We start from the raw sequence: 144179 nt of genomic DNA on the forward strand, positions 1-144179 counted from the left end.
CCCTCCCACTCCAGAATTATATGTTGAAGTCCTAACCCCTAGTACCTCAGAATGTGACTATTTATTTATTTATTTTTTGAATTTTTTAAAAAATTGAAGTATAGTTGATTTACAATGTTGCGTTAATTTCTGCTGTACAGCAAAGTGATTCAGTTATACATATATATACAGTTTTTATATCCTTTTCCATTATGGTTTATCGTAGGATAGCTATACAGTAGGGCCTTGTTGTTTATCCATTCTATATAAAATAGCTTACATCTGTTAACCCCAGCTTCCCACTCCATCCCTCCCCCAACCCCCTCCCCCTTGACAACCACAAGTCTGTTCTATATGAGAAAGTGACCTTACTTAGAAATAGAGTTTTGCAGAGTAACGGTTAAGATGAGGTCCTACTGGAGCATGGTGGATCCCTAATACATTATACTCTTTCTTTTGGCGATCTTGACTTACGTATTCCATCCTGCACAATTTATACTCACCTCCTCCCCCAAATAATTTAAGGCAGTTGATGACTCTTTCCTTCTCTCCAGTCTGGAATGTCATAGCCATATTGGTGGCTGGATCAATGATACAAGGTTCATTAAACAATTCACATGGACCAATGTGACTCTCGTTGCTATAATGCCCCATGATAATATGAGATGTCTTGATATTGGATCTAACTCAACTTCATTAAATAATATATTAAAATTAAAATAAAATGGGAGACTTCAGAGAGAGAAAGCAAGAATGCATTAAGCCTCCATGTTTTCCAGTTCATGAAGCAGCACCTGGACTCCTATTCTAAGACCTGCCTTTATTAGCTAGAAGCTGCAGGGACCAAAACCACAGCTGAGCAACCATGCTACTTGGAGAAAATCAATACATAAAGTTAAGATATAAAAGAATTAGATTCTGAAGATATTAAGCCACTCCCCAACTATATGTTTGACGTCTTTGTACATTACACTATTATGCTGTGGTCCTGTAAGGTCCCAGAAGAATTTAAGTGATAAAGGATTAATTTAATGATACCCGGCACAATGGGAAAGCATGGGGGAACACTGGCCACATTTGCACTAGATTTCAAAGAAAACCAGAAAAGCTGTTGTGTCTCTCTTGCGTCCATAGATGAGCTTCTCACAGTCAATTATCTGCACAGCATCTGGAGTTTATAGAACCCAAACATGATTATGTTACCTCCTAGCTTGCTTTAAATACTTATAGTTAGCAATAATTAAAATAGCACAGGGCTTCCCTGGTGGCGCAGTGGTTGAGAATCTGCCTGCCAATGCAGGGGACACGGGTTCGAGCCCTGGTCTCGGAAGATCCCACATGCCACAGAGCAGCTGGGCCCGTGAGCCACAACTACTGAGCCTGCGCGTCTGGAGCCTGTGCTCCGCAACAAGAGAGGCCGCGAGAGTGAGAGGCCCGCGCACCGCAATGAAGAGTGGCCCCCGCTTGCCACAACTAGAGGAAGCCCTTGCACAGAAACGAAGACCCAACACAGCCAGAAATAAATAAAAATAAATAAAATTAAAAAATAAAATAAAATAAAATAAAATAGCACATTTTAATTTGTCCCTTAAATCATGAGTTTTATCATCTTCTGCACTTGAGGATGAGGCTTGGGGTTTACTGCTCTGGGGATGAGAGGGAAGTTACCTGACTTCTTTAATCTTGAAACCAGGCTTGGGCTAGAGATGATCATCTAAATTCTTTTAGCATATCAAGAACCAGGCCTACTCACTGGAGAGCATAGAGCCTGCCGTAGTGTAGAGAAGCTAGCCAGGCCTCGGATGATAGCCAGGCCATGAGGCTTGCTGCCCTGGGTGGATAAGGATATGATGTAGAGCAGTGGGTCTCAACCCTCTCAGATCCAGTGTCCCATTTCCATAACTAATGTTGTGTAATTCCTCCTTCATTATCCTGAAATGAAAGTCATAGGTAATATAAATTATATCCACATAGAATTCCAAAAAAATCAATATAATAACCTATACCTAATATAAAGGGGAAACAAAGGGGAAGTAATTTATTATAAAATAATAAATCTTTCAATGTGTAAATGCCTGGGCATGTCTAGACTAGAAGATATCACGTAGGGGTCAGATGCTTGAGTCTCGTTATAATGAAAAAGTTTGAATTTGAGAGAAGTAAGAAATTCCTCTGTACAAGAAATACAGGAAAATGAAAGAGCAGAAGTACAAGTGGAAATGAAAGTATAAACTAGAATTAGGATATGTATTATGGATCAGGCTTATTTGTATATGATAAGAGAAAGAGGGAAATAACCATGACCAAAGTGTAGTTAACAGCCAAGACAAATTACAGACAGTTGAAATGGAGAAAATGAGGAAGTACTGTATGATATTTGTACACGTGAGTTTGGTCTTATTTGTTAGTACAATGTAGAATAATTCCCTTTATTATGACATCAGATAGACAGTGATGAAATATCACTCACACACACACACACACACACACACACACACACACAGACACAAAACATGTCTCCTGTCTTAAAATCCCAGTGCACTCAATCTTTGGTATTTAAAATGACCTTGGATACTACATCCTTAGACAGGCGAAGAGGAAGAAGGCAGACTGGAAATAATACTGTATTAGAAGAGACTACCAAGAGGCTTGTTTGACAGGCTTCTGGGAACATGAGTAAGATTGAAAAACAACAGACCATTATGAATTACATAATTTTAATATGTAATTTTCACAGCATAGATAACACTGTTACACAACATTAAAATATGTAAGTTAGAAATAACATGGAATATTTACAAACAACCCTTATTGTTAACATGCATTGAGATGCCTGTGTTTCTAAATCTATTAAAAGGAGTCTCAAATTCCTTTGAATACTTATTTGCATGTCACAGCAACAAGCGCAGACTGATACAGAAAGGCATGTTACACCAGCAATTCAAATGCCATGAGGGCACTGCCATTGATCATGTGCTCTGAAATAATGAACAGATCTTGCTAAGCTTCTGAATATAACATGGTATAATCGATCCTCAATTTACATGGTAGTTGCATTCCTTGAATTCACCATATATTAAAACCATGCAAAAATATTTCATGATTGTATGTGACCTGGAGTTAAATTCTAGGCTCAGATAATTATAAACAATTTTTCACCTTTATGAAAGTCTAATAGGATATTCAAAAGTCAGGCATGGTATTTCTCCAGAGAAGATACACAAATGGCCAATAAACCCATGAAAATATGCTCAACATCATTAGCTATCAGGGAAATGCAAATCAAAACCACAATGAGATACCACTGCACACCAACTAAGATGTTTATAATAATAATAATAATAATAAAAGACAGTAGCAAGTGTTAACAAGGATGTGGAGAAATTGGAACATTCATTCACTGCTGGGATTGAAAAGTGGTGCAACTACTTTGAAAAATAGTCTGCATTTCCTCAAAAAGTTAAACATAAAGTTACCATGTGACCCAGCAGTTACACTTCTAAGCATATACCCAAGAGAAATGAAAACATATGTCAACACAAAAACTTATATTTAAATGTCTAGCAGCACTATTTATTATTGCCAAAAGAGGAAACAACCCAAATGTCCATCAACTGATGAATGGATAAATAAAATGTGGTACATGTATACAATGGAATATTATTTGGCAATCAGAAGAAATGAAGTACTGATACATGCTACAACATGGATGAACCTTGAAAACATAATGCTAGGTGAAAGAAGCCAGACACAAAAGACCACGTACTATATGATTCCGTTTATATGAAGTGTCCAGAATAGGCAAACCCACACAGACAGAAAGTAGACTAGTGGTTGCCAGAGACTGGGGAGAGGGGGAGTAGGGCAGCGGTCCCCAATCTTTTTGGCATCAGGGACCAGTTTCATGGAAGACAATTTTTCCACGGACGGGGGGTTGGGCGGGGGAGGGGGTACGATAGTTCAGGCGGTAATGCGAGCGATGAGGAGCGATGGGGAGAGGCAGATGAAGCTTCGCTTGCTCGCCTGCCGCTCACCTCTTGCCATGTGGCCTGGTTCCTAACAGGCCTTGGACCGGTGCTGGTCTGCAGCCGGGGGGTTGGAGACCCCTGGAGTAGAGAATAGCTGCTAGTGGGTATGGAACTTCTTTTTGGGATGATGAAAAGGTTCTGAAATTAGATGGTGGTGATGGTTGCACAACTCTGTAAATATACTAAAACCTACTGAATTGTTCATTCTAACAGGATGAATTTATTCTATCAGTTACGTAATGTTAACTATATCTCAATTTAAAAATATATGTATATGTATATATACACACATTGTATATAGACACACACGTAACATGATGACACCACGTTTTGTGTGCATGTTTGAGTGTAGTGATTAAATCTCTAATCTTGTTACACACTGGGATGCTTTTACTTGCTTTTAAGACTAAAGGACCACCACTCATGGCCTACAGGGGTCTTTCCAGCCTCATCTCACACCATGCCTCCTGTGCAAAGGCGTACTGGCCCTCATTCTTCCATGAGACCTTTGCACCTGCCAGACCCTGTGACTGGAACGTTCCTTCAGCCTCACTTCGTCTGGGTAATTCTTTGTCATCATGTCCTTTAGCAAGGCTTCCCTGACCTCCCTGACAAGGTCAGACCCCTCTGTTAGACCCTTTCGTAGCACCATACCTCTTATCATGCCACTTCTCATTTATGCATATTATATTTGCATTTTAATGGGTGGCTTTTGATTAGTATCTGTGTTTTCAGTTAGACTGTAAACTTCTTGAGGGGTAGTACGATCATGTCTGGTCTTGCTTACACCTATATACCTTGGAAGAGTATCTGACATACAGTGCCTGATTTAATTATAGAGATGAGAAAATATTTATTGAATGAGTTAATGAGTGAGTCACTTTCTCTTTTTTTTTTAACCACTGTTATGTTAGTTCTGAGTTTACTTCTACTTCTGCCCATTTGTTCATTCATTTAAAAATGTTCATTGGGTGCCTAGTGTGTGTCAGACTGTATAATGTTGCCTGTGACTCGTGAAATGATGACTGGTTTAATCAACCACGATTACAAAGGCAGGAGTCGTTTTACCTGCAAACAATTCTGAATAAGCCTGCCAGAATATAGGAATTCATCTCCTCATCATGTGGCTTTGTATATGGCAGGAACTTAAGGCTTCGTAGATTCTGCCTTCAGAGTTTTCATATGTTATTCTTGGTAATGTCAGTCAACTAAATCACATGACTTAATCTTGTAAAAGTTTTTTCCAGCTCCTAACCTCAATCCTACTACCAAACTTCCAGCTCAACTGTAAATTTAATTTTGCAGCAAATCAAACTACTGGGGTATGTAAGAACCAGACTACTAACCACAAATGTTTCTAATGCTGATCTAGACCATAGTATCTATCTGAAAATTGCAAAACGCCAGCTAATTAACTTTCATAAATAATTTTTGATTATTCAAGTAATTATATTCTCTTAATGAGTCACATTTCATGCAAATTAATTTGTCTATATAAGTTAATCATAGCAAAGAACATTCTTACATATTATGTATATTTGCACTAACTCCATAAATATAAGCAGTAATGTATTTTGGTAGAATATGGTTTCTCAGATTATGTAAATTGAGTCCTTCTAAGCTGATAATCATGATATTTCTGCTGAATGTTTAATAGAAGAAAATGTTTTTTCTGTTTTAATTATTTTGACATTTTTAATCAGAAAGTAAATTAATGAAGGCACATGCATGGAAACAGTAGACTTCATGTGATCTGTAGGGAGACAGCAATTGTACTAGACTGTAAACTCCTTGAGGGCAGAGGTCATGTTTTTTTGTTCATGATTATATCTCCCATCCCAATCCCTAGCACTGTTATTGGCATATAATAAGTGCTCAATAAATAGCTGTTATATGAATGAATCAAAATACTCTAATTCCATCCTTGATATTTATAGAGGATAAACCAATGATGCCTGACCCCAGTGTTGGCATTAACAGGTCAAGTTGTTGGTTTGTGTCTCAATTTATGAAAAAACCAGTGAGTAAAATTGTATATTCTAACTTTGAATTAGGAAGGGTAGGAAAAGTCTGATTTCTTATTGTATGGCTCATGTGAGGAAAGTTTATTCCAATTTATTGTATTTTGAACTACGAGTTCCGAGGCACGAAGGTTTGGTTCAATCACCAGTCATTTGTGCACAATGTCTGGGTTGGAAATAACTTCAGAGTCATCTTTTTAAACCCAGTCTTCCGTCTTAAGTTTGAATCTCCTTTACAATATTTCTGCCAAGGGCCCAGTCAAAGTTTGCACATTTCCAAGTGATAGAGAACTTATCACCTCCTGAGGCAATCCATTCCATTTAAGGACAGTTTGGTTAGAAAATTCTTTATTCTATCATATTGAGATTGGCCTTCCTGCACTTCTTGCACCCAGCAAGGATGGGCATATAGAACACATATTTTTCCTCTTCTATCTGACACCTCATATGTTTTTGAAGTCTTCAGTGGCTAGGCGAAATTTCCCCAGTTTGTACGAACACTCCAGGTAGGACATGATTTCCTATCTCTTCCCTTTTCTGGTCATTCTCCCAGTGAATGTGCCTCTGTTTGTTTGTATCTCTTTTAAAGTGTAGTGTCCAGACAGAGCCCAGTATTTTAAGTGTGATTTATGTGCAGCAACTATGCTCCTGCCAAATACTGGATTTCTAGATAGCCAGGAGTGTCCGCACATGTTTTCTCCTGGTAGTGTAGTGACAATTCCTATCAATCTGCAGCAACCTTTCTGTCTCCCTCGTGAAAGTATCAGAGCTAGAGCATTTTAGACTGGGCAAAGTGATTTTTTTCATAGGTCACATAAAAAACAACAGGAGAGAATAGCTCCATGCTCAGTGAACCTATGAAGGCTAGTATAAAGCTATTTAATACTGCTTGTTAAGTGAGATAATGAATGTAAAGTGCCTAGGCTGGTGTCTGGTCCAGAGTAGTGATGATTCAACTAATGTTCATTAACTTTTCCTTTCCCCTCGCCATCTCTTTATATTTTTTCTCAGAATTTTTTCCCCTCTCTTTTAACACAAGGATGATGTAGGGATGAACACGTAGACTATAAAATATCTTCTGTAGACTCTTTCTGTAATTCCCAGAAGACATGAGTTCTTTGTTTTCTTTAACTAAAATCCTAAGGGAGAGTTAGATGAGATACGTCTCAGACGTTTTCCATATAAAATATAGCACTTAAGTTGAACAATCTTTAGGCATTCATTTTATTAATCTAGTTGACTTGTGCGTTATTTTGCATCTTCATTCATCTGGCTGGGTTGTGTGTTTAAAATGAGCTTCCTAGCTATTTGCTTTTTTTTAAAAATTATGGATACAAAGTCAAATAAAATTAGTGTATTTGAACACCAAATAAAATAAAATAAAATAAAATGAGCTTCCTAAGATTAGAAAGACAAAGATTAAAAAATGAGGAGTTTCAATTAGATCTTCTTTCACTTTATTGTATTACAGTTTCCAGTTTCACAAGAGATTAAGAAAAGAGAACTAACATGGATAGGGGAATTCTTGAATATCCTATAGCACTTGTTTCTTTAAAAATAAGGTTCTGAGAAATGTAAAGCAACTTTGTTCCCATAAATGAAACTGCCATTCCTAACAGTTGGCACACCATCTCTTTTAGCAATTAGATGATTAGAAGAAACACACTGAACTTTGACTCACATTTTTACAAAGACTTTTATTTTAGAAGAGAGAGTGACACTACTTTAGGTACTCCCCCACAAAGTACTAAGAAGAAAGCGTCATTCTATGGCATTGAAAACAGTGATATTAACTCCAGCATCTAGGTATTACTGGATGACTTAGTACTGCCCAGCAACACAGGTCTTACCAAGGATCTCGACACTGTGGATCCTGAGGGGCTTTCTCCTAACTTGAAACGTCTCTTCTTGAGTGGAGAGAGTAATTCCTTGATGCTCTTTTTCAAAATTCTCACCAATCTAACTTTTTTCCTTACTCCACATATGATCATTACAACACTGAAATTGCTTTAACTGTTTGCTGACTGACAATAACTGATGACTTGAAGTAGAAGAAACACCCAAGCAAGCTTCCTGACTTTTTATAAGACACCTTCTACCTGCAGAGGCTCTAATTCTAGAGATTTCTCAGCTGTAAAATATGCAACTTTCATTTGAGAAAATTAGACCATTTGAAAGGGAAAAATTGATGCCAATTTAAGATAAAAATGTGATCATTTTGTAGAAATTATTTTAGAAATTACTTAAAATCTCAGATCAATATAATAAGTGCAGACACCATTTATTTACTTAAAAATGTTCCATTAATACAGTATTTTGTTGTAGGTTATAGTCTGGTACAAAGTAGTCTATGTATTCAACTGGAATTAAGACCTAAGGCACATGTGTTGACTCAGTTCTCATAAGTCAAAAATGTACATTTCTTCTGATACTTTGTTGTTAGAGATGAGGCATCATCTCACTTTTCCAGAGAAGATTTTGGAATTGGTATTTTAGATCAAGATACTAATGAAGTTAGAGTTACATAAAAGAGCTAACTTCATTCTGTTCCACAGTCCTGAACTGCAGCCTTATTTTCAGTCATGCAAATAAACCTTCTTGGCCATAAGGAGGAACAGTTAGGAGAATGAATGAAAAACTCAGACTGTCTTTGATGGTACAATATCAAATACAAAGCCCTTCATGACTGTTGTTCAAACTGAATCAGAAAGCATTTACAGCTTCCGATTTAGGATGAATTATTCTCTTAATATATAGTAATAGGTAATCTATTAGTTAGCTGTCCTAGAGAAATAGGTCTTAGTAACATTTTAATATTTACTTGGAAAAAAACAACATATTATTCATGATCTATTAATATGGCTTTCTAACTCGAGTTGAAAACATGCTGCAAACACCCCCTCCCCCCCTGCCCCCGTGCTTCTGTTGTGAATAGACCTTATAAGTCCATGGTTTCAGTCATCTCTCATGTGCCTGTCTTATGTGATTATCATGAAACAATACAGGTTTTTATTGCGCCACCATTACTAGATTGGGAGCTCCTCAATAATTAGACTATAAACTCCAAGTAGGTAAGAACTTCCCAAATTATTCATGAATGTATTCCTAGAACCCAGTGCATAGGCACTAAGGAAATTTTTGTTTACTAAAGGGAAGAGACCTGGTCTTACTCGTCAATGTATTCTCAGCTTGACCTGATGTTTGGAATATCATAGATACTCAGCAAATGTTGGTTGAATGGATTTACTGATAATAAATTAACACCCAGGGTAATAACAAATATTTTTCTAACTTTTTATCATATAAGAGTAAACCAAAAAACAGTTTCCAGTTACATAATTGACCATAGTTTCTAATTATATTACAGTCAATTCATTTAACTTTTACTCTGTTTAATTTTGCTTTGATAGTTTCTAAAACCTAAGTAAGATTACTGAGATCACTAGTTAAAAGGAGTCTCTATAATAAAACCATTGTTATCTACACACAAATTACTTATTCATAACAACAGGAAAAACAGTAACTATACAGTGGAGAAGCTGAATAACGTCTTAAACCTGTGATCAAGATTATTATCAAACATACATGCACCCCCGTGTTCATTGTAGCATAGCATTATTTACAATACCCAAGACATGCAAACAACCTAAGTCTCCATTGATGTGCATATATATACACACAGTGGAATATTATCCAGCCATGAAAAGAAAGAAATCTTGCCATTTGTGACAATATGATGGACCTAGAGGGCATTATGCTAAGTGAAATAAGTCAGACAAAGACAAATACCATATGGTCTAACTTATATATGGAATCTTAAACAAAAACAAAAACAAAACAAAACTGAGCTCATAGATACAGAGAACAGATTGGTGGTTGCTGCAGGCGGGGGGTTAAGGGGGGTGGGAAGGAGTGAGTGAAATGTGTGAAGTGGGTCAAAAGTACAAAAGTACAAACTTCCAGTTATAAAATAATAGGTCCTGGGGTTGTAATGTATAGCATGGTGACTATAGTTAATAATACTGTGTTGTATATTTGAAAGTTGATAAGAGAGTAGATCTTAGAAGTTCTCATCATCAGAAAAAAAGTTTCATAATTCTGTGGTGATGGATATTAATGACTTATTGTGGGGATCATTTTGCAATATATACAAATATATTTGAATCGTTGTGCTGTACACCTGAAACTAATATAACGTTATATGTCAATTATATCTCAACTTAAGAAAAAGGATTACTGGGAGTTCTCTGGTAGCCTAATGGTTAGGGCAAGCTGCGTGGCTAGGTGCAAAAAAAAAAAAAAAAGCTTATCAACCAGGCATTCTGTGCCATGAGAAAGACACCACATCAAGTATTACATACCATTCAAAAAATGTAAAATTTCAATCTAATCATGAAGAAACATCAGACAAGTCCAAATTGACTCATTCTATAAAACAACTGGCCCGTATTGAACAAAATGTCATTGTCATGAAAGACGAAGAAAGGCTGAGGAACTACTGCAGGTTAAAGGAAAGCAAAGAGACACGACAACTAAATGCAATATGTGATCCTGGATAGGGTCTTAGATTGGAGAAAAAAAATCCATAAAAGTCATTATCAGGATAACTGACAAAATTATAACATAGACCGTAGTCTAAATAAAAGTATTGCATCAGTGTTAAACTTGCTGAATATGATAACTGTATTGTGCTTATGTAAGATAATAAAATCCTTGCTTTCAGAAAATACACACTGAGGTAATTACGGATAAAGGGGCAGGATGTACATTTGAATCTACTCTCAGATGATTCAAAAAATCAGGTATGTATATGGATTGAGAGAGAGAGTAAGTGAGCAAATATGACGAAATGTTAAAAATTCGTGAATCTGGGTAGAGTATGGGAATTATTTGTGTTCTTTCAATTTGCTTTTAAATTTGAAACCATTTCAAAATTAAAAGTTAAAAAAGTCAAAGATGATATCTAAAAAAAGCAGAAATTGCTTAAAATAAAATCCCATTTAGTTGCAAGTTAAAAAAAAAAGTTAAAAAAACCAACCAAACCAAAATAACCACCCCTCATAAAAACAAAAACACAATCCTGATGAATGGTTTAACCTGATGAATGGTTTTACCTGATGAATGGTTAGTAGTTTCAAGTGTCCAGCTACGGCATATAGTCTACAGCATTACTAATTCTATACAATAGTGGTTCCTTTAATTGTCCTCGTATGGTCGTTCTCTACATTGAAAATGAGTGTCCTATTAGGCCAGGGGCCTAATTAAACTAAACCAGTAAAATTGATTTTCCCCACTAAACTTTTTCTTATGATGTTTATTGCAAAGAATGAGCGTTGTCAATATTTCTTCTTTAGCCCAATTGAAGTGAAAATTCGTTCACTCAAGCCCATCTAGTAACTTTTTTTTTTTTTAATTAATTTATTTATTTATTTATGGCTGTGTTGGGTCTTCGTTTCTGTGTGAGGGCCTTCTCTAGTTGTGGCAAGCGGGGGCCACTCTTCATCGTGGTGCACGGGCCTCTCACTGTCGCGGCCTCTCCTGTTGCGGAGCACAGGCTTCAGACGCGCAGGCTCAGTAGTTGTGGCTCACGGGCCCAGCTGCTCCGCGGCATGTGGGATCCTCCCAGACCAGGGCTCGAACCCGTGTCCCCCGCATCGGCAGGCAGACTCCCAACCACTGCGCCACCAGGGAAGCCCCATCTAGTAACTTTTAATTGTTGCCTATCACGTGCCGTGTAGTGGGCTAGGTGATGGCAAAACAAAGAGGGATAAGTTATGATGTGTTTCTTGACGAATTCAGACTAGTGGGAGAGTCAGCCATTTAATCAGAATGATTTATTACAGGAGCAGGAAAATGGAGCAGTTATTTGTCTGTGGGAGCTAGTTTTTCAGAAGTGACATCTGAAGGATGAATAGGAGCTTTACAGGTGGAGGGGAAGGATATTTATTTCCAGGTGTAAGGAATAGCATGTGCAAAGGCTCAAAGCCTTGAAAACTTCAATACTCATTTCTAATTTATGCCAGATGTAGTTCAGAGGCATTAAAACCTACGTCAGCTGCTTTAAAAAATATTTTTATTGTGAAATATTATACACGTTCATAAAAGTGCATAAAACATAACTATCAGCTTGCTGAATTATTACAAGGCAAATATACATGTAACAATCATGAGGTCAAAACCTATAAAATGGCCAGTAGCCCCCAAATTGGCACCCCTTCCCTCCCAGTACACTTCCCAACCTTCTACCCAAACCACTGTTCTATTATTTAACAGTTGCTTTCGCTAATGGATACAGCCACATAACCTACAACTCTATCATCTCTCTCTAAAATTCCCTCGTGTCCCACACTCCCTCCCCATCCAGTTAAACTACTGTTTGCTTTGTTGATTTCTGCAAAGGGTGAGAAATCCAGCAAGTTTGTTTGGAGCATAAAGTTGTGAAGTTGTGGGAGGGACAAGCGTAATAGTCAGTATTTATTATTGTTATACCTGAAATGTGTTCCAGGTCCTGGTGGGCACTTTATTCAGTCACTGATTTCCCACAACACTGAAAGTAGCAGACAGCCGAGGAAACTGAGGTTCAAGACAGGTTCTCACTTGTTTAGAGACACAAAACTCATGAATGGTGGAGATGGGACTAAGACCTAGATTTTTCTGGCTCCAAAACAAATGCTTTTTTTTTTTTTTCTTCCAACACAGCTTGTGGGATCTTAGTTCCCCAACCAGGGATCGAACCCTGGCCCCCTGCAGTGGAAGCGCAGAGCCCTAACCACTGGACCACCAGGGATTCCCCATGTGCTCTTTCTACTAATGGTTTTTGTTGAGATTTGACTTCTTCATATGGAACATGAGCAGTCAACAGAAATTTTAAATTGGGAAGTAATATTATTATATTTGTTTGGACTATAATTCTGTTGATAGTGTGGAATAATGGAGAGAGGGAGATATGGTGGTAGGGAGACCATGGAGGTAGTTATTGAAATGGTTCAGAGATGAGGTTTTGGACTAGAAGATTGATGGTGCCCATGGAGAGAGGACACTATTTCCTAGACTTTTCTGAGGTATAACCAATGGTGCTAGGTTAGACGCTGGGGATAAGTGAGATGAGAAACCTTGTACACAGGTAACTTGCATTACTTTGCATCTCTGCATGTGCTCCTCTCTATGACTCCAAGGCCTCTACCTTGATAGCCTGAATAGATAGCAACACTTGATTAAAATTTGGAAGAGGAAGAACAGGTTTCGTGAGAAGGTAGGTTCAGTTTGGACCCTGCTAATTTTGAGATGCCTGGGGAAATTCAGATTATCTGCCTCCTGGGTAGTTAGAAATAGAGCTTAGAGGCTTCAGGGACAGGTCTGAGCTGAAGATAAAATTTTAGGAATAATCAGAATGTATAATCCGAATGCATGTAACTTGAGGTACAGGACCTGGACTCAGACCTATGTTTAAATCTTAGGTCAAACACAAATGATCTGTGTCCTAATTTGTAAAATGGGATAATATCTAACCCAGGAACTTAGTAATGATTCAGTGAAAAACCAGAAAGCACCTAGTCTGAGTTCAATAAGTGACACAATTATCTTTAGCTATTATTATTAGATTATAATACAGACTTACTTATGAACATACTCTAACAAAAATCATTTTTTAAAATGGAATTCACTTAAATGCTATCTGGAATGCATTTGAATGGAAGACCTGTAAGGCATGGTTCGGTGCTGTGTCACATGCCAGCATGGTGCATGCACTGTGTCACCTGGCCAGGAAGACCTAAGTGTACTTTTAGCACCAGGAATGGAAACTTTAAGTCCATGTTCGGGGGGTGGGGCGGGGGGGTGGTGGTTCCTAGTAGGTGACTTACCTCCAGGGCAGCAGACCAGGTACAGTCTTAACCAGGACAGTAGACCAGGACAGTCTACTGTCCTTAAAATAAACATCTTGGGGAAAGCATTATCATCTTTTTTCATGTTATGTTGCTTGCTTAGATGTTAAGTTCTAGAATTGATAATAGATCAACAGTTTAATATTTGTCCTTCTAAATCAATTTTTCCATGACCCTTTCTAAACTTTCAGCCTCTATTTTGGTCCATAATTTGATTTGTAAATAATTATGAATTTAATTATTTGTGTTGTAAAATGCCACATCATAATCAAAGCTGGAAAAATCTGGACCAGAATATGTATGTCCTATAGGAACTATAACTGCCTCTACTTGCTGTTAGGTTTTTATACTGTGTTTTAGAGAGATTTGTTTAGAACCGATGGGAAAATCTTAAAGAAAGCAACAAAATGATGAGAAAAGTGAAGGAATCACTAAAGTTTATTTATACAAGGCCAGCAAATTGACCCACTTAGTCAGTTTAAAGAATTGGTCTGACTAGTGTTTCCTTGTTATGCTCTTCTTAAAGGAATCATCAAGCATTAAGAAAAAAAAGAAAAAAGAAAAGCAATCCAGCAGCTTTAATTAGTTAGTATCATTCTTGAAATAATTATATATTGTGATAGACTACATGCAAAGATCATCACAATAATTGCTTCCATTCCTATATGCATATCCCTTTGAAATGTGACTTGGCTACTCCTCCCATCAAGAAGGGAAATTTAAAATATAGCACAAATGAACCTATCTACAAAACAGAGACTCACAGACATAGAGATCAGACTTGTAGTTGCCAAGGGGGAGGGAGGGAGGGAGAGGGGTGGACTGGGAATTTGGGGTTGGTAGATGCAAACTATTATATTTAGAATGGATAAACAACAAGGTCCTACTGTATAGCACAGGGAACTATACCCAATCTCCTGGAATAAGCCATAATGGAAAAGAATATTAAAAAAAGAATGTATATATGTATAAAGCTGAGTCACTTTGCTATACAGCAGAGATTGGCACAATATTGTAAATCAACTATACTTTAATAAAAAAATTTAAAAAGAAGGGAAATTTATCTCCCCAGTTTCTGAATATGTGCTGGCCTTTTGACTTTCTTTGACCAATAGAATGTGGTGGAAGTAATGTCAAGTTTCTGCTTCAAGAGGTGTTGCACTTCCCACTCTGTATTTGCTTCGTGTGCTGCCACAATGTGAAGATGCCCAGGATAATATTCAGGATGAAAGGCTACAAGGGGAGAGAGAGGTCCAGCCAATAGTCAACACTAACTGCCAGCCATGAGTGCACCCAGTCAAGCTGCCAGATGACTGTAGCAGCTACATGCATGATCCCAGACAAGGCCAGAGAGCACATAAAATGGCTTTAAGGCACTGATTCTAGGGTGGATTGCTATGCAGTAATAATATATATGTGTGTATATGTAATATATACACATACACACACTCACATATATATTCTCTAGCCTTGAAGATGAGATAATATTTTTAAACTGTAAGAGGGTCTTAACATCATTAGGATGCACTTGCAGACTTTAAGGATCAAAAATTTCCTTAAAGCTGTAATGATGTGTCACCTAGGTTGCTGCAGTGAACAACGAAAAGGAAGACAAATAATTTTTCTGTGATGGTTTGTGCATAGTGTTTTTAGAGGTAGGGTGAAAATTCTAGACGATGTTCAAAGTCTCTTTAAACTCTAGGGCCCTGTGAAATTCAGTTGTGATTTCAGCAACTCCATTCCCGCTTCATGAACTTGTACATGGCATTTTAATACTTTTCACAAATGACAGGATCTACTGGCTCCTCTTTCATATACAATGTGATCCAAAACAGCTGTGGTACAGTGTAGGCAACACAGTATAGACCGCATAACATAGTGGCTAAGGTCAAGAGTTCCAGAGCCATACCATTTGGGTTCAAATGCTGGTTCAGTTGCCTATCAGCTGTAACCTTGATGAGTTACTTAACCATTCTTTGCCTCCCCCTGAAGAATGGAATGATAACAAAATCTCATTGGATTGTTGTTAGGATTAAATGAGTTAATGCTTGAGCTTAAAACATATTACTCAAAACATGTCATATACTAGTATTGTTATTTTATAAAGGGAATGATCTAGGTCCTAGACTCAGTTCTGTTAACTTGTGTGACCTTCAGCAAATCAGTTAACCTATCTGGGTTTCAGTTTTCTGTCTATAAAGTAAGGTTTACTACATAACTTCCATGGTTTCTTTTCCTCTTTAAAATTCTATGATTCAGGGTTCAATATTTGTTCTACCCACATGCACATTACAATCTTGTCTATAATTCTAATTTTTCAAAGATTGTTTAAAACTTATTCTATTAGCAAGCAATTTTGAGGACCCTCTAGTAATGACCACTTTGAAGTACAATATAAATAATACTGCATTTACTCAGGAAACTAAACATTTTTTATTCACATCTGGTCAGCAAACATTTACAACTCTCACATATCCGAAGCAATGCCTTTTCAGGTTTATGAAAACTTAAAATTGTATATTCATTTTTTTAAACCCATGATAAATTTGCTTATTAAAGTAGGAAAAGATCCTCCAAAAGTGAAGACAGTATTTCACCTCAAATTTTACCAAAGATCTCCAGTGTTAAATAAAATCCACTGTTACGGGTCACGTTTAAAATTTTTTTCTATTTTTTTGCTTAAGCATATTGCACACAATATTATAAAGATGTGATTTTTTTTATTGGCTTCATAACAAACACCATCATGTGGACGTAGTTTATTTTACACTGGTTTATAAATTGTGGCATTTCATTTTAGTTTGATGTTTTGTGTTGCTTGTTGACAATGGGACAGATAAAAAGATCAAACATACTAAGGTGACCAGTTAGTATGTAGAATGTACAGTACGTGGAATTCCTTTTAAAAAGTTTTTCATTTTTCTATGCTTTTCCTGTCACCCCTATAATCAAGCTGCTACAATCCCTCAGGACCCATGCAAATGCTCCATTCAATATTTTTACAGTAACAAATTTATCAATTACTGGATCTTCTACAAACTTAACTTTGAATTCTGAAAATAGATTTCAGTCACTCATTTGTTCTTCGAAAAGCCCATCAACGAAACTTTCTTTTTCAGGGATCCGAAAACTGGCAAGCTAACTACGAAGTGGATCTTGGGGGGGGGGGGGGAGATGGAGATTAACAAAGCAAAGGGGGTTTTTCTGTCTTAAAATTTTCATATTTGCTTCTGGAACAAGAATTCTTTCCTAGGAGTCGGGGAGAAGGCGGGGGAGGTGTCTCTCCTGCCCCTGAGCAGCGGCACACGGGTTTGCTGAATTTGACGGACCACTGCGATCTTGGGGGATTTTCCAAGCTGGAAGAGAGCGCCGATGAGAAAAAGTGCGTACAGCCCACGTGACCCAACTTCACTTTCAGGTGCCAGAAGCGGAGCGCAGCTGCAATCAATACCGATCTTCCACCAACTAGATTGTTTTCCTCCCAAGGACCTGATAAAACCCCGAAGTTCTGAGAGACACACTTCGGAAATTGTTGGGTTTAAAAAAAAAAAAAAGTTCCACTTGTACCATTTATAAATGCGCTGACAACTTTTTCGGATTCACAACGATTTACGGCTTATGCATTTGCCAAACCTCTTCCTACAGTTCCCTCCCTTGCTTTTCCAAGCCTCCCGTTTCGGTTCCACCGAAAGAAGAAAAGCGATAGCAACAGTTTGGTTGCCCAGCAGCCCGTCTCCCGGGCGCAATCACCGCACCAGGGGCCTCACACCTCTAGGCCCGCGAAGCCCAGGACTTCGGCTCCCCGTCCGCCGGGGACATGCGGGAGTACGGCCGCTTCGAGACCCGGGCCGCGGTCCCGCGCCACCCGCCCCGGCTCCCTCCCCGCTCCCGGCCGCAGAGCGTCGCCTCCCCACCGTCGGGGGCGCCGGGCTGGGCGCATGCGCGCGGCGCTCCCGGGCGTGCCGGCCACACTCCCCCCACCCACTCCGAGAGCTTGTCACTTCCTGCCCTCGCCCCATCTCCGTCCGGGGTCAGTCAGTCGCTCCCTGTCGCAGCCGGCGAGTCTCTGCTTCCCCCTTCCTACCCGCTCCGCGGCGGCAGCTCAGACTCTTCGTGGAGGGGGAGACAGAGAAAGAGAGAGACTGACTTAATAAAGTTTCCTGAAACAACAACTATTACCAAAAAGAGCCCAAGGCGGGGGGAAACCCCCATCCTTCCCCGCCCCTCTCCAAAAGCCTGAGGGACCGTCGCAGGTGGAGCGGCGCTGGGGGGAGCCGGGCTCCGGCGGCAGCCGTTGCCCTGGCAAGGGGCGCCTCGGGTCCTGCCCGCTCCGGTTCCGGCTCCTTCGGTGGCGGCGACAGCGGCTGCGGGGCGGTTCCTGCTGTCAACTGCCTGCGCCCGCGCGCCGTCCGCCCGCCCGCACGCCCAGCTCCACAGCGCGGAGGGACGCCGTGAGCCGCCGCCGCAGCCGTCGCCTCGGGCCGCGGAGGGACGTGGTGAGCTGCGGCGCTTCCGCGTCAGCGCCGGCGGGGAATCTTTGGGAGCGCGTCGGGCCCGAACCCCGGTCCCTTCGCGCGGTCAGCCGAGGCTGCGCCAGGTGGGGCCCGAAGCCGCCTCCCACGCCAGGCTGTCCCCGCGGCCGCCCGGCCTGCCTTCCTTCCTTCCGCCCGCCCGTCGGCCCGCCCTAGGAGTTCAGTAAGTTGGGCGCACTTGGTTGGGGGGACGGGGGCTCAGCCGGGGAGACCCTGGCGCACGTGCGTCGCGGGAGGGCGCGACGTGGGCCGGTCGCCGGCGGGAGCTACACCTCGGCCACCCGGCCGCCGCGCCCCCCGCCCCGCGGGCCCCGGCGCCGGCCGTGCCCGCTGCGCTCCGCGCCTCCGTCTCCGCGCGCGCCCGCCCGGGAAGGCGAGGCCGCCGCCACCGCCACCGCCCGCGCAGCCGGCCAGGCCCTCGCTCTGCGCGCCCGGGGCTGCGTTTCCGGGTAGGGCGATGAACCTGTGCGGGAGTTCGGGCTGAAGAAGCCTTCGTGTGTTTTTCTTTCTTAGTTCGAGAGGAAGGTGCAGGGCTGTGGAGGGAAAGCGGAGGGCAAGCGGAGGGCGGGTGAGGGGCACGTTTCTGGAAAATGCAGCCAGAACCCCCCCAGGAAGTTCAGGCTGAGTGACGGGTTTGTGCTTCTTTCAACAGCCAAGCCGCAATGAAGAGCTTCTTACAGTGAAAGGAAAGTAGGTCGCGCCCACTGAAAATGCCTTTAAGGGACAAATACTGTCAGACTGACCACCATCATCACGGATGCTGTGAACCAGGTATACGTCTTTCTTCAGTTACTTTGCCCTCCACCAGAGCCACTCTGCCTTCTGTTTTCTTCTAGTTCTCCTTACCTCCTGCCCAAGAAGACATTCCTAACTAAGCAGGCTATAATTTCCCCCAGCATAAAACCAGTTATGAAGCTAAAAACTTGTACAAACAAGAGGTCTCCCCTGCTTGATCCCTTAAAAAAAGTACTGCAAGTGTCACCTTAAATCTTTTCCACAAGATCAATTACTCAATCCCCTTTCCTTCTCTTTCACGGCAGCCTGCAGTTAGTAGTATACCCTCATGCTCTGTGAATGTTTAACACTGAAGAGAAAGGAAAAAATGGGTAGTAGAATACTGGCATTTATCTTCGAGGAAGCTGTTTCATGTAAACTTTTAAAAACTAAAAGTTTCTCATGCTTTGATAGTGCTTAAAGACAGAATAATGCTTAAACCTAAAAATGAGTTTAGTTTGGGCTAAGAAAAGTTTGCTGAAGTCAACTTGTTGGAAGAATCAGGTTTTGTTAAGGGGAACCTCTTAAAGAAATTTCTGGGACAGAACACATTGTTGCAAAATCTGAATATTTAGGTAGAATACATAAATATTTTTAGGATAGTTTGTTCAGTGGAACTCTTCTGAGTTGAATTTATGAAATGAAGAAGTTGCTTTTTGGAGTCTCATGAAGAGTATTACAACACTTTAATAAATGTGATACATAAATTCTTAATAGTTTCTCTGCTTATTAGAAGTATGATGTGCTTTGTCACAGACATTTAGAGGTACAGCTTAAAAAGGGAATCCTTGAATACACACTGTCACTAAACCAACTAAGGGGTCTTCTGTTACAGTTCAAAGGCAGTTATGTATCATTATTTTTGACCTAAAAGTTATTAGGACTTTTTAATACTTTTGCTTGTTTTTTTGTTGGAGTATTTTAACTGCACTAATGTACTTGGTTTTGTCACAGTAGAGTTCATGTGAAGTAGAGTACTTTTTTTGTATAATGGGAAAAAATGGCAGTGGTAAAAGGGGAAAAACTATTTTTGGAACACTTTGGTACACATGAGAATAAAATTTGTACTATGACCCTATCCCCACTGATTTGCTGAAAATAATACATCTGCTAGTAAAACAGGCAATCCCAGGGTGGAATCCAGTGTTTATTCTACTGTTCCCTGATCTGCCTACCTTTCACCATCCTTTCTGCTGCATATTTTATGTATTTGAAGTGATGATATATCACTTAACGTTTTGCCAAATGTTGAATGGATTTTGCTAGTTTTGAAGTAGAAAGCTGTGAATGACTTCTTATACTTGTGTTCCACTGTCTTTTTATTCCATTTTTTTTCCTGAGAAGTCATTTGAGTTGCATTAGTTAATTAAATCATTATATTAAAACTTCTTATTTAGGAAGAAATTTATTTGGTCACCATTTCTTTATTTCTTTGACAAATCTTTATTGAGCACCAGTTAGGTGCTAGGCACTATTCAAGGCAATGGGGATATAAGTGGTGAACAAAACAGATAAGCTCACTCCCTCATGGAACGTTTGAGTGGGAAGAGATAGACATAAGTAAACAAGTATGATAATTTGTGACCATACCTTATTTAGTGTATTCTGGTAATTAAAGTTTTCTAGATACTTTAATGTCTTTTTAAAGAGGTTTTCCAGAGTTGAACTTTTAAATATGTGTTGGAACTTTTCTGCTGCTTTTTCTCCCTCATTAACACAAATTCAGATAAGTTGCATTAATTGAAAAATTTCAACTTTATTTTGCTAGGAACTCTTCCCATGCAATTCATTTTTCAGACTGTCAGGTCAAAAGTGGTTGGTGTTTCTTCGCTTCCTTAGTTAGAAGTAAACACTTTCTGAAGATTTAGTTCAGTGGAAAGCCGAAAGTTTAACTTACGGGGTAGTTAATTGTCATTATTTCAGAGGAAGGTATGGGCCAAGTGGGAGGATGTTTCCATTATTGAGAGGAATATGTTATGGTAGTTTTAAAAGAGGATGGATGCCCTCAGATGGAGGAAAGACGATGACATGATGTTTGAGAAGTTCTTTTAATGGGCTGTCCCAAGAGGTCTGGCCTCCTTTGGATTATGGACGATAGGTGAGTTCTGAATGAGAGCAGTGTGTTCCTGAGCAGGTCTTGATAGGATGGATCAGTTTGTAGTGAGGGGTGGTGTTATAAGTCTATCAGTGTATGTAAAATATATTCTTAGTCATGTTTTAAGAAAGTTTTTTGTTAGAGAAATTTTCAAATGTTCAGAAGTAGAGAGAATGGTATAAGGAACCTGATATAGCCATCGCACAACTCCATCAGTTTCAATATGTGGACAAGCTCTTTTGATCTGTATTCTCCCCTCCCCACAATTCCCTTCTCCATCCTCCACCTGCTCCCCTACTCTCTACTGTTTGAAAGCAAATCTCAGACATCATAGGTAGAAGGATATTTTAAGGGGCTTGTTTTAAGGTAGGAGAGACTCTAAAAAAAGTAGGTGTTTTATTCTGGGAAGTGTGTTCTTGGAAGGATGTAAAGAAAGGTGTTAACTTCTGAGCGTTTGTGTTTTTTGGCTGGAGAGAGATGCTCTTTTTTTCCTGAATGGTCATGTAACCTGATCTTGGGAGGGATGTTAGGATATGTAAGAGGAAATTTTATAAAATACTAACATATAAAGTTTTTTTAGGATTGAGACTGTTTTCATGAAGAAAGAAAAGTTTCTTACAGGGGGACCTACACAGATGTGTATACCAAATGAATGTGTCCACTGATAACTGAACTAACCCTGGGGTTATTTTGAATGGTGTCTCAGGATGTGTATGTATTCTGGTGGTACCAGTGATGGTTATGGGTAACAAAATTTTGCTCTAGCTTTAAAATCAGATGTTGTTATGTGGAAGTGGAAGTTAGTGTATTAGAGGAAGTTTTCTGGAGCACGTACCTAAATGAGGAAAGGGGGCTCTAAGGAGAAGTTTCCATTTTTTTCCCCCATATTTCTCCCTTATTCATTACTCTTTTCTTCATTCTTCCTTTCTAGAATTCTTGTCACTTAGAGAGCTAGGCCTTCGAGCTTTTTAGTTCTTTAAAATTGTATAACTTCTGCCCTGTCTTCTGTAATTGTTATTTTTTGTAATCAGTTATTGGTTCTTACAGTGTACAAATACTGGAAAGAACATCTAACCTAAATAAATGATATCATCAATCTATTTACAAACTTCTACTGTTGTTTCTCTAAGGGGTTGCATTCTACTTCTCTTAGATTTTGGAAAAGACTTTTCAGTTTTTGGTGTCAGGAAAGCAGTTGATTTGTAGATGATGATGATGCTAGAACATTTATTGAGCCTTTACTATGTTCCAGGCTCTGATTTAACCAGGTACCTGCATTAGCTAATTTAATCCTCACACAACCCTATGATTTGGGTACTTTTATTATCTGCATTTTAGAGATGAGAACAGAGAAATCAGAGAGTGTAATTTGCCCTAGTGGAAACTAGTTATTGGTAGAAAAAGAATTTCAGCGCAGTCTGTCCAGGTCTGGAGTCTTCTGTTCTTAACCACTGCTGTTAGTGCCAATGTCAGATATTCCCAAAATGAGTTGTATTTGTGTGTATGTTCTTAAAAATATCTCAAAGTTTCTCGTAAAATTGGGAAAATTTTGCTTAATGGAATGATTTGGTCCTGAGACATAGTTCCTCCCATTTGTGTACACTGAACTTAAGAGTTGAAGCCAGAAAGAGAATCTAAGGCTGTGTCTCTACACATAGCCTAGCAGGCTTTATCAGACAGCTAAATGCTGTCCAAGCCTGGGCCCTGAAGCAGTAGCAGCACACATTACTGAAGTAACCCTCCTTATCTTCTCACACCGAGCAGATGATGGTAAAATATCATCTGGGTTAAGACGGTAAAACATTATAACATATTGAAAAAAAAAGAGGTAATTAAAATGGCCGGTTTTTCTCCACCACAACTATCTCTTTATTTGATATCTGATGGGAAACTTCAGTTTTCCTTTTCAGTTACCTTATTTCTTATTACCATAATTTTATTTATATTATATATTTATACTGCTACTCTGGGAATTTTGGAAAACAGGGATGATATAGACCTCTGTATATGAAAATTTTTACTTTTACAATGGGATTATTATTTTTACTTATTATAAAAATGCATACTTTCTAAAGTGCACACTTCCAAAAGTCCAGGCTAGTGAAATGTGAGGCAGAAAGTGAAAATCACCCCTATAAACCCACCCTGACAGAAAGAACCATTGTTAAATTTTGTTGGTATCCCATCAGACTTTCTGTGTTTATATTAGCATTTATACATAGACGCTCATATACGTTAAGTTTATTTCTTTCTGTGGCTACTGAAATATATGTTAATATAATTGAGGTCATATTCTATAACCTGTTTTTGTTGCTTAACAATGTAGTATTGACATCCTTTGTTGTCAGTACATGTAGACCTAGCTCATGCTGTGCAAGAGCCGTGAGAGATTCTGTTGTATGGATATTTCATAGTTTATTTAGTCTGGTTCCTTTTGAGAGACTTCTAAGTTGTTTGAAATTTTTCTCAATTATTTACAGTACTGCAGAGTGCTGCAGTGAACTTTCTTGTACATCTATCGTTGTGCACTTGACCAGTTCTTTCCTTAGGCAGTGGTTTTTGAGTTTTGCTCTCTTAATTGCCCAGAGAGCTGTACTAGATTGTCTGGAGAGTTTTGGAATGGTTTATGAGGTGTGGCTAGGTTATCATTGCCCTAGAATTTTGGTTAAATTTAGTGGTTCCTCTTCAAGGGGAATAAAAAGGCAAACATGACTAATATGTACTAACTAACACCAAAATAGTAAGATCTTTGCATTTGAACTTAATGCATAGTCTCAGTAGCCTTAATTTCGCCTTGAATTGAGAAAAATTTTAGTTACATTTTTCCCATTATTTCATTTTGCCTTACAAAGATAATGGTGGAATATATACAAAAAAGTGTGATTGTCATTAACGTGATTATAGCAAACCATTGTTTTACTTCAATAGTAAATGATTTAAATAAATAACCCTTTTTTTGTGGGGATTGGGTTGGGTGTTTGTCTTCCATGTAGTTTATATCCTGGAACCTGGAGATGCTCCTTTGTTACAGCAACCACTACAGACATCCAAATCTGGTATTCAGCAAATAATTGAGTGCTTTCGATCAGGTATGAATGTTTTAGGATGTATTTTCAATCTTCACATAGTAGCTAAAAACTACCTAGAAATCCTTAGAAATAATTTTTTAAAAATAAAATGTATACATTGGTTTTCTTTACAGAATACTTTTGTCATTTTTAAAAAGTGGATGAGTAAATATTGACTTGATTAGAGATTCCTTTTCAGTACTATATATTATATACTAATTTAAAAAGTAGTATGGCTTAAAGAAATATGTGGTATATTTGCTGGCAAAGATTCATTGTTATTTTTTGGCATGTTCTTTATAAACTCTCAAAGGATGGTAGTAGACTATACAGGGTCTTTATGAGCTTTGACAGAGTAGATTATTTACTCAGAATGTCTGAGATGTCCCTTGTTCTAGATTAATTACTTTATCATCTCTGTTTATGTGACTCACCATCTCCTACCTAACCCTGGAGTTTCAATATCTTTAGTAGAGCACAGATAGAAAAAAGATTATTCCAGCCCTGATATTTAGATATATTTGTTCAGCTTTTCTTTCCATTAGATTACTATAATAATGGATATATAATAAGTATATTTGTGCAGTTACAATCCAGTGCTCTAAAGTAGGTGTTGCTCAATAAGTATAAATGGTTGAGAACTGTTAGAACTCCAGTGTTTTGTAAAGTCTTAGGTTGCTGTGATTCTTATGATCCACTTGTCCACCTCTTGTGGATTTGGCTTCTCTGACATTGCAGGCTATCAAATCAAATATGAACAAGCAAACATACATGACTGATGGACACCTAAGTGGTGGGCATTTAAAGGGTTAGAGTATCTTTTCTTATTATTTTAAAGCTTATTATATTGTAATGAAAAATTTCTGAGATTCAAAGAAAAAGATAATTTATATGAAACCATTTGTTTTGTATTGAGAAATTTTTTGAGGTGCTTGTTTTAAAATCATTTTAAAGGGAAGTAGTATCTATTTGATTTACTTTAGGATTCTAAGAAATAGATTGTTCTTTAATCTAAAATAAAGTTAATTTCTGAGTCTAAGATTCATTTCTTACACTTTTCATCTGTAGTCCTTATGGCATTGCTTTTATGTATATTTAAATCAGTAAGTATTTCGTGTATACCATATGCCTATGCTCAATGTTGGATGGTGGTGTAACGTATTTTACTGTGTTTTTTGTTGTTGTTTTTTACTTTTGATAATTGCCCTTGGTTAACAGAAATAAATAATACGTCAAATTCTCCTGTGGTAAATACAATTAAAATTTTTCTAATTAGAGGCAGTATTTAAATACGTTTCTGGCATAACAGAAGAATGGTTAGTTTTTATTTGTAGTTAGAGTTTCTGTTAGCTACTTTTAGTATAGAGATAATTCTTTTTGTTCTTTCTCATATCATGGAAATGAAGGTAATGGCTTCACACTTAGTCATATTCCTTGCTATAGGTTTCTTTTTTAAAAATTCATAATTTGGGATTAACGAAGTTATTTTATACTGCTTCAGTTTATTATAGTGTTATTTGATTAAGAAGTTAGAATTGTTTCATTTATTTGTGCTTTGTCTTGTAAAAAATACCTTTTCAACAAGCTCCTGTACCCAAAATCTATGTTTTTTTTTTTTAACTTTGGAAGGTGAATATTTAAAAAGGAAATTATGTGTTTTTTCATTGCACTGTGGTTGTATCTGTTTTCTGTGTTTACTGTTTCTTTACAAATTTGAAGAAAAGGGACTGTGAAACGGGTAATATGTTCTTTCTTAAATGTCCCTGGTAAATTTGCCTTCTGAGTTTTTTTTTTTCCCCAAGCAAATTTTGAAAATACTATAATTTAAATTCTCTAAGTACCCAATCATTTAAATTAGAGATGATTTAGAAATATGCTGAATGGTACAAAGAAACTAATTTTGGATTAAAAAAGGAATTCTTTTACTTCATTAGTGTATCTCATAGCTAAGTAATTCTGATTTCCTCAGGATAGTAATCTCTTACGTTTCTGGATAATCTCAAGTCTCCTAAGGTAGCTCTTCTTTAGCACTGAGGTATTTAAGCCTTGGCTGACTGAAACCTTGAGAGGATGAGCTGGAAGTTTGGGCCTCATGACTTAGGGTCTAAGATCCCTTCTCATCCTGAAACTCGTGTAAGTTTCTCCCGGTCTCAGTCTACTCCCAAGCAGCCCCTCAATGACTCATCTCTTTCTAGGCTCTTTCCATTACAGCTGGGTCACACACATTGCATTTAAAGAACTATCTTGGTGGTGTTTTGTATCTGACAGGTACTTGAAGATAGAACTTTGAAGTCTATGCTTTTGCTCTTGTTAACCTTCAGAGGCTAAACCAGGTTGGGCAGTAGTAGTGTGTTAGGATATCTGCCTTTGTCTTCAAGCTCAAGATAGTTGTCTTCAGCTCCGGTATCAGCTTTGCGTAAGGGATTCATGGTCTCCTGCCTAAACTGTGCTCTCTTTGGCCTGGTATTAATTCCTACCCAAGCTGGAAGTTCATGAAAGGCTGAGGAAGGAGTTGACTCATTTTTTAGGTCTATCAACCCCATGTGTGCTGTACTGACTGCTTGGCCAGTTTTGACTCATTTTCTTTGCTTCACACTTCAGCTTTTGCTTTGGACTGTTTTCCTGGCTTTAAATTACAAATACTTCTTAACCTCCAATCTCTCTTTATTTCTATCTGCTTAACTTATAATCTGAGTAGACTTTTCTTTTTGGAATAAGTGGTTTAAAAAAATAATAAAGAGGTATAAAAGGGTATACAGAAATACAAAAATAAATGTCTTTGTTCAGACAGCACAGCTACATGGTTTGTGTCTTCTTCTAGAGACCTTCTACACACATATGAGCATATATCCCTCACTTTCTTCCTAATACAAGGAGTAGCTGACTATGCATAGTTACGTATCTTTGGTTTTTTAACAGTACTTTCCACTGTTGATTGACATCTGTCCATAGATAGATACCTCATTTTTTTTAGAACGCTGCCAGTTTTGCCCCTACCTGCACATTTTCTACTCTGAAATCCCTGATGGTTGGTTGACTTGAGACATGCTGTTTGTTTTGAATCCTGGCTTCAGGTACTACCTTGACTGTGCCCTGCCCTATGCTCGAGCCTTTCCTTAGTTGTGTCAGTCCTTCCAGGATCATGTCTGTGACTTTTTGTCTTCAAATTTCCCTCGTATCTATTAACTTTTTTAAAGAAATAGTTGATTTACAATGTTGTGTTAGTTTCCAGTGTACAGCAAAGTGATTCAGTTTTATATATATATGTATATATTCATTCTTTTTCATATTCTTTTCCATTTTAATTTATTACTAGATACTGAATATAGTTCCCTGTGCTATACAATAGGATCTTGTTGTTTATCTGTCCTCTGTGTATTAGTTTGTATTTGCTAGTCCCAAACTCCCAATCCAACCCTCCCTCTATTAACTTTTATTTTAGCTTCCTTCTTTTCCCAATCTCTCTCCCCAAACGGAAACAAAATTTTAAATAACAAAAGAGGTGTACTTCCCCGCGATGAAGAGTGGCCCCCGCTTGCCACAACTAGAGAAAGCCCTCGCACAGAAACGAAGACCCAACACAGCCATACATACATACATACATACATAAAAAGAATGTAAGCAGACAAGAATATCATTAAAAAAAAAAAAAAAAAAAGAGGTGTACTTCCATGAGGTATTTATAAATAATTGATTAATTGAGCTTAATATTCTTTCTTAGTCTCTTAGTCTTCTGGTAGAGGCAAAGGAGCTGTGGAATGCCCTCAGGTTAGAAGCAGAAAAATGGGAAATTGTCCAGTATTCATAACTGGTCTTTAATATGAAGTTGACATCTTTTTTTGAATTCTTGAAATATATATGATCTCTTTTTACAATATTATACTGTTGATTCTTGAACATTCACCATGGGTATGAACTGCGCAGGTCTATTTTTTGCGGATTTTTTCAATAGTAAATATTACAGTATCAGACGATCCTTGGTTGATTGAATCCAAGGATGCAGAATTGAGGATATGGAGGAAGGGAGTATAAGGAGGACTGTAGGTTATATGCAGATTTTTGACTGTGCAGAGTGTTGGCATCCCTAACCCCTGTGTTTGTTCAAGGGTCAACTGTATTGTAGAAAAAAGATTCTTCCTATAGAATACATTACTACTATTTGCAAGTAGCAGCATCTTTTTTGAATCTTAGGGAGGAATAAATTGCAGTGAAAAATGAGAATTGGCTTTGTGTGATGTTTGCTATTGTCATTAACTAAATTTAAGTTTGGTCATTTAGTTTCTTAGAAGAGTTTTTGTTTGTTTTTTATCGCTTAAAGCAACATTTCTTGGAGTTAGTGTAAGCTATGACTGGATGGCAATGCCTCTGTCCTGGAAATGTGATTTATCAGAGATACATAAGAGAGTGCCATATTATGTGATGGATTTTTTGGGGTTTTTTTTTTTTTTGGTTGATACATAGCAACTGTAGGAAGTTTTAAATCAGACTGCATATTTTGGGGATGAATAAGAAAAATGTAGATTTGTTTTATTTGTTGTTCTTACATTCATCTTCAAAGCATCTCATCTGGGGCTGTGTTCCTAGGAGAGCAACCATTTATATTAGGGAATTTCTCAAGGGCGCAGATCATATCCTTCACTTTTCATGTCTTCAGTGAATAACATTGTACCTGGTATTTAATAGGTGTTCAGTAAATGTGTGTAAGACTAAACGAAAGATTCACCAATTGGGCACTAAAATAATTTTATTCTACTTATAAATTTATTGTAGTATGTGGCAGTGTTCCATAATTAATCTAGTATTTTTTTTTTTTTTTACCAACCTTTGTAGGTGGTGGTTTTAAGATAACAATTTCAATTTTCCTAAGTTTTCTTATGTTAAGGATGATCAGTACGAAATTCCCTTCGTACTGGTCTTGGAACTCAGGAGGTATGACACGAGTTACAGATTTGCTTGCAGTGTTGGGATGATATTGTGGTTAAACAGTCGTCCTAAAGAAACTGAGCTCATGTGTGAGTCAACAATAAAGCATGCAGTATACTATTTAAAAATCATTATTGCCGCAACTTAAAAGGGTCATTGATCAACATATCAGTATATTAAGGGAGAAAAGGAAAGTTTATCTTTGTCTAGCACTGAAGAGTTAGAATTAATATTATGTCATGTCAACTGACTGCCACCCAACCTAATGTAAAATTGACTATCGATTCCTTTTGAAAATAATTTTTAAACATTTTTATCAGTATATACAATGTGTTTGGCATTAATTGATAGCACAGGAGAAACCCTTGATGAGGTTTAACTAAATTTTATTGAGCACCCATTATGCGTGATAATCTGAAATATTCATTAATTAGTTAATTTCTAGGCATCAAAAGCCTTCCCTTTGGAGGGCTGGTTTTTTGAAAGATACTGATTGATGATCTGTGTAAGCAGTATGTAAGCAGTACGTAGTGACGTCTAAGATAATTTAAAAACCTAAGGCAAGAAAGAGAGTTAAATATAGGAAAAGGAATAATTAGGGGTAAGGCAGTGTGGCTGTCTCTATCAGGGTTAGGAGTTGTGGAAGAACTTATGTGGCTGTCTAGATGAACTTTTGTTGCTGTCTTGTCTCGGTGTTTCAGGTTGTAGAAAGTTTAACTGTTGACAGAGGCGCAGTTGGTTGGCTGTGTCTAACTGTCAGTGAACAAAGCAGTCAGAAAAAGGTAGCTGATTAGAATAAAGCAGTTATGTCCCCATGGGAAACCAACAAAACCTTAAATGGTAACCGGAACTAACTTAGGGAATAACTTTTGCCTGTATTTATGGAATGAGGGCACATCTTATTTTTCTCATTTGGAAAATATGTAAGCAGATTGGAAAATCATTCAGGTCCCTTTTTTGACTTTCTGGTCAACTTTACATAGATTTAAAAGAAATCTTACTTATAGGGAAGGTTTTCTGAAACATAGAGAAGGCTCTTCAGTATGTCATTTAACAAATGCCCATCAGGCCTGGTCCTGAAAGCTGGGAGTACAGTGGTGAGCATCAAAGATATCTTCTCTGTCCTCTTAGAGCCTCCAGTTCAATGGGGATACAGAAAAGTAACTAATTACAAGATAGCGGGGTAATGTAGTATAGATGTATAGGGTGCTCTGGGGAATATAGGGGAAGAATTCTTAACAAAAAACAGGAGGAGTCCGAGAAGGCTTCCTGGAGGAAATGGCATCTAACCTGGAATCTGAAGGATTGCTAGAAGTGACAGACCAGGGAAATGAGAGAATGTTATAGGCAGAGAGAAAAAAACGTAGGTGAAGACCTGAAAAGTAAGTGAGAGAGAGAATTTGGTGAATCCAAGGACCTGAAAGAATTTTGGTATGCCTGGATCAACACAACTGTGTTTGTATGTGTGTGTGTGCATAGGTGACGTGAGGGTGGGGGAGCATTTGTGATTGAAAAGTCAGGCAGGTTCTCTTACATCGACCGCCTAAGGGTCGCGCTGTAAGAAGCAACAACCTCTCCTCCTCCTCTCTGCCATCTGCTTGGCAGCCGCAAAACAGCAGCTATGCGTGAGTGCATCTCCATCCACGTTGGCCAGGCTGGTGTCCAGATCAGCAGTCCCTGCTGGGAGCTCTGCTACCTGTAACACTGCTACCTGGCCTAATGGCCAGATGCCAAGTGACAAGACTGTTGGGGGAGGAGATGACTCCTTTAACACCTTCTTCAGTGAGACAGGCGCTGGCAAGCATGTGCCCAGGGCAGTGTTTGTAGACCTGGAACCCACGGTCATTGATGAAGTTTGCATTGGCACCTACCGCCAGCTCTTCCACCCTGAGCAGCTCATCACAGGCAAGGAAGATGCTGCCAATAACTATGCCTGAGGTCACTACACCATTGGCAAGGAGATCATTGACCTCGTCTTGGACCCAATTCGGAAACTGGCTGACCAGTGCACAAGTCTTCAGGGCTTCTTGGTTTTCCACAGCTTTGGTGGGGGAACTGGTTCTGGGTTCACCTCCCTGCTGATGGAACATCTGTCTGTCAATTATGGCAAGAAGTCCAAGCTGGAGTTCTCCATTTACCCAGCCCCTCAGGTTTCCACAGCTGTAGTTGAGCCCTACAATTCCATCCTCACCACCCACACCACCCTGGAGCACTCTGATTATGCCTTTATGGTGGACAGTGAGGCCATCTATCATCTGTCGTAGAAACCTTGATGTTGAGCGCCCAACATATACTAACCTGAATAGGTTGATAGGTCCAATTGTGTGGAGCTCTGAATGTTGATCTGACAGAATTCCAGACCAACCTGGTACCCTATCCCCATATCCACTTCCCTCTGGCCACATATGCCCCTGTCATCTCTGCTGAGAAAGCCTACCATGAACAACTTTCTGTAGCACACATCACCAATGCTTGCCTTCAGCCAGCCAACCAGATGGTGAAATGCGACCCTCGCCATGGTAAATACATGGCTTGCTGCCTGTTGTACCATGGTGGGACATGGTTCCCAAAGATGTCAGTGCTGCCATTGCCACCATCAAGACCAAGCGTACCATCCAGTTTGTGGACTGGTGCCCCACTGGCTTCAAAGTTGGCATTAATTACCAGCCTTCCACTATGGTACCTGGTGGAGACCTGGCCAGAGTACAGTGAGCTGTGTGCATGCTGAGGAACACCACAGCCAACACTGAGGCCTGAGCTCACGTGGACCACAAGTTTGACCTGGTGTATGGCAAGTGTGCCTTTGTTCACTGGTACGTGGGTGAGGGCATGGAGGAAGGAGAGTTTTCTGAGGCCCGTGAGGACATGACTGCCCTTGGGAAGGATTATGAGGAGGTTGGGGTGTCTGTTGAAGGAGAGGGAGAGGAAAAAGGAGAGGAATACTAAAGTTAAAATGTCACAAAGGTGCTGCTTTTACAGGGAAGCTTACTCTGTTTTAAACATTGAAAAGTTGTGGTCTGACCAGTTGATTTGTTCAAACATTTAGAGAAGAGCTAACACCTATGCTTCTCAAACTCTTCCAAAATACAGCAGAGGGAGGAACACTCCCAAATGCATTCTATGAGGCCACCATCACCCTGATATCAAAACCAGACAAAGATGTGACAAAGAAAGAAAACTACAGACCAATATCACTGATGAACATAGATGCAAAAATCCTCAACAAAATACTAGTATATAGAATCCAGTAGCACATTAAAAGTATCATACACCATGATCAAGTGGGATTTATCCCAGGAATGCAAGGATTCTTCAATACAGGCAAATCAATCAATATGATACACCATATTAACAAATTGAAGGAGGAAAACCATATGATCATCTCAGTAGATGCAGAAAAAGCTTTCAACAAAATTCAACACCCATTTATGATAAAAACTCTCCAGAAAGTAGGCATAGAGGGAACTTACCTCAACATAATAAAGGCCATATATGACAAACCTGTAGCCAACATCGTTCTCAACGGTGAAAAAAAACCATTTCCACTAAGATCAGGAACAAGACAAGGTTGCCCACTCTCACCACTATTATTCAACACAGTTTTGGAAGTTATAGCCACAGCAGTCAGAGAAGAAAAAGAAAAACAATCCAAATCAGAAAAGAAGAAGTTAAACTATCACTGTTGCAGATGACATGATACTATACATAGAGAATCCCAAAGATGCTACCAGAAAACTACTAGAGCTAATCAGTGAATTTGGTAAAGTAGCTATAAAATTTGGTAAAGTAGGATATAAAATTAATGCCCAGAAATCTCTTGCATTCCTATACACTAATGATGAAAAATCTGAAAGAGAAATTAAGGAAACACTCCCATTTACCATTGCAACAAAAAGAATAAAATACCTAGGAATAAACCTCCCTAAGGAGACAAAAGACCTGTATGCAGAAAACTATAAGACACTGATGGAAGAAGTTAAAGATGATACAAACAGATGGAGGAGATATACCATGTTCTTGGATTGGAAAAATCAACATTGTGAAAATGACTATACTACCCAAAGCAATCTACAGATTCAGTGCAATCCCTATCAAACTACCAATGGCATTTTTCACAGAACTAGAACAAAAATTTCACAATTTGTATAGAAACACAAAAGACCCTGAATAACCAAAGCAATCTTGAGAAAGAAAAACGGAGCTGGAGGAATTAGGCTCCCTGACTTCAGACTATACTACAAAGCTACAGTAATCAAGACAGTATGGTACTGGCGTAAAAACAGAAATATAGATCAATGGAACAGGTTAGAAAGCCCAGAGGTAAACCCACGCACATATGGTTACCTTATCTTTGATAAAGGAGGCAAGAATATACAATGGAGAAAAGACTGCCTCTTCAATAAGTGGTGCTGGGAAGACTGGACAGCTACATTTAAAAGAATGAAATTAGAACACTCCCTAACACCATACACAAAACTAAACTCAAAATGGATTAAAGACCTAAATGTAAGCCAGACACTGTAAAACTCTTAGAGGAAAACATAGGCAAAACACTCTATGACATAAATCACAGCAAGATCCTTTCTGTCCCACCTGCTAGAGAAATGGAAATAAAAACAAAAATAAACGAATGGGACCTAATGAAACTTAAAAGCTTTTGCACAGCAAAGGAAACCATAAACAAGGCGAAAAGACAACCCTCAGAATGGGAGAAAATATTTGCAAATGAAGCAACTGACAAAGGATTAATCTCCAAAATATACAGGCAGCTCATGCAGCTCAATATCAAAAAAACAAACAATGCAATCCAAAAATGGGCAGAAGATCTAAATAGACATTTCTCCAAAGAAAATATACAGATTGCCAACAAACACATGAAAGGATGCTCAACATCACTAATCTTTAGAGAAATGCAAATCAAAACTACAATGAGATATCACCTCACACCAGTCAGAATGGCCATCATCAAGAAATCTACAAACAATAAATGCTGGAGAGGGTGTGGAGAAAAGGGAACCCTCTCACACTGTTGGTGGGAATGTAAATTGATACAGCCACTATGGAGAACAGTATGGAGGTTCTTAAGAGACTAAAAATAGAACTACCATATGACCCAGCAATCCCACTACTGAGCATATACCCTGAGAAAACCATAATTCAAAAAGAGTCATGTACCACAATGTTCATTGCAGCTCTATTTACAATATCCAGGACATGGAAGCAACCTAAGTGTCCATCGACAGATGAATGGATAAAGAAGATGTGGCACGTATATACAATGGAATATTACTCAGCTATAAGAAGAAATGAAATGGAGTTATTTGTAATGAGATGGATGGACCTAGAGACTGTCACACAGAGTGAAGTAAGTCAGAAATAGGAAAACAAATACTGTATGCTAACACATATATATGGAATCTAAAAAAAAAAAATGGTTCTGAAGAACCTAGGGACAGGATAGGAATAAAAACGCAGACGTAGAGAATGGACTTGAGGACATGGGGAGGGGGGAAGGGTAAGCTGAGACAAAGTGAGAGAGTGGCATGAACATATATACACTACCAAATGTAAAATAGATAGCTAGTGGGAAGCAGCCACATAGCACAGGGAGATCAGCTCGGTGCTTTGTAACCACCTAGAGGGGTGGGATAGGGAGGGTAGGAGGGAGATGCAAGAGGGAGGAGATATGGGGATATATGTTTATGTATAGCTGATTTACTTTGTTATACAGCAGAAACTAACACACCATTGTAAAGCAGTTATACCCCAATAAAGATGTTAAAAAAAAAAAAGATTGATGAGTCAAGTTTAGCCCCAGTCTTTTTTTTTGGGGGGGGGAGTGGGATGCTTACTGGGAATAAATATATACTCTCTACTGAATATAACTGTGTAACTGGGACTGAAGAAAAAATTGATACTGTTTTTGTTTTTTATGGTTGATTGAGAGAACCTGATTTAGAGATGCAGTCTTAGATTTTACAAATAACTTTTTTTAGGTATAACTTCATGTTGTATGTTCTAGTTAGATCTTCAGTAGAATTCTTAAGCTAATCCTAGTTCAGATTATTTCTGTGTCCCTCTTCGATCCTTTTTAACTACTTTTAGAGGCAGAATTGAATTTGTAGTATGGGTCTAGCTGGTCTTTTAATTTATAATTAAAGTGCAAAATTCTCCCATGTTTTCTTCCGTCTGGTAACACACCCACCTACACTTACCGAGAACTATATGTAGATCAATTAGAGAGGTTTATCTAAAGTGTTTTTTTATCATCAGCCTACCTCTCATAGTTTGTCAGTGACTTATGAGGTTAACTATGAACTAAATATGTTAGCACTTTATTGCCAGTATATTTTGTAATGTGAAATAAACTAGAGAAGTGTGTGTGTGTGTGTGTGTGTGTATGTGAACTTACTTTTATACAAAGTATAATACCCAAGCTATCCTCTGAATCTTTTAAAATGTGTGTTTTCTGATTTTGCAGTAGTATGGTCTAGTGGACCAAATTAAACCTTGAGTTGGATTGGGAAATAGTGGAAGTTATTTTATTTTATATATATATATATATATATATATATACATATATATATATATATATATTTTTTTTTTTCGCAGTAGAAACCTGGATTTATAATTTAATTCTTGTAGAATTTAGGTTCATATTTTCTTTCATAATTCTCCAAGATAGGTTTGGTTTGTTTGTTTTAAAAGATGAATAAACCAAGGTGCAAAGATTATATAGCCCTTTAAGGTCACACAACTAGGTGATAATCAAAATTGGAATCTCTAAAGACTTAGTAAAGTTCTGATAATGTGGTAATCTTTTTGCAGTAGAAATTTGAGGGCTGGCTTGTCTTCAAAATGATAAAATGCAACATGATGATTGATACAGTAATTAAATATAAACAGATTGCAAAAGATTGAATCAGAAATGCTTAACTTTTATGGATCCTACAGTATTAATTATGCTACTGAGATGGTGTTTATTCTCTAGTAGTCTCAGAGCTTAACAGTCATGTGCTTGTTGAATGATGGAACACTGTGCACCTAGGTAGTCTTAGGTATTTTTCAGGATGCTGTTCTTTCCCCTCTTTAATTTAAGTCAATATTATCATTTTTTTGAGGAAACCAAAGGCTCATTAATTAGTGAACACTGCAGATCACTTTTGTCAATTTACCTGTGTCAAACACCTGTAGGAAGTAGTGACAGAAGAGCTTCTATTTGTGTTTTATTTTAAAGATTTAAAGAGTGCTTGTTGCTGTTTATTTTTTCTCTGCCTTTTGATCTTCCATCATAATAATGCTTAGATTCCGTAGATCAGTGGCAATTCTTCAACGAATATTTATTGAGCATTATTAGAGCTGAGCACTTTGTAGCTGTAAATAAGGCAGGCTTGGTCTTGGCTGCCTTGGAATTTATAATCTAGTGGAAAAGATGGGCTTTAAAGTAGTAATTATATCAATATTTAATTTATTGCAATTAGGGTGTGTTTTTGAGGGAGAAAGGCTTTGAATAAATTTCTAGTGGTATTAAGAGACCTAAGCAAAATTCAAAACCATGGACAAGGATTCTTTACTCTCACACTAAATGGCCATAATCCCATGTTGCCCCAGAACCCGAAGTAATTTAAGCTGAATTTAAAAAGAAAGTCACAGACAACCCTGTGACAGTTTTGACCTTCTTTAAGGAATCGGGGAAAGTGTATTGCTCATGTTTACTTCCTAATGTGAAAGAGAGCTGGAAGAACCAGCCAAAAACTTGGGTTGGGGTGGCATTTAATTCTTCTGTCACACTCCAGGTCTATTGAATCAGAATCTCCAGGAGTGGGTCATGTACATCTTTATTCCCAGGTCATAGTGATCAACCAGATGTTGGAACCACTGTTAAGATAGCCCAGGAATTGATTGGCTGCTGAATTAGAAAAAGACCATCAATTTCAGCTGTCCTAATATCCAAATGATAGTAGAATTTTGCTTAGAACTTAGTTTATAAATTAGTTCTGAGTATAGTGTGGTAGACATTGGCAATGCCCGTATTTTGTTTTTAAAGAGTAAAACTGCACCTTTGGATTGTCAGCAGTGGTTGCCCAGTTTAAAACTGCATGTTGAAGTTACCTTTTGTGTTAAGTTTTCTTTTCTTTTTTCCCTCAGGAACTAAACAACTTAAGCATATTTTATTAAAAGATGTGGACACTATTTTTGAATGTAAATTATGCCGCAGTCTCTTCAGAGGATTACCAAATTTAATTACCCATAAAAAATTCTACTGCCCACCAAGTCTCCAGATGGATGACAGTAAGTTTTATTCATATATGCATTTTGCTATGTATTCGTATACTGCAACTACACATTTATGTTAAAATGGTATCGATATCTAGTTACAGATAATTTAGTGATAGAGAATAAGATAAAATACTTGACTCAATGTTATATTCAGTTTCTTTAAATAGATACTTCATATCAGTGTTTTTCATTTGGATTTTGCTAAAGATATATGAGGTTAGATTTTTGAGTATATTTATTTGTATTAAAGTGTTGGATATTGTTTTTGAATGTTTATATGGGCTATACAGTTTATATCCAGGATTTTTGTAAGTTAAAATATTAATGCTTGATGAGGGTGTTGGTATTTTTCCTCCTTACTTCTTAACAACTTGTTACCAGATATGACTCATCATTTACTTAGATTCTCCTTAAGTAAATGAGAAGGTTGGAAATAGAGCAAAGAATGAGTAAATGAGTTGATTTTTTTGGTAATTGTAGAGAGCATTAAAAAATATTTGTTAATCTTTCTAGTGTTTTCTGGCTCTTGATTTGAAGATCAGTTTTATTCTCAGTGAAGTTTATTAGATAAGTCATTTTATCAGAAATTAGATTGTGTTATGGGCTAACCTGAGATCTGAAATAGCTTTATGTGATAAAGGCAGGTTAGTAGCCTAACAAAGTCTTTGTGGAACTAAATGTTTGTTGAATTAAGCGTATTGTCTCTGTATGATTAAGTTGCAGTATATATAATGGTATTATTTTCTTGCTTTAAAGAATAATGTAAATTCCTTAAAATATTTTAATAAGTAATAGGTTACTTTCATTATTTCTTGTTCAGGGATTTAACTCTTGTGAACTTACAAAATATAGAATTTATTTTGTTAGTTTGATATTACAGTTACATTATGGATTTTGTGCATTTTTCCGCTTAACCTTTTTGGGATGGAAATGGAATGCAGAACTCCAAATATCAAAAGTACTGCTTTAATTATTAGCATGAAGCTGATTTAAAGTATATTATAGGACATAGATGAAACAAAAATTTCGTATTTGTCTGGAAACTTTCCCTACCACTGTTAGATCTTACTATACTTCTTTTTATCCTTGAAATATAAATGAAAAGGTAGGCTATAGAGATTAGTTTCAAATCTAACCTTTTAATTAAAGAACTAGTAGGAATTTAATTTTCTGGTAGTTATTCTTTGTTATTTTTTGGTGTGAACTAAAGTTTAGTTGAATTTTAGAGGGAAATAGATAAATGGATTTGCTGTATTATTGTGCACTCTTCTGCAATACTTATTCTAGAAGTACTTCTGTGAAAGTATAATTCTTCTTATAGATACCACTTTATCCATTTGAAAAAGAAAGATTCGTAGACTAGAAGAGCTATGATGAATCATTTCTTTTTTTTTTTTTTTTTTTTAAATAATTCACTCTGGGGTATAAGTGACGTCAACAAGGTTTAATGTGACGTCTCCCCCTAGAATGTTTGCATTTTTAGTTACTCTGTTTTTTTTTAATTTAATTTTATTTATTTATTTATTTATTTATTTATTTTTGGCTGTGCTGGGTCTTCGTTTCTGTGCGTGGGCTTTCTCCAGTTGTGGCAAGTGGGGGCCACTCTTCATCGCGGTGCGCGGGCCTCTCACTGTCGCGGCCTCTCTTGTTGTGGAGCACAGGCTCCAGACGCGCAGGCTCAATAGTTGTGGCTCACGGGCCCAGTTGCTCCACGGCATATGGGATCTTCCCAGACCAGGGCTCGAACCCGTGTCCCCTGCATTGGCAGGCAGATTCTCAACCACTGCGCCACCAGGGAAGCCCGTCATTTCTTGATTTATAATTAGATACCAGATTTGATGCTATATTTGTAGCTGGATTTTAGTATTGTATGTAGAAACATAACCAGTGTTAGACCATTCTGTTGCAGTAGGAATATTAGGTTGCCTACAGACGGTGTAATTATTGCACAGATAAATAAAACTGGCTCTGTTTTTGGAGTTAATCTGTAGTTTTTAATCATTTGTTTTAATAGGTTGCCATGTTAAGAAGACATGTAATAGGACTGAATTTAGCAAACACTTCTATACATCCTGTCATTCATGTTTATATATTTTCCTAGAAATCTTTTTCATTTTCCATAAGATGTTCAAATGTCCCTATACAATTAGACGAGATTATTTATTATGGATTAAGTTAATAGGAATGCTGTTATGTTTTCTAAAAAAAAAATTATTTTTATATGTAGTAACATTCTTCATGGTGTTTTATCCATCTTGGGTTTTGAGAACTTTGATTTGCCTTTGCTAGCCTAAAAATATGAAATATTATTTTTATTGTTTAGGATACCCATGTGCTTAAATATTTTATATTAAGTGCCCTTATTAGAAGTAGCTCTTCAGATTCCATCTATTCCTTAACATTTGTGTACCATGATGAGATTGTAAATTAAAGCAAATTTTAATTTAATTAATACTTGTTTTTATACTCATAAGATACTGAAAAGTAGATAATGCTCTTGTAAAAATAAATGCAAACCAGTAATATAATAAATTTTAAGATAGAAGTTCATAATACATTTAAAAATATTAGAGGGCTAGAGCAGGCTAATTATTTCAGATTAAAATGTTGTTTTTTCCTTAACAGACCTTCCTGATGTAAATGATAAACAAAGCCAAGCCATAAATGATCTCCTAGAAGCCATATATCCAAGTGTGGACAAGCGAGAATACATTATTAAGCTAGAACCCATAGAAACTAATCAGAATGCAGTGTTTCAATATATTTCAAGGACTGATAATCCTACTGAAGTCACAGAGTCAAGCAGTACTCCTGAACAGCCTGAAGTTCAAATACAGGAAACTAGCACTGAACAGTCTAAAACAGTTCCAGTTACAGACACAGAGGTGGAAACTGTAGAGCCCCCTCCTGTTGAAATTGTTGCAGATGAAGTTGCACCTACATCTGATGAACAACTGCAGGAATCACAGGCTGACTTGGAAACTTCTGACAATTCTGATTTTGGTCACCAGTTGATATGTTGTCTTTGTAGAAAAGAATTCAATTCCAGACGAGGTGTTCGTCGTCACATTCGAAAAGTACACAAGAAAAAAATGGAAGAACTAAAAAAGTACATTGAAACACGAAAGAATCCAAACCAATCCTCTAAAGGACGCAGTAAGAATGTTCTAGTTCCATTAAGTAGGAGTTGTCCAGTATGTTGTAAATCATTTGCTACAAAAGCGAATGTAAGGAGGCATTTTGATGAAGTTCATAGAGGACTAAGGAGGGATTCAATTACTCCTGATATAGCAACAAAGCCTGGGCAACCTTTGTTCCTGGATTCTGTTTCTCCTAAAAAATCTTTTAAGGCTCGAAAACAAAAGTCGTCTTCAAAGGCTGAATACAATTTAACTGCATGCAAATGCCTCCTTTGCAAGAGGAAATATAGTTCACAAATAATGCTTAAAAGACATATGCAAATTGTCCACAAGATAACTCTTTCTGGAACAAACTCTAAAAGAGAGAAAGGCCCCAGTAATACTGCCAACAGTTCAGAAATAAAAGTTAAAGTTGAACCAGCAGATTCTGTAGAATCTTCACCCCCTTCCATTATCCATTCTCCACAGAATGAATTAAAGGGAACAAATCATTCAAATGAAAAAAAGAACGCACCGGCAGCACAGAAAAATAAAGTTAAACAAGACTCTGAAAGCCCTAAATCAACTAGTCCGTCTGCTGCAGGTGGCCAGCAAAAAACCAGGAAACCAAAACTTTCAGCTGGCTTTGACTTTAAGCAACTTTACTGTAAACTTTGTAAACGTCAGTTTACTTCCAAACAGAACTTGACTAAACACATTGAATTGCACACAGATGGGAATAACATTTATGTTAAATTCTACAAGTGTCCTCTTTGCACTTATGAAACTCGTCGGAAGCGCGATGTGATACGACATATAACTGTGGTTCATAAAAAGTCATCCCGTTATCTTGGGAAAATAACAGCCAGTTTAGAGATCAGAGCTATAAAAAAGCCCATTGATTTTGTTCTAAATAAAGTGGCAAAAAGAGGCCCTTCAAGAGACGAAGCAAAACATAGTGATTCAAAACATGATGGCACTTCTAACTCTCCTAGTAAAAAGTATGAAGTAGCTGATGTTGGTATTGAAGTAAAAGTCACGAAAAACTTTTCTCTTCACAGATGCAATAAATGTGGAAAGGCATTTGCCAAAAAGACTTATCTTGAACATCATAAGAAAACTCATAAGGCAAATGCTTCCAATTCACCTGAAGGAAACAAAACCAAAGGCCGAAGTACAAGATCTAAGGCTCTTGTCTGGTGAGGAACAGTTACAGAGTTTTGCTTTTTTCCCCCCATCGAACTAAAAAAATCATTTGACCATAATTTATAGCTGGTTCCATTTTAACACATTTGCTTCCATGTATCTTACGGCAGTGGGAACTGCAAGAGTAATGTGCATATCGCATTTACCTCTTCAGTGACCTTTATTCCAGTGGCTTGGGAACAAAAGTTAACTTCAGAACTTATCTTCCACAGGACAATGCAATATAGTTATAGGTAGATGGCACAGGGTCAGTGATTTCCTCTCAATGTTGTAAAAGATATACATTTATATTGGCTTGTGTTTACAATAGAAGTCTTCTGTTTAACTAACTTTGCACAGGTTTAATTTGATTCAGTGACTTAGTCTACTAATTAATACATTGTAGGAAGTTAAGTATATTAGAATGAATTTGTGAAGGCGATCATTATAGGAAAAAAGTCTTTTGAGGCACTGTAATTATTGTTAAATTAATCTGTGATGGCTAAATAAAGTGCTGCACTCAGAAAAAACAATCCCCAAATTGAATTTAGAACAATTAGCATTTATTATTTACATTTAACATAGTGCTTCCAGGCAAAGGGGGAAACTTGATAAACAAAAGTTTGGGTTTATTTTTCCTTCTCCTTGGGAGTATGTGTTAGTTCCTGTTTTTTAGTTTTGATCTTTGGAAAAAGTGATTGTTTAGGTCCCCGATCCTCTTATTTTTACCTTTTTGTTTAAATAAAGTTTTGGTGATCATTTCAACATAGGTAATATTATTAAGGAGGTTTTTTTTTTTTTTTCTCCTGGGGTTGTGTGTTGCAAGAAAAATAAAATTCCTATTGGGAAGAAAGAAAAAAAATATTAGTTTTTTAGAGGGTTTTGGAACAAATGTAGATTTTTAAAAAGCAATATAAAATAAGGAGTAGACTCCCTGTACTTGTTTTTGCAAGTCTCTCTGTATTTTAAAAGTTTACCTTCAGTACCTGTGTCCCTTGTATTAATGCATTTAATATATTTAATTAGTATTAAATTAGTTTTGGATTCAGGTTCTAAAGCAGTATACTTAGTTTGAGTGCTGAGTAGGTTAAATGTTGTGGTTTGATTATCACACATTTTTTTATTTGTGTGGAAAACTTGAGATGAAACCATCCTTTAGAAGTCACTTACTATTGTATTATTTTGAAAATAAGGTTTTATTGGTAAACTCAAAAGTGTTCATTTATTCCCATTTCTCCTCAGATAACTTCAAGTGATGTACGAAAAGGTTTGGAGTTCATTTTTGTGGAAAGACTTTAAATTGGTGTTAGAACCACTAAACATCTTCAAATGGTACTATGAGGAAAAAAAAAGAAAAAAATTTGATAAATATATGACTGTAACTGCTGTTTTCTGACTAAAATAATAACCATCTAACCACTTGTTTCTAAGGCACTGCCTCTTCCAGCACTTTCAAGTAGCTATGACATTTTGTATTGTCATCCCAGTCCATCAGCTAACCACCCCTGTGCGTTTGGTCTACAGTTTCTACAAAAATGTTGCAAATTTTGTTTTCCAGCAGTTTGTTGATTAAGTGATCAACAACCTGAAGAAAATATCACCACTGGTGATTTTTAATTAACAAAGACTTTATATGTTAGCGATTTTAGTTTTGTTCCACTTTATTTGGCAGAATTTTTATCTGGATTGTACAGATATATAATTTCCTAGTGAGCGTATGTTAGGACCAAAAGACAAATCTCAACACATTATAAATATTTAGCCTACTAAATATTTGTAATTATTTTTACATCCATTTATTTCTAACTTGTTCTATAGCACTTAAATGTTTGAAAATTTCATTCTAAAATATATACTACAGGAAACTTCCGGTTCATTTTCATCCATGGATCATCACATTCTTCATTTGTAAACATCTGAGGTTTTTATGAAAAACATTCCCCTATTTTTCTTTAAGTTTCATACAAAGCACTTTAATGATAGATGCAACTTAATTTTTCAGTTTTTTTTAAAAGACCACACATTTACTAATGTTAATATGAAGGTAATAGATAGCTTACTGCTATTTTATGGATGCAGACAATCCCTGCACAACCACTTCTTATAATACTAGTTTATTTCTTTAAATATTACTAAAAAAGGAAGATTGGGGTGTAAACCCTGATTCTTTTTCTCTCCCAAGTAAAATCTTAAATGACCACTTTAGATAATATTTGATCCCTACTGTAAAATTTAGAAAATAATGAATTTTTGTCCATTTTTGTAATCAAGATTTTAGGGAAAACAGAAGTACATTTATCTTTAATGAAATACTGGGCAGGTTTTTGTGTATCAATATTTTATACTTTTTAGGGAATATTTTATTTTTTAGTAATTTTTGTCAAATTATAATTTTAAAAGGTACAGCAGAGAATATACCATGTTTTTATATAGGTTCATCCCTGTACTTAGGAGGGACCCTGTCCATCTATATACTTTTTGTATAAAATTTTAAAATGTTGAAGGTCCACAAGGTCATAATAAAATGCTTTCATAGCTAGAAAAACATTTACCCTTCCCAGTGCTTTGCACTAAAATATACTGTGAAAGGAAACTAGAAAGACTGTAACTGTTGCTGGAAATGTTCTATATTGAATGTACATGCTCTTGTTGGAAAAATGTACTATATGTGATGGAAATAAACCAGACTCGAAGTTATTTCAGCTAAATGTGCTTCAACCAAGGTGCATTGGTTGAAACTTAAATGTTTTATTATCAAATTTAAATTTATTCAGTGACTATGAGCAGCTACACTTGAAATTTATCCTGATAGTTTTATTTTTAAGAATTAGAGTGATGATTTCTCTTTAATTTAAAAACAGATTTACTTTTCCACATATGGAAAACTTGTACTTATAGGTCTAACTTTAATGATTAATAGTGTAATATATTTAGGGAACTAAATGTGTAGGTGTTATTTCATTTATAAACCATCTTCGTTAGTTGCACATTATTAAACCTGTATGTTTGACTTTTGCAAGGTGTTATCTTTTATGCATTCCTACACACAAGACATATTCCAAAGATATTTTCCAGACTTAGGTACCTATAACAAGTGGAAAGATATTATGAGGATTCCTAAAAAGCTTGGGGTAGCTCTTTGCTGCAGCCTCTCGTGTGTATGCCAGCCTTTTCCTTTCTGCTTTACTTGTTAAATACTGTAGGGAAGAAAGAGAAATATCCTGATGTTGGTGGAGGAGAGCCCAATTGCTGCAGTACCCTTACTCCACTCACCTGTTTCCACAGGATGTTTCACATACAGTTTGTCTCCACTGTCGTAACTTTAGAGCCACAGAGCAGGAATTTAGGAGGGGGCATCAAGGGTTCCAAGGACTATAAAAATATTTCATCTGGGTCATAGAGAAAAAAATAGCATTATGTCAGGACTTGTCTAAATTAGAAGGGCCTAGAGAGATTAAAAATATTTTATCATAATAGCCAAATTAATGGATCATGGGAAACATAGGAGTTAGAGACTAAACTAGGACCAGTTAAGTAGAATGAACAAGTAAGAAGTGATTAGAAATTCTTTGTTCTTCCTATTCCTTTCTGGTCTTCATCCTTTTTGGTTTTATTTTGACTCTTGAGGTTTGTCATCTCAGAGGATCAGGCTTGAGGCTCTTGAGAAGAGGCCTAAGAAATTTGTGCCAGAAGCTTTTCTGCACACAGGCTGTATAAGCAAGTATTTATAGTACTTTTTGTTGTCGTTGGGGGGAGTAGTGAAGCAGGTAAAGAACCATCAGAAACTCCTTATTTTATATTAAGACCTATTTCTGGCTACAAATTACATTCACTTTTGCTGCAATTTGATCAATTGAGAGTTCTTCTATAGAATTCAAATCATCTTCCTTCCTGAAGATACCTTTTATTCCTAAATTTGGTGGAAGAGGAGAAACAGTAAAAGGTATGGCTTGCACTTCAACTTCATAAGTTTGTATAGTGCAAGCAAAAGCTGGATGAAGTATGGCTGACACTAAGGTGTTTTTGGTTTTGTTTTGTTTCTTTTGGCCACGCTGCCCAGCTTGTGGGATTTTAGTTCCCCGATCAGGGATCGAACCCTGGCCTTCGGCAGTGAGAGTACGGAGTTCTAGCCACTGGACTGCCAGGGAATTCCCTAAGCAGGTGTTGATTATAACATGCAGATATACCTTGAATGCACAATAACCATTTTTGGGGTTCATGTCTCTTTCCCCTCTTTACTCCCTACTTCAAGAAGAAAACCTTGAATGTATACATTCTTGAACAATATATAAATTATCCATCCTTAAGTTTTAGCCTAGTTTTATATATATATATATATATATATATATATATATATATATATATATATATATATATGAGCCAAATTTTCGGTTGACACAGATTGCTTGTATTGAAAACTACCTTCACATTTTTTAGGAATATTATTTGTTACATTGCCTTATGGTCAGTAGGCTGTTCTCCTCAGTTTGCTTTAAAGAGCCTGTGGATGCAGTAGTGGGGAGTTTTGTGGTTTTGCTATGGTTTGAGGCTGCAGGTGTAGAAAGAGGAGTTTCCCAGTAGGTATTATGGCAAGTAGGTATGGAGATAGAAGCACAAGTGAATACCATTTCCTGCTGTGAAGTTGTAGAAGATCTCTTTGAATAGCGTGACTACTGAAAATGAGATTTGAAATGCTTCTAAAACTTTAGAAATTAGGTCTCCAGGTTTCCTGTAGTGGCCTTGGAAATATTCTAGTTAGGAGTTTTAGAATTTACTTTTCTAATGGAATCCTTAGAGTATCAGGATTATGATTCAGACACAGTCTCGTAGTTGATCAGTGGCCGAGCTCTAAGATATGGGCAGCATGCTGTTGGCTGTGGTGTTAGACAGAATCCTTCTGTACTCTATGCTATTTTTCTCTTCTCTGACTTCAAGAGCTAGCGGAAACCTCTAGATTGAAAAGGAGTAAGGATCAGCAATCTTAAGTACGGCTGTTAGTTGTTTGGTTTCTAAGGCATTAAGCACATGATAGACTGCAGAATAAAATGTGTTTCGCTTAAAGTCACCTACAATTATTTTGGCTTTTCTAACTTTCCAAATTCATTCCTTCTCTCTCTTATAATTTGTTTCTGTACTCTTTTTCTTTGACCTCAGTTCTGAGCTTCTAGCTCTTATCTTTCCTTTTTTCTCTTCTGGTTAATTAACAGAGATCATTAGTACCAAGATAGCTAAAACATTTTTTTGAGAAGGTAAGAGGGTGGAAAGACAGCTCATTTCTTCCTGAATCTTTATCATTCTACACTTGTCAGGTTTATTATTTATTTTGAAGCTTCTTTCTCTACATATGTTCACCACTACAAACAGAGGGGAACTTAATGAGCACCATAGGTGCATCTGGTTCAGAAAGTGCCCGGAGTTGGAGGTTTTGCTGTTTGTGCCCACTCAGCAGAATTAATTTCCTTGATTGTGTATTTTTGAAGTCAGGGACTATGTCTTGATAATTTTGTTTAGTGCCTAGCACGTTTTCATGTATATCCAGGCACTTTAAATAAATGTTTGATAATGATGTTAAAGTAAGTAGTAGCCTTTTCCATCTGAATTGTGCTGTCATATACTTTGAGGCTTTGGGTCTTACTTTCCTAAACTTTTATTATCTCAGTATTGATAGATTTAATTTATTTTAGAAAGTGCCATCAGTACTAAAATGAGAGTTTATGATAATAAAGAGAATTCTTAGTATTAGTTGATAGTAATTACCGTGTATAGAGTGCTTACTATATACCAAGCGCTTTGCTAATCCTTTATATGCATGATGCGCCTAATCCACCAACAACCCTATGGAGTAAGAACTGTCCCTTCATTGTGCCCACTTTACAGAACAGAAAAATTGAAGCTTAGGGAAGTTCAGTGGTTTGCTCAAGTTCACACAGCTAGTAAGTTACAGAATTGAGACTTGACACTAAGTCTGACCACAAAGCATGTTCCCTTCATCAGTGCACCTTATATTTGCAGATTTTATCATTTGCAAAGTACAGTCACTCCATTACTTGTTGGCAGTTTGGTGTAATGATCTGGAGCTAGATTCGTTGGTGAAATTTTTGTATCCACAAATTATTTCCTGTGTGACCTTGGGCAAGTTAAGTTGCTTAAGCATTCTGTATCCTAGTTAACCTCATTTATAAAATGAGAATAATATTTCTTACCTGATAAGGTTGTTCTGAGGAGAAAATGAAAAATACATGTAAAACAGGGTGGTCCTTGTCATGTTACAATAAATGCTAGATACGATTACTATAAGTAATTTTCACAGTATAAATGTGCAATTTTTTATTACCTTGTAAAGTTAAGTTTAAATGGAAATGTGTGCATTAGAAGAGAGTTTATTGCTACGCACCAGATTTTAACTGCTGCTTTTGTGTTTAATTGGGAAATGAGGACAACCAACGATATTATTATTTGCCACCAATTTTCTTCTAAGCAGCTATTACTAGTTTATCATTCCTACTCAAGTTTTTCATTTATCTTGAAAAGGTATTAGGTAGTTTTAAGCACATTCATTGTAAGTTAGGCTTTGTTTTTATCATTACTCCTTAGGACAACCCATCTGTCTTAAAATTCTCTTAGTATCTGTTCTATCACACAATATTTTGGTTTTGGTCATGTGTAAAATATTGACATGGAGCAAATATTAACTGAGTAACATAGTTGAAATATTTCTATGAAACTAAAGTAGATATGCATTACTATTTGAAAGCAAGCATTTGGTTGTGGAAAGAGTGGATTCTTCAGGAGAGCATGATTTGGGCTAAGTCAGGAATTTCTTTGGTGAATGTGTCATGAAGAAGTAAGAAGAAATGGTACTTTTCAAAAGCCAATGGTAGTCATTAGTGGCAGTACTCCACATTTCAGTTGATGCCCAAGTACTGTTAAATTATCTACCAACAGGGTTTACCCGCACATCTCCCTGTTCTTGATCTTGTTTTTTTTAACCATAAGATGACGATTTTAGAAATGTTTGTGTCTAGGGTTAATTTGCAACACCAGAGAACCTTTGTCCCTAGGTTTAGATGAACTTTCATATCTTGATCTGCAGATCAAGTGCTGGGGTCCCAACACCTGGGTTGTGTGGTTTCTTAATGATTCTGATACTCAAATTCTTATGTCAGGTATCTGAGCATGTTTCTGGCACACAAAACATTGTAATGTTTAAACAGTAGAATGAGGTGGTTGAAAAAAATAGGCAAACCAAAACAAAAAAAAACCACTTTGAATGCTTGAGCAATAATGACTTGCAGCCTATCTGGGTGTCCTGCTCCTGTATAATCTGGTAACACTTTCAATGCAAGAGCATGTAATAATGTTATGTTCAGAGGAGAAATTATTACACCAAAATGAACCCTAAATGCATAGAACTCTCTTTACAACCCAGGTTTTGAATATTAGTTTTTAATTCCTTCTATCTGTGGAATTATCCTGAGAATAAATTAGCTCTGAGAAATGGAACTGTGGCTTTTAGTCAGGATTTCTTTCTAGGCTGTGCAAAAATATATTTTTTAAAAAGTTGAGACTCTTCTTGGCTAAATCGATGCTTTGGTAGACCTAAACCCCAAAGTACTGGTTGTGTCTGGTAGTTTTTATTTTGGATGGGAAGAGAAAGTGAGGAATAGTTTTCTTCTAAGAAAAAAAATAGCCAAGTACTAGGAACATGGTGTGCACAAGTGATTGAATTACATGAAAAAAAAATTAACTTTTAAGGAAAAGATTTTTATGTAGTGTTCTTGGATTTTTGTCATATAAGTTGTTAGGGTCGTTCTGTGTAAGCTTCTGCAGGAGAGTGGCCATGCTGTTTTCATGCCTTTTGCTCATTAGATATTTACTGAGTTCCTTGGAATCCAGCATGCTGGACATTTGTAGATGTTTGAGACTTTCTGAGCCTTATTCTCCTTTCCTTTGAATGGGCAGGCTTTGAGGACATAAGGTAGGCTCATGGGGCTGTCATAAAGATAGAGAGGAACACGCTTAGTGAAATTTGTGAGTCATCTTCAATATTTATATCCTCAAGTTAAACTTTCCTCAAAACGTTTTCATGGTTTTCCAATTTGCCCTTTCTTTGCCTGGCTGTCTTGACTAGCCAGCTGTTGTTTCTTATGATTGTAAGTGAACACAATCACTTAGTTACCATGAAATTTGGATACAAACACACACCAGAGGAAGAAACTTTTCAAGGGAATGGTTTTGTTGCCTGTAACTGCCCTGGATCTCTTTTCAGTTTCTAAGTGTATAATTGTAATGATATGAATTGTTAGTTTTTAAGGTTTAAGATACTTCTTTGAAGGTCATTTCTTTCTAAAACAGTTAACTAGAGCTAAAGAACACAGTGTCTTCAAACCACAGATTCTACAAGATGGAAGTAAGACCCACAGTACGTGGGTTACCGGTCACCACCCAGCTTGCCATGCCATCTCGCTGCAGGCGTGTGGGTGCGTGTGTGCCGGTGACACAGCATCGGGCTGCGTTCTTGCTGCTGCTGCTGCTGCGAGTGCAGGGTTTTAGTTGGTCTGTAGCTGGTCAGGAGAGGTTCGTTAGAGAGTGCTGTGTGGGGAACTGAGAAGGGGTCAGGCCTTAAGGGAACCTAGCAGTAATTGTACAAACTGGCTTCACCATATGGATTTCAACCAGGTGTTAAAGAAGCCGGAAAAAATGCAAGTCTGGGGACTGGGTGTTGCCTTCTTAGCAGCAGGAGTGTGGCTTCTCTGCTGCTATTAGCCCTTCTCAGACTCTGCTTTTTTTTTTTTTTTTTAACATCTTTATTGGAGTATAATTGCTTTACAATGGTGTGTTAGTTTCTGCTGTGTAACAAAGTGACTCAGCTACACATATACACACGTTCCCATATCTCCTCCCTCCCGCATCTCCCTCCCTCCCACCCTCCCTATCCCACCTCTCTAGGTGGTCACAAAGCACCGAGCTGATCTCCCTGTGCTATGCGGCTGCTTCCCACTAGCTAGCTATTTTACATTTGGTAGTGTATATATGTCCATGCCACTCTCTCGCTTCGTCCCAGCTTACCCTTCCCCCTCCCCGTGTCAGACTCTGCTTTTACTTTAAAAAAAAAAAAGACACTAATTACCTCATTTGCTATCTTCTCAATGTGGTTATATAACTGCCTCATTATTTCCACGGCTTGCCTCTTCTGTGTCGTTCAGGTATTTTCTTTCTCCATATAGCTTGAATTTAGACTTCTGTAAGAGAAAATCCGATTGGTTCAGTTAGGTGCATTCTTGTTGGGCAAATCTCCCATGCTAGGCCTCTTCGTAGTTTGCTGGCCATAGGTTGCTCTTCAGAGGTTGGCTGTTCCTGGGACAGGTGCTCTCTGTGGGTCCTGTCGTTGGTGATCATGGTAGCAGAGTCAGTGCCATAAAACATGGCCCTGGACCCAGTAAGAGGAATCTTTTGGTGCCAGTCTTTTAAAAGAGGGATGTGGCTGGTTCTAGAATGTACTAACCTTTCCAGTACACGTCATTTTCTTTCATTTTAAAGGTGATAGAATTAAAGGTAACCTGTGGGCTTGACTGTTCGTCAGTGCAGCACCAACAATCCTTTCCATACTGAGAAAATGTGCGGAAGAGTTTTCTAATCAGTACCTGCAGTTCCTTTTCTGAACTGCTTGGTGCTGTTTCCGTCTTTGGCTTTGTAGATTCATAGACAGCCTGAAGTTTTCACTCAAAAAGAGCCATTACATTTCCTGTAACAGTGTATTAGGCCATTCTGTCAGTTTCTGTGATTTTCCAGACACCCACAATTATGCTGCACAATTGGAGTTGGTGATTTAGTGAATCCTAAAAGTATTGCTTCTGCTCTTGTATTTTCCGCATTTGGGCTTACTCTGCAATAGCTGCTTTATATCGTCTCATTCATTCCTTCAACGACAGGCACTCCTGAGTGTTCATCATGTGTCTGGCACCATTCCATTCTTCTGGGAAAACAGAATCACACAGTGGTTAAAGCATGGATTTTTAAGAATCATGCATACCTGAGTTCAAGTCCTGGCTCCTTTACTTACTAACTGTGTAGGTTGGGCAAGTTGCTTAGTTTTTCTAAGCTTCAGTTTTCTTGTCTGTAAAATGACGGTATTAGAAAATGCGGTATAGGTAGGTTTATTGTGGGAATTTATAAAAGTTTAATGATATATTGTATGTAATATACTTAGCACAATGCCTGGCTCAAGAGCTCAATAAATATGTATTAATACTGTTAACAGTGATCACTAAAATTGCTATCAGTTTGCTGCCAAAATACTTTCTGGCACTTGCCAAATAGTTTCTGGTTATCTTGCTTTGCCATTTGATGTTCTTTGCCTTTTTGTTGGTATTAATCCAGGCATTTAAGGAAAAGTCAGATGTAACATCTGTGATAAAGCCAAGACGGACAGCAGTTTATTAAGTTAGAACATATTATTCTATGGGTACTTAACCTGCTGCCGTTTTTGGCAGCACCTTTTGCTAATTGTTCAAGAATTTGTTGAACTTTTTATGATGTAATTGTGCTTCCTTGTGATTAATGTCTTATAGAACAATGCATAGTTTTGAGTAGCAAAACTCAGAACAGCTTTCAGTTTTATTATGATTATTTTTTGTAAAAATTAGGCTATGGGTACAAGAACATATTCTGAGTTTATAAGCAAGAATTATGTCTTCTCTTTGTATCACTAATGCCTCACAATGTACCTGGCATAAAACAGCTAGGAGAATGTGGAAAGAAGGAAAGAAGGAAAGCAGCAACATTACATCAGTTATCTTCAGGCTTATATTAGTCCACAATATGTCTTTGCTTTTAAGCTTCTTTTCCCATTACCTCATCTTCTAATCTATATAGCTTCTCTACCTGTGAATTCCTCTTTGTTTCTATTGCTGATGGCTTCTGGTTCCTGACTTTTTAATTTGAGCCTCCTAGCTTCTGCCATTGCTACTAAGTAGTGGTGACAGGTTCAAATTCATGGGAGTGCTGTGTACTGACTGTATACCCTGATAAATAATCCATAATCAGTTATACACTGTATGGGTGTACATTTAGTGATTTTTTGATAATTCTTTTTTTTAAAGACTTACCTTTGTTTAATTCATCCTTATTCAATTCTATGAAATGCATCTCACATTTCACTTTCATATTCCACTCCCAGATCTAAACAAACTAAGCATACAATTGTTGATTGCCTCTTCTGTCATTTGTGTAATCTTAGGAATTAGAATTATTTCATTTATCCAATTCTCACATTGCTACTTCAGAGCTTTTACACTGCCCTTAAAGCCTCCAGTCCTATTTTGCTTCCTTGATAAGAGGCAGCCTTGCCTATATCATGACAAAAGGTAGAAGACATTTCTTTATGCTCCCTTTCTGCATCAGTTATTTTTTGTCTTCGGTTCCTTCTTTGGTTCTTTGAAGGAAGAAGTCCAAGTCCAACACTTCTACCGTTGCCAGTCTTCTTCCTCAGACCTTCCTCCAACCGTCCTCTCCTTCCTCCTCCTCATCTCTGTCTCCCTTTCCACAAACTTCTCCCCTCAGCCTACAAACATGCTCAAATTCCTTTCAGCCAAAAAGTAAACTTCCCCTCCAGACTACCTTCAGTCTAGTTACTGCCATCTGTTCCTCCTTCCTTTCACTGTCAAACTTCGTGTCCTCTCATCATACCCTGCTTTAGCACTAATTTCACTATATTGTAATTGTCTATTTTGTTGTCTCCTTTCTCCGTTAAGCTCTTAGGAGACCTGTGCCTTGGTCACCATTGATTCCCCAGGGCCTAGGGTAGTTCCTGGTACATGGTAGGCATTCAATAAATATTTGTTGAATGAATGAACAATATTGAGCCATGCCTATACCATTCACATGTGAACCATATAGTTTTTCCCTACCCCTACATTTCTATTGAGAGTTCACTTGAAGGCCATCAGTGACCACAGGAATGCTAAATCTAGTGCCTTCTTGCTTCCCATCATGCTTGAACTCTCTACGACCATTAATGCTTACAAAAATGTACCTTTCCAAGATTTTCGTGGTTACTTGTAACTGGGTCACTTTGGGCTGGTCTCAGCATGGTATTGCATCCAAAAGAAACAGACAAGCTTCCAAATCTTTGGAAGATAATGAACTTTTTACTATTTTCCAGAAATCTTCTAAGGAGATAGGTACAATTACGTTAAGCTCAGCAAGCTTCATACAAGTTCTCCTTACCCGTCTCTTCCCAGATCCTCATACAGCCTGGCAGCTTCCGTCAATCCCCCTTCTGTAACATTTCCCCCAGAATCTTGTGTAAACTTCCTACCAAAACCTCGTGTCTACTTTTTTCATCTTCTGGTTCTCTTCTTTTCTCTAAGAATAACTCTGTTCTTTCCAATTTAAATCACTTTAGCCTCTCAGCTTCTTCCAGTTCTTTTCTATAACCTGTTATCCTGTTCAGCATTCCAAAAGTCTAGGAGCATTCTCTTGATTTCATCTGGTTTGTCCTTACCAATTTTCTTTGCATGATTTTACTTAATTTTAGAGCCTTAGATCAGACACTATCTTCTCCAGTGAGTATTTCTTGATCTCCTAGGTTTGGCTGGGTTTCCCCCTTGTGTGTTTCTATAGTGCCCCATCTATAACTATATTGAATTTAACTATTTGTGTCTCTCCCCGTAGTCTGTAAGCATCTTAAGAACTCCTGTCTTTTCTTTATACCCCTAGCATCTAGCACAGTACCTGGAACATGGTGGATGTTGATAAATATTTCTTGAACTGATGATCCTGTGAACTCTGATCCCTCCTCTCTTGCCACTGACTTTTATTTTGTTTCTAGGCCTTTAAATATGATCAGAGTTTCCTTTCTCCTTTTTCTTTTTTCTTTTTTTTTTAATACTCTTACTGATTCCTCCACTCCTAAAGCATCACTTATTACTTCTGTGAAGATGACCCCAGACCTATTTCCTAGCCTGGCGATTCTGATTATTAGACCATTTGTTTTCAAAGTTACATGTCAGACATCTCCACATGGATATTTCTCCATATCTTACCAGCAACAGAAACTCAGTAAGCCAAACTTATCTTCTTTTTAAACTTGCTCCTCCTTTATGTGTTCCCTGTTTCAATTATTCACACCCCTACCTTCTTGGTTACCTAGGCTAATTAGAATCCTAGGAAATACCTTGACTTCTTTCTCTCTCTTACACTCTTTACCTTATCAGTGATCAATGCCTGTTCATCCTGCAATTCAGTGTTTCTCACATTTGGGTCCTCCTTGCCATCTCCACCTTTAGTAGTTTGGTTAGGACTATCTCTTATTTACACTACTGCAATAATCTGTTAACTGACCTCCTCTCTGATCTGTCTTCCATGCTGCTGTCAGAACTACCTTCCTAAAACACAGATCCGTTGTTACTGTAGGTTCATTGCTTGACTAACTTACTCATTGTCAGGTCTCAGCTTAAATGTCACTTCTAAAGACAATCTAGAGTAGTCTCCCTTATAGTTCTGTTTCATGTTCCTTTCCATATTGTTATCTAATACAGTTTTTAGTTATGTTTATATTTGTGCATTGACTTGTTTAATGTCTGTCTTCCCACTGGAGAGATTTATGTAACAGACTGGGGAGAGTTATGTAGACCCTGTGCCTAGCACAATGCTTGGGACATAGTAGTCCTTAGAAAATATTTGTTGAATGAGTGGATCGATAATAGATAGCTTATCAGTATAGGAAAACAGGAGATAGCAAAGGCAGAAAAGTTACGGGGTCCTAGAATCTTCCTACATTTTTACAGACCTTGGTCTGTAGTTCCGGCCTTTCTGAAATAGTAATGGGCTTCTCCCTTCTGTCGTTTGCATTTATTTCCCTAAGGATGAGAGTCAACAATTATATTACCCCACACTCACATTAATGCTGATGTGACTATAGTTGATTTGGGGGCTGTAGGGTAGTGGCAGCTAGATTTGTTGACCTGTTGTTAATATATAGGTGGTGCCCTAGCCATGCAGGCAAACAGGTATTTGCTAAGTTGACTTAACCCAGATTTTAGCCTCTTGAGTGATGCAGGCCTTTGTACCACATGTTAATTAATGTGTTTATTACTTGTAGGACTAGTTGTGTTTGACATGAGGAATTTATTTGCCTTTTAAAGATTAAAGATTTTAATTTAGCAAACTTTTATTGAATGGAAAATGAAAAAATTATTTAAAAATATTATCTAGAAACAGATTAGTGAGTAATAAGCAAATTAATCTCCCCCTCCCTGTGGAGCCTGCTCAGGTTTCAAAAGTCAGAATTTCATCAATATTCTTGAGACTTCACTGTCTTAGGTTGACTCACTTCATCCATTCAGTAGACATTTTGAGCTCCTGCTTTGTGTGAGGCACTTAGTTAGGTGCTAGGGTTACAGAGATAAGAAATGCAGTTCCTTTTCTCAAATACTGTGAAAGAAGAACATGTTATAAGGATACACAGAAGTGGAATATTAAGGCATACTGAGGGTTTGGTGAAGGATTTTCATAATTCATTCATTTTTAAGTTGAGTTTTGAAAGAGTTAGCTAGACAGACAAACTTTCCAGGTAGGTACAGAGGACATGAGACCACATGTAGACCAAGGGAAGGAATTATGGCCAAATCAAGAAAGGTCTTATATACCAAGTGAGTAGTTTGAATCATATTTTCAAAATTAGGAGTAGCTGTTGAAGGATTTTAAGCCAGGGGCATCTGATAGCATTGAGAAGACTGAATTGGAGATGGGATAAGGGTAAGATGTGTGGTGGGGAAATCAAACAGAAGCCAGTTTCAGAAATTTAAGTAAGAAGTGATAAGGACCTAGTTTTAGGTAATGGCACTGAGGCTCTGGAGATGGATACAGATACTATAATTATTTCAGAAGTGGAATTTCTGAAGTGGAGTTGAAGATGGCGTCTAGTTTGGGCCTTCTGGTTGGGCAGGTAGGTGGTACCATTCTTCAAGGTAGGGAACACAGGAGGAGGAACACTTTTCCTGGGAAATGTTGAATTAAAGTTTAGACATGTTGAGTTTGAGGTGCTCGTGGGACATCATATTGGAGGTGCTTAGTGTGAGTAGGATATACAGACTAGAGGTCAGGAGAGAGATTGCGCAGGGGCTGGAGATTTAGGGATCATTCATGCACCTGTGGTGGTTGAAAACGTAGAGATTACTGGCAAGAACAGAGTCAACATACCATACTAATTCTCATGTTCTTTTGGTTTATTTTACAATTTAGGTCAGTGCCTTCCTATTTCAGTTTTTCATTTGGGAAATGATGTTTAGCTAGCACCGGTTCTCCTCCCCACCGCCACTCCCCAGCCCCATTGCCACGTATGAAATCTATAATATAGCATGTATTTGATACTACTTTAAGAACTGCTAAATAATTAAATTGTAATAGTATTAGGCAATGTGAACTAATCCGTCTTGTATTTTGAGCGCTTTTTCAAAAATCTGTAAGGCCTATTTTTAAAAGATTATTTCTTTAAAAAGGAAATATCCTATTTTTAAAAATAAAACAGTCAGTGTTCTTGGACTGAAGAAGATGTGTTTGTTGACTCCCATGGCTTTGGTCTATCCAGGAGTTGTTTGTGACTTAGTCCCTATGTCTCTGACTAAGGCAGAAACTATTTCTGAAAACTGGGAGGAAGCCATCTGGGTAAACTAATAAAATCTGACATAATCCATATGATAAACTTAAGTAATTTAGTATCCATAGCCAGATTCTGAGGGCAAAAATATGCTATTAAACATTGAACAGATTATTGAAATAAATTAGAGTAATTTTACTTTGCCAAGCTGCACTGTTTGGACTGGTGAATATTTAAAATAACAATGAAATGAAAACTAGGCCCTGCATTGTCACGTATGTTTCTGTGGTCCGCACTGGTTTCTCTCTTTCTTTTTACCTCCTTTCTGAAGGGAGAACCTAACAATAAAACTTTAGGTCTTGCCATCTAGATAACCACTAGAGTTCAAGTGGAGATTTTTGTCTTCTTGGAACTGAAATGAAGCGGCCTATTTACCCTGCCCTGGCCAGTGGATACTTAGGAGGGTATGCAGAATGACTTTTAAGAAGTCAGTCCTGCTTGGGATCGAAACCAATGATTTAATTCTGGAAGTGTAGGTCTGTATACCATTTAAGCTATCCAACTTTTAATTAACTTTTAAAATCTGCCTTTAAAGGGAAGAATTCCCAGGAGACTGTGTGTCAGGTTTCAATAGAGCAGATTTTATGGATGAGTTATGAACCTTAACGGAAGTCAATAATAGAAATGCTGACAGACTTGAACTAGAAGAGAAGAGGATAACTATAATAAAACAACATTTTATTATAATCTTATAATCTATAGTAAAATGAGAAAAAAAAACTTTAAAGTTTTCTGTTTTAATGCTTTGAAAATGGTTTCATTTTCTTGTTATTTGAACTTTAAATTAATCAACAATAGACATCAGCATAAACCTAACAGCCATGTCAGAATAACACAAGGCACATTGCTATAGCACAGCATTATTTTAAATCATAAACTTTTAACTAATACCTGTTTCAGATCTTCCTTTTTAAATAAATTTGTTTCTAAACATTGATTTTTCCCTCCCCGCAGCAAGCTTCTATATACTCATTCTTACCTCAGTAAATCACTAAGAGATTACTAAAAAAAAAAAGGTAATGTGTGTATTTAGGTGTTTGAAGGATTGTAACAAAAATGAATGGTAGAATAGAATTTTAGAATTTATACTTTCTGCACTGAGGACTTCATTTGTTTAATAACCTTCTTTATATTTGTTGATATTCTTTCTTGCCCTGTGCCAATGTTTTAGAGATAAATTTTGTTTAGAAATTTCTTACAAGATTTATCAGTATGTTACGAATAACAACACACACACACACACTCATACACACACGCACACTCTTTGTTCATAATACCTTGAATAATGTATCTTGCCAAAAGTTATTACATGGTTCTATATTATTACTTCAGCTTCACAAGGTTACTAGATCGTTGAGAGAGAGGTTAGTTTTTTTGACATTTTTTTCATGTAGTAGAACACACAGTACTCTTTCATCAAGCAGACCCAACTCACAATCTTAATCAATGGAAAGGTAGAACCGGCACCTCTTGATTTCCTCGTTTTGTTGTATTTTGGGTGGAGCTGACTCTTGAGTATGAAGGTTGTGATAGGAAATAATACTAGGTACTTGCAAGAAAATACTGGAAGAGGGTTGCCAAGCCTCCTGTATAGGTATGATTTTCTCATACTTCAGAGCGCTGCCCTATTAAAAGTTGTATCTAGATGCATATTAATCTTATATTTGAACCTGTTCAGTCACTTTTGATATATCTCTAGCATGTCATCACTCCTGTGAAGTATTCTATCAAGAAAACTTGACAACCCAATATTTGAAAAATAATTTCTAACATTTTTTTTGCCAAGTTACTATTTAAAATCAAACTGTGACTAAAACTAAATTTATCATCCTACTACCAGACTGATTCCCCTTGCTGACTTTATTTTGTCCATGCTACCATCATCATTTTGCTTATCACACAGATTTAAAGTGCTGTTTCTTCTATGAATCTGTTCTTGGTAGCTCCAACCCATGGTGACCTCTTCCTCTGATGAACTCACATTTACCAGTTTTTTTCACTTTCATCCTTTGTGTTATTAATGCATTATTATTTAATTACAGTGTCCCCATGATCAGACTGTAAGCCCTCTGAGTCTCAAGACTAACAGTTTTGCTCTACAGCATGTGAGGTCATGAGTGAATGGATCATCAGGCCTGTCCCCATTTTCTGTTCTCCAGATGTCAGTATCCTCTTCATGTCCTGTTTTTACTGGTCTAAACCTTCTATTGCTCTACCCTTGGCTACCCTGCCTGGTCTGCTATTATCTTGTGTTTATGAAGATTATGGATGATTTTTAGGAGGTTCTTGGGCTAATTTTAGGGGAATACAGGGGTGATTTTTAACTTTTTCCTTACTCAGGATCCATTTTTAAACTCTACCACAAGATTCTACCTCTTTATTTTTAATATTTACTCATGTATCAAAGTATGTTTTGACAGTCTGTATCTTAGAAGCAATAGTGTGTGTGTGTGTGTGTGTGTGTGTGTGTGTGTGTGTGTATAGAGGACTAGCCAGATTGTTTGTTTATTTATTTATTTATTGGCTGCAGCTTGTGGGATCTCAGTTCCCCAACCAGGGATTGAACCCAGGCCACAGCAGTGAAAGCCCGGAATCCTAACCAACTAGGCCATCAGGGAACTCCCAGGACTAACCAGATTTTTTACTTTTGATACAGAATAAAAACAAAGAAGAGAAACATTATTAAGTTCACAAACATGAATTTTCTTCCCAGATTCTTTTGCTTACTATGCTGCTTTTGTAGCCTGGTGGGAACAGAGCAGGCAGAGTATAAATAATTATAATATCATGTATGTAAGTCACTGCAAAGTAAGGCTTATAGTTATTTTATTTAGCCATCTGGTATATACATTTTGTATATACCTTCTTTTGAGCCAAAATTCTGTTGAATTGTAGATGGGAACTATAGAGATGTAGTATAACCTCATTTTAAAATGGAGAAAATTGAGGTAAGTGATTGCACAAGGTCAGTGAAGAAGTCAGAAATAGAGACCAGCTATCTCTTAAAGATTATTTTAGTAGGTAATAACATGTACATGTTAACAAAATTAAACAGTACAAAGAGATGTACTGTGAAAGGTAAGTTTTCTTCCCACCCCATCTCTTGGTTTTCTCATTCTCTTCCCCAGAGTTAAAAAGTTAGTTTCCAGTTTATTGGGCTTTCGAGATCTGTTTTATGTATATATAATCATATAAATGTATATATTCCCCTTCACGCAAATGGTAGCATACTATACCGTACCTTGTTTTTTTTCACTTTTTAACATTATGTCTGAAAATTGTAGAACCCAGATGTTTTTATCCCTTGGTCCATGAACTTTCCATTTTACTTGACTACCTATCATTTAGACAACCAGTTTTTGTTAATGTGAACAAAGTGTTAAATTATTCTTTGCTTCTAGCATATCGTATTGAGTACCTCATGTGCAACATAATGTGGTATTTCACATTTCTTTCAGAAAGAGAGAGATCAAGGTCATGGATTTATTTTATGATAAATGGTAAAGTGAAATGTACATAATAATTATTACTACTAGTTACCAAAAATAGCTGATTGGGATATTTTCTTTAATATATGAAAAAGAAATGGCAGGTGAAATTTTCAGGGAAATTTTTACTTTTAAACTTGTGTAAAAACTTGTATGGTATGTACAAAGCAGTTTAATATCTTAGTGCCAGTGATAAGCAGTGGTGTTATAAATATTAAACCACAAATGTTTATTTTCTAATCTCCAACCTCATATGCAAATCACAGAAAAAATTTTTCATTTGTTTCTCAAAACAGTTTTTAACTATGTGTTTTAATCTTCTTGAGATGACTCATGGTCATCTGTATAAAAATATACCCTTAATTTTGATCATTCAGGGTTTATTTTGGCTAGCTTCTCTGTCAATGCAATTATTGCTTTATTTTTCAGAGATTAATGGGGCCTCTTAAAACTGCTTGATTTTAGATCTTTTGGACCAGACTATATCACAAAAGACAAATCCATTAAAAAAAAATGTGGACCATACCAAATGTCCATGATTGGAGTCATAGAGGCCAAGTACTTATATTTGAATTTTACTTTCGATAATTAGTAATCCTGCATTCTCCCTAAAGATGGCAGTACTTCTCCATGTATCATTTACTGAGTAATTCTGTTTGAAAATAGTATTAATTATAACTCCATTATTGATTGGAAAAAAGTTAATCAGACTAAAAGTATATTTTCATAATAATATCACAATAGTTAAAATTCAGTAGTAGAACAAATAAAATTGTATCCTTGAGGTTCATAGCATTAGTGCAACTTTTATGTGTGTTATCCTTGACCCTGGACACAGGGTCTTAATGGTTCTTACTGCATTCTGGCTTTGGAATTCTTGATGTGACATCATGAACTCAAGTCTTGTCAAGAATTGTGATGTCATGTTAGGACCTTGCTGTATTTATTTAGATCTCTCGCCTGTAGAGGTGTCATCAGAAAACAAACACTGACAAAACACCCCAAACAGAAACAAAACCCTTAAGTAACTGCGTATCATGCATATTTATGGACGTGAGAAATGTTTTAATCTTTACTCTTTGGTAAAAGTTTATATGTCCAAGTTCTACTTGAACTTTTTCTTTTTTGCTTAGGTGACTAGTTCTTTTGATAAATGAAACAATTACTTATTGGTGCCATAAAAAAAACAAACCAAAAAATAAATAAATAAAAACCACACAAATCTTCAGCCTTCTCTGCTGTAGAAACTAAGCTCTAAATTCACAAGGTAGTGCTCTGGAACATGGAGAAACAACGCTATATCTTGTTCCTCCATTTTCCATTATTCCCGTTTCGAATTAAATGGTTCTTCCTTGCATGCATGGGTTTGAAATCACGTGGCATTGTAGTTTGAAGATGGTGAACAGCAAGACAGAGGGCAGGCTAGCCTCCCTGCTAGGCCTCGCAAGTAACTTTCACATGGTCACTACTTTCTAAGGCTGGCCCTATTGGTTCATCTAGGGCCATTACTGGTTCACCTAGCAAGGTGACTAGGTGCTTGAGGACTGTGTCACTCTAACCAGCCTCATAGATACTGGTGTATAAAAACCACGATACTAGTTTTTAAATTTGTCATGAGATGTATCAGGGACACTGGCTTCTCATGTTTATGGTTCAGTGTATTTTCTCCCAGTAGGCAAATATACTAAATTATAATGAGAAGTTTTCTTGATGAGCATTGAATCGGCTCTTAGTGACCAGTATCAGCAAGCTCTGGTAGTATGATACATTCATCTTTCCCATAGGAGTATACTTGCCACTCAGACCAGATATTCATCAATTTTCAGAGAATCCTTTCTAGTAGACCAGGATGCAGACAGATGGCCAGCTTTTGCTTTCTTGATTTCTTTTCTTACAGGTACTATAGATTGTCTCCTTTAGCACATTTTTTTTTTCCCCATTAGAGTTTAATAAAATTACACCAATGTATGTAAAACACTTAGCCCAATGCCTGGCATACAGTAAATAAATGATAACTGATATTAATAAATGTGACTGGTGTTAAGTTCAGGTTACCTTGGTACTTGTAATGTCAAAGACAATCTTTTAAAGGGCCATTTCTTTAGATGACTGATCAATCTCATCTTTCACATTTTGAGTTATTTTCATTGTTTAATTCCTTATTCTTTTAACTCAATTGCATTTATCATTCATGTTGAATCCTTTTCAGCTCTGCATGATTTTGCTACCATTTTGTTGAGATTTTGATACTTTGAAAGTTTAAGTTTCTTGCTCCAAAATACCCCATTCCCCACAGTTCTTCCATCTGTAATGTGAATCTGTTGGAAGAGATAATCTTCAGGTTACTGCTCAGCTCTAGGATATAGGTAATTTTATATCTTATTTGAGTAGATGATGTCGATTGTAGGCCTTTCCATCTAATCAGCTTACCTTAATTTTAAATCTGCTTAACTTCTTTCTCATAGAGTGTAAAGTTATTTTGAAAATGGTCTGAATCCTTAGACTAGCAGGTGGCCATGGAACTGGGAGGCACTGATTGAACAATCCAGGGGTAGAGGTATGATGGTGGTAAATTCAGCAGTCAGCAATGGCATTACCAATCTGGTGAACACACACTTGACAAACTTCTTGTGTGAAAATGAGTACAGAAAGGAATAACTGAGATGAGTTGATCTGTCACTCAGGCAACAATGAGCATTGTTGTCAGCCTTCTCTCCATCCATCTGGGGATGTTATTCTTTTAAGAATGGCAAAATAGGTTTAGGAAAACTGGAGAAATTGCTACAGCTCTTTCTGGTGTTTGTAAAAATACAGATTATGGTGCATTTTTGAAGCTGGTGGTCTCATAACCACACTTTGAGGACAGTCATAAACAGTAAACATTGTGGGAGTTCATAAAAATGGATAGATCATTTCAGACTGAAGTAATCAGGGAAAGCTAATTAGAATGGCTGAGGGTCTTGAGGGATGGGCAGTGTTTGAATACATGAGAGGAGGGAGAAGACATTTTTTGATGGATGAAATGCCAAGAACAAAAGCATAGAGGTGGGAAATAATAGTGTATGTTAGGGGAGTGGAGAGTCAAGTAGTTTGGCGCAGTTTCTTAAATATGGCCCATGAAAGAGAATTGAGGCAGTGTTTGTCAAATGGTATCATTCATTCCCGGGTTGGAAAAAAATGGGCACCGTGCCATTTCTGTTCATCATGCAGCCGGATAACACTACTGACGCCTCTCACTGCATCAAGCTTCACGTTTTCATGGGCTCTCTGGTGTCATCGACAAAGAATTTCATTTTAGGACTCTTTTTGGAAACTGGAAAGGCTGTCAATATCTTCAAAATAATCTCTCTCCCTCTCTCTCTGATAATTATTCAGATGGCAGGAAAAAAATGATAGCACCCTGAGGTCAGATGTACACCTGTGATATCAGGCATACATCATGGTTTTCCTGCTTTGATGAGGGATAGCCACATGTCATTGTGCCTCATTACTTTCCATGTCAGCAGCTGTCACCACCTTTCCAAGAGGTATTGCCAAGAAATGGGAACAGAACATGATGTTTTTCTCTACTAGACGGAAAGAAACGTGCTGCCTTTCCAGAGGTCTTAATTGAACTTGAAGGCAGAGGAAATAACGTGACTTGACTTCAACTTGAAAGCCTTAGAGGAATTTAGTGTTCTAGTACACAGGCTACCTTAACCTGACAAAGCATTCTATGAAATTCTTCTTTGGTTCTGTGTACCTTTGTGAGTCAAGGATTTCAACAATTGTTGCCATGGAGAAAAAATTACAATTGATTATCAAAGATTATGTATGTGTTGCTATGTCAAAGTCCATATTACAATTTCAACTCAAGCCAAATCTCAGATTTACTACTAAGCAGTTAGAATTTTAAAATTTCTTTCAGTAAGTCACCATTTTTCTTTCATGAAAAATAACAATGTGAGGGAGGGATTCCTTTCTTTGTAAATATTTGTTTTTGTATATTGCTTATGTTGAAGAAATCAGTTTTTAGTGCAGTGAAATAAAGTATATGGTGTATGCATTTCTGTGCATGCTTCTGGAGGACAAAGTCCATGTCTAAGCAGAATCTCGGACTATTCTTTGATTCCCTTAAAAGGTTAAGAACTAATAATTTTGCTAGTGTGGAGACAATGGGATGCTCTGGATGAATTTGAGCAAAGGAATGACAGGAAATTAGAAAGTGCTCATTTGAAGGATATGAGAAGGAAAGCTTTGGCAGGACTGCAGCGTGATTTAGGGATTCAGGTTAGCCTTAGGGTTGGAGTTATCTGAATAATCTGAAGGTAATTTTCTAGATAGAGCTTCTCAAAGGAAGGAATCTCATGTTGTCTTTTTTTTTGGTTCTTAGTGTCTGAGCACAGTGCCTGAGACATAATAGGCACTCAGAAATGTTGAATTAAATTGAAATTGCTGTATGGACACGATATACCAAATGAAAGTTAGATGATAGCACCCCAAAAATGTTCTTCTGTCTTATCTGCATTTAATACTGTTATGTTAAATCATTTGGTGTAAAATAAGGGTTTTGGAGAGACACTGCTTTATAAAAACCTCATGCACCTTTTTTTTTAAAATTTTATTTATTTATTATTTATCTTTGGCTGTGTTGGGTCTTCGTTTCTGTGCGAGGGCTTTCTCTAGTTGTGGAGAGCGGGGGCCACTCTTTATCGCGGTGCGCGGGCCTCTCACTGTCGCGGCCTCTCTTGTTGCGGAGCACAGGCTCCAGACGCGCAGGCTCAGTAATTGTGGCTCACGGGCCCAGTTGCTCCGCGGCATGTGGGATCTTCCCAGATCAGGGCTCAAACCCATGTCCCCTGCATTAACAGGCAGATTCTCAACCACTGCGCCACCAGGGAAGCCCTCACGCACCCTTTTTGTTTGAGCAGTTGGTTAACACAAAGTTTTGGCCACTTAGGATTTGTTCTTATTGTATATTTTATTTCTGATCATTTTTTTTACTACAGGTATGTCTCTAGACATGATCATTTTATCCAGTACCTGCAGAGGGAAGGAAACTTGCAGGATGGTATGGTTGATTAGGTCATCATCTGTTTAAGCTGCATTCCAATAAACATCTAAGCTTGGATTTACTCATCATTAAGGAAAATCAATCTGACAACTCTGAGGTCACTTTGGCTTAAAATATCATTGGAACTTATGTATTAAATGGATCTTCTATCAGTTTAATAACAAAGCCCTGGAATCCCATCCCTATGTTACATTAGTATAATTTTATTGTCATCTTACACATTTTTCTGGAACAAGGTTTAGCAAAACAGATTCCCTTGGTATTAATGAGTGCTAAAATTTAAATTTGTTATGACTGGAAGACCAAGATGTACAGTTTAGACTCTCGTTTATTGCAGTATTTTAGTTTTGCTCCCACTAAGTTATTTCAAGTTAAAGAGCAAATTATTGAATACATTGTTAAAACATTGGTATTATCTAAAACATTTGTTCCAAAAGTATGGTAATTTTTTTTCAGAAAACTTTGTGTTCCCAAGTCTGTGGAGATTACAAATCAAATTAGGTTCGCTAGCAGCCCAGAAAGCTTTTTTTTTTCTTCCTGAAGTAGAAATGCTTAATAGAGTAAAATAAGGTATAACTTCAGAGAAGACAGTGGTTTTGATTAACTGCATAACGTTTAAGGCATAAACTGCTCTGAAATACTGTGATTTACTCAGAACTTTTGAGGAAGATAAACTACTGTGGACCATTCATTCATTCTTAAAATCTTTTGATGTCTACCACTTTGCTACACAATATAGAATATAATTTTGAATTGGTAGAAAGTTAGAATGGGTACATAAGAATGGACTAAAATGCCTTTTATTAAGTTACTTGAATTTTTTATTATAAAGATATGCTTATTGTATACAATTTGGGAAATATATAAATAAAGATTACCTGCAGCCTCATCACCTGAAGATAACCACTTAACATTTTGGAGTGTTTCTCTCCACTATTTTATACATGTGTGGTGTGTGTGTGTGTATACACATGTACGCACATAAAGTATGCACACATCCCACCACTACAAATGGGGATGAACCTAATTTTTTTCATTCTATCTAGTATACCTTTCCATATGAATAGTTATATCCCAGCATTATTTTAATAGCAGGTTAGTTTCAACTATAAGAGAAAGACTATAATCTTATTTTTGGATATAGGATATTCCCGGTTTCTCCTTAAATTTTTTTTTCCATTTTCTTTGCCTGTTGTTTTTTGCTGTTACAGATACTGCACTGAATACCCCGTATGAAATTTTTGCATGTGTTCATAATTACTCCTTAAGGGAAAACTCTAAAACTAGAATTTCTGGGTCAAAGAGTATTAAAAAATTTAAGGGTTTTGGTACATTTCCCTAAATTGCTAAAAACGTGTATAATGACACTTCAATTGGATGCTGTTTTCCTCTGATCAACACAGGTTTATCTCCTGTGTTTACGTGACAGACAACCTGTTGGGCGGAAATGGCATCGCGCCGAGTTTGGGTTGGCGGCTCCTTGATTAGCTGGGAGGCGCCGGCGCGTTCGGCCCGTTTCTAACCGGCGTGTCTTTGTCTCTCTCCCTGGGGACCGCTGCCGCCCGTGCGGGCCGAAGCCTCGGGAAGCCGTCGCCCCGCAGCGCCGCCGCCCTGCGCCCGGCCGCCCCGGGGAGCCGCTGCCCTCCCGCGGGCGCCGTCACCACGCGCCAGGCCGCCGCCAGCTGCCGCGCCAAGCTCCGCGGCGGCGCCGCCCGGGAGCGCCAGCACGCCGCCCGCGGCCTGGGGAAGCCCGCGCCCCCGTGAGCGCCGCCGCCCGGCCGCCGGCGGACGCCGCCGCGCCCGGCACAGCCCAGTACCTCAAGCCTCGCCCGTCGCGCCTCTCCTCCCCGCCGGACCCGCCGCACCCGCCGGAGCTCTCGAAGTCCACTCGGGCGTCGGCGATCTCCCTGGGGTCCTCAGCCATCGCAGACCTGCCGTCCCCCCGCGCTTTACCGAACTCTGTCCCACGCAGCCCCTCAGGCGGACCGTGTGCCTTAGGGCCGGCGGGTGGGGAGGAAGGCCTCCCTGCTAGTCGCTGCTACTTGCTGAGCAGCACTTCCTCATCCCGTCTGCCACAGTCCCGGCTTCTCGGAGAATCTTGCCTCTGGACAATACCATCCTCTTTCCCTCCTCCTCGTAATTCGTCAAGTTCCTAGTCAGCTTCTTTCATTATTAGTTCTTCAAAGACTAGCTCCCACTTTAGTCTTCACCTCGAATCCCATCATCAACAAGCTGGTGACCCGCACTATCTGGAGTCGTGTGACGCGTAACTGTGGTTAAACTTGAACTCCAGCCTCCAGTCCACTCCTTGTGACTTCATCCCCAATGACCATTTCTTCCCTTCGGAATCAGCCCTTGCTCCCACGTTCTAGACTGCCATCCCAGGGCATCCTCAACTGGGTTTGCGCGGAGGCCGGTGTGTCTCCTGGGCTACTCTTGGCCCATGACTGAGCACAGTCGGGGTATTAGTGAGACGCCGGGACTCCTCTCACAGCAGTTTGGGCATGGGGACTCCTCAGCAGCCTGGCTGAAACTTCCTTAGAACCGTGCTGCGTGCCGTCTAAGGCTCTTCTTGCCCAATCTCCCTCTCCTTCCCTAGGTGCCAGACTTGAATTATGATATGAAGACCCCGCCCTGCTCCTGATTCCTTCCCTTTGTCCTTCACAGATGTGCCCTCAATAAAACTCTTCTAAGTTGAACCCTGCCTTGGTGTCTGCTTCTAGGAGGACCTGAGCTAACACATTATCAGACATTCCACTCTGATTACCATCTTCCTATCCTCCTGGATCCCTTGTTCACTGACAGCTAATTCATAAACCTCATTTTTTCCACTATTTATCAGCCCATGTTTTGGATTCACTTCCTTTCCTGTCTAGCCTAGATCCCATGATCCATCACTGTCCTCATCCTCCTTGAAATACAGTGCCCTCAGTAGTCTTGAACCTCAATTTCTTCCAGTTTACTTTCCTGGTAAAATCCCCACTCCAGATGAACCTTACCATCTCCTTCCACTGGCCTGACTGGGCCAATGGGACATTTTCTTTAAGAAAATCACACAACACAGTCAACTAGTTTTACTTTGAATCCAGTATCTCAAACCTCAAATTGGTGCTATTGTTCCTACTGTAGTCTTAAGTTTCCCACTTCTAAAATGACTGTTTATACCTTTTCAACTCTCCTCAAATTTTCTGATCCCCTCCTCCCTGTTTACTTTAAATTTCCCTTGGAAAATAGATGTTACATACAAACTTCATCTTCCCAGCACAAGACCCCTCCACTCCCAACCCAGCTAGCTTGGCAACCACCAACTTCCTTTTTGTGACTATGGAGGAAATTGCAAAGTCTAGCCCCTCCTCTTGTGCTCTGGATCCCAACACTTCCTGACTTTTCATGGACTTTTCTCCTTAGCTTTTCCCTTTTCCTCTGCATTATTAATCTGTGCCTTGATCATTCTCATCAGCCTGCAAACATGCTCCAGTGTTCTCCATCTTAACCAAAGCTTCCCTTGTGCACATCTTTTCCATCTATTAGCCATTTCTCAGCTGTCCTTCATAACCAGACTTCTTTATGGAGTTATCCTTATAGATTGTCTTCATTTTCTAATCTTCTATTCACTTTTCAATTCACAATGTGACTTCCCCACCACCACTATTGAAAGTGCCCATTTCAGTCACCAAGCACTTCCATATTACCCTATCCAAAAGGATACTTTCCTGTCCTCACCTTGACCACTTCCTGCTTCTTTAAAGATTATCTCTTCATATCCAAGACACTATTCTGTCCAGTTTTCTTCCTGCTTCACTGTTCACTCCTAATGTTATGCTCTATCTCCCGCCTAACTTTGAAAAGTTGAGGTTTTTCACCTCCGTTGGGTCCCTCTTTTCTTTCTATGTGCTTTCCCAGCAGGATCTTTTCCATTTCCATGGATTTAAGTACTGGCTTTATGCTAATGAGTTACAAATTTATGTTTCCCACTTTGACCTTTCCTCGAAGTTTTAGACTCACATATCTAATTGCTTGCTTGATATCTTCCTTTGAATGACTCAGATCTTTCAAACTTAACATGGCCAAAATCGAATTCCTCATTCTCACCCCAGACCTGTTTACCACATCTTCCCTATTACAGTAAAGAGTACCACCATACAACCAATTGCTCAAGCCAGAAACCTATGCATCATCCTAGATTCTTTTCATCTCTCCCCTACATCAGATAGATCAGCATAATATATCCGTTTGGTCCCCCAAATCTTTAATCTGTCTGCTTCTTTCCATCTTCAATGCCAACACTTACTTCTTTTTTTTTTTTTTTAAAGGATTTTCTTATTTATTTATTTATTTATTTTTGGCTGTGTTGGGTCTTCGGTTCGTGCGAGGGCTTTCTCCAGTTGCGGCAAGCGGGGGCCACTCTTCATCGCGGTGCGGGGACCGCTCTTCATCGCGGTGCGCGGGCCTTTCTCTATCGCGGCCCCTCCCGTCGCGGGGCACAGGCTCCAGACGCGCAGGCTCAGCAATTGTGGCTCACGGGCCCAGCTGCTCCGTGGCATGTGGGATCTTCCCAGACCAGGGCTCGAACCCGTGTCCCTTGCATTAGCAGGCAGATTCTCAACCACTGCGCCACCAGGGAAGCCCAACACTTACTTCTAATCACTATTTTTTCTCACCTGATTATTATGACAGCCAGCCAACCTGTTTTCTCTGCTTCCACTCTTGACCCATGACCCACTTCAATACATTCTTCATAGAGTTGCAACAGTGACCTTACTCCTAAATTGAACTGAGTAAATTGTAAGATAAAATCTAAACCCTTTACCTCGACTCACAGAGTTCTGCACAATCTGATGCCTACCTATCTCTCCAAACCTATCTATGCTCCTCTCTTTATTGCTCACCATGATGTAACCACACTGGTTCCTCCAACATGCCAAGATCTTTTCTGCACCTGAGGGGCTTAGTAAATGCTGTTATCTTTGCTTAAGCTGCTCTCCTTGGCTATCCTCTCCCCAACCACAACCCTTTAGATAACTTCTTAAATACAGCATCTTAAAAAAGGCCTGCCCAGAGCATTGTTTGCAAATAGTCCTCACCTCTCTCCTCCTATTTGCTATCTCACTTTTTTGTTTCTTTGAATTCCTTATCTCAATTTGTAACATTATTTGTTTATTTACTTTTTATGTCTGTGTTTCCCATACTGGAATGAATGAAAGAGACTGTGTCTGGATGTCTAGGTTCTTCAACATTGTATTCCTAGCCCCTAGCACAATACCTAGCACATATTAGGTGAACAGTAAATATCTGTTAAAGGAATAAATGAACATATTTGCTCATTTTTCTGTTGGGAGTTCACTTTTTATTGATTTGTAAGAACTCTTTATATATTAAAATTACTAACCACTAATAATTTGTTTATTCCATTTGCTGCAGATATTTTGCCCCTTGTCATATATGTGCCAATTTAATTCATGATGTCTTTGATATATAGAAATATTACATTTTTTATTTAGATGAATCTATCTTTTCTTTCATGATTTCTACTTTTGGTGATATGTTAGAAAAAGTCTTCTTCCAGCTCAATGTTATATAAATATTTGTCTTTTTTTTTTTCTTTTAAATTTTTTAGATTTACATCTTTAGTCCAAATGGAATTTATTTTTGATATAGATGTGATTAAGGCTCTAAATATTTATTTAGTTGTTGCATCATCACTTATTGAAAAAGCCCTCTTCCACTGTTTTAAAAATTCTACATTTATCAAAAATTAAATTCTTACATATACTTGGAGTGGTTTCTGGATTTATTAGTTATTTATTTGGTTTGTTTTGTTTTGGTATTCTCTATTCCTGAACCATGTTGTTTTAATTATTGTCATTTTATAATTTGCTTTATTGTGTGATTAACTTTTTTACGGGGTAAACATTACTCTTCTTTTTCAAAATGTTTTCAGCTATATTTGTGCATTTATTCTTCCAGGTAAACTTTAGTTATAGTTTGACCAGTTTCCAAAAGAAATTGGCATTTTGTTTAGAATTGCTTTAACATTATAGATTAATTGGGGGAAAATTGCCATCTTTGTAATAATAATTTTCCCATTCAGGAACTTGTTGCATGTCAAAGTTATTGAAGGCTTCCTATATATTTTTCAGTAATTTTGTAGGTCCTGCATATTTCTTGTTAATTATATTATTAGATATTTTATATCTTTGTTGGGATCGTTTTCACATTATGTTTTATAACTGGTTGCTCCTTGTTGGGTCAAGCTATTGATTTCTGTAATTGGTAACTTTTCTGAACTCTTTCATTAATTTTTCTAGTTGATTCTCTTCTAAGTAGACAATCATTTGAAGTATAATTAATAGTAATTTTCTCTTTCTTTACAATATTAATACCTCATATGTTAAATATATGATGGTATTAATTTTATTCTTATTCCTGACTTTTTAGGAATACCAGTAATATTTCACCAGCTTTTAATATTAGCTGTTTGATTGAAATAGAGTTCTTTATCAGGCTAAGGAAGTGGTCTCCTTGTTCAAGTATACTAAGCATTTTATTAAAAGTTGTTGTTGAATTATATTAAACATATTCTGGGCACTAGAGAAGATCATGTGGCCTATTTTTATAATAAATTATATTACTAGATATCTCAACATTGGATTATTTTCTGCATGAGATGTATCCTATTTCATCATGGGTTTTTTTTGTTTTTTGTTTTTCCTCTTTTAGTACAATCATGTTGAATTCAGTTCCTTACATTTTATTTAGGATAATTGCATTTATGTTCATGAATAAGATTGGACAATAGTTTTACATTTTTTAATTCTATCTTAAACAGCTTCAAAAAAATGTTGTTCCATACTCTAGATTAGTATAGAGTGTAGGAATTGCCTGTTCTTTGAAGGTTTGGAGGAACTCACCCATAGCACAGTTTAGGCCCCAAGCTTTTTTCAGGGTGAGTGGAAGATAATTATCTGAAAAATTTTAAATTTTCTTCTATGGTTTTGGCTTAGACAGGTTAGCTACTATTTCTTGAGTATCAATTTAAAAAAATAACAGTTTTAAAGAAAATCATGCATTTTCATAGAATTTAAAAATTTGTTAGCAGTCCTCAACATATAATCTTATAATTGAAAATATTTTTCTCTGTATTAATAGTTATAGCTCTTTTCTCACTTCTAATCTTTTTAGTTGCATTTTTCTTTCTGTTATTAGACTTGGTAGTCTTCTAAAGGAACCAACATTTAACTATTTTTTCTGTTTTGTACATCATTAATATAACTTTTAATCTTTTAAATTCCTTCTTTATTCTTTTCTTAAGTTTGTTTTGTGTTTTCTGAATATTTCTTTGTAATTAATGACTTAGTTCATTGATTTTTACTTCTTTCTTATTTAATAATAGGACACATAAGGCTATACATTTACCTCTGAGCACAACTTTGACTGCATCTCCAAAGTTTTTGTATATAGTCTCTTAATTGTTGCTATTTTTAAAATAATGGATTATAATTGCTGTTTTTATTTCATTTTGACTGGTGTTATTTAGGGTAGTGTTGTGAGGTTTTGTTTCTTGTTAATTCTGATTTCTTTTTAATAAAGAATAAATTTATTAATATTTATGTTGCTATTTTAATAAAGAGGTAATTTTGTTTGGAAAAAGTGAAATTATCTGTGAAGTTGAATTATCTCAAGTTATATGCAAGCATTATCTAGAGTTCCTCGTTATAAGATCCTACCAATAGTGCTGACTAGTGGTGACTATACTAGTTACTGACAACAGAGATTTGGTATACCATTAGTGTCAATAATTTACTGGAATTGTGATTTCTATATAATATCCTAGTTACTCATGTAAAAGGCGAAAAAAGAGCTTTAATACTGTTTACTGCTTCAAAAATCCTCAGGTAATATGGAACTTAAATGATCATCTAATAATTAGAAAAACTCATTATCAAAGTTTATGAAATCTGGAAGGATTTGAAAATTGTGAACAGGGAGTTTGAAAATTTTGGCCTTGGAACAAGTTTTCTTTTAGATTTGGAAAGATTCATTTTAAAAATATTTATTTTTATACTTACAAATGTAATTCATGTACCTAAATAAAATTAAAATTACCTATAAGCTATCAAGCAGTAAAAAAAGCACTGTTAACATTTTGTTGTATTTCCTTCTAGGACTGTTTCTGTACATCTCTTTTTTCTTTCTTTCTTTTTTTTTGCGGGGGGGGGGCTCATGTTCTTTTGCCTCTTGGTTTTGTTTTTTTACTTATTATTTGTTAGCATTTCCCTATGACATAAGGAAGTAGTGATGGTTGAGAATTAATTTATTTCAGTATTAGTAGCATAAGGATTGGGTTCTTCCTGCTGTGGTTTCTACTGCCCAGACTACTTGCTTTCCAAGCCTGGTTCTTGAAGACTTCCCTGATAATCTTCCATTTAATTATTTTATTTCTGTCACTTGCACTCAAGAACTCTGGCTGTTATAGTGATTTTGTTTTATTTGATTCATAGCATTTTCAGAATGCCAAGAGATATATTATGCATGTGTGTACAGGCATGTGCATGAGCACACACACACCTAGGCACACACACACCCATACAAGTTTGGAAAATGTCACCTACTTTATTTGCCTATTTGAAGATTCACAGGCCACATTCTTATATTAAAGGCTCTGAGAAGTTCTGCATTAAAGAAAAAATTTGCTTTAAAATATGTATTTCAAACATTTCATTACAGAATACTGTACTTTTTCCTGGTAAAACTGGTAATATTTTTTAATAAAATTTCATGAAACACTGATTTTGTTTCTTAGCTTAGCAACAGCTTGGTGGCCCTTCCTCTTGGTTTCCACACATCAGTATTAGTTGAACTAATACTGATTTAACATATTGAATAAGTTTATTTTCTGGTGCCTCGTCTTGTGTGCTGACAAGTTAGTCCCAGCAAGGCCTAAGGATCTGATCTCAGGATTGCCCTCAGACCCAGGTAAGAGAGGCCCTTGCTCTGGGCCCCACGCTTTGCAGAGCACTGCTCTGGCTCTCTTTCAGTCACTCTTGAAGAGTCTGTGGATCTGAGGGAATATGCCCACCTAGACCCTGAGCACTCTTCTTTAGAGTGCATTCTGGGTGCCTGGGATCCAGCATTCCCAATCCAAACAGCCTCACCTTCTAGAGCCTCTTCTGGTCCATCCTATCATGCCAGTTGAGTACCTTAGTCCTGAAGGGTGGCCAAAGCGTGGCTATTTGCAGGGGTGTGACACAGCTTGGTTCTGCAGGCTGGGGAGTCCACATAGGTGCATGTGAGGCCCCTCACAGTGTGGGATGCAGCTGGGGGTATGGGATAAGGACCAATTACGATTAGGCCACCATGTTCCAATATGGGACACTGAGGAATCCAAGGATTCTTAACTTGAATGCGGCCTTCCAGGAAATTATAAAGGTATATATGTTATCATAGAACAATAGAACTCATTTAATAGTTTGTTGGCTTGGTTTGTAACTTTGAAAATATTTGGATGTATGATACATAAGCCTCTACTTTTCTCTTGTTCTGGCTCCTGTGAATATTAGGGGTGAGACTGGTGCTCAGAGGGCTAGAAGCAAAAGTTGCAGTCCTGGGGGCAGTGGCACAGCGGAAAGTCTTGGGGCCTCGGAGGAAAGTGGCTGTAGGGGGCCACTTGGGTGATAGAGCCCTGGATGGCATGAGATAGGTAGATAGATAGATAGATAGATAGGAAGAACTCTAGGGCCTCACGGAGCCCGAAAGCTTGGCATGAAGCACCAGAGCCTTCTGTATTTGAATGAACCACAAACTGGATGATGAGTATCTTAGCAGTGATCATGGGTCACAGTGGATTAAAGACTAGAGGCCCTTACTCCAAGTCCTAGGCATTCCAGAGGCCTTCAGAATTCTGTACTCTAACAGTCTTGCAAAAACATGACTGACTTTGATATTTCCTCCCCACACACTGGTGAGTGGGAAGTTCAGAATCAGATTTAATTTTACTTAGAAAATTAAGTAATAGCACATCTCTTATACCTGAGTGAGGTGGTATGAGTCACACGATTGTAATAAGTGCAAAATGGTGCAGAAAGAAGCACAGAATGTCTTGGAAGAGTAAAACAGAGGGACCTCCCTTGGTCTGGAAGTTCAGATTAAGTTTTTGGAAGAAGTAATATTTAGCTGAGGGATGGAAAATGAGCAGAGTTTTCAGGGGCAGCATTCAAGGGAGGTAAAAAAGGGCATTGCAAGCAGGAGGGAAGACTATATGAGGAGGTTGGAAGTGGAGGAGCACATGATGAATTGGAACTGAATAAAGGTCTGTGTGGTATGGGAGTTGAAAGCAAGACGGACAGTGTGGCCAGATAAGACAGGAGAGGAATACAGAGGCCTGATCACACAGGGCTCTGTAAACCATGTTGTGAATTTCAGGAAAACAGCAGACCATGGTTTCTACCTTCAATGAACTCATGGTCTAGTGGAGAAAAAAGTCTAGTAAAACAATAATTAAACACAAAGAGGTAAGTGCTACACTAAAGATATGCTCACTGTTATCTGGGATCCTGGGAAAAGGAGCAACTTAATTATTGCTGAGTGAATCAGAGAAGGATTTTTCAAGGACTTGAGTGCTTGAGTTGAAACTGCAGGTTTGAGTGGGAGTTTTCCAGTAAACAAAGAAATGTGAAAGAAAGAGAAAGGGAAGGGGAACAGCAAGGGTAAAGACGTGGGGGTTAGAAATCATTCATATGGATGGAAGTAGGGTGCATGCCTTGTTAAGAGCTTGGATGTTTTCCTCTGGATGATAGCAAGTCTTTAAAGACTTATGAGTTAGGGCATGGCATGATTAGAAAAATCATTCCAAGGACAATGCAGAAGATGAGTTTGAGGGACATGAAACTGGTGCAGGAGGACATGGTAAAAATTTATTACCATAATACAGGTGAGAAGTGGAGTTCCTGAAAGAGAGAATTGGTAGTGGGAGTAGGGAGAAGATCAGAGGATGTTTTGGAAATGGAAGGAAACAACTGGTTTTCCCAGATCTTTGTGCCTTACTCTCACCTTGGCTTCAGACAACCAGTATAGTAAAAATGGGCCAATCTGTGAAAGAAAGGAGTCTGATGACCCAATTACCATCAGGCATCAATGACTGATAACAGCTAGATGTCCTTTCTCAGAGGACTTTGAATTTAAAATTATACATCTGGGAGTTACCTGGCGGTCGTCTAGTGGTTAGGATCTGGCACTTTCCCTGCCAAGGCTGGGTTCAATATCTGGTCGGGGAACTGAGATTCCTGAAAGCTGCTCAGTGCGGCAAAAAAAAAAAAAAAAAAAAAAAAAAAGTCTGAAAAAGAATGAATAATGAATATATATATACATATAACTGAATCACTTTGCTGTACACCTGAAGTTAACACAACATTGTAAATCAACTATACTCCAATAAAATTAAAAAAAAAAAGAACATGCCTGGAATAGGCAATGAATGTGGACTGATGGAATTTAGATGCTTTGGATCTTGGTAGGGAGGTATTTACTGGGTGGGAAAAGGAAACAATCTCATTGCTCCTCTTAACATCAGTGGTTTTCAACTGGGGGCAATTTTGCCCTCTCAGCAGACATTTGGCTGTCTGGAGACATTTTTGGTTGTCACAACTTGGGGTGGGAGTGCTAGGGGTTAGAGATAAGGTATAGATGCTACTAAACATCCTGTAATGTACAGGACAGTTCCCCTCCCCGCTCCTAAAATGAAAAATTATCCAGCTCAATAGGCAACATTGCCAGGGTTGAGAAACCCTGCCTTAAACCATGGCATGAGTGGCTCTATATTGAGACTTGCCCTATCTCTAAGAGTTACATAATTATTAGATTGAACAATCATGAATTGAGGGATGAAACCATAAAGTGACTTCTATTCTTGTCTTTAAACTCTTCCTTTAAAATGGTCTGCAGGGCTTGTTCTGGCCCCGGTCTTGGATGAAAACGGGCCAATCTCATGAATTTTCTGGTGACTGTTATACAATGAAAAATGTCCTTTATTCATTTTAAACCACAGAGCACATTCTCAATTCAGTAATTAAAATGTCTAGTCCCTTGTAATAATCAAAACTCCAAGCTTGACTTAAGAGGACAACAGTGTGGCAAGCTTCTTTCCCCTTTCCTGGTAGTGGTCCTACCCCTCTCCTAACTTGTCCAACCCTGGGGTTGGAGCGTGGGGTGGAGGAAGGGAATGGGGCCGGGGCAGTTCGTAGTGAGCTGATAGTGCTGTGAGTTGGTGTGGAACTCGCTGGAGTGCCTGGCAAGTGTTTACAGCTGATTCTAGCTCCTTGGAGATTTCCAGGGGACCTCTCACCTGGAATTCCCTTCTGTAAGTTATGCACTTTCCTCTAGCTCAGGGTTTCTTGAAAAATCATCAGTGGTGGGACTTCCCTGGTGGCACAGTGGTTAAGGATCTGCCTGCCAATTCAGGGGACACGGGTTCTATCCCTGGTCCAGGAAGATCCCACATGCTGCGGAGCAACTAAGCCCGTGTGCCACAACTACTGAAGCCCATGCACTTAGAGCCTGTGCTCCGCAAGAAGAGAGGCCACCGCAATGAGAAGCCCGTGCACTGCAACCAAGAGTAGCCCCCCCCCCCCGCTTGCTGCAACTAGAGAAAGCCCGCGCGCAGCAACAAAGACCCAACGCAGCCAAAAATAAATAAATAAATAAATAAATAAATTTATTTTAAAAAAAATCAGTGGTGAAGAACCAGGATTTTTTTGAGTGTGTGAAAGAAAAAGAAAGAGAATGGGAACAATAATTTCCAATTAAACACAACATTGTTATTCAACTATACTCCAAAATAAAATAAAAATTAAAAAAAATTTCCAATTATTTCCAATCTGCCGTGGACCAGTAGTTTTGAAAACATACAATAAAAATGAATTGCTAATAAAATGAAATAGAAAAAAAAGACATACAGAATATAAACCTGCATTTTAAATAATCACATTCTACAACGGAAAATTACTCTGTCAAACTGCTCTAAAATTTTCCTAAGGCTTATTCTCAATTTCTGTCCTTTTTCAACATTGTAGACTGGTCACAGTCTGTGCACCAGCACCAGTCCTGACCTCGCTCATTGAGCACTGATCTAGCTCACTGCTTGCTCCTTCCCTCATGCCTGGGAGATGTTGACATTTGGCTTCTTTCTTCTGAGGCCTGTCGCCCCTTAGGCTGCCTGAATATCCTTTCTCTCTCACTTGCATTGCCCACATCATTTGGTCAATGGAAAACACTAGGCATCCTTGGCTCTGACTTGGTCTTGGAGTACAGACTGCCCAGTGGGGCTGCTTCTTCTGGCTCACCTCACAGCTGCTAGCCCACAGGTATTCCCCAGGTGGGGGCGACAGAATTATGACCCTCCGTCCCCAACCCCCTGCAAGACATGCACGCCTAATCCCCAGAATTTAGGAATATAATTGCTTTACGTGGCAAAAAGGACTGTGCGAAAGGGAAGTGATTAAGTTAAGGATCTTAACGTGGAGAGATTAGCTTGCATTTTGCAGGTGGGCCTAATGTAATCAGAGGGGTCCTTATAAGTAAAAGAGGAGAGAGGAGAGCCAAACGCGTGATGACAGAGGGAGAGGTTGGAGTGATACACCAAAGAACGTGGGGAGCCTCTAGAAGCTGGAACAGGCAAGGAAATTGGTTCTCCTTTCGAGTCTCCAGAAGGAACACAGTCCTGCTGGCACCTCGATTTTAGCCTACTGAGACTTCTTACCTCCAGAGCGGTAAGATAATACATTTGTGTTGTTTTAAGCCACTAAGTTTGTGATGATTTGTTACAGCAGCACTGGAAACTAATACAAGCAAGAGTCGGACCCAAAGCAAGAGTAGCCCAAAACTTGAAGAGACAAATAATAACTGGGTGCTCTCTTTAAAGTCCCTCTACTTTGACTTGTCATCAGTCAGATTTCATTTTCATTTTTTAAACAGCGTGGTGCTTAAATGCTTGACATAACTCCCTTTTAAGCAGCTTCATTGCTTGTTTGTGGGGGAAAAAGAAAGGACTAAAGCCTCAACTTTAAGGGCAGTGCTTAATGACCAGTTTATCAGTTTTCAGCTGAAGGAAAAACATTCCCCAAATTACAAGCCTTAAATTTTGTAATTTTACTTCTATGCCGTTCTTTAGCAGAGTGAATTCTTTCTAACTAAAAGGGATGTGCAATTAGCAATTTAATTTTTTTGATTGCTTTGATAATTTTCCCTGACACTTTTCTTTCATCCAAATACTGTAAAGTGCTTTGTAGAAATCAGATTTCATGCAAATAGTATAATTAATCCTTCTTTGTAGGCTTTTGCTTGTAATGTTAGCAGAAATCTGAAAATGATATATGCAAACCCAAGTTTCCTACGATAAAACAACACTTAAGAGCAGTTTGCTGTTGTTTTACTTACCTGACTTTTCACTATTCTGTGGTATATGATTGTTTATCATTGTGCATAATAAATCAAACACCATGGCCTAATGCTAATCTTCTGAAGGTACTTCAGCTATTGTATGGTTCTGTTTTTTTGTTTTGTTTCGTTTTTGTCAGTAGAAGCTCTGTTACTTAATGAAGGTAGACAGGTTCAGAAAGAAAGGACAGTGAGGGAAAGACTTAAGTTCACAGCCCTCAAATGTTCCTATTCGTCCTTTATAAGGTAGATATTTGCTGACTACTTAAAATGTAAGACGGCACATTAAATTCCATGGAATGTCAGAAATTATTTCTCTTGATTAATTGCCCAGGAAATATCTCTAAGTAATTGGGTGATCATCCCCTTGAATATAACTATTCCCAGTAGTTGCCCACATTAGCACCATATCATATACATAGAATCAAAGAAACCGAATGAAGAATGAGAGATATGTAACTTGAGAAAATCCATGATGAAAGGACTGATTTTCTGGCTGAAGCAAATGATTTAGAATAGTCAAACTTAAAAAAAAAAAAAAGTCATGCTTTCTTTAAAATTTTTTCTTTTAGTCCTCTGGGTTCTCATGTAAGTTGAAAAGATGATAAAGGAGGCCACTGACACTAATCTTATCTTTTAATGCTGACTTCTTGGTTGTAAATAAAGTGGAATCCATGGAACTCATTTAACTCATTGTTCTTGGAAAACATAAGTCAGTAAAAGTGAAGCACTCATAATGCATAGAAAGTCCAACTACAATATACATTGTGGTTGAAAATGGAAAGAAGGCTAATGCTGACAATTGGGAAAAACAGAATGAAACCTTGAATTCATCAGTTAGGGTAGTGTTTATACTCCTATTTTCAAGACTAATCTTCCATTTGTTTCAGGTGAGATTTTTTTCTTAATTACTTGGAAACTTGGCATAATTGGTAACATATCTAAATATCTACTAGTAGATTTGTATTTCACATCTTTTTATTGCAAATATGCAAGTCATTAATACTTTTCTAGGCTGCCACCAGAGACCATATTTTAAGTTGTCCCTTAAATTTTAAAAAAAATTCTCTTTCTCATTAGAAGAATAAACATAACTCTAAATGAGGCCCACTGTTATTTCCAGCAATGTACATTGGTGTTGTCTTTAAGCTTCAACCTACATTAAATGTATTCCCATTTTGGCGGTATAACAGGAAAGAGAAAATTTTAAAGATAATTTTCACTTATTTATAACCATGACACCTGAAATGACAGCTGAATCTGCTCTTTTCAGGGAGTATGGAGACTCACAGGAGGTGAGCCCTGGTCCTTCCTGAAATCAAGGCTGTTCTCTGCAGAGTTCATTCATTTCTAGGTGAGTTGTTCCATTTTTGTTTGTTTACTTTACATTTTACAACCTGACATTGGTGGCAGTAGTGATGTAGTGTCCTTGGCTTTGCAGAACACGCATGTCACTGCTCTTCAGACAGTTTCCTCATCAATCACGTGATGTACATTGTTGGCGCTACATGTTGAGTTTAATTTAAACGAAAGACAGTTAAAATTATCTTCAAAAACCTTGTCCTTTGTAGCATTGCAAAGCCTTCAGGTCTGTATCAAGCCATGAATATGGAAGGATAGGCTTATTACAGTTGTTAAGAAATACAACATGAAATTTAGAAGGAAGAGGAGGGGAAAAGTATGATTTCCATGCTCGAGCACTTGGTAGTCCAGGCTAAAAACAAGTACACCTCACCCAAATGAAGGATGAGACTCTGTCTCCATCAGTCTTACTCTGCCAGATTGCTTACACCTGAATAAAAGAGGATATGTTAGTCTATGCAGCTTCTGCTCCCAAACTTCCATGCTTGTGAAGGCTGGTTTCCAAGCCACACTGCAGCAGAGTTCACTGGTGTGGACAAGTTCTGTGAAGGCCCAGTGAGGTGCAGGATTGCGGAGAGGAATGGAATGTGGAAAGCACTGGTGGTCAGCCTGCCGCCTTCACGTGCCTTTCAGATGTGGGCCTTGCCAGACTCCTTGGGGAACAAAGTTCCTGGGGCTCTGAGGGAGCTGAGGATTGGCAGGGGGCGAAGGGGGGCTGTTCTGTCCCTCACAGGTACCAAATGATTCCCTGGTTACGATTGAGAACGCAATAAATTCCATGTGGCAGTACATGATCAACATCGTATGGGTTGGATGCTTATAAGAAAAAATTATTTCAATAGTTAAAGAAAAATGTAACTCCAGGCGTGATGGAAGAGGTATATTGGAAAGCTCATGCTGCTACAGAGAGAATTCAGTCTGTAAAAGAAACTTGACAGAGTTTAAAAGAAAAGGTAGGATTGTCCTAAAATCTGTCTTGTCTGGAAGAAAGCTGAGGTTGCTCGGAAGGTGGCCAGCTTCCTCAGGGCTCAGGAACAGGCCTAAACTGAACAATACGCTCTGAATTCCCCATGAAGTTTTTTTGGTTAAGACAATACATCTATTGATGAAGAAAAAAAAAATGTTACTCTCCGATTCAGCATTGAAAAGTCATTATGTTCAAAGAAAGGCACAGAAACAGAGCAATAGGACATACGTTTGATATTAATGAATCAGGTATTCATTGTTGGAGGAATAACTGCAATTCCATACTTTCTTGCAAAGCAAAACCAAATGCTCTACGGTACCTAGGAGAGGAAGTCCCCACAAACATGAAGCTGTGGTATGTTTCTTCCTCAGATATGTGCAGAAGAACTCTGTTTGCAGGCCAAGCAAAATCCCTGGAGGCAGAAGAATCACATCCCTTAGATGAGTGATAGAATTTTAAAGCAATGAGAGAAGCTGCTGGGGTCAGTTATGCCTGGTGCAGGCCTACCATTAAGGCATCAAACATGAATTCATCAGAAACTTCTTGCTACCTTTGAACAGAAACTCCTTAACTTCCAGCCACATGTGATTTTTGTTGAGGGAGAAAATCAAACTATGAGTTTAGTCAAAGTGGCAATGCTAATAAAATCCAGGTGCTCTTTGACCATCTTGAAATTACACTGTCAAAGCAAAGGTGCTATAAAATATCAAGATCCAATGACCACAGCTTATTTGACACCTGCCTCTAAGTATAAAAATAATTCTTTTAGTAAGTATAAGATAAAAATTCCAAATGATAAGAGAGCAGTGTTATTTATTTCTTAGTAATACAGAAAAGAGTGGCATCTTAGGTTTTGTGAAATGCACTCGTTTTTCTGGAATCCTGAGTCTAGTACATTATCAGGCACCTTGGGGTGCCCAGTAAGAGGCTATTGACTGACTGGACGAATGAATGGTGAAATGGACGCTCTTCTCGTGGGCACTCAGGTGGGTTCCCTGTGGCTCGATGGATTCCTGTTAAGCTTTGAATTTGCTCCAGTTATTTCACGTTCTAACCTAAGAGGACTTGTGTGTCTCATGGGAGGAGACTTAATTATTCAGAAGAAAGCAGAAGCCGTAGCGCCAAAAGTGAAATCTCTTTCTGTCCTAGCACCAGCCTTGGGATGTGGTACACCAGAAAGGTTAAAACCATGGCCTTCAGAGTCAGGCAAGTATGGGGGTACCGACGGCTTGGTGTGTGGCCTTGATGGAGCTACTGTCTTAAGTCTCAGTAGCTTCATCTATAAGATGATAATACTAAAGGAGTGCCTATACAATGGGGTCATGTGCTTAGCACAGCATCGGACACATAATAAGTGTCCAGTGAACAATGCTATAATGAGCGTTAAAGACAGAAAGAATGACTGTTTCTCCCTCTAAATTATAGGAGGGGGAAATGGGTGGAAAATTATGTGAATAAATTTTAGCCACCGGAATGGCCAAGACTCTAAAAACTGGCAGTACCAAAGGTCGGCAAGCACGTGGAGCAACCAGAACTCTTTTATGTTCATTGTCGCTGGGGGCATAAAGTGGTTCAATTACTTTGGGAAAAAATCTGACAGTTTTTTAAAAAATCAAACTTAAACGTACATCTACCCAATGACCCAGAAATTTCATTCCTAGGTATTTACCTAAGGGAAATTAATATATCTACCCCAAGACATGTAACTTGTACAAGTATCTTCATAACAGCTTTATGCATAATAGCTAAATACTGGAAACATCTGAGGTGTTCTTTAAGAGGAGAGTGGTCAAACTGTGATATATAACATACGAGATATTACTCAGCAATGTAAAGGAGTGAATTTCTGGTACTCACAAAAACATGCATGAATCTCAAAAACACTATACTGAGTAAAAGAAGAAGCCTTACATGAAAGAATACATAAAGTATGATGCCATTTTTAAAAAGTTTTAGAACGGGCCAAACTGATCTATGGTGGAAGAAACTCCGAACAATGGTTGCCTCTGTTGTGGAGGATGGGTTTTGACTGGAGTGGAGCCTGTGGCAACTTTCTGGGATGATGGAGTGTCCTGTACCTTGATAGGGGTTTGGGTTAGACAGGTGCATGCATTTGTCAACATACAACAAATGAATTAAAATTTGTGCCTTTCACTGAATGTAAACTTTATATCAAAAAGAAAATAACTGTGAATATTGAACTCTAGTTGATGGTACGCCTGCTGATGTGTTAAGGAGTGAAGTGTACTGATGTCTGCAGCTTACTTTGAAATGCATCAGAAATAAGACAGACTGATGGCTGGGTAGAAGGATGGAGAGAGGGATCAATATGTTATAATGCAAATGTAGTAAAACATTAATTGTCAAATTTAGGTGGGAGTATACAGGTGTGTATTGTACAGTTATTTCACCTTTTCTGTACGTTTGAAAAGTTTGAGAATAAAATGGTAGGAAACTACAGCATATTTACAGTTGTTCCCCTCCCTGGAGGTGGGAGATCAGGGCATTCGTCCTCCGGTTAGGCCTGCTACTCTTCCGTTTTCCTTCTTCCCACAAAGTTCTATTCTACTTCCGGTGTTCTGCTTTCAGGGTTTGATTTCTGGTATTTCCTATGCACTCTGCAGCATTTGAATGCTCTAGATGGTCTGGCCTCTCAGCTTCTCAGGAACTGACGGCAGCTGTTTGGGTCACTTAAATTCCTGCCCTCGGCCCATCCCCCCTGTGTTTCCTGTGTCTCCGGAATTCTCCCAGAGCTGCCCTGCGTGGATGGATCCTCTGTCCACAGACATCGCCTGGAAGGGCAGGTGGAGGGGAGAAGCCGGTACCCCCGGTTGCTGAGCCTATTCAATGCCCCTTCTTAATGAACGCGTGAAAGTGAGTGCTTGACGCTGTTATACATGGCGGCATCTCTCTTTTCACTCTAGGCATTGGAATATTGAACTTATCTCACAAGGGGTATGGGCCGGGCTGTTATATTGGCTTTGTATAGTGTAAAGAACGCTGATCTGGAAGAGAGGCTACCTGACTTCTTGCCCTGCTTTTTCTTCTTCTAACTCTGCCCATACAACTCTGAATGAATCATTTTTGGCCTCAGTCCCTTAATGCGTAAAATGAGGGATTGGATTAGACACTGTGTAAAGATGGCTTCAGTCCTAAAATTCTGAGTCCAGGTATTTAGATCAATAACTGGGCTCAAATCCTGCCTTGCCACTTACTAATTACGTGACTTTAGGCAAGTTACTTGTATTTTTTGAAACTTTAGTTTTCTTATCTGCAAAATGGGAATAATAATAACAACAATTATTTATCTCTTAGAGACTTCCTTAAGGATTAAGTTACATAAAGCATATAGAGACCTTGCACAGGTGTCGGCACATAGCAAGCAGTCCAATGTTAGCTGCTACCACTGTCACTACTACTGTTACTACTTCCTCTACTGCCCCTCCTCCTCCTCCATCACCAGCGTGGATTGGAAAGCTACCACAAATATATTTAGCTGTAAAAGTCTTCCAAAGGCTTTATGTTTCTTTTTTTCTCTTCGAATTTTACTGTTATTTTTTTTTTCAACTTAATGTTAGCTTAAATATTTTCTCTCCGACTTAGATTTTCCAGATATATTTGCAGTAACTTCAGAGGGTGCACCCTTTTATTTTTTAGTGATATTGATTTTTCAGAAAGGATATCCTGTTAAAAATAAGGATCCATTTTAATTCTACACTCTCTTCCTGATCTTTCATCTTCTAAAGACAAAAATCTTCATATTCTTTCTTCTCTGAATCATAAGGACTAAACTGAAAAATCAATTCTTCCTAAGAAAGGAGAAAAAGAGCTATTATTAAGAAGTAAAGAATAGTCTGAGGATGGCCTGAGCAGATCAATGGAACCATTGGCGATATCATTAGTTCCTCGCTATAAACTAAACCATCTCCTCAGGCTGTTGCTGATGAACATCTGTCCCCACTGGAATCAATCCACAGAAATACAGGGAAGTACCCGTCAGCTTCAGCTCTTGGGATCTCTCTGCCTTTCACTTTTCTCTCTTAAAAACCCCCAACAACTGAGAATATTAATCTAGTTAGATAAATGCAATTAAAAAATAATTCTAGCATAAAGCATGAACTGCTTTTAGCTATCCAATATTCTATACTAATTAGAAACATGTAACTAGAACTTTTAGAAGCCGGAGAGTACAACTTTTAACCCAAAAGATGAATCATATTTATAATATAAATAATAATAATTTTTCCAGAAAGCTAGGAACCTAGAATAAACGAGTGAAAATAAGATAGTAGTGTTTAATCAGAAGTCCGTGATATATATATAATCTTTGTCTTAAAGCAATCTGCCATTTCTTCAAGGAACTTGTGGGAAATACAGGCACAGGAGACAAAAGTCTGCCAAATGTATACTTGTTACCACTTTTGCGCGAAACCCTGATGTAAAATCTTAGAGTGCAGGATTCATTTGGCTGCCACAAGAGGCAGCTGTGCATCTAGTACCAAGCAGGCTGAAAGACTACTCCTTCTCTTAAGCTCATTTCTAAGTCTCAGGCCTCACCAAAATAGCAAGGGAGGGCTGGTTAGAGCAAGCTGGCCCCTGGGCTCCTTGCTAGGCCTTGTCAGGTTTGCACAGAAGTTCCCTGGCTAGGAGGGAGGTTGCATTTCATCTTGGGAGTTACCCGGACCCCACGTTTCCCCCAGTTCACTAGATCCAATTGGGAGTAAAGGAAACATGGGGCAGGGGGTGGAGATAAAGATGGTACCCAAGAGCCCCGTAGCTGTAGCTAGGCTGTTGGATCCTGAGTGAGACCTGATCCCATGGCCCAGTGAGGGAGAAGGGTTGCAACTAATGCTATTATTAACACAGCTCTAGACACCTCCTGAGCTTACAGGTGAAGACTCTCAGTGAATCTGCTTGGAAAGGGGCAACAGAAAAAGTGAAGCAGGGACAATTCCATTCCAACAACCTCTTAGCTTATTTTTCACTTTCGTGGCTCCCCCAGGAACTTGAGAGCAATGGTGTCAGTATTCTAAAAGGGACCCCAAGAAAAGCCTCAGAAGAAACTGCAGAACTTCTCTGACAATCAGTCTGAGGAGGCGATCTTCAATCAGCGTTACAAGGCTAAAAAGGGCCACCTAGTATGTTACTTCTATTGCTAGGGCATCAGATTGGGAACATCAGCATGTTTTCTGAGGAGGCTGACATAAGTGTAACTTATATAGATTTATAAAAGTAACAAATATGAGTTTTTTTCTTTTATAAAAGATTCAGTGTAGAGTATCTTTAAGAAACAAACTTCCCCAGTGCAGTTGAGTCATTTTACATTCAGCTTTTCAGGAATAAATGTATATCACATATGGCGAGAATTATTCCTATGAGATACTGTTATGGAAACATACTTTAGGTCTTGGTGAAAAAAACCTACCAGTAAATCAAAAGGTAAGACTAATGCGTTTCAGAGAAGTCAAATCAAAACTTTGGTTCCAACCACAGACACAATATCTAGACTAATTTTCCTAGAGACATAGGAATCAGAATAAGGTGACCAATAGTAAGATCCTTTTGTTGAACCAGTTATAAAATGAGAGGGTTTATGTTAGATCCACAAAGAGGACTGGTGACAGCAGAATTCCCATATTATTTCTAAAAGCTAAGTCCAGTCAATCTTGTTTTTTTTTAAAGAATATTAATGCCTTTTATTTTACTTTTGTAAAGTTATTTTTATTGTTTGGCATGTTTATACTATTTGAGACTTTTATCAGAATGCTTATGTTTCACCATTAAGTAGGATACAATTTATTCATTTTGTGTATGTTTATACTATTAATTTTATTGAATTTCTAAAAAAAAATCAGGATCTAGTGCTGTTTGGTTTTTTGTTTTTGTTTTTTTTTAGTTAAGAAAATGTTGGGCAGTGTTTTTGGTTCCTCCTCACACCCACCACCAGGCCGCGTGTCCTGCGGGATCTCAATTCCCCGACCAGGGACTGAACCTGGACCACGGCAGTGAAAGCGCCAAATCCTAACCACTAGACCACCAGGGAACTCCCTGTTGGGCAGTTTTAATTAACATAATTTTGTGTATACCAGTTAAGTCAATAATCACTTATTTGTTACCTACCTTCTGCCCATTAGGCTAGGTAGTAGGGAAGATAAGACAGTCCCTAATTTCAAAGAATTTTAAAGCTTATTAAAGACAAAGCTTAAATATGAAACTAGTGTGGTTCACAGATGGGCTCTAAACTCACTTACTAGCTGTGTGACCTTATTTAACCGCTCTATGCCTCAGTTTTCCCATCTATAAAATGGGACTAATTATGGTAGTTGTCTCATAGGGTTGCAAGAATTAAATGAACTAATTTATGCAGAGGTATTAGACTAGTTCCCTGACATAAATGCTCAATAAATTTTCACAATTATTATAAAACAATCCCACAGGACATTAGGCCAGCACTAGATTATGTGAAAGAAGATGACATGAAAGGTCCTGAATTGTGTTAAAGCCATTGCCTGGGTATAGAAGGCAGTTAAACTACTCCTTTTCAGAAATAATCTACATTTTGCAGTTGTTTCATATTGTATTCCTCAAGTTAAACAGTACACACCATAGACTCCATACTTTACCCGATCACTCTCATCTTGGGAAAGGAACATTCAGTGGAGAAGAACTTGGTTCAAGCCCAGGACTGTCGTGATGAAGAAGCTCTCCCTGGAACACTGGTCCTTCCGTCACTGTCACATTGGATACACGTGGCTGGGAACAGGTCCTCTGTTGTCTACCACAAATCTGGAACACAACTTGGTTACTAATCCCCTTTACTGTATTCTAGTTTCCTAAACAACTGTGTGTGATTAGGTTTCTCTAAATATTTTACCACAAGTTACTCTATGAGAACAGACAGGATAAAAGAAATGGAGAAAGTCTACCGTTAAAAAGTAAAAGTCTGAACTTTTACAAGGCTAAATGTCTCCTTTGAGGCTATGAAATCCAAATCCCCAGCCTGCAGCTGAAAGAGAGGTGAGAAGCAGGGAGAAGGAGACATCTGAGAAATGCTTAATGAGTGTTTCATTTGTGGAAGGCATGATATTCACACAGTTACAAAATTCAAGTGGTCAAAAAAAAAATAGCGGTCTTTAGAACAAAATGAATAGGGGAAAGGTAATTTTGCCAATTCAAGGTAACCCCATCACTGTTAAATAGAGCCCTCCTTCCTCCTCTTCTCCCTTGGCTGTGATCTCCAAGGGATCTGCAAGGGATCCAAGGGATCTCCAAGGGATTAAAACTGGGGATTTGACTCTTTGTTCATGCTGGACTTCATGATGGATAAAAGAGAAAAGGTTCTCGGTGGTGAAAAGATGGGGAACCACAGTTCTTGGCCCAGGGGAGATAGGTAAAGAACCCATTCTGATATAAACAGCAGGGTCCTACTGTATAGCGCAGGGAACTAAATATCCTGTAATAAACCATAATGGAAAAGAATATCATAAAGAATATATATGCATATATATATGTGTATAACTGAATGACTTTGCTGTACAGCAGAAATTAACACAACATTGTAAATCGACTAGACTTCAATAAAATAAATTAAAAAAAAAAAAAGAAAGAAGACCGAAGGAACCCATTCTCCACACTGGAGCTAACAAAGCTGTGAGGGGGACTGAGAGAGCCATTGACCAGTAATAAAGGCAAGGTGCCATCGGCTGGTGGGGTGATGGGGGGTCCTTTGTGCTATGTCTCACAAGAGTTCATTCAGAGCAGGGCAGATTTGGACCAAGAATCGAGGGCCACCGCAATGATCCCAGCTCAGTTCAAGCTCTGTTTACACCCATCAGACCTTGACACATGACCACTGGCTTCTGGAAAACAGCCCTGTATGGAGACATGGCCATAGAAGCGGGCTCTTTCTCAGCACAGGTCTGAGCAGCTTGAGACACGGGGAGGAACAGCTATGAACAGAAACGGAGCTTGTTACGGCTTCCGACGCTCACTGAGGGATGCGTTAAATGTCCACACAGGATAGAACAGGCAGCAGGCTACTTGTGACCTTTGATCTCCTTCTTGCCTTTCGGAAACCACATTGCCAGAAGTTTCTTTCTCTGGATTAGGTTAAGACAAGACGTAATCACCTCTCTGCAAGACCTCTGCGTAAGAGCCCAGCCCCAGCGCTGCTCAGCTTGCCACCTAGGTTTGTGAAAAGCGTAGTCCTGCTTCCTTTATCTTTGTTTTCTCTGCTTTGTTCCTACTTAAACCACAATGCGCACAGCTGAGCTGCATTTTCTGGCCATACCACCTTCGCGCCAGCCTGGGAGGGAAGTGAAGTTTGAGAGCTTCATTATTGTTTATAATCCCAGAGAACTATAGAAACCCTGCTGCGCCGCCACTAAGGTTTGCTCTGTGACCATAACGGCCTTTTTAAGAAGATAAGATTGAAAAAAAACAAAAAAACAAAATGGCAGAAAACCTATAATATTTTAACTATTGTTTTTTGCAATTTTTACTTCTATAATCTATGGAAACAAACAATAAGACTTTAAAGGTATAGCTAGAAGGTTAAGGTTAACCTCTTCTATCTTATTTAGGAATGCCAAGTATATCGTGAATCTCTGCAAGTACAACTTCCATATATTGCTGTCCTCTGAGTTCATGTCAATGGAGTCCCTTTCTGGTGAGATGCCCTCATGTGGGCCTAATTTTATTATTCTGGTAGCTGTATTTGTTTCCATGGGGAGGAGAGAAGGGAAGAGAACTAATATGCATTGAGTTCCTAATATGTGTGAGCTGCTGTGCTCATGTTTATTATCTCAGTTATTATCCCCACAGTTTTGACAAGTCTATGTTATTATGCCATTTTATACATGAGGAAAAGGAGGCCCTGGGAACTTACATGACTAGATCAAGGTAACACAACCAGTAAGTAGGGTTTGAATCCAGGATTGTCTGATTCCAAAGACACCTGTGGCCTTGGTTGCCCTAAATGGGCCAACCTTATTCCAGTGTAGAGTGATATTTTAGCACAACTTTGGAAAAACATTAGTTTCCCCAATTCTACTTGATTCACAAAATTCATATTAGCTCTCTGTTCTATTAGTGGTACTGCCCACTCATCCTCCTAAACCTTCTCGCCAACTCTTATATTTTAAAGACTAATCTAAGCCTCCATTTACAGCATACACGGTGTCACATCACACAGGTCTATGGGATTATCTATAAATGTCACCAAAGAAAGCTAGTAACACTTCTTTTTATTTTTATTTATGTATGTATGTGTTTATTTATTTGGTTGCACCGGGTCTTAGTTGCAGCTCGCCGGCTCCTTAGTTGTGGCACGTGGGCTCCTTAGTTGTGGCATGCGAACTCTTAGTTGTGGCATGCGTATGAGATCTAGTTCCCTGACCAGGGATCGAACCTGGGGCCCCTGCATTGGGAGCGCGGAGTCTTAACCACTGTGCCACCAGGGAAGTCTCGTAACACTTCTTTTTAGGTTTGTTTTTTCATTAGGTCACTGATGTTTCTATATTAATGGCTAGACTTCCTTCAATAATACCTCTTACACAGTAATACCTATTATACAATAATACCTATTACACAACGATACCTCTTGAACATATTTAGTTTCTTCAGTGCAGCACTGATAATGATTCCCCCACTACCTAAAAATACTCACTAAGATCCTGAAAAGATACAAATCTGGAGATCTCTGGAGGCTCTTTCCTGTCTTTTTTTTTTTTTTTTTTTTTTTAATAATGCCATCACTTTTATTCTTTGTTTATTTTATTTATTTATTTATTTATTTATTTTTGGCTGTGTTGGGTCTTCGTTTCTGTGCGAGGGCTTTCTCTAGTTGCGGCGAGCGGGGGCCACTCTTCATCGCGGTGCGCGGGCCTCTCACTAACGCGGCCTCTCTTGTTGCGGAGCACAGGCTCCAGACGCGCAGGCTCAGTAATTGTGGCTCATGGGCCTAGTTGCTCTGCGGCATGTGGGATCTTCCCAGACCAGGGCTCGAGCCCGTGTCCCCTGCATTGGCAGGCAGATTCTCAACCACTGCGCCACTAGGGAAACCCCCTTTCCTGTCCTCTTTTAATAGCTTAGAAAGAAGTTGCTTCTAGGATCCAAGACAGCTCCACAGAGGAGCAGGCCATCCCAGAGGCTGATGTCAGGAGAGTCCCCCTTTCTAAGAAGGCCGACACACCTACCATGTAGTTCCCATGGTTTCATAGGTGTCTAGAGCTTTCCTGGCCCCTTTCAATGCTTCTATAACTAGGTAAAGGGGCACAGACACAGGGTCCTTCATTTGGTGCACTTTCCATGGTGTGTCTGGCTCTGCATGACCCAAGACTGTCTCCTTGCAGGATGGCAAGAGGATGGGGCCCATGACCTCTGCTGCTTCTTTGCCTGTAAGTTTTTCTTAAAAACCTTATTTTGTACTTACGTCATGTAGTGTCCATGCTCTGCTTTTACAGCAGATCGCCAATGCAACCCTATCATTTAGATATATTCCTGTAATAATTTTAAAAAATATTAAAAGTTGCCTCATGATGAAATTATTACAAGTACCTCACTAGACTTAAACTGTGAAAGTTTTAACAATATTACATGTGATATTCTATATTGATTTAGAGTATTTCTACATTTTAGTGGTATAAAAATGAACAACTACTCAAGCATAATATTATGAAAGAGTGAAAAATGGATGAAAGTGACAGTAAGTACAATTAATCTAAGTACATTGTACAGTGAAAAATTACCCAGTCCAAATTAAGTTTTGGGGAATTTTAAATTAGATTATTTCAAGCATGGCTTATTAAGAAGCAAATATCTATACAAATTTACTAGTTTTTATGATAAAGTATTTTGTTCAATTTAACTGCTTTTAATTTTTCATTATTTATTTATTGGGGCTCACTTTTTAAAACAAATTTTTTTTAAGAGTTGAGAAGGATTGCAATAATAAATTCTTTCTCTATAAGAATATTCATATTTCGTAAAGACTTGCTTTAGTTTTTCAAGTGCTTTATAGACCTTAATGAATATGCTGTAGTACTGTAGAGGCGGTCTGTGAGGGGAGCGCCTGAGACTCTTGGCATTTAAAGGGGCCAGAGGTTTTGTAAGGTGAATGGAAACAAAGAGATGTGCTAACAGGGGAAGGAGGAAAAGAGGGAAAGACATTTCATGGAGGTAAATTTAATATCTATTCAGGGTCGAAGTCATATTTGAGTCTCTCAGGGCTGACAGTTGAGAATGCAGTCTCATTTTGATTGGTTTATGTAGTATATGCGGTTGTGTGGCCTGGTGGGGTTGAGCTGAGGCTCCGAGATCAAGCAGACCTGAGTTTAGTCCCAGTTCCACACTCCTGAGCTGCGTGACCTCAGACAAACTCCCGACCCTTCAGGAGGCTTATGTAAAATGGCAATGTCTGTAGCACCAAATTGGATAATACTCATAAATAGCTTAGCACGGTGAGTGGGCCATAATGAACCCTCTGTAAGTATGAGCTATTACCATTACCTGAGACCAAACAATTGGGCAGTCATTTAATTATACATTTAATATCAGCCTAAGACTATTAGAATGGAAGTGATGCCAATGGAAGTGATCAATGCTTTTGCGGCTTTACAGAAATGTAAACAGGTTTCATTTACATATACAAATGAATCCGAGGTTTTGAAAGCTCCCTGCCTGGGGCATTCTCAAGGATCCTGCCCCTCATAGATCATAAGGAACTCAGCGGTGACCACTGTGCTGCATCTGTGGAATCATTAGTGCCTGAAAAGCTGACATACAGAACACGTGTCTGAAGATGATCAGAGGATAGAAGGATGTCGTACGGAGGTAGAATAGAACCACTGAGAGAGCGGTGTTACCTTTTCTCACACACAGTTTGACCACTTGAAGTTCAAATGGATGCGGGTCGATTTAAAATGCCTAGTGGTGTCATTTAGCTGTTTCTTAAAAAGGCTTTTGAGGACTTGACTTTAAGCTGTAACTTTAGAGCCTGTTGGAGCCAAACTGACGCTTTCGGGGACTCAGTGTGAGTAATGTCCTCCTGTAGCTGGGGTCATAACTCACCAAATATTGCTCTAGTGGCCTGGAAGAGGCAGTATATCTCTGAGTATGCACAGGGGATATACTTTAATGCCAGAGGATCTGGTTCAGTAAGCGAAAACATATTTAGAGCTTAAAATAAAAATCCCTATGGGAAATCCAGGACTTAAATACATTTCTAGAGGATCCTCCTCAAATGGGCTAACCGTCACCTCCCAAGGAGCTGATGCCATTTGTGCTCAGAACAAAGCTCTTGTGGGGACAAAACTATTACTGATTTTAATTTTTCATTAAAAGCATTAACGTCTTGACTGCTACAGCAGTCAAGTAGCGATAGCGGTAGCAGTCAAGTCCTCGTGGTATGCGTTGTTTTTGTGTTGTTGCAGATGGCTATGGCACACGTGCTTTAATGTATTTCTGCATTTTTCCATGAGTTGCCTCAAGTAATTAGTTTAGCAGGCTATTGCGTTGGCTAGCATTTAACTGCCCTCACGATTCCTGGAAATATTTGAAGCATGGGACAGGCAAGGCCAGCCTAGCCACCTTGTTATTCTTCTCCCTACAAAGTGCTCAGACTTGCAGGTCAATTAAGAGGAATGTTAACTTTTTAACTCACAATTTTTCCATTACATATACCTGATCACAGGGCTCAGGGTTATTACCTTAGGGGAGAGACTAGTATAGAAGAAAAAAAAATTTTTTTTAACATAAAATGGTTTATTTTAAATTAAAAGTTACATGATTAATAAAATGGGAGTGATGTAATTTAGGCTTTTTGTTGGCTACCTCTGTTGTTCTAGCGAGAGATTACAACGTTTATACTTAGCGATCTGGTTCAGACCCAGTATCATCAGACTTTGCGTCTTTATAGCCACAATGATTTGTAAAAGATGTTGGACTAAGTCAGTCCAAAGATTCTGAGAATATCTGTTAAAGCAAACAGAAAAGAAATTCACTCATTTTCTTAATATTCTTCAACTTGTAAGGAGAGACTGGCATTTCTTTTTTTTTCTTTTACATCTTTATTGGAGTATAATTGCTTTACAATGGTGTGTTAGTTTCTGCTTTATAACAAAGTGAATACATATACATATACATATATCCCCATATCTCCTCCCTCTTGTGTCTCCCTCCCACCCTCCCTATCCCACCCCTCTAGGTGGTCACAAAGCACTGAGCTGATCTCCCTGTGCTATTTTGTTAGTATATATAAGTCCATGCCACTCTCTCATTTTGTCCCAGCTTACCCTTCCCCCTCCCTGTGTCCTCAAGTCCATTCTCTACGTCTACGTCTTTATTCCTGTCCTGCCCCTAGGTTCTTCAGAACCTTTTTTTTTTTTTTTTTTTTTTAGATTCTAAATTCTTGACTTTGGACTTCCAGTAGTTCAATAATTTCTTGATGTTGATGGCAGAGTCAAGGATTTAAATTGCAGAAGTCCAGGTTTTTGAAAGAGGAAAGGTATTTTGAGTTCCAGAAAGCTAAGAGACTGAAGGATTCAGAGCACAAAGTTCATACAATAGACAATAGACTTGGAAAGACAGCATGAGGGTGATAGCTAGCTCTTCTCCTAAAAGGCTGGGTGGGAGATGCTGGTATGATTCTAGGAGAGGGGATGCCCCATCCCAGTCTCCATCATGGACTTAGTAGCAATAACACTACCCAACACACCTAGTACTTCCTATGCCAAGCATTATTCTAAGTGCATTACATATTTTGATTCATTTACCCATCTCAACAACCTGATGAGATCCCATTTTGCAGATGAGAAAACAGGCACAGAGGGGCAAGTGATGGGCCCAAAGTCACACAGTAAGTGGTACAGCCAGTGTTTGTACACAGGCAGTATGGCTTTAGAGTCCTTGTTTAGCAGTGACAAAACCCTGGGTAAGGATGATAGAAAGCTCAGCTTTGTTTGGAGGGTTCCAAGAGCAGGGAAGACCTTCGCCGTTCCTGGGTGAAACCTGAGTGCGCAGCAAACCTCATGAACACTTTGGAACAGCAGCAAAGCAGAGACGGTGGCTGGGCCAATCTAGGCAAGCAGGGATCTGACAGTTTTGAGTCTCCTGCATCCCAGAGGAGAGCCCACAGGAATTTTTATTGTCCCTAAGAGGACTGTGGACATAGCTGAGAGATTTGTGATGAGAGTTCACTGTCAACACGAGCAGCACGGAAAAGCCAGAGGCCATAGTGGACCCGTGCACAAGGGCAGGGCATGCTGTGGAGATAGATAGAGACCAGCAGGTGGAGTTGCCTTCATTGGGTGCCAGTGGAGAAGCTGCCTCACTCGCCGGTGCCACGACATGTGCAAACCCACAGACATTCCAGACATTCACTGCCATCTCAAGAGAATGAAAGGGAAAGGGTGAAACACCTGAAATTGCTTGATTTTATCCATGAAATGATTGAAGAATCACTAATTTGAATTAAATTAGGGAGATTAACTTTTCCGCTACGGAGAAGAGCGCGAGCTTGAGATTGAAGTTAAATTCAATTATAGGAAACGTAAAGGCTATGTTTTTGCACCCTTGCTTATTGGCTTGTAAAACTGTATTCAGTACGTCCTTCTACTGAAATCATGTACATTCAACACAGGAAGCCACCTTATGAACTTTTCGTCATGTTTTCAAATAGAAAGTGCTCCGTCTTGGGCCTGGGTTGATGAGAAGGACTCTCGATCCCTCATTTCACATTTCTAGTGCAGACACCGCTCCTTGAAAAGCAATTTCCACTCAATTGCATTTACTTTTCCGTGGGTCGGAAGCAGTTAAGGGAAATGAAGGACGTTTCGGTGCCAGTGTTATATTGGTTACCGATACCAAATTATTTCTGGATTAGAAACACTGTGGTCCATACTGTGGCAGTAAAAGTACTTTGCACCCCATCTACGGATGAGGCTAAAGTGTCAGTTTATAGTTTTGTATCCTCTGGAGGGCCTTGTTAATCTGTGAGTTGTTCCCAAGTGCTCTATTTTACATCTGGATCACTGAAAGAGCTGGGAAATCAAATGAATAAACGCACACGCATGCAAAGAGGTACCTGGTTAATTATGTGTTGCAGGAGCTAGACATGCTCCGTGTCTTTTTTCTGTTTCTCTCGTAAGTTTTTTTTTTGGGGGGTGGGATGGGGAGTTGAATTTTTGTCAGAGAAACAAAAAGGGCTTGCATTTTCTGAATAGAGGTGAACAAAATACCTCCATAAGAACTGATTGGCCTTGAAAAGAAGTTTAAATGGCCAAAGAGGGTTTGAGATGGGCTCCTAAGCAAAGAACAACCAGATTCTTATCACTGCTGAGGTCATTTGATATTTATTGAGACTCATCAATGCAAATAGCTCTGTTTGGGGTTTAACACATAATTATGTCTCTAGTTTTGTTGCTAGTAAATAAGTGCATTTGAAGTCTTTTCTGTCAAAATGCTCTTCATGGAACTTAGGTGCCTGGTCCTTTCCTAAATCAGCCTGCTGCCTGGGAGCAAGGGGAGGCTCCAAGTTGTTCTGTGATCCTATGCTTCAGTTTTCCTCCTCATTTTGCTAAAATGGAGATGATCTCTGCCACAGACACATATCAGAGAGATGTTAGGGTGATTTGTGAGTTATTACCTGAAAAGCACTTTAAGCACCTCAGGAGAAAAGAATCATAAAGTGTAGGCCAGCATTACTTTCACCCTGCCAACTAGGAGAGATTTCATCACCTAACAGGCCTCCCTGGGAACATCCACTTAGGACAGGAAGTGGTGATTCACAGGGCTCTGAACATAGCTCCCATTTTTTACCGTCTCCTCTCCCTAACACTTGAAGCTGCAGGATCCAGGAGGTGCAGGCCCTCAGCCTGTGACGTAATTGCAGTGTTTTAGTTCTCTTCTCTGTCAGTTTAGAAAAGGTAATTCACAGGATTGCCATATGGAGTGAGTAACCAGGGTGATCGCAAAGCCCTGTGCAAATAAAAAGCGAAGCCCTTGGCAAATAAAAGGCACGTTTAAGTGAAGACTAATACTCAAACACATGCATTTTGTATGTGGAGATATGGGTATTTGTCTGTTCCACCCTTTATCTACAGGAAATGAGTATATTGGCTGAATGAAGGCTGTCTACAGCTCTTAAGATGACAGCTGTGAGATACTTAAAAACATATGCTGCTTAAAATATTTGCAAATGAAGCAACTGACAAAGGATTAATCTCCAAAACATACAAGCAACTCATGCAGCTCAATATCAAAAAAACAAACAACCCAATCCAAAAATGGGCAGAAGACCTAAATAGACATTTCTCCAAGGAAGATATACAGATTGCCAACAAACACATGAAAGAATGCTCAACATCATTAATCATTAGAGAAATGCAAATCAAAACTACAATGAGATATCATCTCACACCGGTCAGAATGGCCATCATCAAAAAATCTACAAACAGTAAATGCTGGAGAGGGTGTGGAGAAAAGGGAACCCTCTTTCACTGTTGGTGGGAATGTAAATTGATACAGCCACTATGGAGAACAGTACGGAGGTTCCTTAAAAAACTAAAAATAGAACTGCCATATGACCCAGCAATCCCACTACTGGGCATATACCCTGAGAAAACCATAATTCAAAGAGTCATGTACCAAAATGTTCATTGCAGCTCTATTTACAATAGCCAGGACATGGAAGCAACCTAAGTGTCCATCAACAGATGAATGGATAAAGAAGATGTGGCACATATATACAATGGAATATTACTCAGCCATAAAAAGGAATGAAACTGAGTTATTTGTAATGAGGTGGATGGACCTAGGGACTGTCATACAGAGTGAAGTAAGTCAGAAAGAGAAAAGCAAATACCATATGCTAACACATATATATGGAATCTAAAAAAAGAAAAAATAAATGGTCAGAAGAACCTAGGGGCAATACAGGAATAAAGATGCAGACCTACTAGAGAATGGACTTGAGGATATGGGGAGGGGGAAGGGTAAGCTGGGACAAAGTGAGAGAGTGGCATGGACATATATACACTACCAAACGTAAAATGAATAGCTAGTGGGAAGCAGCTGCAAAGCACAGGGAGATCAGCTCGCTGCTTTGTGACCACCTAGAGGGGTGGGATAGGGAGGGTGGGAGGGAGGGAGACGCAAGAGGGAAGAGATATGGGGACATATGTATATGTATAACTGATTCACTTTGTTATAAAGCAGAAACTAACACACCATTGTAAAGCAATTATACTCTAATAAAAATGTTAAAAAAAAGAATTTGAATTTAGCTATTAGGAACTGATAAATGAAAATAATAAAAACAAGTTTAAAATTACATTAAAAAAAAAACAACATATGCTGCTCCACATGTTGTCTGCTTGACACTGCCAGATTGAAGATTTAAAAATGAGTTTCAAAGAATTTCCATGGTATTGCATATCCTTTTTCATAAAGGACAGATTTATTAACAGTCTATTTTGACAAGCCACCTCTATACCATGCCTGATGTGGAAGATCCTACCAAAAGAACAGTGTGTCCAGTAGGTGAGCAGAGGTTTCCTGGACGTGTAAGGATGCTTCAGTCTACAGCAGCGACCACTGTAGTCCCAGACCTGTAACAGGCCCCCAAAGGTAGCACAAATCTGAACATTGTAAGTTTGCTAAACCGTGGCTCATTCTCAATCCTTTCTTGGGGTTACAAACACAATAATATTTTCTCCATTGTTTTTCTTAAGAGTTGGGGGTACACATTGTCTGCATTCTGGGGAGCTAATCAATACCTGAATGTTATAGTTACCTAGTAAATCCCGAAGCGCACACCACCATTGATAAAAAGTAGGCACAAGCTTCCTTTGACTCTTCCAATTTCCCCTCAAGTAAAGCCCAACGTCATCAGTGAAGATATTTTTATTCCCTAAGTAGGAGTATGTCGTCTGACACATCATCGGAGTTCCAAAAAGAGGTACTTTTAGGGTTAGTGTTAGATGGAAATTCCCTGACAGCAGACTCTGGGAGGCCAAAGTCCCCCCTGGAAGGTCCAGGCCATTCCTCCTGCCTGGGTTGCCCTGTTGGAGAGCTCCAGCCCTGAGCCTAGGAGGCGCGTTACTAAGCAGTCAGTCATGGCGACATCAGCCAGCAAGGGGTGAAGGAAATGGAATGGCGAGTGAGGAGGCAGAGGGGCAGGTAAACTGGGGAGCTAATGCTGACATCAAGATGTGATCACATGTGAGGATGGGGAGAAGACCCTGCATACGGAGTGTCAAGACTGGGAGGAGGCATGGGTACAGAGCAGGAGTGGTCCAATGAAAGAAACAGACTTCAAACACATTAGAAACGTGGCCAGTGGTGGGAGAGGGAGATGGAAACAGGGATGGGGACAGGAACTAAATTCACAAGTAAAATAAAAGAGAGACCGTTTCCTGGAGTCAAGGAAAACAATGTGCCATCAACTATGGGGTATGATTAGTTAAACTCTCTGCTCTGCAGTTCAACAAAAAAGACAAACGAAAACAACCTTAGGGATGTGGGATTCCAGCCCTTGAATCCTTCACATATGCAGCTAGGAGTGTTCCCAGGAATGGGGATTTAGCATTCTAGATTCCCCTGATACATGCAAGAAGGAAGCAAGCCCTCTTGGACTGGGTCTTAGATGCCACTTCTAAGATAAAATAGCTTGAAATAGTCACCTTCTTTGTTCCATTAAATAACCTACACTTAATACCGACTAAAACATCAGTACGCGGCTATTAGCTGCAACTCTATAACTGAACCAAATGGACCAAGCGTAGGATTTAGACTAAATGACTAATAAGGGTAACATTTCTATTATTTTTGAGGTTTTAAATACCGCCCTTTTTGAAGCTGCCTCAGATTGAGGAGTAAGGGTGAAAATAATAATTAAAATCTATAAAACCAGAAAAGAGCAACTCTGTTAAAAGGAGTTCAAATGGCAGACAAAGGTCCATTAAATAACATCTTATATTAATATGAGTGAGCATATTAATTGGAGTTGGACCAGAAACATGGGATTCTATCCTGACATTTCATTTGAGGGTCTGAATCCTTTTCCTTAATGTTTAGTGTCTTCTGAGATTCTTGGAGGACAACTTTATCCATCTTCCCCCCTTTTTCCCCCTTTCAACTCTTTCTGTTATCACTTAGAACAGTTTCCCCTAGAATAATTTGGGTCCTGGACAAAGGTGGATAGGAATCAAAATAAGATAAGAGCCTTTTTTTTTTTTTTTTTTTTTTTTTTTGCTTAAGTTGACTTGTTTTTTCATTTCTTCCCATTACAAAAAAAAGAAAGAAAGAAAGAAAGAAAGAAAAGGAAACAGTGAAAATCATTCAGGCGACATGTGGACAATATTATCTTCTTTCACTTGAGTGATGGTCTCTCCATTTTCAGTTTTTGTTCCATGAAAAGTTGACATTTTAATACCAAGTGATATTTCCTCCCACTCTCTGCCATACAACTGGAAAAAGGTCTCTTTTTGCAAGTAATTTGATAGCCAAGATTTTGTGAAAGGATATTGTATCTGACACAGCCACAAATTTTAGGTATTTATCCATGCTTTTCTAAATCTGGGAGAAGCTAAAAGCAGTAATGTTTATGTTTTAATATCATAAGAAAACCAAAACGTTTAAATATAGAAACAGTGATTCATAACAATTTCAGCCCTGGAAAGAAGGAATTAGATGTTTCAAGCTTAAGGAGATCACCAGGGCAGCTAATTAGGTTCACTGGTGAGTTTGTACCCTTGTCTGTCTTTCCGAAGACGTGCTGTATGGCAGGCTCCGAGCCCTTGTTACAAAGCTCACATTGGGAGCCACAGTTGGATGAGGTGAGTTCGTTTTTGTGCCTAATTTCTATCCTCTTTGTCTCATTAGAAAGATGAAAAACGTTATTAACTCATTCCCTTGTTTTGAATTTCTGTTGAAGAGCCGGGAACCTAGTTGAATTGACTTTCATGTCACGCACAGGAAAGGGTTTTGTGGAGCCACAAGTGAACCTCCAGTGGGGGCAGAAGGCTTCCTCCCTCGAGGAAGGGAGCTGGGATGTGCATCAGGAATGTAAGACACAGATATTGATTCGTGGGGGGAGTAATGTCATCAATGTCGCCAAGATGTCTCAGGCTACGTTTGTCATTAGGGGATAAGCTATGGTAGCTGGAGACCCCACCTGCCTGACTCTGGTGGCCTCTTGAGGTCACTTGTGTTATTTCTGGGGTTTTACGCATGTCTTTGGACTAGCCTGGCAGTGGTGGTCACTGCACCTTCTATTTGGATCGTCTCTATTCTATCTCCCAGATGTTTCCACTGCTTCTGGGGTTCAGGAGTTCCTGCCTTCTTAAAGGGGCTTGGAGAATGGCCCCCACAGCTCTGAATGTTGCCCCCTGAGCCGGGTAGCAGCTCTGCTGGTCTGGAACTACACCAGCTCTCTCTTGAACTCTTCCACTAGTTTCTGGCCCTTTCTCCCTCCGAGAATAGGGAGAGAGAGCAGGAGGCAGAGACAGAACAAATACCTTACCCTTTGCTCTTTCCTCTTCTTCATCCTCCTCCCGTCTCATCATCCCAAGTCTCTCCCAGGTGGAAAATATAAATGCTATGCATAATGCGTACATATGGCAGAAACAAGTATTGGGGTGGGAAGACCGACGGTTTAACTAAGAGAAGGGAGAGTTGAGGTTTGGCTGCACTCAGTGTCGGAGGCTCCACTCGGCCAGGTGAGAATATTGTCAAAATTAATAGGCACATAGACGGAGAATCACTGGATTCCATCCTCCTCCTCCTCTCTCTCTCTGCTTCTCCTTATTTAATCTCCAGTGACCTCTGTGTTAGGATGGGCCTGCAGGCACCCCTTGCTTTGGTCCCCTTAAAGTTTTGAAGCCGAGGGAAACCAGGGAAAGTCTCTGGCTGGCAGATTGTGCCGTCTCCTCACTAGACCCGAGGGAAGAAGGTCTGTGTCTCTTCTGCTCAGACCCAAGCCTTGAGTGACGGGGGCATCTCTGAGGCTCACACAGTCCAGGGCCGCCCAACAAGCAGCTCCCGAACTTGGGCTGTTGAGAAAAACAGAGCGGACAATTGCCTTTAGGTCTTTGGCAGGACCTTCCCCAGAGGCCGGTGGCTACCACAGTATCCAAAACATCTTGATGAGATCTGGCAGGTACGAATAATATCTCAGAGAGTATGTTGAAACTGTTTAAATAGATGAACTTCTCTGGCATCAAAGAAATGCTCATTTGTGGAAGGTCGATAGGCTCATTATTCTTAGCCATTTATACAAAGACTCCCAAGGGCAGATATCTACTTGGCAGCATTTTGGTGGAGTATCGTATTTACTAAATGGTAAGACAACAAAATTTCTTCTAAAAGTATCTTAGAATTTTTATTGTCCTTCCCTCAGTAAGAGAAAAATGGTATTGCTGGACTTGATGGCTGTATCGTAACATCCACAGAAAGTATAGTTGGCAAAGCACTTTCCAATACACCATCTTGTTTAATCTTGACAACAGCCCTGTCTTATGATGAGGCGCAGGGCAGCCAAGGGCTTTGCCCAGGGTCACACAGCCAGCAGGGAACAGAGCAGTATCATCAGCTTTCAAATCTTATTTCATGGTTCTTTGGTGGATCTTAAACTTAGAGTGAACTTGAACAAGGTGAATGGAAAGTCCTTAGCTCTTCCAGGCTCCTTAATTTGTCACATCACCAGCCGTGATAGTTTTAGCCCCCCTTCATAGCCCTTTCCTTTTCTTTGGGAAATGCCCCAACACCTTTCTCATTTTTTTCTGTTTTTTTTCTGTGAGAATTTTGAGAGATTTCTATAATTTTGTTTTTGAGTTATTTGGCTATGAGTAACTCATTTAACGTAAAAGTTGGCAGGGATGTCTTAGCAAGCACCGTGAATATACTCAGGGATACCCGCAAGTGAGAAAAATCTATCCTACAAATTGTTTTCAGATAAAATAAGGATTTTAAGTATGTTAGATTCAATAATTAATAGAACCTATATAAGGCTATACATGCTAGACATTTTATTAAGCATTTGTTTTTATTTTGCAGCGTTTTATTCATATATTTTTAGGGATTACGTATGTTCATAGGTCTTCAAAAAGCACATTTTCAGTTTCTCATCCATAAATTGGATGTAATAATAACAACTGCCTCATAGGGCTCTTAATGAGATCAAGTCAATTTCAATTAATAAACTTAAAGCTCTCAGAACACACCTAGCACATCATACTCAATATGATTAGTTAGTATTATTTTCCTATTAGACAAAAGAGCTTTCATTATATACCTCATGACAGAACTAGTTTATAGGGAGCCAGAAATTTCACAATTTGAATCCTAATGTAATCCATGACTACTAGTTTACACTGAATACCCAAATAATTTTGGAATATAGCTCTTAAGAAATGATAGGGTTTAAGAGAAGAGATTATATAAGGTAATTCCAGTCAAATATAGCAACAGGATTAATGGGAATGTTTTTTTGTTTTTGTTTTTTTAATTTTTAAAATTTATTTATTTATTTTTGGCTGCGTTGGGTCTTCGTTGCAGTACGCGGGCTTCTCATTGTGGTGGCTTCTCTTGTTGCAGAGCATGGGCTCTAGGCGCGCAGGCTTCAGTAGTTGTGGCACGCAGGCTCAGTAGTTGTGGCTCGCGGGCTCTAGAGCGCAGGCTCGGTAGTTGTGGCGCACGGGCTTAGTTACTCCGCGGCATGTGGGATCTTCCCGGGCCAGGGCTCGAACCCATGTTCCCTGCATTGGCAGGTGGATTCTTAACCACTGCACCACCAGGGAAGTCCGGGAATGTTTTAATGAAAGGCAAAAATCAACCCTTTCCAATAGAGTAGAATAGAGTAAGATGATTAAGAACATGGATGTCTTTTTTCAAATTTTGGCTTTGAGTTTCCTCCCTGTGTGATCTTGGGTAAGTTATCTGAGCCCCTGAAGCATCCATTCCTTCATCCGTAAAATGAGGTATTAATAATATGTACATCGAGGGTCAGGGGAGGATTAAATGAGATGGTGCCAAAGCGCTTAGCCCAGGGCCTGGCACAGAGTGATGGTCGATTGTTGGTGTTACAATCATGAGCTCAGGACAGGAGCCCAGAGACTGGTCCCTTTAGCCCAAACAGCCCTGATGCTCACTTACCCTCATTACATCCCCCAGACACCAATGTTTTGCAGCTCTTTAACATTCTTGCCTACAGTTGATTTAAAAAATTTACATCTTCCTCTCCCTTTTGTCTGAAGTTCCAACACGCCCCTAGGGGTGAACCTCTATTTGAGAATCACTGGTTATTCTGCATATTTATTCCAACCAAGGAAATGTTGTCAAGCATTGGTTTGCTTTCTGTAGTTTCTATTATAAAAAATATACGCACACATATATATTTATATTTGAATGATATAATCACAATTTCTATAATATAAAAATATAATATTGAATAAAAATTTCAAAACTCTACAGTTAACACTTTCTGATTCTTCTATCCAGTTTGTCTGGAACATAGGCTCCCTGCAGTAGGAGACAAAGTACAAAGAATACAGTTCGGTTGGCCACAGGTTGGGGAAAAAACCCAAGTTTTCCAAGGCAATTTACAAATTGAGCAAAAAAACCCCACTCATATTTTAATGCATAACTAAATTTTCATAAGTCACTTGTTTGAATACTTTTGTCAAAAGTAAGTTATTTTCCTTTTAAGAGAAATATACCTGCCCTTGATAATTAAATTTCTATTAAGTACTTTTCTTTTTCTCTCATGTAATGGCTTTCTATTTCAACCCCAACTTCTTTTATTTAAATGTGAAATTTGTGAGTCAAATATGGCAAATGGTATAAAATGCAAAATTATCTTTTAATTCATTACTCTACAGTTTTATTCATTTCCGTAATAGGCTTCCATGGTGGGAAAATACTGACTTTAAGTCAATTAATTTAGAAATGATTCCTATATCAAGACACAGCACTTGTTTTAACCTGTTCTGTGGTTCATCACTTTTACTTTTTATTTTTTTTATTTTTAAATGGTTTTAATTTTTAAAATTTAATGGTACAAAACACTTTTGCTATCATGTTTTAGAAGTTTGCCTTCACTTTTTGAATACTCTGTTTTGTAAGAGCACTTTATTCTGAATTAATAATGCTTTTAAAATGTAAAAAAATGCCTTAGTTACAGCCACGGACCATAGTTTGCTGACCCCTACATAAGACTTGAATTTTATAAGTGATAGATTCTCAGTCTCCTCTCGGGCCTCATGTGGTTCATCACTTTTAAGCATGGGTGCACCTCAAAGAAATTTTGTAAGAACTGAAAATCTGAAAATGGGATAAAGAAACAGGATAGAGATTGGTATACCACTGGGAGGGGAACTGAACAAGTAAAAGAAAGTGCTCTGAGAGGGAGGAAAGGGAGAAGTCAGGGCTTCCTGTAGTTGAGTGGGTAGAAAATAAAGGAATGTTGGCATTAGAGGCCCAAACAGCATAATTAGATCTGAATCACACAGGACACTGAGATTTTTAACCCATGTCAGTAGTTCCAGAAAACAACCAAAGGTTAAAAGTGGTTAATTGTTACAAGAAGCCCTCTGTGCTTAAAATTCACTTTCACATTGATCTTAAATATAAAAATACCCCTCAGCTCAACACTGGTGTGTTTCTGAGCCTTTCCTTAAAATATCCTAGACCATAGAAAGTTTATGTGCTCATAAACTTACCTGCAGATTTTACATTTATTTGCTTTATGCAACAAAAACTTCTCTGAAAAATGAGTTGCAAAATAAATTTTTATAAATAGAAACATTTTTGAAAAACACCAGAGGAGCTTTCAACTTACAAGAACTCAATAATTCTTTGATTTGGTAATTCTGTAAGCACAACTATACTCGGTTTTAAAAATAGGCAAAACACAAAGCAAAGTTATAAGAGCTCTGGGAAAACAGAGCAAGACAACAGAAGATTGTTTAAAATGGTCACAAATGAGGCAGGGAGAACAGACTATATATATATTGGTCGGCAAATGCAAATATCTCTGTAGGATACACAAGAAACTGAGAATATCAGTTGCTTCTGGGAGGAGAAGAGGACAAATAGTGGTTAAGGATACAGGAGATTTTTCACTGTAAATCCTTTTGTATTACTTGAATTTTGAACCATGTAAGTGTGTTACCTCCCCTCAAAAAAAAGATGATAAAAGACTGTCTTTTGGCTTTGTGAAGAAACAGATCATTCTTTCATCTCTGTGTAACTATGTTTTAGTTATCTATCATGTGCTAGCCACTGTTGTGGGCATTAGTTTGATCACAGACGATCTTTCTGAGGAGGGAACTTGTGAGCTGGACCAGACTGTGCCAGGCAATGGGAGTATGTGCAGCACCTTCAGGGGGGAAAGGGTGGAAGGACAAACTATTCTGGGTGAGTGGCACTGTGTGTGTATTTATAGGCACGTGTGTATATACGCACATCCCTCTGCCTTTGGTCCACTTCATCACTGACCCTCATCCCTGTGGATGGCAGGATCAGCATTTCACCAAGATGGCAGAGAGCTGTGGACCTGTAAAACCATTTCTGGATTCTATTTTTCACGGCCCCAGGGTTTGCTGTTCCGTGGAGCCCCCATAAATACCACAGATAACACTTGGAAGGGGCGTATTAAGTTCCTCTCACAGAGGCAAGCCTGAGGTATTTCTCCCCCAAAATCAGAGAGAATGTCAAAAAGGAAGAGAAGAGATGAGAGTTTTGGCCTCATGCCCAGAATCACCTATATGGATGCTACCTTTGCAGGGGGAGGGTGTGGTCCCCCAAATAGGAGGATTTTGGAGAGATTCAGTGAGACCAGGTGAACTATGAAAGTAGCTGGTAAAATAATGCTCAAGGTAGTGATTTTCTTGTCCCCCCACCATTATTATTTTTTTTCTTTAGAGTAGGTCATAAAGAGAGTCATTTGATTTCTTTTTCTGTTTATTTAACAACTTACCGTAACATATGTCAGGTACTGTTCTGAATGCTTTCATTTATTAATTCATTTTATCCTCTTAACATCCTTGCTGCTTGTCCCGCTTCACTGACAATGAAACAGTCATAGAGGTTAGACAACTTGCCGCGGATCACATAGCTGGTGGGTACAGAGCTGGGTTTCTAACCCAGGCACTTAGGCTCCAGAGTCCTGCCCTTATTGTGTGTATTGTCAAAGGAATACATTTAAACTTCCTTATTTTCCATCTCAAAGGATTTCCATTCAATTTGAATACTGATGCAAACACCCTTAGAAAAATAATTTGACAATAGCGAGTGCCAGCGTTTAGATTACATTACAATTATAAGGGAGATAGAGAAGGAAGTTTATTAGCTTCTGTGTTCAATCAGAAGATTTGACTTGGCTTAATTCAATTTTCCAGATGAATCCAAAAAAGGAAATTAACCCAGGGTAATAATTGGTTGAACTCATTTCTTATTAGGTAAACATGTTAATGTAGTGCAATTTTGTCCCTTTTGGGTATGAAGTTTTAATAGTAAAAACAGCCATGAAGTTCATCATCCAGTTGTCATGAAAGAGCAAGCAAAAGGTGGAGAGCTCAAGGTCCCCATTCAACAGCCTGGGGTTTATTCATTCCATGGGACACATTTTACCTTATTGTGCCATTACACTTTATTCAGGCGCTATTAGCAAGTACAGTGGCCTGTAAAGAAAAATTAACTTTCAATAAAGATATGAGCAATGAAGTAAAATATGGGAAGTTCATACTCTTGCTGTTAGGATCTCTAAAATGTACCACAAAGTTCTAGTAGTAAAATTTCTTTGAACTACATGATGCTTCATGACAGGGCTTTCGTGGAAAAATAAAATGGGAAAGGATACCCTTTTGCCCTTGTTAGCTGTTTCCAAACCTATTGAAGATTGTGTGGTTTCTCCTAAATGCCTGCCCATTTCCTTCAAGCACAGGTCTAACGTATACCATCTCTCATTTAACTATGCAGAGTTGGGAAAATGCATCACTTATAAAATCTTTCACTAGGGTGTCAAGTGGCCTGAGTTGTGTGTATGTAGAGCTGAACTTTGATCTCTTGCAGCAGTATAATGGCTCACGACTAGAGGTCAAGGCCTATTGCTTCTTCCTCAGACCCTGCTCCACACCCAGGAACACAGGTTTGCACCTCGGTACCAGAGAAGGGTGGGATTTGGCCTGCGATCCAGGTAGAGTTGGCAGCAGCATTTAGGGATTAGCTTGAGAGTGTGCACGTGCACCCATCCACACACATGTACACATACACAACTCACATATACACACACACATACAATGGTCTCCAGAGACATCATGTTTAAAGATGGTTATGCAAATGTAGGAGAGCAAGTTGGTAAATTTAGTCGTGTTTTATAGTTCTGTTATAAAGAAGAATTACTGTAAGCCCAGGCAGAATCTATTCCTCTTGAAAAGGACTCATCTGTTAATACATGTTGGACTTAAGGTACTATCTTAGGATGTATAATTGAAGTGCATCATCTCTCATGATAGGTAAGGAATCATGATGCTCTTGTCACCCCTCTGTCCAAAACCCTGCAGCTACTCGCCATTTCACCCCGAGTTGAAGCCAAAGTCCTCATGGAGGCCCACATAGCACCCCTCCTCCCCCGTTGTCTTAGGGCCTTTGCTCCAGCTGTCCCCTGCCTGCAACATTCTTCCTCTGGCTCCCTCCGTCCCCTCCATCAAGTCAGCTCAAATCTCACTTTCCTGAAGAAGCCTGACATGACTTGCTTCCTCACCTCTGCTGTCCTGATCCCACTTACACTGCCCTTACTTTTCCTTTTTTTCCGTTATCTTTAGCACTTCTACTCTATTTTATTTGTTTACCATTTAGCTCCTCTTTCTAAAATTGCAAGCTCCATGAGGACAGGGATCCTTGTTCCTCTCTGATGGGTCCCAAGGGCCTAGAAGGAGTATTCGGCACACTGTTGGTGCTCAGTAAATGTTGAATGCACGATTGAACTCACTGAACCACCGCATCACAGAAACTCTCTTTAGTCCTCTTCACAATCCCAAGCACTATGATTCCTGTTTTCTAGATGAGGAAACCGGAGCTCAGACAGATGAAGTATCTTGTCCAAATAAAAGGAGTTACCAAGGGCCGGTGACAGGATGTGTGATGGGTCTGCCTGCCATCAGAGCCATGTGCTTTCTTCAGCGCCAGCATCACATCTTCTGAAATGGAATTATAGTTGATAAAAGCAGACCGAATTATAGTTTGTCATGACATGATGGAGGCAACCCCAGACAAAGCAAGAGAAGCTTGTGGTTTTTTGTGATTCTAGGCTTAGACATAACCTATTATGTAGTTTTAAGGTCTTGGGGGTGGAGTGAGGTTGAGGATCAGAGAGAGAGGGGATGATCCCAGAAAGCTGAATGACAACATCCTTGAATTTATATGTGAAATAAACTAACCTAGAGAAGAAGGGAGAGAGGGTAAGTAGATGTAGGTCAGAAAGGATCTGTTGTGAGCAATATGTATTCAGTTTGGGTTTTATTTTTAGGTTCCTATTCCCCCAACATCTCTTAAGATAGTGTCTTTCAAACTTGAGTGTGCCGAGAAAATTCCTGGGGAGCATGTAAAAATGCAGGTTCCTAGGCTCCACCGCTTCTGGCATTTTGTCACTCTGTGGACCCAAATCTGCATTCTCAGCAAGCTCTTCTGCGATTTCAAAGCAGGTGACTCAAGAGATCACAGCCAGAAATCTGTCCCTAAGGTTTATAAGTGGAAAAAATGACCTTATAGAGGCTTGTCAAGTCCCTAAAATATTCAATATCTCAGTTTTAATCTCTTTCCTCTAAAAAACGGAGGAGTCTGTCATATTAAGACATGCAAGTGGGCTTAACAGTTGCTCCCTTAAGGAGCCTTTGCCATTCGGCTGGTTAGTGATTGGAACCTACTGACGGGGTGGCGATTGAAATGCACAGTTTTTGGGTGCAACGTGCCTTCTGAAAATATTCATTGATGTGAAATGCAAGTGCTCTACAGCCTTTCTGGAAGAGCTCTCTGTAATGAAATGTAACAGTTATTCTCACCACTGTAGTTAAGTTTAAATGTTAATGTCTTAAGCATCTATATCCCTAGGCTGATGTCCCAAGTCCCATGACCTATGAAGAGTCTAGAGAGGCTGGGGCATTGAATCAATGCCTTTCACTATATAGAAAAATCCTCCTTTTCCTTGAAATCTCTTTGTTGTTACCACATAGGTGGGAGCTGTGCCTCAGTGAATATATGATTAAAATGAAGCCTAATCCTTGAGTTTGCTAAGAGTATTTCCCTGTTTACAGCTAAATTCTGCTTCAAGTAGCACACATGCACTCTCGTTGCCGGTAAGGGTATGGCTGGCTACCTGTTTCAGGTAGAACCTCATGGATTTCAGTTTTAGAGTTATATTACTTTAGTTCAGGGTGAGATCCTCATTTTTATTTGTATTTATTTATTTATAAAATAAATCTATTTGCTGCGCGCAGGCTTTCTCTAGCTGCAGTGAGCCGGGGCTACTCTTTGTTGCGGTGTGCGGCCTTCTCATTGCGGTGGCTACTCTTGTTGTGGAGCACAGGCTCTAGGCACGGGGGCTTCAGTAGTTGTGGCTCACGGGCTCTAGAGCGCAGGCTCAGTAGGTGTGGTGCACGGGCTTAGTTGCTCCGTGGCATGTGGGATCTTCCCGGACCAGGGATCAAACCCATGTCCCCTGCATTGGCAGGCGGATTCTCAACCACTGTGCCACCAGGGAAGTCACAAGATCCTCATTTTTAAAGAGTCGTGACATTGAATCTGTCACTTCATGAAGCTTAACTTGTCTTGGCATTGATGAAATCAAGCCGAATTCACAGGATGATTTATTACCAAGTAGGAATCCCAGTTTACTCAACTGCTCTGGAAGGACGGCTTCCCCTGGATGGTTGCATGAGTCTGTCCTGGATGGTAAGGCAGCTGTTGCTGGGAGTGTGTTGGCGAGCACACAGTTAGAGGGGGGAATAGAGTGTCGCTAAGACGACATTTGATTTAGGTTAACATTAACTGCTGTGTGTGCTTTCTCCAGCTTAGGAATATTTTTGTCTAAATAAGTCCTGGTTATCTCCATTTAGGGCACACTTTTCACTCTTCTGAGCTGAAGTTACATATATTTATTTTGATGACCCTGTTGTTTTTGACCCCTCCATCAGTTACCCCAAACTTTTATTACAACCTCACTTCTAAAAACATTTAACAATTTATCTTACTGCTACATTTTAGCAAGTTACTTTCTGATCTCTAATTTTATCAGCAAACTCTGTCTAAATCAGTCATAGTAATAATGGCATCATATGACTTCATAAGGGACCTCATCTTGAGGATGATCCTGAGGATCAGGGTGGCTTGTGACTTATCTAAGGTCATCTAGCCCGTTAGTGGTAGAATCCACACTAAAATCCAGTCCTCTGACTCCTAGTTATGGACTCTTTTCTTTAATTCTCACAGCCTTGTGTTCCTATGGCTAACTAGAGGTATAGGACAGTTTTCAGCTGTAGAATTTAGTGCAACTAACTAGCTCGGCTGGGAAGAGAACCTACCATGGTGAGCTCTTTAACACAGCATTCTAACCAACCTAACCAGTCTATAAGTGGGTGATCCCAGTTCATTGTAACTATTAAAGGGATGAGGGAGCAATACTTGCTTTGTGTAGACCTCAATCTAATTACTACAGCTAGATAAATTTGTCTTTTAGCAGAAGTTTTCACTGACCGTATTTCTTGACAATTTCAAACATTAGTAATTAGCTTGCATTTTGAAGCTATTTCTCCCTTCAGTCTTAGAAAAGCATTTGCCTCTTTGAAGCTGTATTTCTGATGTGGGTATAGAATTCCCTACAAACAGAAAGAGAACCATTAAATTTCTTTTTTAAAAATTGGTAAAAAACTGTAAAATGGCTTTTCATGGCCCTATAATTTGAAAGTAATTGAATTTTTCAAAAAGGGCATTTCCCCATATTTCCTAGTACAGAGAATCTATAATATAGGTACATAATAAATATTTGGAATGAATGAATAAATATTAACGTTGGTCATCAAATGAAGTATATTTGATGAGATGAGAAACCAGACATCAAAGGACCAGCCAAGTGACTGGTTGTATTGTGGAGCCTGAGAACCAGGCTAGGTGTTCTAGCTCCTAAATCACCTAATATTTCTTTAATGATGTGTCATGAAGATCTTTGATAATTTTTGTAAAAGGAAATCATGACTCTCACACAAATATAAAATGAACGTTTATCAAAGGTTTTATTTAAATCATTAATTAATAAGGGAACCAATAAGATGTTAAAACTGGTTCAAAGAACATTTGAGTAGCTATGCATTTATAGGCAATACTAAGATAAGTTGATTAATATCCAACTGAGCCTTAACCTCTCTGGTTATCTATTCCACCAAACAAAAAATCTACAAGTTGACCTCCGTTCTGCAGAGTTGTAAACTGGCCCAGACAATAAAAAGCCAAGCCCAGCATTGCACTGAAAGGGTTCTCAGTTATCTCTTTTTGCCTATTTCCAGGTTTTAGATAGCTTTATGATACCCTGGTATGTTTAGGTTTTCTTACCATCACCACTTTCTTACTGCCCAGGCTGCTTCTTCCACTGATCCTTTATTCCTCCTTTTCTTCCCCCTTTACTGTCTCCAATATATATATTTCCTTTTAATCGAAACTCTACTAAAGTTTTGTCTTGAGTGAAAGTGAACTGTGGCATTTAATTTGTGACTTCCCTTCTAGTCCGTTGATACTCTCCTCTTTTCTTTCATCCATCTAATCATCCATCCATCATCCAACCATCCACCCTTCCATCCATCCATTTCTCTAGCCCATTTTTATTCATTTGTCCTCACATTTATTCAGCAAGCACTGCTGAACTCTAATTACAGGTGAGGCATATGTTAGGAGCTGTGGAAAATAAGATATCATATCCATGTCTTCTTTGAATTCAAGTTTATTAACTAGTCGGTGAGACAAGTCATCCATGAAAATTATATTACAAGAGTTATTTTGTTTGCCTAGACTCAAATAATGTTTCAATCAAAGATTTTTCCAAATGCTTACCTGGTTATCCAAGACTCTAGCACCCTTCTATATGAACGATTATTGATAGAAACAGTTATCACTCTGAAAGGAATTTGATTTGGAAACAGTTTGATTTGGAAATCTTTAATTTTGCCCATTGAGCTAACTGTCAATTCAACAAAAAGTTAGAGAGTCTGTTAGTCCCTGGGAACTGGATGGGCACTGGGCATACATCTTCACAGAACTTTGCTAAAAGGCAAATCCTTTCCTGGGAGATATATCTTTTTTTAGCTGCTGGTAGTCATTTCAGTTTTAGTGTAGTGTACTCTTTGACTGAGATAGAGAATGTGAGGGTATTTGAGTACCCGAGAAATACAAAGAAGAGCTCACCTTGAAACAATAGAATGAAGAAAATGGATGATGGAATTTCAGTCATTCTTAAGAATGGGGGGTGGTTTTGAGGGAATTAGTTATAGGTTGTTTTTTGGATAGAAGAGGATTGCTTAGTTTGGTTGGTTGGTTGGTTAAGGAGAGAGAGAGGAATAGAAGGGAGGGAAGGACATTACACAAATTTCCCCATACCTTGCCATAGCTATCTGGGCCCTGATTGGGGAAAGGAAACTAGTGCTAGAAATGCAGAGGGTCTCATTGTCTTAATATAAATAGGCACTAGCTTAAACATGCCACAGAGGTTGCAAAATAAGTCACTTAGGAGCCATGTTTGAGAAGCCAAGTAGCTTAACCCTAGCTGAGGGCAAAATCTAGGAAATCCAATTTCCTTGTCTTCCCGATTAACATACAGCTGCTTTCAGCACTGCCTTATTTGTTCTGACACAGTTTAGTGATCTGAATAGTCCTCATAATGAAGAAATAGCCTGCATATGCCAAGCATTAAGAGTTTCCACTATTGTCCCTTTGTTAAAATGTTCATAATTTTGCTTCTGAAGGAGAGGGTGTGGTGGGCTTGGAGGAAGAAGGCTGGGGACTAAGGTCAGGTTCGCTTGGAGAGATGAGAGTTAGCCATCTTTGCCAATGTGTTGACATCGCCTGGAATTCATCCCATTCCCAGGGAGGAGTCTAAACTGTTATAGATGCCACATCTTTTATTCATAGGTCTTGAAAATGAAACTGACTATAGAAAGCTGTAGCTAGGATAATGCTGTGCTCAAGAGTAGGTAATCCTTCATTCATGCTTTTGGGAAATGTAAATAAATTGCAATATTCACTTTCTTTGTTTCCGTCATTTGAATGTACTTCATTTGGATGAGGTTAAGATGTTTGGTGAGGGAAATTTAAATACCCAGTAAATGTTAGAGCATTATTTAGTAGAGAACATATTATTATCTTAATTTGAAAAATATATTGAATAGAATAATCTACAAACACGGAGAAAAAAAATCTGTAATACTGCAAGCATATATACCATATATGCGTATCTAAAAATGTAACCCTAAACACTCCTGTCCGAGTGCTGGGTGGTGTGCCAACGACTGGACCCGGCATCAGCAGGCCAGCTTCTACTCCCATCTCTTCCTCTAACCCACCAGGGACTTTGGGCAAGTCCCTGCCCTGCTCTGGGCATCAGTTTCCTCACCATGTTTTTGAAAGATTTGGACAAGATCATCGCAACAGTATTTCCAGCTCAGTGATTCTAGGTTTGGCCAAAATTTGAGTTCCTTAGAAACAATGGTCCTGGTTTTGGGGTGATTTAATTCTGTCCCTTCATTCTGAAGCAAACTTTTGGCTTCCCTTCCTGCCTTATCCCCCTCCTCTCTTTTTCCTCTTCGCTTTTTTGTTTTCTTAACTCCTTTGCCCCTTCTCAAAGCCCAGGTGAGAGCGGTGGTCCTCGCTGATAGAAGGAGGACCCACATTTCCTCCCCCTACACCTATGTACTTTTACAAAAGAAAATCTTAGACCTTACATGCTTAATTTTAGCTTCTGAGATGAATGCTTGGGAATATATTTGTCTGAAAACAATTCCTCAGAAGGAGCCAACCTGGCAAGATGGCTGGTCCTGTCAGACGGTAAAATGGCCACCTCTACACGCTTCTGGTTGGACACGAAGACGTGATAGTATTGTCTGTCTATTTCGTGGGGAGTTTACAAAATCCTCACCTGATTAATTTGAACTTGAGCACAGTGAGCTATCCAAATGTCTTTATGGTAGGACACTGGGTGTGCCTGAAATGTTTGCTGACTTGAGGGGATGTATTGACCTTGCCTGGGGGGAGACAGGTGAGACCTCTCCTCACTTGTGGCAGCTGGAGCACCATCCAGTGACACCCAAGTATCTCTGAGAGTCCTTTTAGTCAAGGCACGACTGTGACACAGTTCTTCTTAAATTGTGACAGTGACAGGACCACACCTCAGAGTGTAGCAGCTGGAGGCCCTATACATGCATCTAAGATAGTATCAGAACTGAGGTAAAAGGTTTAATTTTAGGTTTTGAGAGCTAGGCGTTTTTTTTTTCCAAGTCTGTTGTTGCTTATCACCTTCCCCTCCCCCCCAATGCTGCCAATAAAACGCTTTACTGTCCTTTGTCAGGATGTAGCAATATATTCGCGATATAGATTACTGAAACCAGTTTAACATAAGTCTCTCTTTTGTATTGACTTTATATTGTAAGAAATCCTCAATCCCCAGGTCAGATGCAGAGATTTTTAAATTTAGTTCAGATTGGACAGATAATGCTAATTTCCAACTGGAAACTTTGGACTTAAAAAAAAAAAAAGACCCTTTCATCAAGGAAGAATTTACCAATAAGTGTGCTACTTTATAGCCAAGGACAACATATAGAGACTCAATCCAACCATTATAGTTCAAAGTAGGGACATGAAAACTTTTTTTCTTATCAAGGGTCGGAGAAGGGAAAAAAAAATCTATTGAGGGTCACACAAATTAAAAACAGTGAAGTTGGAGGAGCTTCAAGATGGCGGAAGAGTAAGACGCCGAGATCACCTTCCTCCCCACAAATACATCAGAAATACATCTACATGTGGAACAACTCCTACAGAACACCTACTGAACGCTGGCAGAAGACCTCAGACCTCCCAAAAGGCAAGAAACTCCCCACGTACCTGGGTAGGGCAAAAGAAAAAAGAAAAAACAGAGACAAAAGAATAGGGATGGGGCCTGCACCAGTGGGAGGGAGCCGTGAAGGAGGAAAGGTTTCCACACACCAGGAAGCCCCTTCGCGGGCGGAGACTGCGGGTGGCAGAGTGGGAAGCTTCGGAGCCACGGAGGAGAGCGCAGCCACAGGGGTGCGGAGGGCAAAGCAGGGAGATTCCCGCACAGAGGATCGGCGCTGAGCAGCTCTCACCAGCCCGAGAGGCTTGTCTGCTCACCCGCCGGGGTGGGCGGGGGCTGGGAGCTGAGGCTCGGGCTTCGGTCGGATCGCAGGGAGAGGACTGGGGTTGGCGGCGTGAACACAGCCTGAAGGGGCTAGTGTGCCACAGCTAGCCGGGAGGGAGTCCGGGAAAAGGTCTGGAGCTGCCGAAGAGGCAAGAAACTTTTTCTTGCCTCTTTGTTTCCTGGTGCGCGAGGAGAGGGGATTAAGAGCGCCGCTTAAAGGAGCTCCAGAGATGGGCGTGAGCCGCGGTGATCAGCACGGACCCCAGAGGCGGGCATGAGACGCTAAGGCTGCTGCTGCCGCCACCGAGAAGCCTGTGTGCAAGCACAGGCCACTCTCCACACCTCCCCTCCTGGGAGCCTGTGCAGCCCACCACCGCCAGGGTCCCGTGACCCAAGGACAACTTCCCCGGGAGAACGCACGGCGCGCCTCAGGCTGGTGCAACGTCACGCTGGCCTATGCCGCCGCAGGCTCGCCCTGCATCCGTACCCCTCCCTCCCTCCAGCCTGAGTGAGCCAGAGCCCCCGAAGCAGCTGCTCCTTTAACCCCGTCCTGTGTGAGCAAGAACAGACGCCCTCAGGCGACCTACACGCAGAGGCGGGTCCAAATCCAAAGCTGAACCTCGGGAGCTGTGCGAACAAAGAAGAGAAAGGGAAATCTCTCCCAGCAGCCTCAGGAGCAGTGGAGTAAATCTCCACAATCAACTTGATGTACCTGCATCTGTGGAATACCTGAATAGACAATGAATCATCCCAAATTGAGGAGGTGGACTTTGGGTGCAACGATATATATATATTTTTCCCCTTTTTCTCTTTTTGTGAGTGTGTATGTGTATGCGTCTGTGTGTGATTTTGTCTGTATACCTTTGCTTTTACCATTTGTCCTAGGGTTCTCTCTGTCTGTTTTTTTTTGTTTTTTGTATAGTTTTTAGCACTTGTTATCATTGGTGGATTTGTTTTTTGGTTTGGTTGCTCTCTTCTTTCTTTCTTTTTTTTTTATTACTTAAAATTTTTTTAACAATTATTTTTTATTTTAATAAAATAAAGTAAATTATTTTAAATTATAATAAATTTAATTTATAATAAAATAAATTAATAACTTTATTTTATTTTATTTTACTTTATCTTCTTCTTTCTTTCTTTCTTTTTTTCTCCCTTATATTCTGAGCCGTGTGGATGACAGGCTCTTGGTGCTCCAGCCAGGTGTCAGGGCTGTGCCTCTGAGGTGGGAGAGCCAAGTTCAGGACACTGGTCCACAAGAGACCTCCCAGCTCCACATAATATCAAACGGCGAAAATCTCCCAGAGATCTCCTTCTCAATACCAAGACCCAGCTCCACTCAACAACCATCAAGCTACAGTGCGAGACACCCTACGCCAAACAAATAGCAAGACAGGAACACAACCCCATCCATTAGCAGAGAGGCTGCCTAAAATCGTAATAAGGCCACAGACACCCCAAAATACACCACCAGACGTGGACGTGCCCACCAGAAAGACAAGATCCAGCCTCATCCACCAGAACACAGGCACTAGTCCCCTCCACCAGGAAGCCTACACAACCCACTGAACCAACCTTAGCCACTGGGGACAGACACCAAAAACAATGGGAACTACAAACCTGCAGCCTGCGAAAAAGAGACACCAAGCACAGTAAGTTAAGCAAAATGAGAAGACAGAGCAACATGCAGCAGATGAAGGAGCAAGGGAAAACCCCACCAGACCTAACAAATGAAGAGGAAATAGGCAGTCTACCTGAAAAAGAATTCAGAATAATGATAGTAAAGATGATCTAAAATCTTGGAAATAGAATGGAGAAAATACAAGAAACATTTAACAAACGTTTAACAAACGTTAACAAACCTTAATGTTTAAGGACCTAGAAAAACTAAAGAGCAAACAATCATGAAAAACAATAAATGAAATTTAAAATTCTCTAGAAGGGATCAATAGCAGAATAACTGAGGCAGAAGAACAGATAAGTGACCTGGAAAATAAAATAGTGGAAATAACTACTACAGAGCAGAATAAAGAAAAAAGAATGAAAAGAATTGAGGACAGTCTCAGAGACTTCTGGGACAACATTAAATGCACCAACATTCGAATTATAGGGGTCTCAGAAGAAGAAGAGAAAAAGAAAGGGACTGAGAAAATATTTGAAGAGATTATAGTTGAAAACTTCCCTAATATGGGAACGGAAATAGTTAATCAAGTCCAGGAAGCACAGAGAGTCCCATACAGGATATATCCAAAGAGAAACACGCCAAGACACATATTAATCAAACTATCAAAAATTAAATACAAAGAAAAAATATTAAAAGAAGCAAGGGAAAAACAACAAATAACACACAAGGCAATCCCCATAAGGTTAACAGCTGATCTTTCAGCAGAAACTCAGCAAGCCAGAAAGGAGTAGCAGGACATATTTAAAGTGATGAAGGAAAAAAACCTACAACCAAGATTACTCTACCCAGCAAGGATCTCATTCAGCTTTGAAGGAGAAATTAAAACCTTTACAGACAAGCAAAAGCTAAGAGAATTCAGCACCACCAAACCAGCTTTACAACAAATGTTAAAGGGACTTCTCTAGGCAGGAAACACAAGAGAAGGAAAACACCTACAATAACAAACCCAAAACAATTAACAAAATGGTAATAGGAACATACATATCGATAATTATCTTAAATGTAAATGGATTAAATGCTCCGACCAAAAGACATAGACTGGCTGAATGGATACAAAAACAAGACCCGTGTATATGCTGTCTACAAGAGACCCACTTCAGACCTAGGGACACATACAGACTGAAAGTGAGGGGATGGAAAAAGATATTCCATGCAAATGGAAATCAGAAGAAAGCTGGAGTAGCAATTCTCATATCAGACAAAATAGACTTTAAAACAAAGTCTATTACAAGAGAGAAAGAAGGACACTACATAATGATCAAGGGATTAATCCAAGAAGAAGATATAACAATTGTAAATATTTATGCACCCAACATAGGAGCACCTCAATACATAGGCAAATGCCAACAGCCATAAAAGAGGAAATCGACAGTAACACAATCATAGTAGGGGACTTTAACAACCCACTTTCACCAATGGACAGATCATCCAAAATGAAAATAAATAAGGAAACACAGGCTTTAAATGATACATTAAGCAAGATGGACTTAATTGATATTTATAGGACATTCCATCCAAACACCACAGAATACACATTCTTCTCAAGTGCTCATGGAACATTCTCCAGGATAGATCATATCTTGGGTCACAAATCAAGCCTTGGTAAATTTAAGAAAATTGAAATCGTATCAAATATCTTTTCTGACCACAACACTATGAGACTAGATATCAATAACAGGAAAAAATCTGTAAAAAATACAAACACATGAAGGCTAAACAATACACTACTTAATAACCAAGAGATCACTGAAGAAATCAAAGAGGAAATCAAAAAATACCTAGAAACAAATGACAATGAAAACACGATGACCCAAAGCCTATGGGATGCAGCAAAAGCAGTTCTAAGAGGGAAGTTTATAGCAATACAATCCTACCTTAAGAAACAAGAAATATCTCAAATAAACAACCTAACCTTACACCTAAAGCAATTAGAGAAAGAGAACAAAAAAACCCCAAAGTTAGCAGAAGGAAAGAAATCATAAAGATCAGATCAGAAATAAATGAAAAAGAAATGAAGGAAATGATAGCAAAGATCAATAAAACTAAAAGCTGGTTCTTTGAGAAGATAAACAAAATTGATAAACCATTAGCCAGACTCATCAAGAAAAAAAGGGAGAAGACTCAAATCAATAGAATTAGAAATGAAAAAGGAGAAGTAGCAACTGACACTGCAGAAATACAAACGATCATGAGAGCTTACTACAAGCGACTCTATGCCAATAAAATGGACAACCTGGAAGAAATGAACAAAATCTTAGAAATGCACAACCTTCCGAGACTGAACCAGGAAGAAATAGAAAATATGAACAGACCAATCACAAGCACTGAAATTGAAACTGTGATTAAAAATCTTCCAACAAACAAAAGCCCAGGACCAGATGGCTTCACAGGCGAATTCTATCAAACATTTAGAGAAGAGCTAACACCTATCCTTCTCAAACTCTTCCAAAATATGGCAGAGGGAGGACGACTCTCAAACTCATTCTATGAGGCCACCATCACCCTGATATCAAAACCAGACAAAGATGTCACAAAGAAAGAAAACTACAGGCCAATATCACTGATGAACATAGATGCAAAAATCCTCAACAAAATACTAGCAAACAGAATCCAACAGCACATTAAAAGTATTATACACCATGATCAAGTGGGGTTTATCCCAGGAATGCAAGGATTCTTCAGTATTCGTACATCAATCAATGTGATACACCATATTAACAAATTGAAGGAGAAAAATCATATAATCATCTCAATAGATGCAGAGAAAGCTTTTGACAAAATTCAACACCCATTTATGATAAAAACCCTCCAGAAAGTAGGCATAGAGGGAACTTACCTCAACATCATAAAGGCCATAGATGACAAACCCACAGCCAACATTGTCCTCAATGGTGAAAAACTGAAACCGTTTCCACTAAGATCAGGAACAAGACAAGGTTGCCCACTCTCACCATTATTATTCAACATAGTTTTGGAAGTTTTAGCCACAGCAATCCGAGAAGAAAAAGAAATAAAAGGAATCCAAATCGGAAAAGAAGAAGTAAAGATGTCATTGTTTGCAGATGACATGATACTATACATAGAGAAACCTAAAGATGCTACCAGAAAACTACTAGAGCTAATCAAAGAATTTGGTAAAGTAGCAGGATACAAAATTAATACATAGAAATCTCTTGCATTCCTATACACTAGTGATGAAAAATCTGAAAGTTAAATTAAGAAAACACTCCCATTTACCATTGCAACAAAAAGAATAAAATATCTAGGAATAAACCTACCTAAGGAGACAAAAGACCTGTATGCAGAAAATTATAAGACACTGATGAAAGAAATTAAAGATGATACAAATAGATGGAGAGATATACCATGTTCTTGGATTAGAAGAATCAATACTGTGAAAATGACTCTACTACCCAAAGCAATCTACAGATTCAATGCAATCCATATGAAATTACTACTGGCATTTTTCACAGAACTAGAACAAAAAATTTCACAATTTGTATGGAAACACAAAAGATCCCCAATAGCCAAAGCAATCTTGAGAAAGAAAAACGGAGCTGGAGGAATCAGGCTCCCTGACTTCAGACTATACTACAAAGCTACAGTAATCAAGACAGTATGGTACTGGCACAAAAACAGAAATATAGATCAATGGAACAGGATAGAAAGCCCAGAGATAAACCCACGCACATATGGTCACCTTATCTTTGATAAAGGAGGCCAGAATATACAGTGGAGAAAAGACAGCCTCTTCAATAAGTGGTGCTGGGAAAACTGGACAGCTACATGTAAAAGAATGAAATTAGAACACTCCCTAACACCATACACAAAAATACACTTAAAATGGATTAAAGACCTAAATGTAAGGCCAGACACTTTCAAACTCTTAGAGGAAAACATAGGCAGAACACTCTATGACATAAATCATAGCAAGATCCTTTTTGACCCACCTCCTAGAGAAATGGAAATAAAAACAAAAATAAACAAATGGGACCTAATGAAACTTAAAAGCTTTTGCACAGCAAAGGAGACCATAAAAAAGGCAAAGAGACAACCCTCAGAATGGGAGAAAATATTTGCAAATGAAGCAACTGACAAAGGATTGATCTCCCAATTTACAAGCAGCTCATACAGCTCAATATCAAAAAAACAAACAACCCAATCCAAAAATGGGCAGAAGACCTATATTGACATTTCTCCAAGGAAGATATACAGATTGCCAACAAACACATGAAAAAATGCTCAACATCATTAATCATTAGAGAACTGTAAATCAAAACTACAATGAGATATCATCTCACACCGGTCAGAATGGCCATCATCAAAAAATCTACAAACAATAAATGCTGGAGAGGGTGTGGAGAAAAGGGAACCCTCTTGCACTGTTGGTGGGAATGTAAATTGATACAGCCACTATGGAGAACAGTATGGAGGTTCCTTTAAAACCTAAAAATAGAACTACCATACAACCCAGCAATACCACTACTGGGCATATACTCTGAGAAAACCATAATTCAAAAAGAGTCATGTACCAAAATGTTCATTGCAGCTCTATTTACAATAGCCAGGACATGGAAGCAACCTAAATGTCCATCGACAGATGAATGGATAAAGAAGATGTGGCACATATATACAATGGAATATTACTCAGCCATAAAAAGGAATGAAACTGAGTTATTTGTAGTGAAGTGGATGGACCTAGAGACTGTCATACAGAGTGAAGTAAGTCAGAAAGAGAAAAACAAATACCGTATGCTAACACATATATATGGAATCTAAAAAAAGAAGAAAAAATGGTCAGAAGAACCTAGGGGCAAGACGGGAATAAAGATGCAGACCTACTAGAGAATGGACTTGAGGATATGGGGAGGGGGAAGGGTAAGCAGGGACAAAGTGAGAGAGTGGCATGGACATATATACACTACCAAACGTAAAATAGATAGCTCGTGGAAAGCAGCCACATAGCACAGGGCAATCAGCTTGGTGCTTTGTGACCACCTAGAGAGGTGGGATAGGGAGGGTGGGAGGGAGGGAGACACAAGAGGGAAGAGATATGGGAACATATGTATATGTATAATGATTCACTTTGTCATAAAGTAGAAACTAACGCACCATTGTAAAGCAATTATACTCCAATAAAGATGTTAAATAAATAAATAAATAAAATGCACACACACAAAAATAAAAACAGTGAAGTTAAAACACAGTTTTTGGTGTTTTTTTTTAAACAAATAACCGTCTCTTAATGTTGTAAACATAAAACAGAGAACAGGAAATTCTATTCTGGAAATATAACAATGAATATCCTTCTGTTCAGTAATAAGGTCACTTAAGAAGTAAGGACTGAAAGAGAGATGGGAAGGAAGGAAGGTGGACAGAGAAAGGGTAGTGTTAGGAGACAAAGGTAGAGAAGGCAGGGGAAGGAAAGGAGAGAGCAGTGAGCAGGTCCAGGAGTTAGCGATACGGACTTTCCATGGGCCTGTTTAAACGCCCTCCCACTTCTGAGCAACCATTAACATGTCCTTGGGGAAAGATTACTCCTCCATCTCTTGTTTAAGTTCTCACTTTTCACATCCCCTTATCTGGACCTGGCCCTTCCCACCAGCTGCTGTTCTGGGCACCGTTCCCTTCTCTGCGAGGTCTCACCACTCCTCATAGCTGTGTGCTGCCCTCCCGTCTGCAGCCCGAGTGTTCCCAGCAGCCTGCACACCTGCCTCTATCACCATTTACTTTCCCACTTGGAAAACTGCACCCACAACTTGCCCCTGGACATTCTCTCGGATTCTATTTCTCAGAAAAGTGAGCTGGGAATTCCTCCCTCACTTCTAATTTAAAGCAATGAAACCCCAGATGGCTAGAGTCTTTCCTGGAACCTTCATTTTCTCTCCTCTCTCCTTCTCTCCTTCCTTCTTTGATTCCTTTTCTGCTTTTCTTTCTCCCTTCTCTCAACTTGAAATGGGAAAAAAAAAATTAAGATGTGCAATAATGCTTCCAAACAATGATCATCTTTTTCACTCTTCTTCCTTCCAATAAAGTCACCACTAAGTATCTGAATATGGAAGAAGGGAAGAGGAAAAGGAGGAAAAAGGGGAAAATCAGACTGCTGTCTGGTACAGGCAGGAGAAACCCTTTAGAGTGCTGTGTGATCATCCAGAAGTCAAAGAATCAAATTAAAGCTGTTAATCACTAGTTTGTTCTCTATATCTATGAGTCTGCTGCTTTTTTGTTATATTCACTAGTTTGTTGTATTTTTTAGATTCCACATATAAGTGATATCATACAGTATTTGTCTTTCTCTGTCTGACTTATTTCGCTTAGCATAATGCCCTCCAAGTCCACCCATGTTGCTGCAAATGGCACAATTTCATTCTTTTTTATGGCTGAGTAGTATTCCATTGTATATATATACCACATCTTCTTTATCCACTCATCTGTTTATGGATAGATTGCTTAGGTTGCTTCCATATCTTGGCAATTGTAAATAATGCAGATATGAACATTGGGATGCATGTATTGTTTCAAATTAGTGTTTTTGTTTTTTTCAGATATACACCCAGGAGTGGAATTGCTGGTCATATGGTAGTGAATATAACAAAAAAGAAGCAGACTCACAGATATAGAGAACAAACTAGTGGTTACCAGTGGGGAGAGGGAAGTGGAGAGGGGCAATGTAGGGGTAGAGGATTAAGAGGTACAAACTATTATATGTAAAATAAGCTATAATGATATATTGTACAACATGGGGAATATAGCTAATATTTTACAATAACTATAAGTGGAATATAACCTTTAAAAATTGTGACTCACTATATTGTACACCTGTAACTTATATAACACTGTATATCAACTATACTTCAATTTAAAAAAGCTGTTAAAAAGCAATGGAACCCCTGCCCACTGTTGTTTTTCTACCTCACACACATGTGGTATATATATATATACATACCACATCTTTTTTATCCATTCATCATTTAGTTTCCATATCTTGGCTACTGTGAATAGTGCTGCTATGAACATAGGTGTGCATGTACCATTTTGAATTATAGTTTTCTCCAGCTATATGCCCAGGAGTGGTCAGACAGAGAAAGACAAATACCATACGATATCACTTATATATGGAATCTAAAATAAGACACAAATGAATTTATCTACAAAAGAGAAACAGACTCATAGAAATAGAGAACAGAGTTGTGGTTGCCAAGGGGGTGTGTTGGTGGGGGAGGGATGGATTGGGAGTTTGGGATTAGCAGATGCAAACGATCATATATAGAATGGATAAACGACAAGGTCCTACTGTATAGAACAGAGAACTATATTCAATATCCTATGATAATGGAAAAGAATATTAAAAAAAGAATGTATACATATACGTATAACTGAATCACTTTGCTGTACAGTAGAAATGAACACAGCATTGTAAATCAACTACACTTCAGTTTAAAAACAAACAGAAAAACAAAAAACAACGGCTCTGAGTGTCTGGCGAGCTATAGAATGCATGTTTAAATCTCTGCAAGCTCCCTTGTATTAGGATCTTCAAAGCAACAACCGCAGGCCCACCTGTAGGAGGCGGATTTCTAAGATGGCCCCCAAAGATCCCTGCATCCTGGAGTTCATGCCCTTGTGTAATCTCTCCCTCTCCCTTGAGTGGGGGTTAGACCTAGTGACTCACCTCTGATGAATATGACACATATGATGGGATGTCACTTCCAAGATGAGGTTATAAAGACTGTGACTTCATCTGGCTGCACTCTCCCGAGTTCTCTCTCACTTGCTCACTCTGAGGAAGCCGGGTGCCATGTTGTCAGCTGCCTTACAGAGAAGCCACAGGCCAAGGAACTAGGGGTGGCCTGTGGCCCACAGCCAGCGAGGAACTGAAGCTGTCAGTCCAACATCCCCCAAGGAACTAAATTCCACCAGCGACCCCTGAGTAAGCTTGGAAGCAGATCCTGACCCAGTCAAGTCTTGAGCTAGCTGGGACCCCAGTCAACACTTTGACTGCAGCCTTGTGAGAGAAACTGAGCTGGAGACTTAGGTGAGCCAGGCCTGGATTTCTGACCAATAGAAACTGCAAGATAACAAATGTGTGCTATTTAAAGCTGCTAAGTTTGGGGGTAATTTGTTACACAGCAATAAACACCTAGTATGCTACCTTCTAAGTTAACTCTTCCTTTAATGGGGTCCTCTTGGTATCTCAATATACCTAGGTGGGGCTCGTGATTTGCTTACCATAAGTCACATTTTGCACCTAGAAAATAATATTTTAGTAAGATCCTTTTGAACTACCTGGGAAGGGAAAGCTGTGTTTCCTACAAGCACTAGAACACAATCATTATTCCTTCTCTACCCATCCTTCCTAGACCAGCTTGGTCCTATCTCTTCACAACATTTCCAGATTTGTAGAGCACCCTATTCTGACCTATATCATTTGTTATTCTCCTACATGTTCTCTGTATGATTACACATCCGTCAGGCTGGATTGTATTGTTTTATGATGTAGTGGCTGTGATTTCATTTCGTTCCCTGGACCAAGCAGGTAATCATGAGTTACTTGATTATTAACCTTGGAAAAAAATCAAATAGTTTATGTGGACTCCTTACTGAGTTCGTGCTCATCTGTATACTTTTGTTTGCTTATTACTGCCTGGTCAGTTGATGACAGGTTGCAAAACAAGCCGAAACATCCTCTCATTGGAAGTCTCATGAGACTAATGCTCATTTCTAATGTCAAGATTATCACAAGAAGTTTTTTTTTATGAATTTAAACCCATGTGAAATGTAATACAAATTGTTTTCTGGACAATAGCAACTAGTAGCTAACATTTCTATTCTTTCTCTTTGCCAAACATCATTCTAAGTGTTCTTCTTGTACGAACCCAGGTTTCTGAGATTCAGATGAAAAATCTAGTGAATAATTGAAGAATAAGGTTCAAATAATTTTTAAACCTAAGGAGCTGAAATATATAAATCAAATCATGTTAGGGGTTGGGTTACGCCCAGCAATTTTTACAAAGTGATTTAAAAAACATGATATATATTAAGCTGTCTCTAGTGTAATATTTTAGCTTTAGCGGGAGCTAAATTGCATGTGTGAGTGGTGGTAACAGTGGTGGTGATGGTGGCGGTGGTGATGCTTGTGGTGGTGTTAGTGGTGTGGCTATTTCATCCTTTCTAAGGTTAACAGTCAAGTAATTCATGATTACTTACCATATTCCCAGGGACCCAAATGAAGTCTGCTACTCCACCATAAGACAATACAGTCAGCCTGACAGACGTGCAATAAGAAAGCATAAGAATATAAAGAAGTTGAACTGCGCGCGTGATATTGGGATGCTCCAGAAGTTTGGGAAGGTTTTTGCGAAAGACAGGACTGAGCTGGTCTGGGAAGGATGGGTAGAGAAGAAATAATAAGTGTGTTTCAGTACTGGGAAACACAGTTTTCCTTTCCCAGCTAGTTCAAAAGAATATATATATATATTTTTTTAGTTTTTATTTATTTATTTATTTATTTATTTTTGGCTGTGTTGGGTCTTCGTTTCTGTGCGAGGGCTTTCTCTAGTCGCGGCAAGTGGGGACCACTCTTCATCGCGGTGCGCGTGCCTCTCACTATCGCGGCCTCTCTTGTTGCGGGGCACAGGCTCCAGACGTGCAGGCTCAGTAATTGTGGCTCACGGGCCTAGTTGCTCGGCGGCATGTGGGATCCTCCCAGACCAGGGCTCGAACCCGTGTCCCCTGCATTGGCAGGCAGACTCTCAACCACTGTGCCACCAGGGAAGCCCAAGAATATTTTTTTTGATGCTTGAAGGAGGTTATATAAGAAGAAGTGAAAAGCAATTTCTCTCTCATGAGTGCAGTCGCCAAGGCTTGAAGTCGCCTTGGCTTGAAGGTGTCCTAGGGAGTGACTATTCCAGCACGAGGCAAACACCAGTGACGTAGAGGAGCTGCATTAGTTATCTTTTCCTTCTCTCAGGCCAGGCTATGGGAGGGGTAGGGAGGATTGGGCTTGCGAAGGATGTGAACGTGGCCTCATGCCTCTGGGTGCATAAATGTTGCCGAGGAAGGGCATGTGACTGTGCTCAGCTTGACCTCAGGTGGTCTTTAGAGAAGCAGGAACGTTCCCTCCGTGTGTCTCCTAGGTGAGCGGGGACAGCCGTCACCATGTCTACTTGCTGACTCACAACCCTGGGAGCTCCCTGGGTGAGATCTGAAACTGGACCTATACACGGAGGGCAAGGAGAGACCAAAGAAAGAGGAGGCCCACTCCAGATTGGTGGCAGGTTTAATAAGCAAGGGAACATCCGAGGCTTGTCTTAGGCAGCTGTGAGATGAGTAAATCTCAGCATCCACTTGCCAGAATCTTAAAAGTTTATATAGAAGCCTTAACTGGGTTTGGTTATGTATTTAGTCCAACAGGCACCTTACCCTCTCACAGCTACATTCTTGAAACGGCTGCTAGAATGGGAATAGGAGGCAGCTGTACATCCCAAGGACAGGGGAGGCGGGTGAGGGATCTCTGATTGCTCGGGGTCAGCTTGCCAGTCAAGCAGTCATGTCCTTTTGATGACCTCCTCCAACACCACCTTAATAAAATAACAACTAGGTACTGTAACAATTGAATCCTTCAATTTCAGTGACAGCACATGAAAGTTTCTCGCTCACCTAACAATGCGGCGTTCTCGTAGGCGGGGAGCTTTCCTCAGCTTGGCAATTTGAGGACCCAGGGCCCTTCCATCTTGAGCTGCCAACCCCAGGACCATGGAGATCTCTGCTTCTGGCTGGAAGAAGGGGAAAGAGAGGGTGAGGAAGCGTTTTCTTCTTAATTTCCTTGGCCCACAAGTGACCTGATCATTTCTGTTCATTCTTCAAGAAGTACATACATGACCCCACCTAGATCCTAGATGCAAGGAAGGTAAGGAAATGCAGCCCCTGTGTGTGTGTGTGTGTGTGTGTGTGTGTGTGTGTGTGTGTGTGTGTGCCACTTTCTGGTGACAAGTCTGTATTATTGATAGGGGAGAATGAATCTCGGTTGGACAGGTGAGTGTCTTTGGTAAACCCACATTACAGGTAAGATATTGAGGTGCATAAATGTTAAAAGTTCAAGATGATATGACTTGTTAATGGCAAAGTTAGGGCTGGAACTCAGCCTCTTTTTTCTCCCTCAGAAAACAGGGTGGGAATTCCTCGGTATAAAAACAGTGGACAGCCATTAAAAAGAAACGAAATTGAGTTATTTGTAGTGAGGTGGATGGACCTAGAGTCTGTCATACAGAGTGAAGTAAGTCAGAAAGAGAAAAATAAATACCGTATGCTAACACATATATATGGAATCTAAAAAAAAAAATGGTTCTGAAGAACCTAGGGGCAGGACAGGAATAAAGACACAGACGTAGAGAATGGACTTGAGGACACAGGAAGGGGGAAGTGGGGAAGTGTAAGCTGGGACGAAGTGAGAGAGTGGCATGGACATATATACACTACCAAATGTAAAATAGATAGCTAGTGGGAAGCAGCCGCATAGCACAGGGAGATCAGCTCGGTGCTTTGTGACCACCTAGAGGGGTGGGATAGGGAGGGTGGGAGGGAGACGCAAGAGGGAGGAGATATGGGGATATATGTATATGTATAGCTGATTCACTTTGTTATACAGCAGAAACTAACACACCACTGTAAAGCAATTATACTCCAATAAAGATGTTAAAAAAAAAAAAAAAAGAGAGACAGGCATTACAAAAACCTAAAAAAAAAAAAAAAGAAAAGAGTGGAAAAGAGAGGACGAGGAGCTTCTGTGACCACAGGCATGGGAAGCATGGGCCTCCCCTCCCTGGACTCCTATTTCTAAGGTCTGCCTCCCTAGGCTTTGCAAGTAAGTTTTTATATATTTAAATGTGCCACCTGCTGATTGCCTGTGAGAATGATTTCGTGAAAGCAGTTGGTTTCACATTTTAGTGAATGGCATCAGAATCACCTGGAATGTTTGCAAAACATGCAGATCCCCAGGCCCCACAGGGGCAGCTGGCTTGATAACACATTCTTTCTTGGCTCTGTTGCCCACTCCACTACTGGGCCCTCGTTCACCTCTTAAATAACCTACCTGCCCTTAAATCCTTGTCTCAGGTTGTGCTTCTGGGGGAGCCCAGCTGAAGCCAGCAGGATGCACGTACACTGTGCCGTAGATTCCCCTCTTGGGAAATCCCTCCCCGTGGTTCCTGCATGCAGGGGTGAGCTGACGGTGCAGGGAGGGGCGCACTGCTGTCATGCCCCTCACTGGCCCTGTCTATCGGTCTCACACATCTGATCTTGCTTCCAGGAGCCAGGGCTTTCACAAACTGCGCAAAACCCACATGGTACACTCACCACCACTTGCAGATGGTCTAGTAAAAAAATATATATTGTCTGAGTTTCCAGAAGAAACAAATTGCATTCCCACTTTGCCCTGTTAGCTTTGCTCCACGTGGGAGCTTCATGCTGTCAGTATGCCTCCTGGGTGAGTAGCCTGCAAAAGTTTGAGTCTCAGTGATTACCCCAAAGCAGGAATTGTGGCATAAGTCTCCATGTGTGAAATACATATCACAGCTTGAGTTAAATGGACCCCAAACATATGGTATTGTTTTTTGCATTATCTAACACACAGGCAGTTTTTCACGTGGAAATCAATGGAAATCAATGGAAAAATGAGGAGATTATAGGCAAATCTTCTTTGAGGATTAACTGTGTGGAAATAGATTTGGTTTGCATAAATATTTGGGGGTGGGATGGATGATGAGGTCAGATACTTTCCAAAGACACATTTCATATCGTGGTGGGGTAGCCCAAGGTGAGACCAGGCTGGTGACTCTGGAATCAGCTGCTGACACAGGCTGCAGCAGAGGGTGAGTGGAGCTGTGGGGTCTGAGCCTGATGAGTCCGGGCTGGACTGCCTAGTGTGACCATGTGAGTGTTACTGGCAGGGACCACTGACTTGTGGAGACAGTCTCGCTTCCTGTGCCCTGATGTGGCTATCAGTCTGGCTGGATTCTGACCTGTATATGAGCTTGTCACTTGCTCAGGGGCCACCAGATAAAGTCCTTGGAAACACTCTGGAATATGTAGAATGAATTTATTCCCTATTGACAAGATTCCATGTCAGATTGGGATGATGGCCCCATTCTGACTTTCAAGAGTTAAAGGTGATGTAAAACTGAACGTCAGAATTATACTTTCCCTAGGAGAGACCAGTTCTGCTCCTCTCTCAGAGGGCTGCACCAGAAAAGGCCACGATGTGCATGCAGGACCCCAGTTCTCTGCAGGTAGTGATCAATAGGGGAAGGAGAAAAGCAGGCTCATTAGGCATTTCTCTCCTGAGCAGCTCACTCAGTCTTCTCAGGCCTCCAAAGCCACAACCGGCTGTGCTGTCCTTGTTCCTGAGATGGGCCCACCAGAGTGCCAGGGTGCTGCCCTCCATGCTCACCTGGGTGACAACACTCCTGGGGCCAGAGCTGGCCTCTAGCAGACGCTGAGGACTACGGTGCTGTCAGCAGCTCTGTGGGCACAGGGTACCTTTGGGCTTGCTCTGTCTGCCCTTTCCTTCATGTCCTTTTCCCCCCAAATGTATTTTTTTTTTAAGAAGAGACATATGTTTCCTTCTTCCCTTCCTCCTTTCTTTCTTTCAATATTTATTTATTTATTTATTTTTGGCTGCGTCGGGTCTTAGTTGTGGCACTTGGGCTCTCTAGTTGTGGCGTGGGCTTAGTTGCCCCGCGGCATATGGGATCTTTGTTTCCTGACTGGGGATCGAACCACTGGAGTCGCCTGCATTGCAAGACGGATTCTTTTTTTTTTTATTTTTAATTCTCCTATTAGTCTTTATTATTATTTTTTTAACATCTTTATTGGAGTATAATTGCTTTACAATGGTGTGTTAGTTTCTGCTTTATAACAAAGTGAATCAGTTATACATATACATATGTTCCCATATCTCTTCCCTCTTGCGTCTCCCTCCCTCCCACCCTCCCTATCCCACCCCTCTAGGTGGTCACAAAGCACCGAGCTGATCTCCCTGTGCTATGCAGCTGCTTCCCACTAGCTATCTATTTTACATTTGGTAGTGTATATATGTCCATGCCACTCTCTCACCCTGTCACATCTTACCCCTCCCCCTCCCCATATCCTCAAGTCCATTCTCTAGTAGGTCTGTGTCTGTATTCCCGGCAAGACGGATTCTTAACCACTGGACCACCAGGGAAGTCCCTCCCCCCAAATGTGTTAAGGCACACATAGAAAAGGGTTTACAGAGGGACTTACTCACAGGCCTGCATTACTCTGCTGAGCCAGATGGCGGCAGTCTGCAGTGTGGGGTGGGGTGGGCTGCCTACTATGGACCTCAGGCTGCTCAGCTTACCTTCACACTTCTGGGGGAAGAGGGAGCCCTTCCAGTTCATAAGAAAGTTCCCCAAACTTCATAGGCAGGCATGTGACTCATGAGCCCTCCCAGCCCCATCTCTGTGTCAATGAAGGCTTCTTCTCTGTTTGCACCTTCCCTGCCCCAGGCTGCACTGCCCACTGGTCACTCCCTCAAGGCTGTGCTGTGCATTCACAGTGAATTGAGGATCCCGGTATAGAAACTTGAGGACAGGGGAATCCAGCCTGTTTTATCTCTCCAAACTCTCCATCCTCTCTCCAGGTGGTTGCAGCCATAAAATAATGATTCTACAATCGAATAGCTAGCTCCTCATGTGGTGATGAGAGAGGGAAGGGAAAGCAATGGGAAGAGATGGAAATGAAAGGAGAAGAGATCTCATGGGCTGGAAACCTGTAGATTTTTTTCTAAGTGACAAAGGGCGAGGGTGGCTTTATGAAAGAGGAAACTTGGTACCCTAACACCAGCCTTGGGAAAAGCAACAGCCTCAGAGAGAAAGTGTGTATGGGGCTTGGAAGCCAGGCTGCTCTGATTTCTGGCTCTAGTGCTTTCTAGCTGTGTCTCTAAGCCTCGGTTTCCTTCTTCACCTGTAGAGTGGACTTAATAATTTTGATCACCTCAGAGCTGGTGTGAGAATGAAAGAAGCCCACGCCGGATAAGCAATATACAGAATAACGCAGGGTACCTGTCATGATGTTATGATGTTCATGATGCTTAGGAAGTTGGAATTCATTGCAGAGATGCGACCGGGGGTAGAGGGCCTGCCTTGCACCAGGCCTGTCCTCCCCTCCTCCATCCTCCCCATCTCCTGCTGGCTGTCCCCCTCTCCCCCAGCGTTTCCGCGCGGTCTGGGCGGTGGGGAGAGGCGGCACTCCCTCCCTGGCTCACCCGGCGGCCAAGGCGGGAGGTCAGGCCTGGGGCGCCGGCTGCAGTTGCGCGCGGCCGCCTCTAGATGGAACTTTCTCACCAACACAAGGTCGGGCGGGCCGCAGCTTCCCGGGCGCTGGGAGGCGAGGGGCTCCTTCTCTCCTTCGCCGCGGGCAGGTGTGGGGTTCCTGGGCAGTAACTCGTGGGGAGTGCCTCTGGACCGTGCCCGTCGAGTCCGGCGGGCTTCCATCGGCTGAGTTTCCCCTCGGGAACCCAGGAGCTGCGCGGCGCGGGTCCCCAGGATTTTCCCGCCCCGTAACTGCAGCTACTTGAATCAGCTCAATAAGATGCCGGTCACCGTGCCGGCCCGCGCCCCCTTCTGCGCAGGGCCCGCAGCGGCCCGATCTTCCGTCCATGCTCGGGCTGCGGGGGTTCTGTAGACTGCGCCCCGAGAGCCGCGGGCTGGGGGCGGGGAGACGATCGCCCCGTGCCGCGGGGCAGGATAAATGGCCGGGCGGTAGCGCGGCGCGAGCAAACTTTGCAGGGGAAGCGCGCACCTGAAGGCTTTACTTTGAGCATCCCCAACAAGAAAACGTGGGGCGGGACACGTGCCGTCTACCGTGTATTCTACACGGTGACCCTTTTCGTGACCCATTGCTCACGAAGGTGAACCCCGGGCTCGTGGTCCCGACTACGTGCTCCGGGTGGCCTTCGTGCGGCGCTTCCCGCGCGTGTCCCGGGCTCGTCTGGCAGTCGGAGGCGCTCCTCTCCTTCACAGCCTTATTCCTACTTACAGCCGCCCGCACTTCTTCCTACCCTCCCCGCACCCTCTCAGTCTTTGGGTCCTCCCTTTTTTTGTCGGGGGCGGGGCGGATGCAGTGATTTTTAAAATCAGAACTATTGACATTTCTGGTCCCCGCATCGCTGAGGGCTGATGTAGCGCGGAGGGGAATCCGCCGGCCGAGTGTCCCTCTCCCTGCCCGCACCCGGGCAGAACCGAGACACCGAAATCCGAAATCCAGGGGCTCCCACCCCTCGGGGTTCCTCTTTCTGCTTTCCGAAGTGACTGGTTGGCGCGAAGCGATTGGCGATCCCTGGCGCGACCCCGGCCGCGGCTCTCCGCACCGCGCCGGGTGAATGGCCGCGGGCGGAGGATCTGGAGGCGCCGGGCGCAGGCCAATCGCGGCCGCCGGTGGGAGTATTTGTTATTCACATGGAAGAGACTTGGCGCCGGCTGGGCCAGCTCAGCCCCCTCAGCCCGGAGACCAGCCACAAGTGCGGCCGCGGTGCTCGCCTCGAGCGGCGGCGGCGGCGGCGGCGCTGACATGGAGCTGCGGGCCCCCCGCGGGCTTCCTCACCGCGCCCTCTGTGGGGAGCAGGGTAAGGCTCGCCGAGCAGCGGAGAGAGGAAAAGAGAAGAGCAAGTGCCGAACCACAGGCAAAAAAAGCCCCCACCCCCGAACTCTCCCCAAAGGCTGTGCTTGAGGAAAAAAGAGAATTCCCCCGTTTTGATTCCCCTTTCCGTTTTCTTCCCTAGAACCGTTCAGTGGACAGCCAGGTGCACCGTTCCTTCCCAGGTCACTTTAGTGATTTGCTTTTCCTGGGCACAAGTAGATGGTCTTGCACACCCGGAGTCCGGGAGAGAACTGGTGGGCGGAGGTGACGGGAATGGGAGGCGAGGGAGAGTGGGCACCAGGGGGCGAGGGGCTGGCCGGGCATCGGAGCTTGATTGGGTGTCTGTTGATTTTACGTTGCAAAGAACAAGGCAGCCACCCCTCTTATCTTCCTATGATTACATTCCAGTGAGGAGGTTCAGAAAAGAGGCAGGCTTAGCATGGAACTCCCAGGGCTTGGAGATGTGGTCCCCCAAAAGTTTAGTCGGCGAATGGGAGACTGAAGGGTGACGGGAAGGGGCAGGCGCGCCTAGGGTGCTCAGATGGGGCGTGCGGCGGCAGGACTGTAAAGCGCTCCTTCCGCGGATTGCCTGCCCCGTGTGACCTCCTGGACCTGCCCTGGCGGAATCCGGACTTGCCCCCCGAGATGACGAGGTACCTCCGTTCCGCGAAACTGACGGGAGGGATTTCCGAAGTTAGAGGCTTCCGGGATGAGTTGGGGTAACCCCCGCCTTCCTGAGCGTGGGGCTGGATGAATGTCTAAGCAGGATCTAGGGAAGATGGGGGTCGCGGGGGAAGCCGGGTGGTTTGGGGGTTCTCGAGACCCCACGTCCCCACACAGCGTACGTGTGGTATGCCTGAGCTTGTGTTCCCCGAGTTAACCCAGCGAGGTTGGGGTTTCCGCGCCCCCCTTTTGCGGCTTTCAGGAAAACACTGGAGTTCCGTGTCCTGCTGGGGGTGGGCGGAGGAGTAATGGTCTCGGGGATCTTGAGTTTAAACGACGAAGGCAATGCCCCCAACAGCGCCTCCGAAGCACCTGCGGCCAGCGTGGCCCCAGTTTGGCTGGGACCCGCGCGGGTGTGGGCGCTCGCGGCGGCCAGGTGCGGCGGGGGCGGAGGCGCTCCCTGCCCTGCAGCGCGCGGAGCCCGGAGCCCCGGGCGCGCCGGGGGACTGGGGTGGCGCCGGAATACCCCGGCGGCGCGGGAAAGGCAAGGGGAACCGGGTACTTCTCCTAAGGCCCTGGCTCTACCCGGAGCCGGCGTTCAACAGACGAAGGAACAGAGAAGAAAAAGGAAGATGCGGCAGGGAAGAGGGGAGCGGGAGCGGGAGCGGGGGCGGGGTGAGTGGCTGCGGGCTGAGATAGAGGCAGAGGTGGAGAACCCTCTGAGCCGCGCCGAGAGCGAGCCCAGGGGCTCTGCCAAGAAGCTCGGAGATCCTCTGAGGTTCGTACAGTTGGTGAAAATGTAACAGAGTACCCCGCCCCCCAAAACCCCGTCTGACACGCTTCCTCGGTGCGCATGAAATGCGGAGGGGTGTGCGAGTCAGCCAACTGCGCAAGACGGCGCCCCCGACGCTTCCCTGAAGAATTGTTTCCCCCCGGGGCCCGGGATCAGAGGGTGTCTGCGCGCCCGGGAGGGCAGGGGTGAAAACAGACCCACCCGCCAGCTGTAGAAGCCCCAAACCCTCAGTCCCCAGAGCGAGTCCCGCGCGAGGAGGAAATGCCCTATTTGCCATTTGGGAGTGATCCTTTCCCACAGACCTGACGGCGTGGGAGTCTCGCAAACATCCGAGAATACACTACCGTCTCGGCCACGACCGCGGTTGAATACAAATCCTGCCAACATCAGAACTGGAAAACAGGGTTGGTGGTGGAGATATCGATAAGGAGAATCATAAACGGGAGAAATGCATTCCGATGATAGCTGGTATTTTGCTTGAAAGAAAAAATAAAAAGAGAAAAAAGAGCCACCAGCAGGTAGATCTTGGATAAACAGTTTATTACACTTGACTATAATTTCCGTTTTCCGTTATGAAATTGTTTGTCAATAATTGCAAATGGCTACAGAAACCACTTTAGTGTACCTTGGTCCCTTGCTTATGAATAATGTCCTCAAAGATCTCTGTCGGAGACAGAACCAGCTGTGTGGAGTTCATTGCCTGTTTCTTGAAAATATGTGGTTTGATAATTTTGAAAAGCCTTACCCATCAGGGAAGATGAAGTAAGCTTTTTAAATGCAATTTTCCCATTTCAGAGTCAACTACAGGTTGTATCATACTTGAGATAAAGACAAAGAATTCTTGCTTTTAAATCAGGGATATGGGGAGATATAGGTGAGGGGAGGCTCCCCAGGAGGGGATTTATCCAGAATAAAGAAAAAGGTGCTGAGATTACAGCTCTGTACTGTTATTTAAGCTCCATTTGTTCTACTTGGTTTGTGCTAGCTAGTTCTGCCCTCCTGCTTCTTTTACAAATTATTACTACTTAATAATGCTAAAAACATCTAAATCCAAAAGGAATAGATAAAAGGAAGAGTTGAGCTCCAGTGAGTGCAGGAGAAAGTTAGAGGTCTGGAGAGATGTGCTCTTTTCAAAGTTGGCTGGGCAGGTTGAAGCTGCTGCAGGGCTTGTTTAATTGGTATTTATGCAGCAAACAACCCGCAGACGTTCACTTTGGCAACATCTAGTGCCAATCATTGTGTAAGAGCGTTTCGCTGTCTTCAGGGCCTGAGGCACAGAACACTGTATACATGTGCTCGTGGTAGCAATGCTTTTTTTCCTTCCAAGTTCCTTTCTCATGGTCTTCCTCCTGTAGTTAGAATACTCAACAGAAAGAGGACTTTGCTTTAGTCCAGAGAATGGGGTTGCCCTGTCTCAGTGTCTTAAAAAGAAATGGTTGCACGGATTTATCTCTTAGCTGGACGCACAGCAAAGATCCGACCGTATCTCGATGCCTGTCAAATAGGCTGGCTTTTGAAGGTTCAGGAAACTGTTGCTGTTTTCTTGATAGAACCTGATTGGACATCACCAGACTCATGTAGTTTGCTCGGGGGGGATGGCCACCCCATGTGTGTGGGAGAAAAGGATATGAACGGAGAGCCAGCCAGATTATAATGTTTCCATCCCAAGGGGGGGGTCTTCTGTCTGCTAGAAATTTATATTTGAACTATCTTCCTCCCTTCCTTCCTTCCCCCCTCCCTTCCTTCCTTCCTCCTTCCTTTTCCCTCCCTCCCTCCTTCTTTCTTCCTTCCTTCCTTCTTCCCCCTCCCTCCCTCCTTCCTTCCTTCCTTCCTCCCTCCCTTCCTTCCTTCCTTCCTTCCTTCCTTCCTTCCTTCCTTCCTTCCTCCCTTCCCTCAGAGAGTTCTTTGGTTTGATTTTCATTTCTACTTGGTACTTGGACAACTTGTGATGAACTCACCCACTGACTGAGGACCTTGAGCATGATGCATTTTTCTCCCGGGACCTGCCTTCTGAGTGGTGGGCATTGCTGTGGGATGGATTTGAGAGGCTCCTGACTTATAACTGCCGGCTTTGGTTTGTTACAGTGCCAGTCTTAACCACTATTAGAGACATTTCTTTGGTAAAGAAATTATGGATCTCCTGGAAATGGTCTTATAAATGTGGATGTTCCAGTTGGGAGATGACAGTAATACATCTTCAGGTTGTGATACCTGTTGATGAATTTACTCACTCCCTGGGGAGGGCCACAGTAACAGGAAACCAGGTCTTAAGGTTGTGACCTGTAGGACACATCAGCCCTGAGGGAGGGGGGAGATCCAGGTCTGGGGGAGGAGGGAGCAGGTGCGCAGAAGTGGGAAGATGTAGGAGAGGATGAAGAGGAGTATGTGCAAATTACTGAGCACATACTTTTCCAGGCAAGGGTATCCCTGCAGATAGAAGTCTTCTGACTGTTTATTGGCTAACTTTTCCAGTGGTAATGAGCCTTAGTGGTAGAAGCTCTGCATCTTATCCTGCATACAACTTAGGAAGGCTTCCTATTGTCCTCTTCTCACTACAGAAGAATATCTTGTCACCACTTTCAAAATAGCCCTTTGGGTGCTCCAAGTGTCCATGAACTTCAGCTTTCCAGCCAGATGTTGATTTCCATTGACTTTTCCTCTTGTGTCCTTCTTTCCAGTTTTCCCATGATTTCCTTTGATTTCTTGAACGCATGACTTGTTAAGGTCTGACCAGCCCTGTGTATGATGGGAAAGTGTTTTTTTAGGGTCTTCTAAGCACAGTACACCAGTAAAATATTTGAATTGTAGGACTGATTTTTTTTAAAATAAATTTATTTATTTTTTATTTATTTGTTTTTGGCTGAGTTGGGTCTTCGTTGCTGCACGCTGGCTTTCTCTAGTTGCGGTGAGCGGGGGCTACTCTTCATTGCGGTGCTTGTGCTTCTCATTGCGGTGGCTTCTCTTGTTGCAGAGCACGGGCTCTAGGCGCATGGACTTCAGTAGTTGTGGCACGTGGGCTCAGTAGTTGTGGCTCTCGGGCTCTAGAACGCAGGCTCAGTAGTTGTGGTGCATGGGCTTAGTTGCTCCATGGCATGTGGGATCTTCCCAGGCCAGGGCTCGAACCCGTGTCCCCTGCATTGGCAGGCGGATTCTTAACCACTGCACCACTAGGGAAGTCCCAGCGGGACTGATTGTTAAATGATAGTTTCCCTGTACATTCTTATAGCACTTGCCAGTTTATAAAGTACTTTGACATATATCATTTCATTTTGCAACCCTAGGAGGTGGCCAGAAATCATTCCTCAGTTTAGAAACAAAGAAACTGATCCCAGGTTAAGTGACTTGCCCAGTGCCATGGAGTGAGTACTGGGGGGTACATCTCAGAACCTAGGATGCCACACTCACAGTTCACATCATCAAATCAGGGTCAGCTTGACATTCTTCATGGTCTGCTGCACCCAAGGGGTGTGGGGTAAGGGAAAGAACATAGCACAGTCCTGCATTTGAGTTCAGGCCCAAGATTTTAGACACATTCATATAATCTTTCTGTTTTTAGGTTCCTTATATCCCAAATGGGGGCCGTGATACCAACCTCATCGGTGTAGCTTGTAATGCAAATGAGATAACGTGCTCCAGGCAAGCTGTAGCATTCAGTAAATGTTTCAGCCCCTTTCCCTCTTCTTATATGATACATACTATAAAAGTGGCTTCTCATTACTTTAAATGTGGTCTTTTTATGCAATAGCTGTGTTATTGAAAAAAATGGTACAAATTGAATTCTAAATCAAATTGCATTTTTTTTGCCTCTTTTTTTTTTAAAAAAAATCTCAGATTGCATTTTAAATGCACAGGGGGATTTAGCTATTTAAAGGAAACCTGTGGTGAATTCTTTTGTAATGCAAATAATCGCCTTCTAATTTATCTGTTTAGTAAATTGAGCTTCTCATGTATCAGATTTTCTTAATATGGGGCCTGCTTGTAGAGAAGAGCTTTTACAACCCTCTCTCACTGATGGGGAAAAGCCACTCAGCTTGCAAACAAAATCAGTTATTGTGTTCAGTTGGCAAAGCCTTGCTCTGGTGTTTTGAGCATAATCTCATATTCCCTTATCATTAAATAATAGAACCTCAGAACGGGAAGCTGGAAGACACCTTAGAGATTATATGGTCCATCTCACTCATTTCACAGATGAGGAAATGGAAGCACACAGAGGTGAAGTGACATGCTCAGTGTCACCAGCCAGCGACTGTCAGACAAGGATCCAATTCCAGGCCTCTGTTGCCAGGGGAGTCTCTGTCTAGCCCATCCTCATTGTGTCCCCACCAAGATTCCAGGGCTGTGCATACCTGTGGTGGCATAGGAGACGATAAACAAATATGATGCATTTTCTAAAACAACCAAAAAGAGCTGCAAACGTGGGCTGTTTCAAGAGAAACTGCCGGATTTGCAATTTTGTGAATTGATGACAATATTCAGCTTAACCTTTTTGTTAAAAGAGCTGAATGGAATACAGCAGAGGAAGGCTGTTTGGCCTTTTTCTGAGAAAACGATTACAATTCTTGGCTATTGCTATTCCTGTAAGGATTTTACCATACCGTGTCTTAAAAGCACGTGCCAGGTTGCTGGAGGAAGACCTGGTGACAGACCCAGATAGATCCCACATGGCTGGGTGGGTTTGTTCTCACTGGTGTCAGCCAGGCCGGGAAACCTGATTTGAAGCAGAGGGGTTTGGACACACGACATTTGATATTCTCAACTCGTTGAAACATTCAGAAATCACCCTGCCCTGGAAATGTCCCCAGATTGTCCCCTCCTAATTAGTTCATTATTTTTCTTAAAGAGCTAACCCTCAAAGATATGCACATTTCTGAAAGATTTCAGTGGAGGGGCAGGGCCTTCCCCCCTTGCTTGTGTTGTCCCAGTCCGTCTCTGCAGTTCTGGGGGCTTTCTCAAAGGGCAGGACCCACCTGGAGGTCCTGAGGACTTTGACCGTGGTGCCAGTTACTAGCTGAGGGCTTTGGGCCAGTCTCAACCTCTCTGAGCCTTTTTTTCTCATTTCCACAAGACCTAATGATTGGTGTATGAAAATTCAGTGAGAGACTGTTAGGTGCTTGAGACTTTGGTTCAGAGAAGGTACCTAGAGAGTAAAAAGAAGCAGAATTCAGGGCCCTGGCCCTTGAGGAGCTTTCCATATTCCTGGCCTTTCAGGAAACAGCTAGAGCCTGCGAGGGAACCACAGACGCATGTTCCAGCTGGGGGGGCCTGCCCCCCAGCAGACCCGGGCCACTGAGGTGGTTAATGCAAGTGCTAATGATCTACAAGGTACCCATTTGCCATGTACTTAGGACCAGCTGGGAGGGAAAGAATGAACAGGAAGGGCTGCACGAGCATTTAATGGTTAAGCCTCCTGGAAGCCCTCCGCCTGAGGGCTCAGACATAGTGGAAGGTGTCTTCTCCCCTCAGAGGTCGCCTTCAGGAGTGTGGACCTCACGCCTCCTTGAAGAAGTCCATCATCTCAGGCGAGGTTTGTATCAAAGCCCAGAGGAAGGTCCGTTTGAGAGAAAAACTGATTTTAAATCAAGCACAGAGCATTAAGTAGAGCTATCTGGCTCGATAGCACAAAAAGGTCATTTTGTTAAAATTCATTGACGCCGACTAGGATAAGTTTAGATTAAAGCTCACAAGAATTGCCCAAGAGCAAGATTAGGCCGTGCAAGATTATGCGATGCCACCAGATTTATGTAGTTTTCTACAAACTTTCAAATATATTTTTCCTTAGAATTTTAAAGGGAAACTAAGCCTTGCAGTCACCAAGAGTGTGATTTTTATGACAATGTATCAGATTTTGAAATAACTGCTGTATTTCAACATTTTGTAAGTAGCTCTGATTTTACTTTTAAAGTGACAAAAATTTTCAGTAACAATCTCACCAACTGGGCAAATATGGAAAAAGTTGCTCTGCTTTAGTGGAAAATGAGTTGCAGACTAGATTAGCAACGATAGCTCCTGTTTACTGAGCACTTACCCTATGCCAGCTACTGCGCTTTCCGTGTGTGCCACGTGGCAGGTTCTGGCACCCCTTTACAGGCAAGAAAACCGAGCTTCAGAGAGGTTATGTGCCTTTAATTCTG

At 40.0% G+C, this 144179-nt stretch overlaps 1 protein-coding gene and 1 pseudogene across 4 annotated transcripts; both read left to right on the forward strand.

Annotated features, from left to right (window-relative positions):
- The first annotated feature begins 17936 nt into the window (after window positions 1-17936).
- ZNF800 (zinc finger protein 800) lies at window positions 17937-68788 on the forward strand. Of its 4 annotated transcripts, XM_057549637.1 has the most exons (7): window positions 17937-18606; window positions 19096-19214; window positions 24306-24401; window positions 37452-37595; window positions 40209-41901; window positions 66025-66086; window positions 67667-68788. In XM_057549637.1, exons 2-7 carry the CDS (start codon window positions 19154-19156, stop codon window positions 68119-68121), a joined length of 2511 nt encoding a protein of 836 aa, XP_057405620.1. In that variant the 5' UTR covers window positions 17937-18606; window positions 19096-19153; the 3' UTR covers window positions 68122-68788. The 4 variants fall into 4 exon arrangements, with proteins under 4 accessions (XP_057405620.1, XP_057405622.1, XP_057405623.1 ...); XM_057549639.1 differs by lacking the exon at window positions 66025-66086 and having other exon boundaries at window positions 67667-67984; XM_057549640.1 differs by lacking the exons at window positions 66025-66086; window positions 67667-68788 and adding an exon at window positions 43130-44902.
- LOC103007549 (tubulin alpha-1A chain-like) lies at window positions 30925-32249 on the forward strand (annotated as a pseudogene).
- Window positions 68789-144179: the final 75391 nt, after the last annotated feature.

This window comes from Balaenoptera acutorostrata, chromosome 7 (assembly GCF_949987535.1).
Source record: "Balaenoptera acutorostrata chromosome 7, mBalAcu1.1, whole genome shotgun sequence".
NCBI lineage: Eukaryota > Metazoa > Chordata > Mammalia > Artiodactyla > Balaenopteridae > Balaenoptera > Balaenoptera acutorostrata.

Bases quoted from the DNA above. Each gene is read 5' to 3' on its own strand.
- ZNF800 (XM_057549637.1), top strand. From the start codon at position 19,154: ATGCCTTTAAGGGACAAATACTGTCAGACTGACCACCATCATCACGGA. The intron at 37,596-40,208 runs GTAAGTTTTATT...TTTCCTTAACAG, and splicing joins AAGTCTCCAGATGGATGACA to ACCTTCCTGATGTAAATGAT. The intron at 41,902-66,024 runs GTGAGGAACAGT...TTTTTACTACAG, and splicing joins AGATCTAAGGCTCTTGTCTG to GTATGTCTCTAGACATGATC.